Source organism: Aythya marila, assembly GCF_965140915.1.
Source record: "Aythya marila genome assembly, chromosome: 1".
Taxonomy (NCBI): domain Eukaryota; kingdom Metazoa; phylum Chordata; class Aves; order Anseriformes; family Anatidae; genus Aythya; species Aythya marila.
This window is the reverse complement of record NC_139042.1, coordinates 62,950,161-63,058,151: the sequence shown is the minus strand read 5'-3', so window position 1 is coordinate 63,058,151 and position 107,991 is coordinate 62,950,161. Positions and strand designations below refer to the sequence as shown.

Below are 107,991 nucleotides of genomic sequence, written 5' to 3'. Positions count from 1 at the left end.
TGGGCTCGCCCGCGGCCCTCGCACACCTGCGCGGCCCCGCCGACGGTTGGAAGAGAGAAGGGAGGGAGGGGGGGGGGGGCGTTAATAACCCCCTCCACCCTTTTTCCCTTTTTTTTTTTAATTTTTAAATTATTTCTATTATTTTCGCCGTCATCGCCCGTTAGCCCAACGGCCGCGGCGGTGACGGTTGGGAGGTGACGGTTGGCGGGGGGGGGATTGAAACTTACACTTTTGTGCGTCCCACCGGCGTGACGCTGCGCGCTGACGTCACGGGGGTGTAGCGTGCCTTGCACGGGCACACGCCGAGCGCTCCGGGCTGCCCGCCCCGCCCGCCCTCCCTCCGCGGGCACGAGGGAGGGCAGCGAGCATGCGCGCCGCTTTTCGCGCCTTTCCCCTCGGCGCCCCGCCTCCCCGCGCGGGAAGCGCTGCGGGCGCTGCGTGCATTGCGCTGCCTGCACTGCTTGGACTGCTGCTGCTGCTGCTGCTGGTGGTGGCGGCGCGCGCGGAGGGCGGGAAAAGCGGCGGCGCTCTGAGGGCTGCCCCTAATGGCGGGTGGGGGTCGGGGGGGGTGCGAGGCTCTTCTGGTGCCTCACGCCCGGCGTCTCCACAGCCCGGCCGGGCCCTCTGTCACTGCCCTGAGCCCTCAACCACCCCCCTACCACCAATGTCACCACTAAGCCATGTCCCCAAGCACCAGGCCCAACCTCTCCTTGCACACCCCCAGGGACGGTGACTCCACCACCTCCCTGGGCAACCCGTCCCAGTGCCTGGCTGCTCTTTCTGAGCAGAAATGGCTCCTCATTGCCAGCCTGAACCTCCCCTGGTGCAACCTGAGGCCATTCTCTCTGGTCCTGTCACTGGTTACCTGTGAGAAGAGGCCGACCCCAGCTCCCCACACCTTCCTCTCAGGTAGCTGCAGAAAAAAATGCTTCCCAAAAGGCAGCATCTCCTCCCATTGATGCTGTCCACCCTCCAAGCCATATATATACAGACCGAGCCTGTGTACTTAAACTTTTTTACATCATTTTTACATCTTTTTTTTTTTTTTGAGAAACTTTGTTCCAGTATCCCCATCACCAGAGGCTCCCATAGGTTCCAGGATGGCACCCTCAACAGACAGCAGGGTATGTCTGTCCCAGGGCAAAAAAGGGACTAGAAAAAAACAAACAAACAAAATGTTTTTAGAAAGGTAATGTTAAGTGACTGGACACAGTTATAAGACCTTTCCTCCAACATGCTAAGTTTTACCACTGAGACTACTGTCACTTTTTGAAAACTCTCCAGTTGAAAACTTGCAGCCTCTCTAGTGCAGAGGAAAATGGACAGAATCTTTTTATAAATAGAAAGATGAGAAAATAATTCATTAACAACTGATTTGTAGGGCCTAAGAAAACAATACTAGCCTTGTAGAACAAAGGAGCAATAACAAAGGGCAGAACGCAAACCTCATACCACCGCTTTTGCAAACTGCACAGCTCTGCAAACGCAAGAATCAAGTCTTTCTTGGCCCCAATCGGTAAAGAAACAGTGATTGAAGACCACCTTATTTAATTACTCAGATTCCTCTATTGACACTTGTGTAATCTCACTGTGTGGAAAAAGTCTTCAGCATTTCTCCGCTCTCTAGGCATTCCTCTCCTCTTGGTCTCTCTAAAGCTTTTTGGAGCTTCAGGACTTCCTTTGTGTTTGTAGTGGTGAAAGACTGTTTGCAGGTTTTGGGTTTTTCTTTTTTTTTCTTTTTTTTTTTTTTTTTTTTTCTGTGGCCTGTCTCATTTTAAGTGTGCTTGAAAAGGAGAACAGATCACAACTTCAAACAGCATCAGTTTGGTGCAACTGTGCAGCAGACAGAGACAGAGATGAGAAAAACGTGTTTCAGATCATCTAGTCGATAATCAGACACCTGTGACACGCCAGGCTACGTGCACGTGGATGCATTTTGACCTACAGGCTCTGGAACTGGCAGCCACGCCATTTTCAGATAGGGACCTGTGAGAGCTCCCTTCTTAAACAGACACCTCACACACCAGCTGATACGCATGTCAACATTTGGCCTCATTGGGAGGCAGTATCTCCCAATTCTCAAACTTCTGCTCTATTTTAGGAAATAAAAATACAGCCTGGCATTGTAACCTTGGACGTTTTGCCATTCTCTGACCTAGGTTTTGTCCCCCAGGGCAGGATCAGCTGCCCCGAGGCCATTCAGATTGCCCAGTTTGTCCTTCAGCTCCAGCAGCAGGGTGCAGTCGTCTCTCATGGTAGCTCACTGTCCTTGTGGGCAAGAAGCTTCTCCCACCTAGCAGAGGTAATTACTCAGTGGAGATGGTGGAGGACCAAAGAAGAGTACCTGCTAGGCTACTACCTGAAGCTGGTGGATGCTCTCTTCTGCCTTTCCTTTCCCTCAGGGCAGGGTGGACCACAGGTTTCCTAGCCCTGAGGACATCTTGCTGCTCTTCTTTCTCCTTTCAGGGGTACGGTTGCCTCCTTCATCAGATCAGCTTACCAGTGGATGCCTGGGACTAGCTGCTGTTTACACGCAATTGCCATTTCCAGCCAAACTACTAGCACTGCTAGCACGGCTTACCTCCTGTCACTCACCAGTCCCATTTCTTCCATGCTTTGTGTTGCCCATGTGCTGGAGCACTGCCAGGAATGCTTACCGAGCAAAAGTAGATTCCCTTCTTAGACAAAACCCAGGAGAGCTTTTGTGGTTAGATTGTTTTGGGTTCGCTCCAAGAGGCAGCAAGGCCAGGCTAGGTTTCCCACACCCTCCATCAAGCATCATCATACAGCACTGATCTCTCAAGCGAGGCACCCTCGCATGCCTCTCTGCCCACAAAGCAAAGGATGTCCAACTATACAAATAAAAGGCACTGTGAGGTTTTCTTCTCATCTTTGAGGATTACGGGAAATATGAATTCTTAAAGCTTTTTAAAAAGCTCCAGGCACCTATGACAGCATTCACTGAGCTACCCTAGGGCGATGCCAGTGTCAACTGCAAGAAGCTACCTCATAGCTCCCACAGAAAGACTTTCCCACTGAGAAACAAGCACAGCCAGCTTTCTGTGGGATGAGCCCTACATAGGGTAGTTTAGGGTCAATATATAGTGATCTAACACTGGAAACAGGGAAATGAATCACAAGGTACAATGACGGTCAACACCACCAGTTTGCAAACTGTTTTGATTCCTTCTCCCTCATAGACAATGAACAAAATTAGCAATTAAGGGCTAACACGAAAGAACTGCAGTCCTCAGAGAAAGACGCACAAACCAAGCAACCAGTCTCATTCACCTCCAAAAAAAACAAACAAACAAACAAAAAAAAACCACAACAAACCCACCAAAAAAAAAAACAAACAACCAGACAAAAAACACAAGATATGCTGAACGAGTTGTTATCTTTCCTTTCTATTCTCTCAAGCTCAGCTTCACCACGTAAATGTCCTTTCATCATTAATGAAGTTTCTGCTTCGCATCAGCTTTTTTGTGTTCGGATGATGCTGATCATTGGATAAAAGAATGAGATAGACCCTCTATCCAACAAGCTGAAATAAAAAAGTCCAGACAAGACCACCTGTTCTTTAACAAATCTTCAACAAATCAGCAGACGTTCCTCTCATGGGTTCTGGTTCTCTGCTTTATTTTTATCTCCTTGACACAGAAAGAGAGTATTCCAGATTACAAGCAGTAAATTCCTGAAAAGCTGCTGCTATATCTAACGTGTGCCAATTGCAAAGTTTTCTGCCCATTTTATATACAGGCATGACAATCGTTCAGGAATAAAGCCTTCGTTTCTATCCTAAGACTGTGTCATGGGACTACCCAATTTTGACTTGGAATTATGCATGGAGCTGTAACTTGTATTTCAGGAAACATTTACAATATCTAAACATACCTGCAGCTTTCTAGAGGACAGCCCCAACTATCTGGTTGTAAATCAACTTGTGTCTATTAAGATTAGTAATTTGGACTTGCGTTTATTATCCAGTCAGGCAATTCAAGGCTGTGTCAACAAAGTGACACAGGATATTGAGCTCAGATGAGGCTCCTATTGCTCTTCCCCCAGTCCTTAGAAAGGCTAGCCAAGTCAGGTCTGAGTCAAAAATTATTCAGTAAAGAGATGGCAGAGATGAGGCTGCCCATAGGGTACCTAGATACTTGCTCTTCATTTTGGACATGGCGCCAAAAGGACTTTTCACTTAAATCCTTTAAAAGGTAATCAGGGAAAACATGTATTTTATATGTTTCTTAAGAGACGCAAACCATCTTTTTTTCCTTCTGTCCTCACAGGAATTTTCCAGAGAAGTACAAGTAGCCACAACAGTTTGTTTAGACATAAGATTTACTCATCACAGCTACAATACTTTGTATAATAGTTCTGAGGGCTTACTGACAAAGAGACATAATGGAAACCAGACAGAGGCCTCTGTCGTGGTCAATTTTATTTTTTCCCTGAAACATAGGTAGTATGCTATGTGTGAGTTAAGCATCTTTCAAAATTAATATGGGGCATTTAGTAGAGAACCTTGTATTTCAGGGAGAAACTATAGACTAGATCAGTGGTCAGAGTAAGATTTCTCTCCCTAGTTTGTTAAGAAACAAAGTTAAAATTATTTTAGTGGGGCACCTGAAACAAAAGTTTGAGGTGGTAGACTTAAACTCTATCATAAAGCTTCTGAATTACTTCTATATTTTGAATACCAGTTATTGAAGTAAACCAAGAAAGCAGTTTCAAATTTATTTTCTGATACTCATTTTATAATCAAACTCTTTTATAGGTTTATAGGGCAGCTTTTGCCTCTGTTTGTCACTGTTCCTCAATAACTTTGGAAACCATTACAAAAGAGATGAAATTGCCATGTGTTTCTGTAAATTTTTATGAAGAATCAGTGCCTGGAGATAAAGCCCCACATCCAGTCTGCAAGAACTCAGATGGCAGCGTCCAACCAGCCTAACAATAAATACACTCTCTCAACTAGTCCAAGCTGTATTTTGACAAACCCAGCTGATGTCAGAGAAAACAGAGGAGGAAGCTGAGGCTACTACGTTGTGCAGGATGGCATCCAGGCAGGTTTTGAATATCTCCAGAGAAGAAGACTCCACAGCCTCTCTGGGCAACCTGTGCCAGTGCTCTGTCACCCTCACAGTAAAGAAGTGCCCCCTCATATTGAGCTGGAACCTCCTGGGCTTCAGTTTGTGCCCGTTGCCTCTTGTCCTGTGCTGGGCACAACTGAAAAGAGACCAGCTCCATCCTCTCGACACCCTCCTCTCAGATATTTATACACATTAATGAGGTCTCCCCTCAGCCTTCTCTTTTCCGGGCTAAACAGGCCCATCTCTCTCAGCCTGTCCTCACACGACAGGTGCTCCAGTCCCCTACTCATCACTGTAACCCTCCTCTGAACTTGTTCCAGTAGCTCCATGTCCCTCTTGTGCTGGGGAGCCCAGAGCTGGACACAACACTCCAGGTTTGGCCTCACCAGGGCTGAGTAGAGTGGGAGGATCACCTCCCTTCACCTGCAGGCAACACTTCCAAATGTAGCCCAGGACACCACTGGCCATCTTGGCCACAAGGGCCCACTGCTGGCTCACGGTCAGCCTGCTGCCCACCAGGACTTGCAGGCTCTGCAGAGCTGCTCTCCAGCAGGCCAGCCCCCAGTCTCCACTTGGAGTTAATCCTCCCTAGGTGCAAATAAAAACCCTGCACTTGCTGAACTTCATGATTTTCCTCTCAGCCCATCCCTCCAGCCTGTAGAGGTCCCTCTGGATGGCAGCACAGCCCTCTGGGGTACCCGCTACTCATCCCAGCTTCGTGTCATCAGCAGACTTGCTGAGGGCGCACTCTGTTCCTTCACCCTGGTCGCTGAGGAGTAAATTGAACAAGACTGTACCCAGTACTGACCCCTGGGGGACACTGCTAGCTACAGGCCTCCAACTAGACTGCACAACTCTCTGAGCTCTGTCGTCCAGCCAATTCTCAGTCCTCCTCACTGTCCCCTCATCCAGCCCACGCTTCCTGAGCTCGTTTATGAGGATGTCATGAGAGACAGTGTCCAAAGCCTTGCTGATATGTGATAGAGGAAAGAAGTATAAAGCACGCAAATCCATCCAAAGCTTTGTTAGTTTCGCTACCTGGAGGACAACGTTCATTTTAATTGGCAATTTAAACCCACGTAACATGCATTTTGCTAGCTATTTGCCGGGTATCAAAGTTATTTCATGTGACAGTATAATACTGGCCTAAAGTGTTAATATACCTCTTTTAATAGCACTGTTTTAAACAGATAAAACTCGACATGATTTTGAAATTGTCAGAGTGGACTACAGTAGTGTACGAATAAGCTTTCTCTATGATGCTTACCAAATAGTCTTACAAGGCTTATCCTGTTACGTATAATGTTTTAAAGAACAAAGCACTTACATTTAAGATCACATTCAAAACTTTTTTTTGTTTTTTTTAAATATCATGATACTTTAAGGAGACTAACAATTTATACAATGTAAATGCAAAGTATGAAGTTGTGGAGTTCCAAATACACATTCAATCTGCCATTTCTAGTTTTGTGCAAATTATTTTGCTTGAAATAACTTCAAATGTAGAATATTATCAGCAACACCAAACCTCCAGAGATAAAAAAAAAAAATGACTTTTTTATATCTGCTTGAAATTAGACGTCCCAGATCTACTAATTTTATTTTTGATTTAAAACAAGAAACTGTAAACAATTACTACAACAGCAGTTAGCAACAAGAATGGGTGACAGTTGTCAGTCTTGAAATATAACCTATGCCCTTTGACCTTTTAGTCAAGTATGTAAATAAATACAAGAACTAACACAAATAAAAGCTACCATTATAAGAAAATACATTATACGCTGTAATTTGGAATAAAATCTTATACAATATCGGCTGCATCATTTGGAATACGTATTTGCTTAAAACAGCTTGATACTAACAGTTATACTTCTTTGTGTAAAGGACTAGACTTTTACTCACCATCAGAAATGTGTTTTGTGATTAATTTTATACCAGTATACTAAACACTCAAGTGTGAAAATGACTCAAGTCATATAGTAGAAGAAGATACCATAGGCACCATAATATATATTTTTTGCTTTTAAACATAACCTGGTGATGAACCAACAGTAAGAAAAGGAGATGAAAATTAAAAGGCACATTCAGGCAAGAAATAATCAACACAGTTTGCATGATGCTATAGTTAAAAAAATAATTTATACTCTGCATAATTGAACAGATCAGGAACAAATACTCTGGTAGATTCTAATCTGTCAGAGAAAGCCAGTTTTGTAAGAGATGTGCAATTCAAATCAGATCACTCTTTTAGAAGTTGAATTTTGTTTTGTTTTAAGGTCAGTGTAAGGCTTATAACCAAGTGCATGTTAAGAGGACTACTCAAAACCTCTTGTTTTCCGAGTGCATAGAGATACAATGAACAATGAATATATTCTTTGCAAGATGTATTCTTGTACATGTGCAAGTCTTATCAAGTACTTGAGCGTCTTTCGGGTCTTGGAACACACTTCATAATAGCAGCTCTCCACAGGGCAGGGGCAAGTAAAAGACTTAGAGTAGTCACACTCAGAATAAGAAGATAGACCTGAAAATCGGAAATAAAAGCCATTACTTCTCTCCACAGTTACGTGATAAACTAAGAAATGCTTTAAATTTGATGAGATCAGACTTTTCTCAATATTTTCAGGCTGAGACTTCACCTGTCTCTCTTACCAAGTATGCTTGGTTACAAAGGCAAAAAAGTGCATGCACAAGTCATGTAATTATCTGTTTACCTGGTTTGAACATTCACTTGAAAAAGAAAAAAACAACAACAACAACAACAAAACAAAACAAAACAAAATAAAACAAAACAAACATAATGAGCTCATAGAATAACAGTTATTTACATCTATAGCTGAGAGGTCAATTTCAAAAGCTTAAGGTGTGCTAAAAAGTCAAAGGCCAAATACCACTTTATTAAAAAACATAAACCATTCTGGTTTAAAGATATAATGGCAAAGTGTATTACTAATATATACAGTATAGTTTTTTACCTATCAAGAATCCCTCTAAGTCATGCTGCACATCTTCTGAAATGAGATCTTTGTTACATGTTATGGAAGAGTCTTTTAAAATGGCAATGAGAAGTAGTTTGAGGTCTCAAACATAAGAGTGACATTTGGAATTTAGACCTATGTAAACCTGTACAGTAGAAAATGACATGAAAACTGACCCGGGAAAATTGAAAGCCTAAGGGTCTCCAGGCACTCTGGGTGGGCCCCTAAACTGATTCTGTGATGGGTATCTTGAAACTCTATACAAACATATAGTATTTATAACTCCTAATTATATGCAGGAGTAAGCAGGACAATGAATCACCTCTACCCACGCAAGTGAACAGCATTGTGTAGATTTTTCACACTTGCTTTATTTGGAATTGGTTCCAGCATTATACAGCCCAGTGCTCTCACAATGGACAGCTCAGAGAGCCAGCAGAGTATTTTTGTGAGCAGAGACACAGAGGAGAAAGCACTTAGCTTTAGAAAGTGAGGTCAGTTGTTACATCTCTGTAGCCATAATTTACTGAAGTTCGCAAAAGAGATTTCATCTTGAGAAAATAGTGTTCTCCTAGCTTGAATATAAAGCTAAGTTTAAGGTTTCCCTCCTAGGGTATTTTTTCACGGATATTGAAAAATCTCATTTCTTCTGCAGTGGATTTAAAATTAACAATCTTTGCAGGTAAAGACCACAAGTTTGTTTGCTCACTTGTTTGATTGTATATTAAGGCAACTTGCACTTCACCGTACCTGCCCTCTACTTCTGATTTACTAACATTTCCTTAATCAATTCCTATATTCTCATTACCTCTTTCTATAGCTGTATCAAGATTTTAAAAGCAAAGGCTTCTCACTCTTAGACACTTGGGTGCTATCTACAGTTCACTGCTCAGTTAATAAAGAAGTTGTTAAGGGGAAACGGTGAAGGCAAAACATGTGTAACTATGCAATTTTAAAATTAAAACGTGTAATCTGCAACATTAAAGTCCAACAAGTAAAAAAAAAGTTCAATAAGGGAAAAATTGAACTAAGAACCCTGTCAAGGACATACAAGTTTCTGTTTGTATGGGCTGATTATTTGTTACCAGTTTCAAGATTACACAAAATGGGTCAAGATAGGCCTCAAAACTTTGACATACACTGCAATATAAAATCCCAGTAAGTTTGTCAGGTGCAAAACCCGAAGTTAATAACTATTAAATAGCTTACCTCCCGAGATATGATCCCTGCTCTGCGTGCTCTACTTCCAAGAACAAAAGAGAATTCACTGACTTGTGCCAGTCCTGCTGAGACAATCCATTTGATATACTGGCTGGTCTTTGGAAGAATCAGAGAAAGGACAAGCACTGCCAAGACAAACTTTAAAAAGTAGGGTTTTGGGTGGGGTTGTTGTTACATTGTTGGCTTTTATGTTTGTTTAAAAAAAAAAAAATATTGCTATCACTGATACATAGCATCAAATACAACAATGCTGGACGTAAAAATAAACTGGCAGACTTGTAAATGTCTTCTGTGTCAACATCAAAAGAGGCAAAAAGTACACAGCAAGGTACAAAGTAGCATTTTTACTAAAATAAAGCATTTGATAACTGTTACAACTCCTAAGTTAAGCAAAGACATTTATCCACGTGTAACAGACTTCTAACATTAAATAAAAACCCTGCATATTTGATTTTTATCCCTGTATATTTATTTTTATCTTTTAAACATAAAAAAATATATATTTGTGTGTACATAGCCTAAGAATGTTGTATCAAACTACATTCTACCAGTTAGATTCCTCCAATTAAAGATGTATTACTTCTCAGATGTTTATCAGATTTATCAGATTTTTATCAGATGTTCAGTTTTTGAACTATGTTCATTATGGCATGCAGCACTAAGATTATTCACACTGTTAAAAGATTTAAAAAAAATAATAAAAAATACCTTCATTATGACCACAGACAATGTAAGGAAGAGTAAGACTGTGAGTTCGTATATGACAAATGTGGGGAAAACATGAAGTCCTAGGAGGAAAAACATTGGTGTTATCTTAGTGCATCTTTTAAAATCAACAACTTTAGCCAAGCATTCATACTCACATGTAAGCTAAGGCTGAATATAAAAATCTTGTATTTATTGGAATAGACAACGAAAACATGTAATGTTTCCAAATGCTGAAATAATATATTTGTCATTTAAACTATTCAGATTTTATTGCATCTACAAAGAAGTATGGAGTTAGATTTCATTTACAAGAACTAGGAGTTTTAGTGTTGTGTTGTGTTTTGGTTTGTTTTGTTTTTCCTTAAAGTTATGTGCTATACTGTGGCATGTTCTGTTTCTAACTTATTTAGAGCACATACAGTTCATTGCTGAAAGAAATCCACCGGACAGTAACGTTTCACAAGAAGTATTTACAATGATTCAGTTTTAACATTTTTTTTTTAAGATTTTTTTTTTTTTTTTAACACTGCTATGCTATATTTTAATTTACTGAGTGCAACTAAGATCTATTTAATAGATAGCAATATTCAGTTTGTTATTCTAGAAATCCCTGGAAAGAAATATTTCAAAGTTTAATGCCAATATTTTATTATGATAATTTTCAGAGTTCATCATAGATTTAAGTGCAAGACTGTATTTTCAAAACCAACCAAACAAAAATCCCCAACACACCTACTAACACTACCTACTTAATCACTTAAGTATTTCCTGGCAAACATAGACGTTTTTGGAGGGGTTTATCTCCAACAATATTCCAAATTGAGTTAAATTGTAAATGACAGATGCATTAGCACTTTCGTTTATGTTTTGTCTTTTCCACACCAGTCAACAGTCCAGAACCTGAACTGAAACACACTTCTTTCATTAAAGCTATAAAAATACTGCAGGAAAATAATTCCATTGTTCTGCACAGTGATTGCAAGATACACTTTGCTAGCCATTTAACATTCTTGTATGAAACGGTAATGGACTATTACTGAGGATGGAACACGTTACACATAAATTACAACTGTAACAGAAAACTTAATTGTTTTGACCCCGTGACCCTCACATGCAATCACTGAAAGTCACCTGAACAAGAAAACTCACTTGGACTGGAATCAGGAAAAGCCATAAAACCCCTGAGTATGGTCTACCCCAGCTAAAGAATGACTTAAAGCCACATTTTGATGATTTAGGGCTGTTTTCTGTTGGTCTTGATTGTTTTTGCATGTTTTTTTTTGTTGTTGTTGTTGTTTGTTTGTTTGCTTTTTGAAAATTAATATATCAAGGTGGTCTTGCTTGAGAACCTTATGTCTCATGTTGAGACACCTGAATTTTATTCCCAGTGACCACACACATATTTTCATTAATCTTACCTGTATAATCAGTAAAAGGTCAAACCTTGATGTAGCATCAGCAAAATGATTTGGTTATTACATGAAGCAAGATAATGAACTGTCAAGAGCACAGCAGCTTAGAACTAAGTCCGGCTATTATTAAACAGACAAGAAAAACAAATATTTGTTGGAGATGTCCTGTAGTCACTGAGGAGGAATCTTACTCACAGCTAGTTCTATTTTTTCCCCTAGGATATGAGGGACTTGTGCAGGCAAGCATCTTTGGAAGTCCATTCCTTTTCCACAAAATCTCTTAAAAGAGAAACCAAACTAGTGGAGATGTTCCTGATAAGTCCATAACAGTTGGCAATTCTCCAACCTAACTGTTTTTGTTGAAGGGCAAGAGTTTAGCTTTCTGAAGCACGCGGCCAGTAAATCAATGCTCTAACTTCTTATTTTAATGCAGGACCGGTTTTCATGAATTTTCCCTGCCCTGTAGCACTGCAGAGCCAGAAGAATTGTAGAGAACCAAGAGTTGCTGCCTTCCTAAATGCACAGGAGAATTTACTTAGAGCAACTTCAAGATGTTTTGTCCATGTACACGTTCCATTGTGGATGAAAATGTACTTCAAAAACCGTAAGCTCAGAGATTTGTATACAAGTAGTACCCAGTCAGCATGCACACAGCATTTTACTTCTTAATTTCCTTCTAACTGTGGAAATACAAATGCAGAAGATTATCAGAATAAGGAGAGAGATGGCAGAACAAGAGATGAACACCACACCAAAAAAAAAAAAAAAAAGAAATCTAAATATTTTGTGGACATGGACAGGCAAGTAGCTTCTCTGTTTTTAGTGTTTATCATATGCACGTTGCTTGCTCACCTCTAGGCTGGTCTCAGAGGTGTACATGAAAAGCAGCTAGAGAAACACAGCCTGTAACAACATCGTGTCTGACAAGAGGGCCAACCAGCATATCTGGAACTGTAGGCTTCAAAGGGAGGCTGTAAGTATAGCCTAGGGCTCTCCTCACTACTGGTAGATCTACCTTTTCACTTCTGGAGCAGTCTGAAGTTCATTTGGACTGCTTCCTGACGTGGAGATTATTACCATATTCAAAAGAGCTGAGGTACAAACTACCACAGACTTCTCTGCTACATAGCTGCTAAACAGCATGCAAAGATCCAACTACAGTCATCACCGTGTCCTGGAAAATCCAGCATCAAGAAGAGGAATCTCAGAGATCCTTGACAGCAGACATGATGAAAGAAAAGAAAACTCTGGTGGTCAAATCTCAGCCAGTGGGAATAATTCTGACACATCCTCAAGACGGGACAGTCAATAAGAAAAATAACTTTAGTGATGCATTGGGATGCTGTATCTTAATGGACCTAAGAGCCCTGTATCTTACTGAACCTAAGATCAAAAAGACAACAATAGCAGAACAGAAAAACAATGTTCTCCTTCATTTTTCTGCAACAAAAGGGAAAGCCATCTCCAGCCTAATGTCAGTTCTGAGAACTTGAAACATCCAGGTTTCATTCTGGGCTGGATTCAGGGCTGGATAGATGAGGAGAAGGTGATTAATGTCATCTAATGAATTCCAGTCTTGGGATCTTCCTTTGAATTCTCTCAAATTCAACAGAAATGTTAGAGGCTCAGAGAAACACTGTATGTTTGTTCTGGACTGTGGTACTGCTAACACTGTCAGCATCACCTCTCTTCAGAGGAAGAAGATGAAGTTTTTCAGCATCTTGCATGTAAGGCCCCGATGCCAGCCAGAAGATTTACCCAGAAGAAAAACATGGAGCCTTGCAAGCAAGTACATCTGTACAGCACACTGAGGACACACAACCTAGTCACTCACTAGAAGCAAGATGCCTCCTCACCAGTGGCAGATAGGGTTGCTGATGCCTAAATTCCACACATCTTGTGGTCTAAGAAAACCCAGGATATTGGAGCCTTAAAAAATAAACAGGCTACGCAAAGATTCCTCCCATCTTCCTGAAAAGCAATCAAAAGAAAAATCAAATGAGGCCGAGGTGGAAAGGGAAGGATCTGAGTAGCAGGTACTCAAAGTTCTCCAAATGTGGCTCTGAGAAGAGACTGGTCCAGATGTTCCCTCAAAAAACATTGGTGAGGACAGAGAGTAACAGCAACTTCCTAATCTCAACAGATAACAGGAAGAGAGTCAGAAAACTGGAAGCAACACACAGAGGTGTAAATGAATGTACACTGTCACAGACAGTACGTGAACAGGTAGTGTTCAGCTCAGCCTTCAAGCCCCAGGATGGTTTTTGTAGTGAGTACACAAGTAGGCATTTAGGACAAACAAAAGAGGGACTAACTTCTCCAAATGATGTATTTACATTCGCTCTTCAATAAAGTAAGCCCCCCAATTCCAACCAAGTCCTTTTAGAATAAAGGAATAGAAATTATATTGCTACAATGGTGTATCACCCATCTTGGGATCTCAGATGTCTCTACTGTTGCTATGTGTAGCAAGCACCCTACTATGAACAAGCCTTAGAGTTACATTAAAAACAGTCAGAAAAGTAATTTTTGAGATCTGTGACAGTACTACAAAAATAATTTTCTTAGAGTGTAAATTACACTACATGGAGTGCTGCCTATTATGTCAACTGAGGTCATACCCTGTCCATCCGTCTCATCACTATTCATAATTTATGAAGTCACAGGAGCGTAGGACAGTTTTGTGTTCAGTTCCTTGCAAAATCCACTTCTGGCTTATGATTACTTGTCTTGCCTTATAAACCTGGTAACACCATCATTTCCCTCACTTTCTTTACCAAAATACGTAAAAAACTTATCTGTGAGCATTTAGCAATTACTGATCCAACCTTGTCTGCTTGTCAACCTTGTCTGTTTTACCATAATTCTCCATTTTATTAAAACAAAACCAAGTTCTTCAAATAGACATTCCTACTACTAAGTAATCTGGCTGATCAGCACAAGTTATTATCATGGGCTGGGTAAAACAAAATCAAAACTGGCGAGTATAACTTTTTTATTTTGAAAACTGACAAGAAACACTTGGTTTCTGTTATGATAGAACGGGCATAAAACAGTATATAAAGAAAGGCATACAAATTCTGATGATGGTAGGGCTTCATTATTATCTCAATAAATATATGGAGATAAAAAAAAAACAAAGAAGAGGAAAAAAAGAAGCAAAAACATGGGCTGTCTTGGAAATAAAATCCAAGAATCTCTCAATTTGCATTGGTTGAAGTAGGTTAGATTTGTGTGTCCCATTCAATGGGACTTTTAGACATTGCAATGCTCCCAAAATCGGATATGCATCTCCTGTATAGTCCAGTAGGCCTGTCTCCTCATTCAGTGTACCTAAGCACTGCAGAAATGCGTTTCAGTTTCCTTCAGAGGAGGTATATGGACTGCTAAGGAATCTAACACTTCAAAATGAAGATAGCAACCGATTTATATAAATATTCTCGGAATCAGCATGCTCTGGATAACAACCTTAATGAATTTCTCCCCTGGTCTTAGGCATCAATATTGCATTTCAGTCAGCGGGTAGTCTGAGATATTTCTTGATCAATTCTTCCTGCGTTGAGCACACACAGATTACATCTTCCTAACTAAGAATCCAAGAGCTATAAAAAGGATCTGCTTCCATTACCATATTCTGCTTACAGAGAAAACCAAGCCTCAAGGACGTGAAGTTTAATCTATTCACTGACTCAAACTGGTAATAAAATTTTTGGTATAAATTACAAGTATATCCACTGCAAAGACAGAAGAACATTTTCTAAAAAAAACAGATATAAGGCCTTTCTTCCCTTAAAATTTTTAGTTATGTGCTTTGAAGAGCCCAGAGAAATTCAGAATTGAGAACAAAAACCTGACATTAAAACAAAAATTGAGAGTACAACGTGGAAATTCCTTATGAAAATTAATGCTGCATTTAAAACAATAGCAAAGTCAAACCAATAGTGTCATCAGTTAACATTTTAGTATACTGAAAACATAAAACCTATCTCCCTTCAATTTGTAGACACCAGTTTATTTATTTTTACTCCCCCGCATCTGTAGGTTAGCACTACTTTTAGTAAGCTTTGTCGGAAATTACCTATGGATGCAAAGAAAATGATGGCAAGAAAGTCTCGTATTGGTTCAATACAGGACATAATCTCCTCAGTGACCATATGACCCTGAGAAGAGATCAGAGCTCCAGCTAAGAAGCATCCCAGCTCCATCGAGACATCCAGCAGCTCTGTGATCTGTCAAGGAATAACAGGAAAATCTATTACCGTTCTCTTGCCCAGAGTGACCTTCTTTACCATTTCACACAGAAATTACAAAGCTATACATTGCACTGGATGTAATAAATTAATATAACCTTACACAAACTCAACATCAAACATAATTTAGCTTATTTCAGTTTTCTGCAGTATTATGTTTGTAGAAGAGACTGACAAAACCATGATGTTTCCCCTCCATGATGTTATTTCCTTCCCCACAAAAACAAAATTCTTAATCTACATTGCAATGCTTTGTGTCTCGCTTATGGATAGCATCTGATTTCACCAAAATGAGAGAGACTAACAGCTTGAGAGACAGGCTTGCATAATACAATGAGGCTGTGAAAATAAGCCATAGGAACTTCATGTTTCCCAACTGTCAAACAAGGGGAAAAAAAAAATCAAACCTTATAATCTGGGAGAATAGTCTCAATTTAGCAAAAACAGTCCCAGACATAATTTACATTTTATGACTGTAAATTGGACCTAAACGTGCTTGTGTGTTTTACTGAGTAGGGATGGATTTAAGCAAGTGAAGTAAACTGCTGGAATGAAGCATCTACTTGAAAGGATTCAGACTGCTCTTCGTTCTTTTTTTATTATTTGAACATGGTGCTAGAAGGGAGAGATGAAACATGTAAAGAGAATGAACTACAAACCAAGAAATTGCTTCAGGCAATGCTTGTAACATGAGAAAAGCAAGCAGCACTTCTCAAAGGTATAAATAAAATGCCTTTAAAACCATACTGCTGCAGACGGTCACCTCACTTAGAAAGGACAATGCTATTAATATTAATAGGACATTTTAACTGAAGACTTATTTCCATAGCAATTTAGTTTAAGTAACAATACACCACGGTGCATTTATGGACAACATTGATCATGTCTTTAATGGTGTTACACTAAGGTATGAAGCTAAAACTCAAGTGACTTGAAATTAATGGAGGAGGAAAGACACGATAAATGAGTCTCCAAGCAAGGTATAAAATGCTGCCTAAATATGCAAAAGACTGGGGTTTAGTTTTAAGTATTAATGTCTAAATGATCATCACGTAATTCCATTTGTGATGATAGTCCTTCATTTATTGCAAGATATTTAAGAAAACAAATTGGGTCTGTCAACTTATGCAAATAGTTGCTAATCTGGCAAAACCAACAAAATAATCCGGGCCAGCTACTGTGAAAAATCTGCCACTCTGGATACACTCCTATCATAAAACAAAAGGAATTTCAGTTCAGTCTCAAAGATATGCAGTGCTCTTCCTAACAATCTGAAATAGCAGGAGGGAAGAAGGAAATGTACACAAAGGATTTAAAATCACCAGGGGGTAAAAAAAAAAAAAAAAAAAAAAAAGGAAGAGAAACATAGGAAACATATGGGGAAGTCACAAGCTTGAGAGTATGACCATGATCCAATACAGCCTCTTCAAATAAAGTTGGAATTATTTCTACAATTCAGATATAAACCACCCACAGTTGAGTATTACCTGCTATAACAGAGCTTCAGGTCAAAACATTTATACTGAATATTTTAAGCATTCATATGCGCATGGTAAAGTTACCATTTCAGAAGGGATTTACCAGCTCTTGTATTGGAACTGTATGATATTGTGCTGTTATCAGAATCACTAGGCAAGTAAGAAGCATTATCAGGGTGAAATAAATAAACTACATGCTTGTTCAGAAAGCATAAAACATAACTAGAGTAAAACCTATGTCTGTTTAGGTTTGCTCCCACAGCATAAAAGCCGAGATCTATGTCTTTACTCTAGAGCAAGCTAAGTATGAGTTCAAGGACCTGGTAGATAAAAATGCAGATTTTGCTATTTGTCTGTTCTCCAGGTACTACAAAACCTCAGGTCTACTACATATATATATATATATATGTATATATATATATATATATACACACATACATATATATTAAATCATTACTCAGAAAAAAAGAGAAGTGGATGAGAAGATAAGGAAAAACCCCCAAATCAGGGTACTTTCTTAACCTCATTCAACTTCCTCCAGTCTGTTCTTCAGATTTATACCAAGACTGCTTTTACTATTCCCATCCTGGTTTCTGGTTGTCGAATATTATCAATAAGCAAACACATTTCCCCTACTTACTCTGTAACTTCACGGTTTATCATAAATAACGTGTGCAGATAGATGCAATGAAGAGTGTTTCACTGGCAGGAAGGGCTTCTCAACAAAATGTATTATATAGGCAAAACTCAGGATGTGTTTTACATTTAGTATTCCTTCTCTGTTTGCCCCATTTTTAACATTTTCCTTTATTGAGCAGGGCTCTAACAACTACTATTTCCTGGGCTGTGCTCTGTCCTTTTCTTGATTCCTACATTACAGTAAGCTTTACCAGTCAAAGCTAAATGAAAACTTTTGTTAATTTGCACCTTTTTTTTCCCCTGTACAATTTAGTTTTCATTTGCTTTCAAAGGTTGCATTTTACTCTTAATTTGGAGAGGACTGTTTTGCACTCACTAGAATATAGGATTTTTATGTTCAAGTGTTCTACCATAGCAATAAATAAAGAGAGAAACATTGCTGCTATACCATGTTCCAGTTGAATTTCAACCACTTGTTGAGCAGCTGTTTTGCCTATATTCACTAATAACGCGTGTCTTATAGCTACTTTTTAATCATCGTAGAAGCTTAATGAATAGGGTGAGCCAGTAAGACTAAAGAAATCCCTGACTGAAATAAAGGTATTAATATTTGGGGATTAATAACTTAAACCTGCCCAAAAGTAAAGATGTGGATCCTAAACTTGCATTTAAAGAAGCAAAGCATTAATGGGAACTGAAATATTTTTAGAGAGCCTTTTACAATTCCATCTCGACTGTATTTTATGAAATAATTAATTTGAATATGAGATTACAGTTCTTCCTTAATCTTCTCCCTGTAATTGACAGAAGAGAGTTCAAAAGCAGGTTATGAGCCACTGAAAAGTACTCCAGCAAACCAGGAATGACTTTCCTAGTCTAGTGCAGGGAAAAGTATGTATATTTTCTTATAGGAAACGCTGCAATGACATAACTATTTTCTCCTTCCATCTTTTTGATATGTAAAGATAACTGGCAGTTTCCCTCCTCTTGCTGCTATCACCAGAGTTCAGGGCAGTCAAACTGGAAGCCACATCTCCCCAAGTGTATGCACAGTCCTATAAACGTGTAACTGCTGTCCTCCTTACTAGGTCTTGTTTTTTTCAATTGCTTAATAAATTTCCACAACTTCATGTTAAAATGTGACAAAACTTGACCACTGTTGTCCTGCAGATATCTAATACAGCAATTCATTATCAGTGGAGTGTTTAAGACAAATGTTCTTGTAATATTTCTGTACAGACAGAATATGAAAAGGCAACGCAACACTCATCAACACTCAGGCTGACATATGACACATTCATCAGCCACCATAATAAGTGTCTTAACTTAAAAAATCACCAGTTTGGCTATCTGACCATATATAAACCAGAAGCTGGATTCATTTTTTATATTGTAATTGAAAAAAACAGTTTCCTAGTCTTAAAAAAAAATAAAAAAATCCACAAAGAACAGTGTCTGCATAAATCAAAGTTTGAAAATCAGTTTAAAGTTTAATAGTTATCTACTGAACCCTTGTTACTGATGATAAGAAGATTTAAAGATGTACAACTGCACGTCAAAATTCAGCTAGACTTGCGTAGGATTGGCACTTGACAACTCCCTGACCCACCAGTCTGCCCAACTCAATGAGGAAAAAGAGAATTTCAGTTACTTCTCAGAACACAGGGAAGCAGAAAGAAGCATCTCCAAAACTTAGTAAAATAGCTTATGTTTTAGATTTGTTACTTTCTTTTACTCTAAGCTAGTTTATAAAGCAGAGACATATTTAAGATCCAGTTTCAGATTCAATGAGCAGCAATGCTACCCAAGTGAGCCAAGCGGATCAGAAATGCTCTAAACAAAGAAATGTTCAAAAGTCATTTCCATACAGAAAGTTCCTCTACTGACAGGATAACCCTTACACTGAAATCACTTACACTGCAGTGCAAGAACCTCTTTTGCCCTATATTCCCTCTCGTTTTCCCATATCGAGGCACCGAATTTGCCCTTGTTGGTAGAGAAACTGCAATTCTTGTCATAGTCATAGGAGATTTTCAAGCACAGGAAATAAATAAAATAATAAATAAGTTTATATAATGTGTGTTCAATACATATGCTAGTGTTAGACTTGAACCCCAATAAAGGACAAACTTAGGTGAAGCCCAGAAATCTAGACAGTACAAAAGCACATAGCAAGTAACTGTGCATGAAGCAGAAACGCAGTATCATTCCTACCTGCTTTGTCATGCATTGGAAAGGATGTGGTCTGCAAAACAATTCACACACTAGACAGAGAATTAAAATATTTTCTTTAAAAAGATCCCTCAATTTTTCTAAATGAAGCTGCAGAGTTATTTTTGGTAAAGGCTACCGAAATCTTTCTCACTCTCTTATTCCTCCCTTTAAAAATTTAAAAGCTATTTAGAATTAAACAAGCATGGAAAATTCCACGTGTGCAGATAATTGTACAAATTCTGTCAATGTTTAGGCTTGCTTCTCAAAGGAGAAAGATCTTTGCAGGCATTATTCCAGTTTAACCGTTTTTCTACCTGGCACCCAAAAACCTTAGTTTACCCTTTCCAAATTCATGTAACTTTTTCAAATTAGATTACCAACCCACCCTTCCATGTTGTTATACCACCGTTTTTTAATTGTTATTATACTTATTTTTAAGTCTTTGTGCTCAAGCCACAGCTTGTAGTATTACTATAATAAATATATCTGTGTCAGTGAGCATAAAGCCTCTGAACTGGTTTACCAAAGTTTTGTGTAGCATCTTTTGTACTGTTCCTTTTGATGCATTATTTATCAAGTTTAAAAGGCAAGCCGCTTTCACTTAAAAGTACACAAAATACTTGCTTCTTTACAAACGCTTCCCGTGCTGAACAAGCATCCCATTTTTGCGTTACGCATCCAATCCACTCAAACATATTCTCCCTTAGGTTTGTATACATACACATTATGTGAAGTCATGTACACTAACTCCTTTTACATTTGATGTGGATTTGGGCACAATGCGCCCAATTCAATAAAATCAGTCCATGCAGGCAATTCTTTCATGAAAGTAAGATTTTTTCTATATACCACAGTATCTAATGTGACTTACGTGGGGTTTCATTTTTATTCAAGTTGTTGTACAACTGTTATGTCTGCCTCTTTGAACGTAAAAAGGAGAAAATAGTTTTGTTTCTTTTCTTATTAACTATCACCAGCATTTGGAATATGAACAGCTGTTTAGAGGGATGGTATTTTTAGCCTACAGAATAGAAATCAATAAATTGTGAAGGTATGTTCTCACTGACTTCTTTCTCAACTTTTTTCCTGGAGAAGGCCCCGTAATAATTAAGCAAACACACCTAGCAAAAAAAGGTTCCGCACACAGGAAGTTTTTTTTTTTGACAATTTTTCTCAGAATTTCTTAAAGGGGACACAAAAATCTGCATAACCAGGATAAGAGAGTTTCAAACCCATGACATTATGAATAGCCATCACAGTCTGTTCTCCAACTGAAGAGCTTGTCAGATGGATGAAACCTGAGATAGTAACCAACGGAAGGAAGATTGAGAGCCAAACAAAGCAAACCCAGAAAAGATATCAAAACCTGTGAACGTGGATCATATCCTGGAGAACTGTGGCATGACTCCTGAAGTTTTACTCTGTTTCCTAGTACATCCCACTTTATGCATAGGAATCCTACACATTTTAGTTCAGGCAGAGGAACCTTAGGGCATTTCCCTGCTTTCTCAACTTCATCTCCAGCTGTTTATCTCCCACAGAAAAAAAAAAAAAAAAAAAGCTAATTTTATAACAAAAACTGTCCAGAATTTGCCATTGAAATGAATCCAGTCAGCAAGTGTCAGTCAGATGTTATCAGCATCTCAAAACCCATCCTAAATTATTTTGAAATGCATGAAGTATCCCAAAATTAGAACTGCAATCATGATCCTTATAGTGGCTGTATAAAGTTACCCGCAGAAGTTCAGTCTATTGAGATTCAAGATATGTCTGCTACTACTCATCTGTACTGTGATGCATGAATCATCTGTTCATTTGGGTTTTAAAACATTTTAAAATTAAATAATTAACTACAGAGCTATGTGGATATGCAATAACAGTAAGTGTGATGGCTTTTGTGGTACCTACAACACGTATCGAAAAGTTTTATTAATGTAAAAGATTACCGTTAGCATGAGGAAGATGAATGCAGATATTCCTAGAATGAGGATTTCTTTATTCCCTTTGCTTTCTGCATGCAACTTGCGATAATACGGTCCTATGAGATAAGTCTTTATAACAAGACATATAAGAAAAACAGCAGCCAGAGAAAAGAGAATTTGGCCAATCAGTATCAGTATTCTCAGTATTTCCTTGAAAATGCTGGAAGAGAAGAACAAACAGAACATTTATTTCAGCTGCTCTCTTGCCTCTAAATGAGTTCCCCTTAAGTGAAAAGATCTAATTCCATGGATGTTCAAAGTTGAGTAGCTACAGTAAGATATTTCAATATATTAGCAAACAACGTGAATACTAAATCTGCTGAATTCCTGTCAATCTCTTTTATAGCACAGAATTTACTCTCATGCTGGTTCAAAAAGATTTTTGTTGATTCATTTTCACAGTAAACCATCAGAATCAGTAATTCTATCCCTCTGCCTTTGACAAAAAAAATCTTAGTAAATTAAGGTAATAAAGTTAAGTCTGAAGAAATTCACTTATTTTCAACAGTACTGAATTTTTCAATACAAATTTTAGTTTAAGAGTGGGCAGGACGAAGGCAGCTAGAACAGAAAGAATATCCTCGTACAACATGACAAATAGAAATAGTAAAGGGAACGTGGAGAACAAAGCCCTATTTTTCATAGAGCTGACATTAAAGGTAGTGCCCTCATGTCCATATTTGCGATCTATATACTAAATTGGAAGGGGGAGGGGAAGAGATTAATTTATTTTTTTTACCTGGAGTGTGTGCTCACTCCTGCTTGAATAAGTGTAGGCATAACAGCTATAAATAAACCAAGCTGCACATCCTGCATCACCAACATGCCAAGTAGTACGCTGCTGTAGTCAATATCTCCTGTACACCAACAAAGCAGTCATGGAAACATTTATCAGAATATATGAACGCTTGCAGAAATCTAGAAATGTCTTAATCAAATGAAAGCTATGCATAACTCTCCAGAGGGTGAGGTCAAAGTATTCTGGTTTTCTTTTGCTTCTCTCCGGCCCCCAGTAGCTAAATCAAAATATATATCAATAATATAAAGGAAGTATTCATATGAAGCTTGACTTTGCTTTGCAGTTAAGCAAAAGTTACACATTTACTGAAACTTATAGTCTTCAAAATAACAGGCATATATAATGTAATAAGAGCCAGCATACATAAAACATACACTTTGAATTTATGCATTGTAGTAAGAATATTCTAGAGAGAGGGAAAAAAAAACCAAACACCTTAACACTGTATATATGAGAGAGGTTTAAGGGGAAGAACAGGTTGGCAAAATGTTTGAGTGGAAACATTTAGGAGCCTTTGGAGAAGTTAGTAACCTGGCACTTGAAAGTATTTATCTGAAGATCTGCTGTTTTTGCAAGACTACCTGAGCTGGTCTTAGTTTGCAGGAAAAGGGTGTGAATTACTTAAGTCAGCCTTTTTGCCCCAGTGACAGACTGGTAGTAATGGTCTAATGAAGTAGCCTCTTAAACAGCACAAGAATTCCAGAGCTCCAGTAAAGTTATGTCTTTTGTTTCTCTTACAGTATTACTTAGTCCATTTCAATGAAATTTTGTTGTAGATGCATAAATATTTAAGTCATACATTGATTTAAAACATTAAGCATTTAAATCATACTTACCCTCTTTATCTCCTCGAACAGTACCTGCAAGAAATCTTGACACCAGTGGCGTGCTCGATAAAGACAAACAAGTGGAAATGAAGACGCTTTGCGTTGGTCTGATTTGGAGCAAGTGTCCCCATAACAAACCAAAGGCAATCATCAGAACGGTCATGTAGCAGGGTCCTTGCAAAGATATCTTCCATACCTTGGGAAGAAAACAAGTTCTTGTAATAAAGTCTGATACATGACAATGATTCTTCAGTGCAAATAAGCCATTAAAGGTGCACGATTAGGGGCTGCAGTGCTGGGCCACTGACATAACCAGCTCTCATCATACACATCCTGAAACTCTGAAGGTATTATGCCTAGTAGATAATATTCTGTGCCAGAACACTTACTACCTCATGAAAGCTCATTACGTAAATTCCCATAGCTCACAGACCAACAAGTTAAGGGTCAAAGGCCCATTGTGGGTTGAACTACATTAAAATCAAATGGAAAACCAGTTATTTGGTACGACTCCAAGGCAAAAAAAAAAAAAAAAAAGGCACAGTTAAGACCATCATAAATACCAGCAGCCCACTCCATACTAGTCCAACACACGATTGTGAATTTGCTTGCACACCAGTAACAGTCTGCATGCTAAGATTTAGGAACCTCTGACTTACTGACTTTTATCTTTGACTTTAGGTGAACTAAAAATAGCAGAGTGGCTGAATGTTCATAAACTTTAACACATTTCAGATAAAGCTTTTATAGTCTGATGAACTCACAACCATCAGTTTAGGAACAAATCATACAATGGAACTCTTTAAATAGATACAGCCTTCACATATTTTGCAGCAGTATTTTCCACTATTAAAATTCTAGCTTGTTTTTATGAGATTTTTTTTTTAATTAAGACCAAAAGAAACTTGTACCTTTTTGCTGAATCCTGATGGCCACAGCATCACAGCATGAATTATTCCAGATTGTGCTAACATACTTGCAGAATCAGTTTATTAGCTAGTACAGCATGTATCATCAATTCAGTATGCAGTACTTAACAAACTGATTTTTTTTTTTTTTTTTATTACAGGACTGGCAAACATCACTGGACACTCCATAACAGCAACTGCATGTTACTGCATGTTAAAATAAAGCAGAGATGGATTGCCATAAATTGTGTGAGATTTTTCTAGCAATCAAACTGTTTTACTAAAATGAAGAGGAATAGCAAAGTTTGTTGGAGATGCTGAATAAATAATGCATTCTACTCTTCCCAGAGAGTTAAAGACAAAAACACCATATTTGTCTTTTCAAAATTGTACAACGTTACAATAGTATATTACAGAGAGCGTGTAAAAATCTGAAATAGAACTGGTAACTTGAACATTAGCAATTAAATTCTGCAATATAGAAGTATTATACAGAAATACCTTTCTTAATCTTTCAGGAGAAAATTCCAGACCAACTAGAAATAGAGTGAAGAACACACCAAACTCTCCCAATGTCTCCACCTGTACAATAGACTTTCAAAAAGGTAAAATAAATGTTAGTGCATATCAGTCTACTCATAAAGCAATATGTAAGTATACTCACAAAATAAACAGTTTATGTTTCCATAGGTAGTTCACTTGCTGGTCATATGACATCAGGAGTTCCCTCTGCATCTTTAGGATTCAGAACACCACCTAGCTATTACTGGATAGTTAGGTTGGGTAGGGCTGGTCACCCAAAAAGCACAGGTGCTTTGAGCTAGGGAAGCTTGCTTGCTTGTTGAAATTGAATAGGTTGCTTCATACATAAGCTATTAAACCCCCAAGGCTTCTGTTCCAGCAGTAACTTCTGGCTAGTTACTTTGTGGGTCTACTGGTAGAATTATTCCAATGTACTGTAGCTGCTGTTCTACTCTCCATCCTATAGACTCCATGCATCCATCTCTCAGACAAGTATAATTGCCTGCCTTTCTACCTCAGAGAGAAGGATGCAACAGCAAGAAAAGTGGTTCCTTCTCAGAACAGGAAAAACACTTTTTTTCTATGCGTTTATAGTCCAGAGCAAAAGAGGACAGGGTCTACCATCAATCACAGAGAAGTGGAGATGGAAACTATCTTTCCCCAAGATCACAATCTGCCTGCCTCCAACTCATCTACTACATTCCACGTTTTTATGAAATGCAGAACAAAAAGAGAGAATACACACTAGACACCCAGTCAGTATGAACATTATACAGAGGAGTACTGCTTAATCACAGCTCCATAAGAAACAGGGAGCTCAGAAAGAAACCTTCCTAAAGAAGTCTCCCTCAGCTCTGTTCTGATCACATCATTTTCCTCAGAATAAGTCTCTGAAAATACACTGCTGAATCTTTCTAATGCCAGCCACACAAACTTGTTTCTTAATCTAAGTGGTCAAGTGGTCCAGACCTTCTCAACCCAACAGTTATGTACTACACAAAGGTTATTATTTGAACTCGGTTTTAGAAAAATACGATTTTGAAAGTGTATTTTTTAGCCTTCCTTTCTAATACAAGACTGAGAAAAATCCTACAATTTCTACTCCCTTCACTTTTGAGCACAATAATCAATTTCCACAAAAGCCCACGTCAGAGCAGAGGTTGCAAAGGTAGCAATTTCCAAGCAGCTACGTGGGTATTCACGTAACAGACACGTTTGACTTAACCTGACATTAACATTCAACCTTAACAGTTGCTCTGTTTTGCCTGCTGGCCAAACAATCTGTTAATGCACACCAGAACACTAATGAAAACGTGCAGCTTCTGGCCAAACACAGCCCGCTGGTTCTCACTGAGCTAGTAATCAGCCTACACGTGACGGAGCTAAAAGGCTTCAAGAGAATTCAGGAATGCAGGCAGGGAAAAGAACCAGGGTTACTAGGAGGGATGAAAGAGCTACAGAGATGCAAAATAACTCTCTAGGAAGCCAAGCTATGCTACTCAGGAAACTACTTGTTTTAAACACTTCTTGCATGTTAACACTGACTTTTTGCAAGTTTCTGAGTATCTGATATTGCTTAAATGACTTGGCTCCCAAATGTAATGTTTTATGATTAACAGCAAACAAGCAAAACAAAACCAAACAATAAATAAACCAAACAAAATAAGCCTTTAGCTTTCATTTTCAACAATTCTTTTGTACCTTCGTTACATGGGAGAAAAAAAAAAAGTCCACGCTTGGGGATTTTATTTTATTTTCTAATATGTTTGCAGTTGGATATACCATTTTTTAAGATATTGTTAAACACGTCAGTAAATAATATCAGTCAAGAAGCAGCTTGCACACTTACCTTGATGCTATTTAATCCTGATGGTCCTAAGAGTACGCCACAGATGATATACCCAAACATGGTTGGCAATCCTATTGTTGTGCACAGCCAGCCACATGGCAAAGACAACATTCCTATCGTCACAATATCCTAATGTATACAATTTAGAAGTATGTTAACATAAAGGATACACAATTTTGTGGTGAAATTAAAGACTTACGATCCTTCAAAAGAGAAATGGCACTGTAAAATTAAATGCAGAATACTGCCTGTGAAAACAAAACACAACTTCAGTAAACTAACCTGAACACACTGTCATAGGTATAAGCACTACAGTTTTGTAGATGAAACACTCGAGGTACTAACCTTAAGTAATTAGTGCCTTGGGGACTTTTGATCAACTCATTAAATATCTTAAATATATAACAGGAAACACAACGGTTTCCTGAGGTCTCCTGGAGTGGTGGTGGGGGACTGACGCTTTACATGAAATGGTGAAAAAAACACTATGGTGAAACAGATACATTTTGTTTAAAAAGAGTTTCCCAATCCTGTTATTCTTCATGAAGCATCAATATAATAAGAACTGTCTCTGCATTTTTCAGCTTCCCTTTCCTTACCACAAGACATGAATAGATAAATTCTCTCTAGTGATAACACACAAGTGGCTTACCAGGCACAGCAGTAGCTTGCTTCACCCCTGTGCAGCCAGGCAGAAAGAATGCTGCCCCAAAGGTGCAACAAGTCACGTCAAATACAAACAGAGAGTATCCATATGGTATCACAATCAGTCTTGTGAAGACTGCGTTGGGATTAGGAACATATTGTCCAGATCACCAGCAGAAGGGGAAAATCATGAATGCTAGAGTAGCTTTAGAGGGAAAAGTGCTGAAACTGTATTCTACCCCATCAAGCAGTTCCAGCATGCAAACTGGGGGGAGTAAGTCTGATCAAAACAAATGGGAAGAGTGTATCTAAAAGGATTACCTTTATGAAATGATGATCAGCACGAGGAATGGTTGAATCTCTGGGCTTGGTAAGAATATACTGATTGTTCTGGGAATCAATAAGCATACTTAGACCCAAGTCATCCTCCACTTCTCTTTTTGAAGCATTTCTTTTGGAGTTGGCTTCATCTTCTTCCACCCTTAAAACCGCTTCAAAGTTAACACCTCTTACCTGTACGGAAAAGAAGGAAAACAATAATAAAGAAAAAGAAACGCAAACAAAAGACACGTGCATGTCTAGGAAGCTTATAGTAAAAAGGAAAAGACTATTAGTTGTTCTTGAAGTTGCTCCAGCGTTTGTTGACAGGGACTAAAAATACCAGTTCCTTCTTAGAAAAATCTTTTCAGCCTCTTTATCAAAACTGGATGTCTGAAACTGAAAACACTATAATTTACTTTTTATTTCAGACAATGAAGGGTTTTCCAGACCCACTTGCAAATGGAATAATGCCTCTTCAGCCATGTTGCTCAACTTAAAAAAAACATAAGGACAGGGTTTCAAAGATGCAAAATTCCAATTCAGGAATCTGAAACATATTCTGAAGTTTGCAAAATTATTTATAAATATATTGAAGTATATATAAGTATATATTTATAAGTATTTATAAGTATATCTAATTCAAACATCAGCTTTTTCAGGTGTCCAAATGAGAGATTGACAACTATTTTCCTTTTATATATTACGAAAGCTGCATTTTACTCACTTCCTGCCTGCAACCTGCCTCTTTATATCTATTCTGCCTTCACTTCCCTGAGCTCCCCACTTACCAGACTATTTTGCATTCCAGAATGAAGTCTCCATTGCCAAGTCTAGGAGACCAAACCACATTTTCATGTTTTCAGCTGATGAGAAAAGGCAAGAGCAGCTGCGCGCCACGTACATGCAAACTATTCTCACAGCATCAGAACAAAGAAGAAAGGCTTCCCTACAGTCAGCAAACAAGAACTGTTTCTAATCAGAATACACAATAGGTTCCCAATCCTACTGTTTTTCTGTCATCTTCACTCCTGACGCCCTTGATGCTACTACCAGGAAAACCAAAACAGAGCTTAGAGCATACTGTTGAATGCTGGCTCTATGAATTAAAACATACTTTACACTGATTTTCACGTCGGAGTTATTTCACTGTTCAGTGCAGTACTTTGCCTAAAAACAAAAACTCTAATAAGCCAGCATCTGCTCTGGTGTTTTCTTGGGAATTTAAAGTTATGACATCAGTGATAACGTACAGCAGATAGAATTACCTTATGAAATACATCAGCACTGAGGCATCTACTTTGAAGATCTGGAATTCTAAATTCATACAGAGTTTGCTCTATGTTCCTTTGTACTTGGTAGCTTGTGTATCTGGCATCTAATCAAACCTCTCTGTATCAAAAGCAAAAATGTATCAAAGATCATATAAAAGTGATGCAGTCTATTTCAGAAACGGTATTAGGAATAGAGGGAAGATTAAGATAAACACTATTATGATTTTTTTTTTTTAGTGTAATATATTCAGAAGTCATGTATTGTGTGGATATTATGGTGCATTTTTACTTTTACTAAAGAAAAGGGAACTGACAAAAGACGGACTATGCTCAGAGAGTGAGAGTAGATGGCACAGGTTCAGAGGTGCTTTTAAAAAACACTAAGCATCTGAGGACATAATAGAAGATAACAGTATTTGTGCACTTTTATGTAAAACACCCTTTCAGGGATTGTTGTTTGAAGAAATAAAATCCTGGGAAAAAAAATGTTTTCTCATTACATAGGGTAGCTCGTATTCTCTTTTTTTATTTGTCTCTATTACATTTCTCTATTTGATTGTATCTTTAATAAAATCCTTTGCATCCTTATCAGATTACTGATGATTGTATTAGAACTTTTTTTTGCATTCCAGCTTAAGAGAAAATATTCTAGATACTCCTCACAAAGACAGAGATGCAAATAGTCCTCTAGGGTGAATTTCATTATTCCTTTTGTTTCATGAATCGAGATATAAGAAAAACTAAAGAGATACATTAGACAAGAAAGATGCATTGGGCATTTTTTGCCAATGAACAGGTATTGCAGATGAAATACCATTCCTGGCCTCTTTAATGTGCCGTTATACCCCAGCATAACAGAAGAGGGCACTCCAGCAAGATCTTCCCTACCCTCCCTTGGTCCTGCTAGGTAGGATTACCACTAGGTGTAATTGTACCTGTCTGGTGTAGGCAAAAAGCTACTTTTACTCTCTCTCAGGAGAGTACAATTACAAAAATGGCCTGGCCCTTTCCTGCAGAGCAGCTGTTTTTCCTCCGCAGCAGAATTCACAAACTACGCTTGCCTTAGAAGTTGAGCTGCAAATCAACAAAAACCTTTCAAGAGCAGAAGCCAAATAAAAATTTAAATCCATGCTTATAAAGAGGATCAACTCAGAGACAGCTTCTGAGAAAAATGCAATGGGACACTGGGATAATGTGATGAACTCCCGGCTCCAAATACACACAGCCTTACCTGAGGGACACTGTCCATCCTGCAACACAGAAACAATGAACGATGCAAATGGTGCTAAAAGCAGAGAAAGTGGGAAGCTGGAGAATGCAACACCACAAACACATTTCAAATCCTTACCTTGAAAAATACATCTTTTCCCAGATTGTGAAAACTAACTGCAAGGATTCTTGTTCTCCTATAGCTTTCTCAACAAAATGGAAGAGAAAAATAAAACTGGAGACTACACGTAACTCCGTATCTTGCAAAGTCTAAATACCACAGTCACAGAGCCCTGCAAAGTCTAAAAACCACCATCACGGATATGTCGTAACTCTCACGAGCTGTATCAGTGAGCTGGAATACACTTATCACTGAAAGTGGTAGCCGCAGGGAGCACTTTCAAACTAAAGCAGAGAAATCATTAGCAAAGAAAATAACGATCCCTGTTTGCTCGTTCCTAAAAAGCGACTATTTTACAGCTACTTCCATTCTCCTCTTGAAAGGGAAGCAAAAACAAATGTAGAGTCAAAGGGTGTTTTTTTTGTTTTTTTTTTTAAAGTTGTCACTAAAATTCTAAAAGCTATCTAATACAAGAGAAGTACCCATACAATGCAAATACTTAATGCAAAGCAAAAACTTAAAAATAAATGCGTATGAATGAAAAGACAATCCAAAACATCACTTACAGATTTGTTGTCATCAAAGGCGTGCTCTTCTATTTCTTCCTCCAATCTGTCAGCTGCCTTCCTGACGTCTTCAAGAATTTCATCGAGCATTGACAGGCTTTTGTTTTGATGCTGCATGTTCTTAAGGGCTTCGACCTGATGCTTTTCTGCTGCTAGGAGTTCGACATACTCCATTTCTTCCTGTTGAATTTTACAACACAGATAAAGTGCTGGCCAGGCCTTTGAGCAGCCAAACATTTAACATAAATGTATGCTTCTTTTGACACAGAGCATCTTACAAGGGGGATTGCAAAAGCAATACAGACATTGTATTGGTGTTTGAAGACTGTTTTCTCTTGTGCCAATCTCAATTGGAGGAAAGGGGGCAAGGAAAACAACAAAGCAAAATAAACAAACAACAAAACACTGATTCCCTTTCCTAATCCATTAAACAGCAGAGCTGCCTCAAGGTTACAGAAAATAGGAGAGGAATTACTCTGAGGAATTCTAGGAAACATTTCAGAGCCATGTAAAACTTAAATCTCAATGTTTTAGCAGGGAAGCGTAATAAACTTGAAAGCATTGCTTTACCAGCTACAAGCATCAAACAAACTGAAAGGTAAACACAAGGAATCTTAATTTTGTAAGCAATTTTACAAGCAGATTTACCAAGATGGGAAGAAGCCTGTTTTATCATTTCCACACTTGCTGTAATTTTTGAGAATTGCTACAAAAATAAAAATAAAAAAGCTGGGTAAGAGCACGGATGAGCAGCTAGGCCCCTCAGCAGTTAGCTGAGGTTCCTGTTTCTGCTTCCCTGGAAGCATTTTCCATCAGGTGCTGGGTCTGGCTGGGATGAAGTTAACTTTCCCAGCATTTTGGGGGGGATAAATATAAGATGCTTCAGCTTACATGCCTGCATTCCCTTGAAGATGCACTAACTGAGCGTGGACAATCATGAATGAGCGAGGGGAGGTGGGACAGCAGGCTTCTTCCTTTCAGGGAGGTTCAGGATGCTGTGAGGGTTTGGCTCAGATAGCCCCTACATCTGGTTTTCGAGAGAGCCAATATTATTACCGAGGGAAACGAGAAACAGTCTGGGCAAAAACTACAAGCAACCTCCAGGTCAGACCGAATTGCCTGAAAACACAGGTTTCAACCTGAATGTTCGATGCTCTGCCATACTCAGCTGGAGATCAGATAGACATAGATCTATTTCCCTCCAGTTTTGGGCTTTGTCTGCCTACCCCCACACAAGCATCTTAGAGAGCCTGGGCATCTAAACTGATCCTAAACACCGATGTTGGAATAAGGAGGGTCCCCTCCTCCACACACATTTGGGGATGGACATTTTTCTGCTGAAAACCTCCGAGAACATGCATATAACTCCATCGATTCCTTGACGCCAAGACAGCAGTATGTTCAGAACAGCCTGTAACTGTGTTTAGCCTGGAGGTTTTTTGTTTGTTTTTTTTTTGAAATCCCGACAGTCTGATGAATGCTCCAGGTTGTGACAAAACCACAGAATCGCTGCCTCTCGTCTGCTGGCGTTTGGGATTACCATAGTTACACTGGCATGCTGAGAATTACCCAGCGCCTAAAATAACTGCAGTTGGGGAAAAAATGGAGCTATTAGCGTGTTTGGACCGATGTCAACTGCTTCGCTTCTTATGCAACACATAGGAAGGAGTCGCAGTCACTCTCCTACAGCCTGGAGGAAAGGAAAACATTTCCTATCTGTTGTTCTCTGCTTGCAGACATTGTCTCAGAGATGTTAAAAACACACCCAGGGAGAGCTGCGGGCTCTTTCCTCAGTCAACAGCTCAGAGCTCAGGACGGAGGTAATGAGGTTTAGTCCCTCCCCTCCAAACAGAAAGAGGTTTGGGGTGAAAGGGAGCTGATCAGTCCTTTCTGGCAGCTGGGACAAACTCTAAATTTACAATAAGAGCTTTGAAACAACCTGGTTTTAGTTGTAAGTTCCCTTAATGAAGATGAAGCATTCGTAGCCTACAAAGTGGCACCTCTGTTTTACCCAGTGCCACAGCAGTAGAGGGGACCAAGAGCAGTGTCCACGAGCAGGAGAAACTTTCTTGCTTGCCACAACAGCCTGCAACATGCTGGGCAAAAGTGCATCACAGTGCAAGCTCTGTTCTGCAGCTCAGGCTGGGATTTGAGGTATTTGATCACAAAGTGCTTACTAAGCAATGTTTTAAGCAAGGTTATATGGGTAAGGATTCTGTACTAAGCAGCAGACTTGAATGCCTAGAAATGTGAGCAAAATGAAGGCAAGACTAGTTAAGAATGCAGCATTGCCGTTCCTACTCTTTAATACAGGATGAAGAAAGCAAATTCAATTCTTTACAGTGCTTGAGACTTATCTTTTCCATCTGGGAAATCTGAATTCCACCCAAGAAATCTGAAGCAGGTAAACTAGACGAGATTTTGTTGCTTTGTCTAGAACCTCCACATAGTTCCTCCAGCAAGGCACATCTTCAATATCTTCAATATTTCCCCTCCATCAACAACTGCTATACCTTCCCCCTGCAGCAGACCCATCACACGCACACATATTCTGATATTAAAGACTTTCAAATACTTCAGCTAAAAAGACATAAAGTGAATGTATGAGTCCAGCATCCTCTGCAGTAATTGGTACTTTCCATTTAACCACTCTTTAAAAAATGGAGAGGATGTCTCACGAGTGCACCGAGAAAATAATCACGACAATAAAACCAAAGTGGAACAAAACCAGACCTAGTGCATGTCTTTTGAAGCGAGAACGAGTCCAAGAAAATTTATTCCGTGTAATATTCATCTTTGGCATTCATTTCCCCATCATCTCTACCTTTATTTCACATTATAAAGCAACTTACAAGGTTAGAACAACAAACATTGTTTAGACAACCATGCACCTTGACAGCCTACACAACCCACCCCTGCAGAAGCTAGGCTCTGACAATCCAGCCTTTTTTCCACTGCTTGGACTGCTCAAGCCGGCATCCTACCTTCTACTGCCACCAGCCTTTCTTCCCAACCATTTCTGGCACATGTTTCTGGCACACAGCAGTCTCTTGCCATCATCACCTCCTAAGGTCTGCCCATCTCTCATGCAGATGCACTTTCTAGATTCTCCTCTCCCTGCTCACTATAGCCCAATAACATTTTTTTCCTTCCTTGGCTCCCTTCCACAAGGAGAGCCTCTTCCTGAAGAAAACAAAGAAAATTCTTAATGATTTTCTTCAGTGGTTGAGGGGTAGAGGCTAGGAAATGAACAATTTAACTACTGAGTCAGCTCAGCAACATTTTCTCTCCTTTGTAGGCTTTCAGTGGACACCCTGAGCGCTACCAAGTTTGGGGCCAGACTGTGCAAGCCCCAACAGCTCTGCACCAGCATGGGAACCCAAACTTTCCCCAAAGTACTTCTGCTCTCCTGTTACTTATCCGTGCTTTTCTCAGCAAAGTTACCTCAGCCAGCTCTTTCCTGGAGGTGTTATTTTTCAAACCTGCACTTCTTCAGCTAGGAATTCTCCAGCAAGGTCAAAGAATCCTGTCATCAATGCTCTGCACGCCCGTTTTACCCACATCTATAGGAGTACAGGAAGTAAAGAAGTCGTTCTGCCTGATTTGCAGGTTTTCATTGAGCAATTCTCTTCAGAAGTGGAAAAAACATTTAGTATTTTGCCAATTTGTTGCCTTATTTCCACTCGCATAATGCCAGTCATTCACACAGTGCAGCTCTGTTAAGTTCACTGACTCACTTCTTGTCTTCCTCCTCGTCTGACATATTTGACGTGTGAGTATGCTTGGCTTTGTTTTGGTCTAACTATTGGCCGCCACTAAGCTTTAAGCTTTATTCCAGAATCACATACTCACAACTTTATTCAAAATCCACTTCAAAACTCCCAGCTGTATGTAGATCCACTTTTTTTCATTAGAACAGATTGAAACAGTATCATAATAAAATTAAAATAATATTCTAGGAACAAACACAGTGGGGGGAGGAACAAAAGGGAGAAGGCACTAACCTTAATTGCAGCTTCTCTCAAGGCTTCCAGTCTCTGCCTACTGCTTTCCTTCATATTTACAACGTCTTTATAATCCCCCTGTAGAGCTCTCTGGAGGCCATGGATTGCTTGAAAGACGGAGTTTTCACTTTCATTTAGCTCCTTTTGGAAGATTTCGAAGGTATGCACCTGAAAAAGTTTCTCCTCGTCTGACAGCCCCGCATCCTTCTCAACCGCCCTTATGGCACTTTTCAGTTTGTTGAGAACGACGTTCTTCTGGCGAAGAAGGCCGGACAGCTTTCTGCAGCTCTCCATCACCCACTGCTTTCGCTGGGTGATAACAGCTCCTTTCCCACGGTGCAGCTTTATCGCGTGCTTTACGACATCCTCATGGTCTGCAGCATTCGCCAGGTGGCCACAAAGCAGCGAAAGCAACGTCCACAGGGGAGTAAGCCCAGTCACCTTCATCCTTCGCTTTTTACTGCTGTTGGGGAGAAGCTGATCATCCACAGCCGCTCACGGCTTTCTGCTGCATGGTTTCTGCATCCCCAGCGCATACACCGTGCTGCAAGACAGTCCTAAGCAGTTATCAAACATCATCATGTTGAGTCACTGGATCAAACAAATTATAAAACAAACCGAAGGCTGCTTTCTGTGCCACGATCTTTAACAGAACACATATGGTCTCCTGCAGTCAAGAGTTATCAAAACCAAGCAACAGCCCAAAGTCATTGTCAGGTTTTATTCCCTCTGTTTTCTAGAGACGACCTTGTTTGAAGAACATCAAACGGAAGGCTTAGTCATATCACATGGCAGTCATCTGTGCTGCTTCCTAGAGGAGGGAAAAGCCATTAAAAATATCATGAGGCCGTAGGTTGGACTTCAACCTAGCACCAGAAGGCCTTCTTCCTTTATATCAGTAACCTCTTGTCGTTTTTGTATCGTAATTTTTTATCGTATTCACTTGTTATGGATAGAGTCTCAGAACTGGTGGCGTTGGCTCAGAGGTTGGACTAGGTGATCTTGGAGGTCTCTTCCAACCTGGATGACTCTGTGATTTATACAAAACTCAACAAAAAGAACCTTAATTGATAGAGATCACACTGTAGTTATGAGAGAAGCATTCCTGCAGGGAAAAAACAGAACTTGCTGGACTTGGTGCTACCAGCTTGGACCGGAGACCTCGACCTGAGAGGCTGCGTGGCCTGGGGGCATTCTGCTTGAGCACTAATTATTGGTCCTCGTGATTTTAAATAGACTTACATTATAAAAGAGATTGGTATTAAAAATAAAATCGGTATCTTTCCTAAGTTCCTTTCCCAGGAGCTACCCCACATCTCGGTGCAAGACCAGGGACATTTTTGTGGCACAAACCCACCCCCCCAAGGCTACACGCAATAAAACACCCCCCGAGACCCTGAATCAGCACCCTGAAGACACGCAACCCACGGGACATTTCGGTGTATCACCGAAGGAGCCTGTGTGAGCCCAAATTTCGCCCTTTAACCCCAACCCGGGGTTACCACTGGGGTCACTGCTGCCCGGTGGCAGGCTGGCAGCGGACCTGCTGTGCCCATATGGCAGCAGCGGTGGCAGGGAGGGGTACGAGGTGTCGGGACGACGTCAAGCACAGCTTTTGGGGTGCCCTGCTGGGTTTTGGGGTGCCCCAAAGCCCTGATCCGTGCCCGTGGGGGCGGGTTTGTCGGGCTCCTTGCAATGAATGAAAGGCGAGCCCATACATTTAGGTGCCGGGAGTTGACCACAGAGCAAGGTATAGGAACAGAGGAGCTAAAACACTTAAAATTAAGAAACGGAGGGGATCAATGAGGGGCTGCAGCGCGCCCACCCCGCGGATGGCGGCGCGTAAAGCACGAATATTTCGCGATTTCGGTAAAATCCCTGCGCTTTGGCCATTTCCAGCAGCCGGACCGCAGCGCTCCCCACCCCCCGGCGGGGATATAGAAGGATAATATAGAAGGATATGCATATATATCCTCCTGCCCCCCCCTCCCACAACCCCGAGCAGCGCCCCCCGCTTACCGCACCGCGCCCAGCCGGGCTCCGCACCCCGCACCCCGCACGGCGGCAGCGGGGCGAGGCCCCCGGGCGCCACCAGCCCCGCGGAGCCGCTGCGGCGCCTTTAAGCGCGCTGCCTCATGGGAGATGTAGTCCGGGCTGTGTGTCTGTCTGTGTGTGTATAAATAGAGGCGCGGCGGCGGGGGTCGCTCCTTTAGGCGGGCGGTGCGGCGCGGGGCAGGCTGGGAGATGTAGTCCGCCGCTCGGCCGCGGCCTAAGCGAGGAAGAGGAGGAGGAGGAAGAAAGAGGAGGAGGAGGAGGGGGAGGAAGGAGGAGGCGGCGCTGCTGCTGCTCCTCCTCAGCGCCTGCGCGGGAGGCGGCGGCGGGCGGTGAAGTTGGGCGAAGCGCCGCTGGTGCCATGGTAGGCGGCGGGGCTGGGGCTGAGGGGAGGCACGGGGACGGTTGGAGACGGTTGGGGACGGTTGGGGGGTGAAGCGGGGACCCCCCCACCCTCAGCGTCCCCCTCAGCCCCGCTGTGTCCCCACCCCAGCCCCGGTGCCAGGCAGCGGGGAAGGTGACCCGAGGCGGGCGGGCAGGCGGCAGCCGCGTACCTTGCCCTTTTTTGGGCTGCGGGAGGACACGCAGCGCCCCCCCCCCCCCCGTGTCCCTCTGTCCGTCCCGCTGTCTGTCCCCTCACGTCTGGGGTTGTGGCGTTTTTGGGGCCCCCCCCACACCCCCGCTGGGTGCCCCCCCCCCCCCGGATCAAGGGGTTTGGATAATGAGGAGTTGGGGTCTGGGGTCTGAGGTTTTGTCAGAAGTGAGGGGTTTTTGTCCCAAAAGGCGCTGCTGGTGGTGGTTTCGGGGGTGTTACGCAAAAAAAAAAAAAAAGGTCTATGGGTGTCTGATTATGTAAAATTGGGGGAAAAAATGCCGTGTGTATCTTGCCTGTGCCACGCGTTGCGTGTCCTGAGTTCATCTGTAGGCTCCGCGTGTGCCCCAGAGATAAGGAGGCAGCCCAGGGATGGGGCCGTGAGCCCAAACCTGCAGTGACCCGCTCCTGCTTAGGGCACCCCTGTCCAGCCTGTAAGCAGCTCCAGACAAATTTCTCAGATAAGACATCCTGGTCCGACAGCTACGCCAAGCGTGGCTTAGCCGAATCAGGTGGTGCCAAAACACGATAAAAAGAAACAGAGCTGGATGTAAGCAACCTCCTTCTTCCCACAGAATCACGCTGACCCATGTCAACAGCAGGTTTGCTCCCTAAAAAAAAAAAAAATCCCATCTCTCACCTCTTTTTTTATCCTATAAACTTGGGGGTGTTGCAGAGAGGCAGCTGCTGCAATTAGCCCTCATTAAGAGGGACCCCTCCGTGGCTCCTCTGTGCCCCTGCAACAGGCCACTATGTTGATTAATGTGATAATAGTGTAAATAGCTTTTTTTCAGAGTAAATTAAAGTTTTAGATCATGTTTACGGGAACTTTGTGGACTCGCTGCAGCATTCAGCAAACCTCTGGGGTGTGTGTGCTCTATTTTCTTTCGGTCTTGCATCTTCTGATGGCAAAAGTTACTAGTTGCTAACAAAAAGATGTGAGAAACGCTTCTGACTTTCAGTGGATCACTTAAAATGATTAAACTTTGAATTAGCGCTAGCAAATCAGGAAAACCTTTAAGCAGATTTCTCACTTTCTCCATTCACAGAGGTCTTGTACAGGACCCGAGAATCTGTACGTCAGGCCTTTGTGATTCCTTGTTTATATGTTTATGTTTTCAGAAGATAGCCGCATAGTTATATGATGAAATTTGTGTTTGCTGATGTTACAGAAAAGCTGATGTTACAGAAAAGACGCTTGCATAGAAGGCGTAAGACTATTACTGACAGAATATTTTTTGCTAAAAATGTACATATAGATGCTGTCGTTTCGACTTTCAGAATAAAATGCTGTCTTTTTAACTGCAGAAGAACGAGGCTTTGTCTTCCCATAATTCTGAAGTGAAAGTTACCATCAACAAGAAAACTAAACCCTTTTAACTATAGGCGTTAGTAGTAGAATGCTGAAACAAACTTCTGGATTAGCTTCATTGGCTTTCCTGCTTCTTTTGCATCCCAAAGCATAAGCTTAAATCGTCACAGAAGGACAAGGTCCGGCAGTTTATGGCATTTACCCAGGCTGGGGAAAGGACTGCTATATACTGCTTAACGCAGAATGAGTGGAAACTAGAAGTGGCAACAGACAACTACTTCCAGAACCCAGACTTGTACTACAAAGAATCCATGAAAAATTCAGTAGACAGGAAGAAATTAGAACAATTGTATAATCGATACAAAGGTAAGGCTTCTTTTTTGTGTGTGTGTGTGTTGGGTTTCATTTGTTTTTTTAAATTTCCTTTGGGGTGGTATTGCTACTCTTCCCTCTGCCATTCTTAAGCTGTTCTAAGGAAAGTTTATTAACTTGTGCTTCTTACTCTGTACGTAACAGTGAGGTAAGAGAGAGGTTTTACATGTTATTAGTGTTCCAATACACAGCTTTCTTGGGTATTCCTGTAGAGTTTCAAATAAATTCACAACAGAAAACTAAACCTGTCATGAAGAAAGTCTCAGCTACGTATTGTAGAAATGAGAGTAGAGCTTATTATGGAACTGGATTTATTGCTGGTGGCTGCTATTAAATATATCTGTGATGCACTTTGGGTGGCAAAATAATACACGTGATTCCTGTACAAATACTTGGGGGAGTTAATTTAGTTCCAAGATGGTAGTATTTCTATACATTGAAATCAAAAGCGTGTCGGATGACATTATGGCTAGAAGCCTGACTAAACAGTAAAATGAGAAAACTCAAAAAGTAGTCTTGAAACTCCATCCTTAATTCTTCCTGCTTGCCTATGACAGCAAAAATGATGCCTGTGTTCAGAGAGGCGTGGAGGGAAAACCACAGGGAAGCAGGTTAAAGGCAGAGTTGTTTCTTTTTCATTTGGTTTTGGAGCATTGTTACAAAGATAGGAAAAATAAAAGGAATAGGGAAAAAAAGTCATGTAAGAACGTATGTAATAACGTGAGCGATCAAGGATTTCTGAAATGTGGCCATCAGATGGGAACACATGCGTTCTTCACGTGTTCATGCAGAGTGCACTGGAAGCATCATTACCAGCCACTGCTGAGATCCATAAACCTTGTGTTTTAAAAAATGGACTCCTCAAAATTAATCAGCTATGATTTCACATACTTTTCTACTTGTAGTATATAGCCTGCTTCACATATACTCCATCTTACTCTTACAATAGTATTTCCACTTCTTTTTTTCTACTCTTTAAACCACACATTCTATTTTAAATATAGACACTCCTCAATATCTTCAGTATTTTGTTAAAAGGTGGCAATGAGTTGTGGGAGAGACAAAGAATCAGCAAAACTGTAGCATTTCCTCTGAGAAGGTGGAAAAAGTTGGATTAATGAACCACTCTTTGTTTTTAGTATGTGTCTGTATCTCTTTCTCTCAGTCCTTTGCTTGAAAATATAGATACCAATTCACAAATGCTGCCAAGAATATCTAAATCTTAAAAAATCACAAATTTATTTCTTATTCATAACATTATAGCAATGGAAACTAGCATTTATTTTTGTGAAAGAGAAGTCTATTCAGTTATGTCTGTGTTTTGGTTAGCAGCACACCTTTTGTGTTCTCCTGCAAATCACAGTAAGCTTGTAAACTTAACTAAACTTTCACAAGATTTAAGAGACAGCAGACTTGATTAGGCACCGAGGGAAAGGTGCTTAGATGTAGCTTAAACTTCACACGGCCTCTCAACAAGATGGGATCCCTGTTTTCACTAGGGTTTATAGAATTACTACGTACATTGCGTTATATTCTGAAATCTGAGATGAGAGGTCTTTCATTTGCTGTGCCACCTTGGTGGTAGTTGTCTTATCTGTTTATCTAGCAGCTTTATCAAAGCAACAAATTCATTTTTGTTCCAATCCATTTTTCATCCAATCACTTGGATGACATGCAGCATGATAAGGATGTCCTTGTTGAAATGCATCAAAATGTTTCCAGTGATTTTTTAAAACACACACACACTTTTTGCCTTCGTATCTTCAGTTATTCCCAAGTTATATAAAAAACGCATTTTGTCACAGAACTAGATCTGGCACACAGTAGAATTATTACTTGTTATTCCTGCTCAAAAGTCCATAATAATTCTTTGTGTAATGGGTGTAAATCTTTGCTAAATTAACTTTCCCTTTTTAGTATGTTTGCTACTGTAGCTGTGTCTGGAAAAGCGAAAGAGATCTTATGTCAACAAAACAAAAAAAAGGTTTCTTAAACTGGGTTTTTGATCAGTCATAGAATAAGGACTTAAAGTAGTGTAGTTGAAAATCTTACCAGATTAAGGGATTAATTTTTTAAGCTTACTCAAGGGATACCTCAAGTCTTGAGAATGAAAGGTGTAATTTTTAGTGTTGTTTTTTTTTTTTTTTTTTTTAAGTGAGAACTCTGTTACAGTTACAGCATTGTTACCAACCCTAACATTCAGGTAGTGTGGTGCTAAGCTTAAAGAAGGTACTTTGTACTAGTGAAACATAACATTTTCTAAGTTTATCACTAGTGTGCTGAGGCATCATTTGAGCAATGCTGTGGTGATTTTCCTGGCTTGCAATGAAAACCAAAAATATTTCAGTGTACACTTGTAGTGTATTCTCATCTGCCACGAGCAGGAAAAAATCTCTGGCCTCACTCGGTAAGTTTTTGTTTAGTTGTTTTTTGTTTTTTAAGTTAGCCATGTGCTAACCAGTAAATACCTTGTGCAGGTGGATGTATTTATCAGCCTTGCTGCGTTGTAGATTCAGTCAGGCATTTCTTCCTGTAAATTTGGATCTTGCGTGGAGCATTGTGGAAAGAAGACAAAACTGCTTTGTTAAAGTTAGCTGGTAAATTTAGGAAAAAGTTGTGATCCAATCCTTAGGGAAGTTTGCAGAATACTCGATCTACCTACTGAATAGCTAGATTTCAAGTGAAGCTTATGTAAAACCGAAGACCTGTGATATGCAGCATATCAGAGCTGTGCTGATGACTACTGGTAAATGTTTTTATGAATAATTATAATTCTTCTCTTTGTGTTTTGAATTGCAGACCCGCAAGATGAAAATAAAATTGGCATTGATGGGATTCAGCAGTTCTGTGATGATTTAAGCCTGGACCCTGCCAGTATCAGTGTTCTGGTTGTAGCATGGAAGTTCAGGGCAGCTACTCAGTGTGAATTTAGTAAAAAAGAATTTGTAGATGGCATGACAGAGCTGGGGTGAGTATCAGTTTCTTCGTGGTTCAAAATGTAATGCTTTCGGTTTCTGTTTAAAATATTTTTGATTAAATCGAGTGTGAAGCTTTGAAAAGCTGGTAATGATGGTGCCAAGCTTAACAGGTGCTAAAGGCCGGTAGTGTCCAGTCTTCTGTAAACTGGTGTTTTACTGCAAAATATTCATGACGTCCTTGGTTAAGGTAGAAGCAAAATAATTCTTAACAGTACAGCAAAATATGCTGAGCTTTTCGTGTAACTTACATAAATACATGTATGATCGTGTTACGGTTTTGTTGGACCCTGTGCTGTTAACAGATGAACATCACTGGAAAAGTTTCAAATAAAAAAAAAAAAAGCGTTGAGAAGAAATAGCATAGCAAAGAAGAACTTTCAGTTCTTTATCTTCTCACCACCAAATGGAACTGTTTCTTTTTACCAGTTTTACAAAATACAGTTTTCTTTTATTGCCTTCTGTGCTAGATACTTCATTTGTAGAGAATATCTCTAAGGAACCGAAATAAAAATGAGAGTACCAGTGGCTCTGACTGTGACAATAACTGATAAAAGATTTTTTTTTCCTTCCTGAATTATTGAACTGGTCTGGAGAATAGACAGAGGCTAAAACCTATCCCTCCTGTTTAGCAATAATATCAAGCATTTATTACCATAACTTAATATTTTATGTGCAACTCTTTAGAAGAAATGTTGTATTAATTATATTTATCATTTTAACCCTTATATAAAATATGTGTATATATTATTTAACAGATTACATTAGGTAAGTGAGAAAGTACAGTTTATTGTGCATACTTTTTGTTGTTAAATAACTTAATTTGGTTTAGAATGACACTTCATTAATACCTTCCTACAGTAGAGCAACTGTGAGCAAATGTAGTAGTTGTTTCTTGAAGCAGGGGTCCTAGCAGTCTGTTGTTATTGACTTGTGTCTAAGCTTTCCTTTCTAGGTAAGGATATTCAGAAAATGATGAAAGATCTTTTAACATCATCTGAACTCCGCTGCTTTATTTTGTCCCTTTCAGTCTGGGTTTTGGATAGATTCAGAATAGTTACGACTTTCTAGCCATGGAGAAGTCAAGCAGTTATGCTGTTACATTGAAGGCTGCCAGCATTATTTGATATAACTGATTTTAAAATAAGATTTGGCTAATCCTCTTATGGTTTCTGGCTTGGATGTTATTTTGTAACTTTATTGTCATGTTGATCATATGTCGTCCTGACACTGTGGTATGTTTCACAGAGGTCTGTGAATTTTACCTATCTGTGCATTTTAGAGTTCTTGGAAGCATAATCTGGTCATACCTGCTTGCCACTGGTATGCAGCTTATTGATAATCTGGAATGCTTTTTGTTACATACAGGATGTGCAGCATCTGTGGTTTGTTAGCATTGAACACAGGTTAAGGTTTGAATGAAAAGACATTCCTTGAGGCTTAGTCCACATAGCACTGTCAGGGTGTGAATGGGAAGCAGAAGGAAGGCATGTTAAGTGTTCCTATTGTTAGGTAGATCATGTCCCCAGGAAACTGAAACTCTCAGTTGAAAACTTGGCAAAATTCCTCATCTTTCCTCTACCAGGTACTGTTAGAGACAAGGGAGGTTGTTTTTTGTTTTTTTTTAATCTGTAATATGCAAGACATTTTGAACAACATCTGCATTGTATAGATTTTTCTATACCCATCCATTCTTTAATAAAATTGTTATTGAAGCTTTAAAATAAATGCAGTCGTTGAGGTACTGAGAAATTTTATCTGCAAGATTTTCTGAAACTGATTTCCGTCTCTTTGAGTATCAAGGTGCAGTTCAGAGTATTGGTAATATCCTGTAGATCTTGAATATGCATTTGATTCCTTGATGTGGGGAAAACCCTTTTTCTTCTAAAATTGCATCTTGTCGGGTCATACACTTTCACAGGAAATACTTCAGTTGTGTCAAGGGATGTGTTTCTGTTAGAGTCTCAGTAACTTGATCCCATCTTAGTGTACCTGTGCCAAGCTGTTAAACACCTTGCCAGCCTTCAAAGTATTGTCGAAGGCTCATTTTTTTCCCCAGTTTTTATCTGTAGGTGTACAGAGGTGGCAAGCAGATGTTTGCAAATAGTTCATTTTGTTGGAAAGTCCTCTAACATCAAGATTAGCTGTAAAAATAGCACACAGTTCTTCATTTATGTAGAACAGGGAATAAATAAAGTATAATTAGATGAAAACATAAAGCTTATGTTACAACAGCTATGAAAGGGAAGGGAGGACTTATTAGTGTTAAGTCAGAGGTTGGACTTGATGATCTTGAGGTCTCCTTCAACCTAGAAATTCTATGATTCCGTGATTAGGTTGTGTCCTTCTAAAGGCCTATATGTATTGTTCTACCTAAAAATGTTTAGTAAAGGGTTGTCATTTTTTTAATTCTATCTTAAGAGACACTTTTTTTTATCTTAACTACTGTTTTGTTTTGCTCTGAAACTGAAAAAATCCCTTAATTATATATAAATAGTGTAATCTCTCTGTCAACAGGTGTGACACCACAGAAAAACTAAAAGCTCTATTACCACGACTGGAACAAGAACTGAAGGATCCAACAAAGTTCAAAGATTTTTATCAATTTACTTTCAACTTTGCTAAAAACCCTGGACAAAAAGGTCTAGGTAAGTAGAAAAAAATTGAGAAAATATCTACAGACAGTGAACTCGATTCCAAATTCTTCCAATAAGATAATTGTCTCATTGGCAATTGTATAGTAAATTCATTATTGATTATTTTTTCCTGACTTTTCCTCTTACCCTTCTTTTCTCAATTAATCTCTTCTTTAATGTCCCCTTGGTACAGATAATTTAAAAGGGTTTTCTGCTAGCTTTGATGTTATCTCTCTTCTTGTCAAAGGAAGCTCCGGCAGTTCTTAGACCCCTGATGTAATTTTTTGTTTAAAAAATGTTTAAAAAAAACATTTTTTTTGTTTTTAAAAAAAGACTTAGCTAATGAGCTCCTCATGTTTGTTTTGCTCAGAATAAAGCTGAAACAAAATCTCCATATCAGCTTGAAAAGAGGGAGAAAACACCAGGCAAAAGATATTGTCCTTTCAAGAATTTTTAGCTTTAGCGCACAGTTTTTATGTAAAGTTTCTAAAATAAGTAATATGGATTTGGTTCAAAGCTAGTGAGCAGAAATAGGCATATGATATGTGAAGTATTACGTTGTTCTCTAAAGTTTGAGATTGTCCCAGTCCGTGTCTTGTATTGCTGGAGTGAAAAGGACGTGTAATTTAAATTCCAATGTTTTATTCTCTAATCAAAAATCCAATTTTTATATTCAAGTGCAAAGTTTGTGAATAGATGGGGAAAATTGTAGGATAAAACTTCAAATATATGTCCACTTCCAAAAGACCCCATTCTGTGTGTAGAACAGCATCATGTCATCATCCCTGTACGCTTGTGCAATGGTTAAAAAGTGTGGGGGTTATTTTTTGTTTGTTTGTTTTTTGTTTTAAGCCTAGCCACTTTGTGTGTCTACATTGCTTGGCAAGCATGTTAACAAATACTCTTTCTCAAAAATTGTTCAAAGAAGTGGGAAGGAGAAGCAGAACATTGATTTAGACCTTTTCAAGCAGTGGTGTCTGTACCTCATTCTTTACTTGCAGTAATAATCTCTTGAATTTTTTGATGTCTTTTTTTTTTTTTTTCCAGCTGTGGACAGTTTTTAGTCAGTGTCCTATTTTCTTTATCTTTTGCAGCAATTTCTTCTTTTATTACATATGTCTTCCTTGCATCACATGACACCTTTCGAGACACAAATGAAATAGTCCAGTAGAGGTTCTGTGGAGGTGGTTAGAGTTCAAGTTCATCACCTAGTTGTTCATTTTCTTGCTCCTGCATTAAAAAGCCCAGCTCTATCAGCCTGCAGGGTAAAAAAAAGTAGGTTGGTTACAGCTGAGGTTGGAATTTATGGGATACCTAAAGAAATATTACAAATGGCTTCCTGTTTTAATTGGCCCCCCTCCAACTTGAAACTCGTGTACTTGGGAAATAGGACGCAAAAGCTTTTCACCTAAGCCTGTACAAAGAGAGGGGGGGCGGAGGGAAGGCAGCCCAACCCAGGTTATGGAACTGAATGTACTGTTTATTTGACATGAGGAGGAAAAAGGAAACTTTAGTTGTGTTCCATTACTTCTGTTTATTTGGTATGGAAGCCCTTCCATTTATGTCTGTCTTCCCTGTTTTGTAAGAATGGTACTTTTCAGCAAGAAAATGCCAAAGTGCCTTCTTGCACTAGAAGTTGAAGTGGTAGCAGGATGAACTAAGCAGAACAGAAAGAAAGCCAAGTGTAAAATACGCTGTAGAAAGAGTTGATTGGAACCGTTGCTGATTTCAGGTTTGAGGAATTTTAATAATTGTGCCAATACTTACTGTTCCTTAATTTCAAGTAGTGCTTAGTTCACAGTATTTTGAGGACATTTTTGGTCAGACTTCTTTTGGGTTTCTTAAGGTTATTCTAGATACTAAATAAATCCAATCAGGTGCTACTTATTTCAGCAGAGATACATACTTCTCTCTGGTGTCAACTTGGGCCGCTATAGGTTGAGTAGAAAAGGGTGCTGAGCAGGCATATTGACTGATACTGTATTTTTTTCAGTGCTTGAGGTCAGTGATAGCTTAGCCAAAGAAAAATTCAAGCTGCATAGGTTTGGAGCTGGACTCTTTTCAAGGAATGCCATTGTGTTCAGTGGAGCGGGGAGAGAGAAGTAAAAAAAAAAAAAAAAAATGCTGTTTCGTGTTTACTACATACTGTTTTCTGCTCTGATTATTCTAAAGGTTATTCCTGTTCTTTGGGGGAAAAACAAAACCAAAAAAAAAAAAAAGAAAAGCAAAAGTTCAGACAGTTACCTTACAAGAGCATTTCTATGGGCTAAGAACTCTCTCTTCAGCTACCCTTAGTACAGGATGAGGTCCTTCTTTATTTTACATCATCTTCTCTATATTCTCTCTATTTTCTTCTATCTGTTCATCTTCCCTCCCTCTCTCCACAACTGCATGGAGTTGGGTGGTATTTGTGTCCCAGTGACTGCTGTCAAGGAGATGCAGGATCACATCTCACTCATGTACAAAGTGTGTTTCTTTCTTACTGACTTTGGAGCCTTGGCTCATGATGCTTTTATGAATTCAGTGCAGACAGAACGCACAACTTGATTTGTTACTAAATGAGCTGGTATAAACCTCAGCCTAGGTCCTTTTACAGTGTAGATCTCTTCTTCCTCCCTACATGCACATTAGATGACACGCAATGCTGTGTAAACACAGGATGCTCCCAAGCAACTGTCCTAGCTGCTTGACTTATTTTTTTTCTGATGTCATGCTGCAGCAGTGGTGTTTGCCCACAGACATTCACATTTGAATTATGATTTGAAGACTAAGAGGTCGGTAAGCTCATATAAAGTAGAGATAAAAGTGAATAATGAAATGAAAATGACAAAAGGAATTATTTCCTGCCTGTCAGTTAAAAAAATATATTTTAATATGATTTTTTTTTTTTTTGGAGGCCTGAAATATCCATTGCTTTTTTTCTTTAGCTGTACTGGGAATTTAAATCACCAAGTCTGGTAGCACTCCTTGCTTAGAGCAGTGATCTGTCTGCTAAAAGAATATTACTTGATTCTCAGGAATACACGTGACCTATGAATACTCATAGTTGAAAACTAAACAGGTTTGACGTTGTGTCATTGACAATCACAAAATCCATATTTGTAGCAGATTGTTAATAACACAACTTATATAAAAGATGATGTAATTAAAATGGTAGGATCCTCCAGGCTAAGTGCTACCACATTTTTTTAACAGAAACAAAAAATGAGACAAGCTTGCCAGACAAATTTCTATATGTAAAAATAAAAAAAAAAAAAACCTTTGCTTATTGTTTTTCTTAAAACAGAAGCAGCAGTTATTACTTTTTTTCACCATCTCCACTGAAGAACATCAGGAAATACAGTGAATCATGGGTTCCTTTTCAATATGCCAGGCGGCCTTTTGGCTTAAAAGATAAAGGATTGCTTAGTGCATTCCTTTGTGCCAGATGGGATCGAGTGCTACCAAAACGGTTCCTCACAGATGTTCTTCTACCCAAGTGTTCAGTGGTGTGCTAGCAATGTATACCATCTTGGCTTTTTGGTTTCGGTAGTTATCTGCAAGATTTTAGATCCGTTAGCTGTAGTCCTCTAGCTGAAAAAGTTTGGAAGCTGCTGCCTTTGCTTAATAAGTTCTTAATTTTCTGACAACGGGTCTTGTACATCTGTGTCAATGCTTGCTCACACTTATAGTTACTATTTTATATTGTTTTCTAGTGTACAAATTAAATCTATGTTTGTGAGATCTGAAGTTCAATACTTACACATCCAGAGTAAATGCACAGAAAAATGTTTTCTCACAGTTAGTAACAGCTTCTTACATATTTGGCAGGTAAATGTTTCTTCCCTTGGTCTCTTCCCTTGGTCTCTAGATTGAGTAAAACCAACTACTTCAAGATATTGTATCTTCCAAGCCTCTGATCATGTGTATTTTCCATTGCAATCTAATTGATCTAACTTTCTCCTGTCTTGTAGTACCCAAATAAGTTGGACTTTTCATTTGCCTTAGGTACTTTGCTCCTTGTTTTACATCTCAATATTAAGTTTGCTTATATTTTAACACTGATAATGTCAGCAGTTTGTGATCTATTATATTACTGGGTTTCTGCAGAACTGCAATGCACCCAGTTGATTCCAGTCTTCTGTTTCTGCAGCTGATTAGTCCTACTAGCTGTATTACTTTGCATTTCTCCGTAGTGAAATCTTCCCTATCTACTATCAAGAGTTTTTTCAGTTTGTACAGATAACTTTGAATTCTAATCCTGTCTTCTACCATGCTACACTTTACCCAGGCTTTCTATAAGTTGCAGATTTAACGAGAGTTTCATTTGTTTTCTCATCTGAGTTACTGAAGTGTTGGACAGCGTTAGGTACAGGCCTGACTCCTATGGACAAGTCACGTTCTCCCAGTCTGGCAGAGAACTACTGAAATTAAATTTGAGCGTGGTCTCCAAGAAACTCCTTGGGATCTCAGATCTGGTAGGTAGCAGTTTGAGGGCACTTCAGCGTGCTCTAAATTTGATCACATCTAGCTTCACTTTAACCATCAGTGCTTTCAGACTAAATTTCTAGTTCTTTTTGGGATTGCAATCAGTTTTCAGCGAAGCTTTTTACCTGCAGCATATCGTGGAGGGGAAAAAAAAAATCCATGTTCCAAACATTCCTCTTTTAGGAGGTATCAGCAAAAGGTGTAGTACCTCTCATTACACCAGCTGACACTTGTAAGGGTGAGAGTGGAAAGGCCCAGAAGCCCTTCTTGGAAGTTTTTTTGGTGATGAAAAAAGAATTTTTGGTGATAACTGCCCTGGTCATCTTTGTGGTACAGTGGATTTCACTGCAGGAAAGCGATTCTGGCTCTTTTGTTGCATTTTTTTAATTTATTTTTAGACCAGCCTGTCTTCCACTGCTTCTTTAATTTCTTCCTGTAGTTCCACTTAGAGCTAGTGCAAGAAATTCTGCCTGTACATAATTAGATGTGAAGAATCCTCTCCAGTAAACTCAGTTGCATCGATTCTGTCAGGCCCCAAACTAGGCAAAGAGTTCAGTACATCGATATTAATTCCTAGAAACAGGACTGCCTTTTATAGGAGTCTCTTTTCCACAGTTAACCTGGTGATACTAGGGAATTTTTCTTTCTATCTGTAGGCTCCATAGTCTCATCTAACTTGAATATTCCATTTATTTTTATTAATACTGTCAAGTAGCTTGCTTCAGTAAGGAATATACTCTTTAAAGAAGTAAAAAGTGGGACTAGTACCCCTAGGTGATAGCCTGTATAAGCAGTGAAATGCAGGAAACAAAAGCATATTGCATGAGGTCTACCATGATTTCCTTTAAACAGAAAAACATTCTCTGATTGATGTCACTTAGGACCCAGCTGTCATGTCTGATACACCTGAATCGATTTGGTTGTTGGCTAAGAGAAAGAGGGATGTTTATGACTGTTAAGGCGACTGCCCTCTAAGTGGTAGACAGAACTCAGGAAGAAAGATAACAAGGTTTCATGCAGCAATGGCTGAATATTGGACCTGGCAGACACAATGTTTGGATATATTAAACTGCATCCGAGTGCCTTGTTTGTATCTTTGAGATAATATAAAAGGTGCAGTTTATTAAGGTCCAATTTGCCAGGAACCTTAGGCAAAGGATTATTATGAATAACTAGTTTTGCCTGTGTATCTGCTTCCTCATGGTCTTGCTAGTATATATGTTATAACTGTTAAGTTTTGGAGAGGTTTATCTCACCTTCTACTCCCAAAGATTAACTTTTTCTACTGCAGTCTGAGTGATGTTTTACATCCTAGCTCTTGCGTGATAACTGTAGTAAAGAACAGTATTGCAGATCTTCTGTCGTGTTGTGCATAGAGCAGTTGAGATTGCTAAGGACACTGCTCATGGTCAAAATAAGGCCTTAGCCCTGTCTTTCTTTTTGGTTTTGTTTTTTAAACCTGTTACTTATTGTGAGTCTCTTAACGGATCTCCCTTTGAGCCCCAGCAAGATGTGTTCAAGCGATTCCTCATGCTCAGGACTCTTACTACAGTTTGTTTCAGCACAGTGGAGGAACTTAATGCGTTCCTTCACGGTCTTCGGCTTCTTTTCAACATGGAGACAAAAAGCAGATTGGGTCCTTCGTCGCTCCTTTGTGGTCCCTTCGCCTACTTACTGGCTCAAAAGGTTGTGCTTCCTTCTCTCTGCCAGTTTCCTGGGATCAAGCAAGACATGATACATGAGGAGGGCATTCAGACTTGAATCAAATGTTACCTCAAGACCAGAAGAATGACTATCTTTGCAGCCGGTATGTGGACTTCCAGGAGGTTGCATCTTCTGTGAGCAGATGAGTATAACATGCTCTTTTTAATTGAAGCAACATCATCTTTAGCTTTCATCGTAGCAGTATCTGAAGCTTGAGATTCTTTGAAAAAATACTTAGACAATAGGCAAGGATATAACTTTTTTTCTTACTAGTTACCAGGATTTCCTCCGCTTTCAATGAAGATTGATCCATTTGTAGGGTACTTAGAGGAGTGAGTAGATGAAGAAATTGAGGGAATTAAATGAATTTCATGTTTACTTTGGAAGAGGTCTGTGAATGCTGTATTTCAGGAGTTTGAATAGCCTTGGTTTGTCCAAGTTTTATTGGTCTTCGTTTTAGTTTTATTCATTTTTTTTCATTCAGAAAATGCCACCAATTTAAGAGAAGTTCAGTATAGGACAGTGTGCTCTGGGGAAAAGAGGCCAATAACAGCTGCAGAAGTGTGGCATAACTGCCAGTTGTAGTAATGCCTTGTTAACTCTTACTCATGTTAACTCTTTTACTCATGTTTGGCTCTTACTTACCCAGTCCACTTTAAGTCATCTGTCATAGCTTATTTGAACTGTACGTGGGGAGATGTGGAGAGATGTAGACAATCTTAAAATCTTTAATCAGGCTTATTATCCTGTGCTCAAACTGATGTTTACTTTCTTCTAAGGCAAGCTCACAGTCAGGAGCAGTTTGTTTGCTTTTGTGCAGTTGATGCTTGAGATAACGAGCATGAAAGGTTCTGCGTGGAATCAGCCTGCTATCAGTGAGGTGGTTAATAAGCAGTCAGAGCCTGACTGATTCCTGCAGAGCTCTTCTGAAATCTGCATCCTGTGATTCACCACGCTTCCCTGGCCACCACAGAGATGTAATTCTGATGCTGTGAGTTGTGTTTGCTAACATGGAGCGCTGGGAAGCTCCTTGCTTACGGCTTTGCGGGGATGAATGGAGACAACTCAGTTGGATCCTGAGTTCAGCCACTTCCAGCGTTCACTTCATACCCCTTCTCTATTTTTCGCCTTGTCTATTCCTTCTGGGGGGGAGCTACTAATTGCAGATGAGGGCTATTTTGCTCTAAACGCTTGACAATTTGATAAAGGGTCCCCAGGTTGAGATCTGATGCTATTTTCTTGCTGTTTTGCTTTGTAGATTTTATTTGTATGTAGAAAAAAATATATATTCTCATTAGGAAAGAAACTAATTTTTGTGTCCATATCCTTAGTAATTTGGAGGCCTAAGAAGACTCTTAAAATCATTCAGAGATGAGGATACAAGGAGTCAAGTAACTCACTGAATCTTGCAAGTATTCATTTGATGTTTTTTGGTGAGGGTAGTGTGATAGTCCGATTCCTTAGATTCACACCAGTTTCCACTGTTCCCAAATCTACACCAGTTTCTGCACCGTGTCCAGGAATTGTATAGAAAGAAAGTAATTATTTGTATGATGCAGTTTGTTTTAGCTTTATAGAGGTATGATTTTTGCTTGTGACCACAGTGAGTGAACAAGGTGGAAGAGATCAACCCAATGATTCTGTAGGGGAACTTAGATAATTTTAAAGAAAACATCTGAAGTTCCATCTCTTACAAAGGTTACTTATACTATTATAAGTCAATTGAATGATAAAACAGATTTGTCTTGCACCTGTCCAGATTAAATTTTTATGCTGGTTTGGGTACAATAGAATTTGTGGGCTACTCTCCTTTTCAGATCTGTAAAGGAAGATTTGTTTACTGCACTGAGGAGAGAAAGCCTCAAAGGCGTTTTTCTTTCTTTTTTTTTTTTTCTTTTTTAATTCTTTATTAACTGATTTAATAAAAGTAACTCTTTCCTCCTAAAAGCTTTACGTTACATTCTTTGCTAATTTTTTGGTTTGTGGCTGTAGGTGGACTGGAAAGCACTGTCTGATACTTCTTGGTGTAAAAATTCCTACCCTTGTAGTTTGAGAGAGTACTCCTTGAGTAAGTGAGCACTGAGGCTTTTAACAAGCTGCTCAACGTCTTCCACAGGACTTGTGTAATGTAGCAAAGCTTTACAATGTTGATAAGAAGGTTAAACATCAGCGGAGGAAGAAGAAGGCAATACTGGTACAATCAGTTGATCTCGAGAGGAAATCAAGATAAACGATTTATTTCCAAGCTCTAAAACATGCTACGCTCTATCATACTGTGCAGAACCTAGTCAGCGTGCTAACTACGGATTTTAAGGACAACAGTGACTAATACTGAAGTATTCTTATAAATAACGTAAAGGTCTTAATATGTACTTGGGAGGCCAATGTAATGCTCTCTGCTTTTTTCTCTCTGCAGTTATGTCAGTAATTTAGATGAATTAGGTTTAGCATTCTGACAGCATCAAACATGACTGCATAAACAGCTCTGTTGGTAGGGCAATCTGAGAGCTGGAAAGCTCTGCTTGGCAGAGGATGACAAGTGAGTGCTGCAGTCCCAGAGAGCTGTTTTGGCGCAGCAGGTCTAAATGAACTTAATTTCATGTTCCTCATAAATCCTCCTCTCCAGTCAGTCCCTTGCTGTCTGTTGATTTATCCATTTTCTCACTTTCTTGATTACTTGTATGCAGTGACTTCATTCCCCGTGTCCAAAATCATAGTGAAGGTGTAAGGAACTTCATTTAATTTCTGTCTTTAATTTCTAAAATTTTTACTAACAAAATAAGCATTCAATCTAACCTTGAAGGTAGGTACAAGCTATTTAGCTGGTAGCCTATTTCTCCTGCATTAATTGTGCTAATTTATTTCCACTTTTTAAGCTTTCTGTTCAATGAGGGTAGAAAAGGCTGAGGCTTTCATTTTATTTATTTTTTTTTTAACAAATTTAGGATGTGTTTTCTTGTTTCAAAATAGATCATGCTGGTCGCAAGATCATTAATTTCTGACTGTGAAAATAAATGTAAATCTTTTAAATAGTGTAAAAACAGTATAAATAAAAGGAGTTCCTAACATTTCGAATTAAAGCTAACACTAAAATGTCCTAAAGCATGTTTACTGTAATAACCATTATTACAGCAAAACGTTTGAAATAATTAAAATATTACTTTACTATCCATTTCCTCCTTCTTGAGTTCTAGTTTCACTTTGATTTTTTTGATATTTTTAATAATTTTAGCTTTGATAACTTTAAATAATTGATACCACTTGTAGGTGATTCAATTAGTCCTCAGGGTTTCACTGCAGAAAGCTATAGAGATGCTATATTGTGTACCTAGTCTAGGTATACAGAAAGCCAAACATCTCGATAATGAAGCTTTGTTTCAGTGTATGCAAACTCCTCAGACTGTACTAAAGGTCTGCATGACATGCAACGTGTACACAAGCTGGTCCTTGTTTAGACATTAGATGCACAAACCTCTGGAAACTGTCTTTACCTTTCCACTTCTAAAATTTTCTTCATTAGTATATAACATAGGAAGCATGGTTTTTGTACAAAGCAGCATACTTTTTGTAATTATCACTTTATTTGTAATTGATGCTTTCATAACTGTGCAGCATTGAAATAGAGTGCATAAGAAATCTGTGCCTTGCCAAAGCATCTTTCTGCAGGGCTGCAGAACTCAGGGCATGAGGCCAGAGGTGTTGGGCAGCCTCCCTCTCTCCCTGGAGGTATTTGAAAGCCACCCAGACGTGGGCCTGGGCAAGTGGCTCTGGGTGGCCCTGCTGGAGCAGGGGCTGGACCAGGTGGCCTCCAGGGGCATCTGTCAACCTCCTGTGATCCTGTGATGGCTTTTTTTCCCTTTCCTTTCTTTTGATGGTTTTGTTTTAATCTTTTAATGCTGTGCTCATCGTAGCAGCTGCACTCCACAGCATCACAGTTGATTGATGCTACTATCAGCAGCCTAATGAGGAACTGCAACTCTGTGAGACTAAACCCTCCCTTGACAGCAGAAGAATCCAGTTTTCTGTCCTCCAGGACTCAGGTTTTCAACCTAGATAGAGAAATGTCATCAAACAAAACTGTGTGTAGCCACATCCCTTGACAGCATGGCACACCTAAAAGCCCAGATTGCCCAAATACTGGTAAGATCACATGAACTACCACCGTTACCAAGAGTCATAGTCCCATCTCATCCACTTCTTCCAGTATCTCTTTGTATTGGTTCATGAGTTTGTGTGATTGCTATGAACCAGATAAAGATTTACTTTTTCTTAATTTATTTTTCTTATCTCCACCAAGCTAATTTTATCTAGGATCAAGGCTTCCTTCTCTTTTAGTTGTGTGGCTTTCAGTTAATTATGCTGAACAACAAAGGAAGAGTAGGGCAAATACACTTTTTTCAATGCCTGTAAGTCACAACAACCAACTCCTGCGTCTCTGTGTAGGAGAGTCAGTTGGCACACACATGTAAAATATTCCGCAAGTGACAGATTAATTAAAATAATATTTTATTTACATTTTGTTGAATATAATGCTGCTGCAATCGGGTTTACTTTAAAATAATGCTAAACATAATGCTGCAAATACCCAAATAAACCAAGGAAGTGTGGCATCTTCTTTCCTTTTTAACACTTCTGCAGTACCTCTAACCATCTTTGCTTCCTTGCCTCTACCTTCTCCCATTTTCCAAGGAATATTTCATCTGAAGTATAAAAATTCTTGTGCTGTAAAACTGTTTTTCATCAAAGTGCGTTTTGCTTAACGCTTGCCAATGCTCACAAGATCAGCTTGGAAAAGTTGAGGCTTCATAATGAAGCCTGAGTGAATGGGATCAAAGCCAGTCGCTTCACGGTGAAATTTAGAAACCCGTAAGATTATGGGAGTTTCTCCCTTCCCGCTTCTTCTGCTTTTCATTTGGGATAACAGATATGAATAATTAATTTGCATACCTTAGCAGCAAGTAAAAGCTATTAAACAGCATTTTCTGTGGAAAGTGAGCTTGTTGGCAAAGGCATCTGACTTTGGTAGGACTTTGGCATTAGATGTCCATCAATTGTCTGCATCATCTTAACTGCTGTGCTTAACTTTGGGCCCCAGCCCCCTGTCATACAGGCTCTAGGGAGCTGGCTGTGTTGAGAAACTTGATTTCAGGTGGTGCAGTGGCTTTTGGTTTGTAATAGGATATGTGCAGTTCCAAGCACCACACCCCTCTCTTGTAGGTAGGTCAGCCTTCCTCCTCGGCTGCTGTGGTGATCCTTTCTGTGAAGTTGCATGTTTGGTTTGTGCTTAACCTACACTGAAAGCAAACACTGAATGTTGTGGTTTAAGAAAGGATGTGCCTTTATTTTGCTGGTGCACAGCAGTGTGCACACACCACTATATTTAGTGGTGTTACGGGTGGGACCAGGGACAGAAGTGGTTAGCTATTGCGGATTGCTGAGATGATACAGGCCTTCAAGAAAAAATTTATTTCTACCCTAATGCTGTATCTAATACTGCTGTTACTGTTCTGCTTGAATGTGTGGCAGTGCTGCATCCTCCTCTTGGCATGCATGAGCTGAGCTTTGCTCCTAGACCACTCGTTGTGGTGTGGAGTAAGATCTGCTTACTTGGTCTTATGTTTTCAGTTCTGTGTAGGGGTTTTTCTTCTTCTACAATCACTTATCAGAAGTTTATATTGCTGTAAGGGGTGCTGTAGAATTATTATACCCAGATAAATCTTTTTTTATTCCCTCTTGTCCTTAAATTCCCTTCCAAGTCAGGTGTGTCTAAAATGTGGTAAATAAACAGTGGTTGGCACCTGCAGACTTGAATGTCCGGGTTTCTGTCAATATTTGCCTTCTTTTGATGGGTGTGTTCTTTAAGTTTGTGGCAGGGTTATTGATAACTATTGTTTTGTTTCTAGATTGAGTAACTTTAATCCTGCACTGCTGGGTGGTGACAAAGAGACTTTAATCTTTGACTGTAATGTCCAATGTGCAATTTTTACCATTACTGCTTTTTTTCTGCCTTTTGGGTTACTATAGAGAGCAGTTCTTGGTAATGATTGTAAGAATTTAAAAAGAATGTAATACATTTGTATCTTAATATACTGGATGAAGCATTAATTGTTTAACCTTAACAGTTTTAATGCATACGTGTATAATATGCTGTAATATTAAATGTTTTTCTTTGTCTCTTGCAGATCTAGAAATGGCAATTGCATATTGGAATTTAGTCTTGTCAGGAAGATTTAAATTCCTAGATCTTTGGAATAAATTCTTGTTGGTAAGTACAGACTTTATTCCTTCCCACCTTAGTCCACAGTAGTCTGACTTCTATGATGCTGCGCTTACGATAAAGAAAAAGACAGGACCTACGAATATTTCCTTTTAACTTCTTTTTTGAAGACTGATATAAGGTAGTCTTAAATCAAGCCAAATTAAATCATCTTTGTATAATTTTCTAATTGAGGAGGAAGCAAACAGATGTAGCAAAGCAGCAGTGCGTTCTGCTTGCACAGTCCTGTATTCTCCCACCTTAAGAAAGCTGCTGCATGAACTGAAGCCATAATTGTAGATTGAACCTATGTTGTCTTTATTCTCAAGACAGCTGTGATTGTTGTCAGCTATATACTTTACCATACCTTATGTGGTACTAATGCATAAATTGGGTCTTTTTACAAAGTAAGTTCTGTTACGACTGACTTAACCCGAGAGATGACTTCTTAGTGAATGTTTTTGTCCAAGTAATTATTCTGACTCATTTTTTAGATAGTAGTTGTGAACTTATCTTGGTAGTTTTGTGTTACCAGTGCAGTTCTGTGGGCAGTGGAGTAAAGATGCATAAATTAAACTTTAGGAATCACAAAATATTCTTATTTAAGAGCCAATTGATTCATACATATTTCTACACTGGTATTTCTATATGCTATCAGAAAACCTTTGTACAATATTATATCGTGTATAACTTATCTTTAGTTTTCAGTTTAATTTTTTATCTGTTGTTTAGGAGAAGCATGTCTTTTCTATATTTATTTCTATATTTTTAAGTGTATGCTTTTTAGTATATTTTACTTTTTTCCAAAAAATTTGGACAGTATATTTATTTTATTCACTGTCTATATGTAAGAGTTTCGTAAAGAGAATTTGTGAAAACATTTCACATTTTAACTGCCTTAATACACTTAACACTTAAAGTATCAAAATACAACGTCCCACTACGCTATGTGATCGAGTTTGTTACAGCAAACTGTTCTACGGGTCTCTGCTTCAAGCAGTACTCTAGAAGATGGAATATAGTGTCTTATTTTGCTACAAGTATTTAACCTGAATGTAAATGATAGAAAAAAATGTTTAGATTAAAAAAAATCAACTTAAGAAAACAGCAAGCTAGGACTCCCTAGGGCATGTTTTTGTTTTTCTTTTTAAGGAACCTTTTCCAGAAGATTTGTTTGCTTGTTATATCTTGGCTGAAAAAAATGTAACGTTCGACTTGAGTAAGAGTGCATGTTTGCTGTTGTGATGGATGTCAGCCTCATTTTGATCAAGTTCCAGGTCTTTAGAAATGTAGCTTGTTCTTCTCAATATTCCAGAGTGTTAATGCTTAAAAAAAAAACACAACCACACACATACATACACACAAACAGAACAAAACAAACAAAACACTAATTCTTTACATGCAATTACAACTTCTTACTGCAAACCAGGTCTAGGCATCAGGGCTGACATTGAATTCCTGATTAGTCACCCCTGTTGTCTTCAAGTACTATAGCATAAGCAATGGATGAGGTGAGTTCTGGGTGGTCTGACCTAATCCTACAGCTCAAAACTGCTTCAAGTTGTTTCTCCACATATATTTCTGCTGATTTCCTTTACAGCAGCTGCAGTGCTTTACTGACCATCCTGTATGAACTGTTTCTGCTTGCTAAGCTGGCAGAAAGATCCAGCAAAAGCTGAATGTTCTCCTTCAGGCTAAGCAGTTGGCTTCCCAAGGGGTCAGAGGAGCACACATTTTTGGGGTGTTGTTCAAACTGGCTGGGCTGGAAACTGTTCCATGTGAATGAGGTGAAAGGAGCATACCTGAAATCAGACTAGGAGGTCGTATGGAAAAATAGGAGGAAGTGGGCAAAAGGAGACTGGAGAAAACAAGTGGAGCAAATGCAGATGTTACACAATGGTGAAGAAGAGAGTTGTTTGAGAGGCTGAGATGTTGGATCCAGAAGGTAGACTGGGAGTGAGAAGAGGAAAATGGGTGCAAATGTAACCAGCAGGTTGAAACAAACTGTGTAAGGGTGGGTAAAAAAGGTTATGGTAAAAAGGGCTCAAGTTAAAACAGTTGGACACCAAGATCCATCACATAAAAGTGTAAAGTATGTTTGTTTTACGCTTTTCACTAGCAAGTTAGGAACACATACCCTAAAAGCAAAAATAGGACAAAACAAGTATCAGAAACTTCTATTTTTTTTGCATCCTTTAGTAATAATTTTATAGTTTTCTTTGGAAGAGCTCAACTTTTAAAAATAAGTAGTGTAAAATGTCAATATCTTCTGTACGTGTCAAAATAAAGTTCTGCCATACTACCATGGAGTTTGAAAATAGTTTGTACTAAACAGTACCATTTTTCTTCCTTTGCAGGAACATCATAAAAGATCAATTCCAAAAGATACGTGGAATCTTCTGTTAGACTTTGGAAATATGATTGCAGATGATATGTCCAACTACGATGAAGAAGGTAAAGCAGTAGTTGAATTATCTTCAAAAGTTGGTGCAGCAGAACTGAAATGCTACTATAAACGTACATCAGGACATGCTGAAACCTTTTGTTTCAATTTCTTACATGTAGAGGTTTAGTTGCAAATTTAGGGTAACATACTTGTTGCCAAAACTAATGATAAGAATTTTGACATAACATGTAGATGGAATTAAAGATACTGTCACACAGTGATATAGCACATACTGTTTGAACCTGTCATGCTACAAGAATCACAGTAAAACTGTTTTTTGTACCAAAAATGCTGTTAAATACAAGGCTAAACATTTTTTCCACTTGCAAGAATACCTACATAAGCTTTTTTTTTTTTTAATGAACCTAAAAGAAACTTACACTGTCCCTAATCTTACAAATCCCAGTTTGGAATGGCTGTGTACAGAAATATTTACTGGGTTATGAATGACTCTAACAGAAATGCCATGGTTTTTCTATCAACTGTTTATCAACTTTGTAGCATGCATTATGCTTTTAATACATTTTGTTTGGACGAAGAACTATTGCTCAAGAAGAGATACAATGTTTTTTTACTATTTAGGAGCTTTTCTCTAGTGTTTATTGTGTCATGCATGTTTCAGGTAGGAAATGAGGAAACATTTCTGCTCAGAAAGAGCAGTCAGGCACTGGGACGGGTTGCCCGGGGAGGTGGTGGAGTCACCGTCCCTGGGGGTGTGCAAGGAGAGGTTGGGCCTGGTGCTTGGGGACATGGTTTGGTGGTGACATTGGTGGTAGGGGGATGGTGGGACCAGCTGATCTTTCCAACCTTAATGAATGAATCGATGATTCTAAAGCTAATCTAGGCCAGAAAGTCAAAGTGACCTTCTGATCCTTTTTATTTAGAGACTATACCAACTTACTGCTAATAATGATACATTAATTTCTGAACTGCTTGACTTCTCTTTAGGAGCGTGGCCTGTTCTTATAGATGACTTTGTGGAATATGCACGACCTGTAGTCACAGGAGGAAAGCGTAAAACTTCCTAACCCCAGACTTAATGTGGACTAAATGCACAGTCTGAACTGCGTTAGGTAACAAAGATTTGTTGGCTGATAACTGTGCACACTGTTGCTGGTTTCGGTGGTCGTGATGAGATTCCGGAGACAGAGCAGGAATTCCTCCTTTCTGCCTGAAGAAAATGATGGCTGACCCGCGGACATTTCATGAACAAACTCCAGAAGATAGTCCAGGCTGTTTGTAGGCTATTGGCTTCAACTATTTTACTGGTTGTATCATATAGGATGTAGATTTTGCATGATTTTATACTTTGGAGAAGTTTAACTAGAGGCCATTTTATTAAAGGTTTGACAGCACAGCATGCCATTGAGTTCATGATCCAAAGTGAACACCAGCAGTTAAATAAATAAAACTGTATTATATTGTACTTATATGAAAAGCAGTATTTGTGGTATATAAATTAAATCCCTAAATAAAACATGTAGTATGGTGTATTTTTATAAAAGCTAGCTCTATGGATCTGTCCTCATGCAGAATTTTTTGACTTGTTGCCAGAATTTTGAATTTATATTTTTAAGCCTTCAGTATAGAGATTGAGCATTCCTTTTGTTTTCCCCGATGAGATTAACTTCCTCACTACTGAATTCCTGAAGAGCTTGGACATGTTGCAGTAGCATTGCTGAAGAAGGGGTTGCTGCTCTGTGCTGTGTTGCACCTCCAGCCTTTTTTATTAACCATTTGAAAATAGACCTTAAACAACTGAAGATACTTCTATTAATTTATATTTGATGATCAGTTCTCCTAGTCTTCAGTTATGTATTTATTTTAAACAGTGGATTGGTAGAACATAACTTTTATTTGTAGCCGGGAAGACACCCTCAATTCTAGCAAGATGCAACAAATTATGAGTGCAGTTCCTGACAAGCCTCACAGAAAGTAAATGTGAATAAGCCCAAAGACTTCAACAGTTGGCTTCCACTTTGAAAACAGAGGAAAGGAAATTTCACATTAATTATGTTAGAATCTGGATATTTTGTATATTCAGTAATACTTAAGGAAAAAAGTGAGTAAATTCATGCAGTATCACTCAAGAGCAGTGGAATGTGATCAGTTTTCACCAAATTCATTCAGTTTTTTCTCCCCTCTCACCAATTATCTGTTACAAAGTGTGTAGAGGCCAGTCTTCTTTTTCCCCAACAGTGTCTTCCAGTGCTTAAGCACAACTTCTTTTTACCAGAAACTATTCAGCATGCTTTCATACAGGGCTCTTCTAAACTCTACATCATCGAAATGAGTTTGTCCTAGCCTTTATAAAAGTTTGTTAAAGAGTAAACACAGCTATGACTAATAGATGTGCTGTAATCAGAGCTGCATAAATCCAAGAATCCTTTGAGAAGGTAGTGCATTGAGTTATATAACTCGTACTGATTTGGCTCACCTCAGGTAACTTAACTATTGCATGATGGCTTATTATATTTCATAGTTTGGAGGGTGTAAAAACTTAAACTACTCTTAAAAATCTAATCTTTAGATTTTCATATAAGCATTCAGGTTTCAATTATGTCAGCGCAGCCTACAAAGCAAATATACGTGGTGCACATGAAGTTCACATCCTTCTACTTGAGAAAATCTCAGGTGTGTATGATGTTTAGAAAGCAGGGTTAGGAAAAATTTGAACAAATTAGCAAATTTTCTATGTATAGGAATAAAGCAAGCAAGTTAGAGATGCCCAGTTACTGATTTATTGTTAGTCTCTTTACCCCAAGCAGTATTTGAATGTTAGACCTTGCACGGCAGCCGCTAGATGTCAGTGTCTCAGTCTCCAGGGGCTTCTCTCTTTTGTGTAGGAAGGAAGGGTGTAATGCTGACCCAAATTACCACTTTCTGACTGTCTTTTTAGGAGACCATTTCTTATGTAACTGCAGTATTCTACAGAAGTCATCTGAAATATAAAAGCAGTAGTATTATGCTCTTTTAATGCATTTGATTTATAATCAAATCTACCCAATCTTCTTCTACCCAGACCAAGCCATTTCTGTCCTGTAGGCTTTGGAGAAGAAGTGTGTGACACCCCATGGCATCAGCTGCCTCTGTCCAGCCAAAAGCAGTGGAATGCTTGCTATTGACACAATTATCTCTTAAAATTATATAGTTATAATATAACTGAGCAGAAATAGTTTATTCCATTGGTGTGTGGTGTAACCAAATAGTCTCTTAGCGCCAGAGCTTGCGAAACATTTGTACGTGCTGAGAACTCCCTCAAATCAACCTAACGATGCTTTTACCTTTCCAGATAAATGGAGCATAAAAAAGTATGTGGCTTGACGTTTTTTGGGCTGATAATATAAGGAAGCAGGTGCTTAGAATATTTATTTAGTTCTTACATACAGTTGTTTGCCTCTCAAGCTTCATTCCTGAGGTCCTTTGTGGAAAACACCTTCCCACAGAGGAAGACTGGGCGAAACGCTCTCAAGGTAGGAGTTGCTCCCCATCAGCCAGTGTAGTCGATTTTTTTTTTTCTTTTGCTCTTCCCAGTCTTCTACTCGTTTGAAACCACCTCCGCATTTCACATTCCCATAAATATGGAGTGACAGCTTCAAGCTTGAACAATTGCAAAAGTAAATGCAAATGATCAGCTTTCAAATGATGTTTTCCTTACGACTTCCAGTGTTTGCCACTGTCTGCTGTTCCCCTTTACAGGGCACTCTGACTTTGCTTTTTAGCTCCTCTAGTGGTAACACCTAGGCTGATTAATTTATAATCATAAATGGTACAGAAATCTTGAAGTTGTTCACTACATACAGTGCTAGTTCCTAGATAAACTCTGTGTATTTTTTTTTTAAAGCTGTTGCCAAGTTTTTTGGGTTTTCTTCCTGGAGCATTCGAAACTGAGCCATAGGATTTGTACTCGCCAATTCTAAATTTAAATGTAATTTATCGTGTGTGTCATGCCAAGAAGAGCAGACCCGCAGGCATCCACTCGTGCAATGCACCTGAGGGATTTGCTGCTGAGTAAGCTGTATGTGTGTGAATTTTTGTGGCAATGGAAAAAAAGAATAAAGGGACTTGGAACATAAAGGATCGAAGCCAGTCATGTGAGATGTCTCTGTGGTTTTATCAGCTTTCTGCTTTGGAAGCCTTGCAAAGGCTGGGGAGGGGGGAATTTGTTTTCAGTTAATTTGCTGGATTCATGCATTATTCCATCAACCAGATGAAGGAGAGGATGCAACTCATGATTTTTAGCAGTTACACCTGAAAGAAATGCCTGTTTTGTCCATCTGTGCCACCTTTAAGCTTTTAAGCAGCTGCAGTTTGCATCAGTAACTTGCCCAGGCTACAAGAGGTGTACCTGCAGGGGAAGCCTTGCACGGTCCCGGGCACTGAGCTCTGCAGGAGAAGCAGCACGCTCAGCAGTCTGAGTGAAGATCTTCAGATGTGTGTGTTCAACCGTCCTTAATTCTCACCTGAAAGGCTGAAGGAAGGCAAAGCAAACATCTATGTGATGAGGTGAGAACGGCACCTCTTAAACAGGGCTTTTTTCTTATGAACTGTGGGCAGGAGGGGCTGACTGTGGCTGCCTCTCCACCCACACACACGAAATCCCATATTTCAGATGCTGTGCGATGGCAGCCGTCCTGTCAAGAGGGTGAAGAAGGACGAAGTCCATGCTGCAGCATGAAAGGAATGTTTTTCTCTCAAGGCAGTGGTGCGAAGCGGCATAAAAATGAGTCACCCCCAACTATTAAGCAATTAAGGAAGGGCAGTCTGTTTTCTGAAGACCTGGTTGACATCCCAGCAGGTAGAGGAGGCATCCTCTAAACCCAAGTTCCCCGTAAGCTGAATGCAGGCTTTAACGTTTCACAAGTGGTTTCCAACACAGCTGAGCTGAAACAGCAGCACGTTGCCACCAACATGAAGGCTTTGCTCTGCTCTGCCTTCCCATTTCATTTTTTCTGTCTATCATGCAAATATGATATTTCACAAATATTTTTTGTTTGTTTGTGGGTTGTTCGTTTGTGGTTTTTTGTTATTATTATTATTTTTTTTATTATTATTATTATTTTGGTTTTGTCAGGGAGAGTAGATATCGGTGTGCCTAACTCACCTCTGTTCAGAAGGTTCACAGGGGTTGGAAGCAACACGTGAACAGGAGATGATATGCAGCTCACAAATTAAACAAATGGTTAATCCTTTGTTGTGTGTCCTGTTTAGTGGCGTTGGAAAACCAGAACTTCTCTGAATTTTTCTCTGGGTTTTGATCCTAGCCTCATTTCTAATAGCCAAAGACTTCACTCCTAATTTGGTCTGAGTTACAAGCAGTCGAGTGTGCATGCAACAGGGAGGGTATAAAGTCCATGGGAGGCAAAGGGGCAGTACAACTGCCAGCCACGTATAAGAGGAAGAGATAAATGGAAAACTAAGAATAGCTTTGCCCATTTCCAGAGGGGAACCTTTCATCTGATAAGGCCCCCGTAGCTCCCTGCAGTGCCTCAGCAGGCGGTTTCTCCTACCCTTGGTTTGCAAGTTCAGCTTCCCAGAAATCACAATATCCTGTGGGAGTACCGAAGGGGGGACACACCAGGATGCACGGACCTGTAAAAGAGATGTCAGATTGGAAGCTACCACACTTCTGATGTTTTCTCTTTTTTTTTTTTTTTTGGTAAAAATTGTCCTTAGTTTTCCATTTGAATGTTGTCTTTCAAACCCACAATGCTTGTGGCAAGCCATCTCTAGAGCAGGCTGCCCACAGCCATGCTGTAGAGCTCGTGGCCCTGCATCACCTCTCAGCCCTCTGTAGTATCCCTGGTACTGAAGGCATAATTGCTATTCATTTTGTGCTTTTTCAGCTCAGAGTTGTTCTTTCCTAGCAAAGAAGACACAGAATCACAGAACTGTAGGGGTTGGAAGGGACCTCAGGAGATCATTGGGTCCAACCCCCCTGCCAAAGCAGGTTCCCTAGAGCAGGCTGCCCAGGTAGGCGTCCAGATGGGCCTTGAATATCTCCAGAGGAGACTCCACAACCTCCCTGACCACTCTCAGTGTCCTCTTTTTAAAACTCGGAGCCTCTGTTACCCAAGCCCTAATCTGTAAAACAAGAGTGTACTGACCAAAACTACTTCCTCCACTTTTGCATCTGATTTCTTACAATGTAGAACAGGCGTGTCAAGGCTTATCTTCCATCCAAGTAGTCAAAAACTGCATTAAAGTCCCTTGAGAAGTACAGTGGTATTCTTACTCGTGTCAAACACCCAGCCTGTGATTAACTGCTTATCGTTCTGGGAGACAGCAGAGTGCATCCTCTGCGCTGCTGGCCTTGTCCATCTGAGCAGCAATCAGTACTGCTTTAGGAAAAAGCTCAAAGTAAAACAAAGATTTTTACCCCAGGTATCCTTTATCAACATTGCAGTCAAGCCAACTGCAGTTAATTCAAAGCTTTCTCTATTTATTTTTATAATAAATACATGGTTATATTTACATTTGTATTTCTACCTGTAAAGTTTAGTAATTTTTAGTAGATTCCTTAGGGCAGCATGAGTAGTGACTCGGGACCACAATGTGAGGCAGTTTCCACAGACCCCTTAAGGGAAGATGCTGAGCCTACACAGAGATCTGTTTGTGGGCAAAACACGTTCAGAAGGCTGCAGGATCACAGAGCCTTTTCTTACACTGCATGGCAGAAGTACAGGACAAACTGCACTAGCAGAATGAAGCAGATAATTTCCCAGGGATCAGGTTTGGAAGGGTGGTATTAATATAACTAAGTTCCTACCAAGTGTGATTTCTTCATCTGTGAGCTTTCCTAGATTTACAGGATGCCGTTTAAATATATCTTTCCAAATAGTTTCCCTTCAGAGTCCAAATGTGGGCTGCACCTAAGCTCTGTCCTAGGAAAAAGTCGTTCTTTGCCAGGCAAAAGGAGATGTGGGGCTGAAGCTGGCATCGTGCTGAGTGCTCGTCGGGGTGCAGAGAATGGGCTAAACACGCGTGGTATACGTGGGACAGAGCAAGAAGGTTGTTGATGAAATATCACCATTGGAGATGTGCATTAGAAATCTGAGAGGTCTACTGCATTTTACTGGGTTTCTTGCCACCTAAGCCATCGTTCCTGTGTTTCCTGAGTTCAGAAACCTCTTTTATCCCAGGCTTTCAGCTTCTCGACCGGTCCCTGAAAGGGAGACTGACCCCAGCGTATCAGAAAAGTGCAGGAAAACATATTAATTCACAAGTTATTAAATAAATAAACACCCTTGTGAAGCCATCTGTTTTTCTGGGTGTAGAGTTACTTACACGGGGTAGGGCTAAGTATTTCCTGGCTTGCTTTGTGCTGGGCTGCAGAAACGATGTTTTTGCACTTGGCTTTGTGGGCGCGCTCTTGCGGTTTCATTGAACAAAGCCCCTGCAAAACCCCTGGCTTATGAAATATTTCCTCTCCATTGGGCCCCAGACAAGAGATGGCATCTGCAGAGCCAGAAAAGGAAGCTCTTGCCTTATAGAGAGAGCTCCCGGGGTGACACAATGGCTGATATAAAGTGTCGGGGGAGCTGAGCCGAAGGCAGAGGAACAAAGGAAGATCCAGATTCGGTGGCGGCTTCAGGCAAAAGGGAAGCGAAAAGCGTCCCGGGGATGGATAAATTCAAGGCTGCGCTTGTACTGGCCGGGGTAGGGGATGCTCTTGGTTACCGAAATTTCTCCCGACAAGACAATGCTTTAGGTGCAAAAATCCAGCAGGAGCTGAAGGAAATCGGAGGGCTCGAGAACCTGGTGCTCTCTCCAGACAAATGGCCAGTAAGTGACAACACTCTCATGCACATGGCTACAGCAGAGGCTGTCATCACAGGTAGGTAACACGGGACTCACAGCTGCAGTCTGGCAAGGAGCAAAGCTCTAGAGCCACTGCTTTCCTTAAAACAAGCCTGAGTGCTGTGGAGGTCGGGAGAAAATGTGTCAGAAATGCTGCTGGTGTGAATGATAAGGTGCATTAGCTCGTCTCCTCCACGAGCATAATCTTGTGGCCACCACACAAAGAGGAGTTTCGATTTCTTAAGTGTGAACGAGCTCTCCCTGGACTTTGTCTAGGTTTATAAAGTTGGTTAAAGCTTAAAGATTTAAAATACTGCATGTCCAGCATAATAGCAAAAATATTGCATAGCTCATGTGTACACTGCATGTGTCAGGGAATGGTATAGCCACCAGGAATAAACCTCTCTGAAATTCTTCTATAAAAGATATTCTAGAAGATACAGTCTTACAAATTCTTCTATAAAAGCTCAGAGCTTTTCCCAGTGCACTTTTAATGTCCTTGTGCTCACTGCTTCAGGCTGGAGTGGAGTCCCCTCAGTATTTCATCCAGGCTAAAAATCTTCAGAGCTATTTCCTCTCTGCTGCCCTGAAGGCACAGCGTTGTGCCTGCAAAGCCAGAAAAGGAGCAAGCTGCTTTGCAGGGAAAGCTCTGCATCTTTAACCTGAAAAATATTCTAAAATAAGGGGTTTATAATAAAGTATAACAGAATAGAGAAGATTATTAATATATGTCTTCTAAAATCACAACAGTTTGAGAGAGAACATTTGTGTTTTCCTAAGGTAGTGACAGACTTTTTTAAGATGCCACGATATTTGTATCAGCACTCTACCCACTGAGCTAAAGCTGAGACCATCATCAAAACTACATCAGAAGACATCAACTATTTTTTCATCTCCTCAAAATGAATCAAATTTTTTAATCTCCAGAAATATTCCTGACTTCTCCTAACACAAGCAGCACTGGATAGCTAACAAAAGTAATGCGATGTCACTAGGTAGTGTTAAAGTCAATGAAATTTCACTTCTGCCTCTGTTTCGCTGCTTTATCTCTGCCTGCCCCTGATGTGCTCTAAATTTAGTGTGTGGAGATCAGTTGAAGAGTGTGTCGGGCGCTTCATGCTTGGCTATGAGCTAGCCAATGGTTTAAGGGGTAGCTAATACACTAAAGATAAGGGCAAGATGTCAGCCTATGAAGGCAAAAAGATGACTAACATCTTTCTGAATATAGGCTATGATTAAATTCGTATCATGTGTTTCCTGCTTATTGAACTCTCCAAAACCATAACTTACGGGTAGTCAAGTCAGTCGGGCTATCCGTACAGTAATAAATCTCAAACAGGAGCGCTGCCCTTCTTTAAGGAAAAAAAATAAGGTCTCTATAATTCACATCAGCTGTGCTGATCCTGTGCTCTCATTTCTTTGTCCTGATCAGACGGGCTTTAAAAACGACGCTGTTGTGGGCTGGTGATAAAGCTACAAGAAGGAGAGGGAAATTTTAGTGAGAAACCTTCATTTCAGAGCAATGCTCGTGAGTGTGGGAAACCACGTCCTTTCCTCCGCTTCCCAAAAGGGAGGCAGGACCCACCCACAGGAGCCCCAAAGCCAACAGAGTGATGCTCACAGAGGCGAAGGTGGCTCCGTGAGGCTGAAGCCAGCTGGCACTGGCCCCAAAACCACCCTGTGCGCTGATGGAAAGTTTGATCCGAGAGCAAAGGACAAGTGAAATATCTACCTGCAGGAGTCATTTGTCCCATGGGGGAGGAACAAAACGAGCACCACCAAAAGCAGGGGACCTGCCCCCGCCACAAGGAAAGCCTTTTCCTCTCTGATTAAACACAGATTTTAAGAAATGAGCACTCATGTCTAAAGGAGCCTGCCCCACTTGGCTGATGGCTCAGGCACCAGCCTGGCCCCACATGAGGGACCCGTGTGGGCTCAGGCAGCCGGCGGTGCTGGACCAAGGGACCCTGGTTTTGGGGACAGCTTCTGTGGGTGCTGCCGAGCGGCAAATCCTGCTCTTGGCTCGCATCCGGATAAACTGACACCTGATTCCTAAATCTGGAAAGAGTCGGCAGCTTGAAAGTATCCCGTTCCTCCAGGACCGTAAGCGGGACGGCCACTGTAACTGATAGGGCATTTTTCTTGTGAAAGGAGGGGAATCTGGGTTTTACCCCGTGTCTTTTCTCCTCATCTGTCTGCGCAGATGGCACTTTAGAGTGGCTCTGGCTATGGGTCTCCAAACATAGCCTTAAATTAAACCTCCTCTTCTGTGGATTTTGAGAAATCATCAATCTTTGACAAAACGCTTGAAGGTATTTTTAGAACTTCCCTTACCGTGTCATTCGATCTGTAGGCAACCCAAGTGTTAGGAGGGGTTTCTTCGAGTACGCTGGAAACATATAGATGGTCAAACCGTGACAGCCTCCTCGGCTCCTGTTGTGTGCAGAGCTGTAGGAGAAGGCAGCGGGGGCTTCTCCTCAGTGAGAACCAGGGGCAGGACTTTTAGAGGCCAACACCTAAAGAGGCCAACACCTAAAAAGCCCAACACGATAAAAACTTACAGATAAGACCTGTGTTTTATTATGCATATCTCATCAAAATAATTTGTGGTGTTATATAAAATGAGGAGAGCTTTGTTTTTAATGTGGATTCACGCCTGCAAATGAGCGCAGAGGTGCAGGCGGAGCCACCAAGGCAGCACGTCCCCAGGGGTGAGACACCTCAGCGAGCACTGCACACCCTGAGGTGAGGTAGAGCTCCTGTCAAGGAGCAGAACATTTCTCTATTTTCAATTAAAGGAATTAAAAATGAAGAGAAAAGGAGCAAAATGTAAAAACCGGAGAGACAAGGATGTTTCTCTCCAGTCCCCTCTCATGGGTGGCATAGTGTGGCACCAGAAATGTGACCCGGAGTGCTGGAAGTGGGAATAGGAGCATTTATTGAAACCACGATGAGCTTTTTGTGTTTGTTTTCAGCACTCTCTCGCTCTTTTGCCTTTGTGTGACAGTATTTTTTTCCCGTTGTGCCCAGACTACTGGTGCCTGGAGGACCTGTACCGCGAGCTGGTGAGGCGCTACGTGGACGCGGTCGACAAGCTGTCGGGGAGGCGGCCAGACCCCGCGACCATCGAGGGCTGCAGGGAACTGAAACCAGACAACTACCTGCTGGCCTGGCACACGCCCTTCAACGAAAAGGGTAGGGTACCACTTCCCCTTCGGAGATGCTGGCCTCAACAGCACAAACTCTCAAGATTTGGGGCAACGGGGAAATTGTTGTCTTTCTCCCCCCGGCATCAAGGGCTGCGCCCCCTGAAATGTTTCCATGTCTGCCTGGGGATGGATGGCAAGAGGTCTGCCAGGCATTCCTGCTCCAGGGCACGATGTCCTCTCGTAAACGAGCCCTTCCCTGTTTAACATCTATTTAAAGAGACTCTGTTCTTGGCTCCGTGCCGTGGGGTCCCGGTCTCTGGCCTTGAGTTTAATGGTTATTTTAAGAAATATTTTCTGCCTTTTATTTTTTCATTGAAATGTTTGTAGTTGAGGATCTTTTCGGTCTTACATTACTTTTCTCCAGGAGGATGCAATGCTAGGAACGATAGCTGTTTTGCTGACCACCCCTAACAGTCCTACCCCTGTCTCCCTCCCCATGACCCTTCCTCTCTCTTTGTGATTATTTCATTTCATGATAACTGGAATTTCTACTTCCAGCTAGATAACATGCATGCAGCTACACCTAAGCAGTGCAATTAACCTTGAAAGGCTGCAGAGATGCCATAGCATCAAGGGAGGCAGACCTAGGCAGCCACGGGACCGTGGCAGCTCACATAATGTAGACGCTGCACCGTGTCAGCGCAGTGTGGTATCGCTGTGGTATGTGCCCGCACCACTCAGCAGCATGGCACGTTGATGCAACGCCGTGACAAAAACACGGTGGCACCACGCCACAGCTATTTCTGGGTCTCTGCAGTCAGCTTTGTTCGACACAAAAAGCATCACCCACTCAGCCCCCGCCCCTACAACAGCTGCTGGGAGGGGAAGGATCCTCTCGGCGTGTACCCTGCCCACCTCGCCATTCACCGGGCAGATCTGAGAGAGGGCCCTGCTGGCAGTCATCATGTGTTTTCTGACTGATTGTGAGTAAAATTCAGTCAAAATAATCGTGGGAGCTGCTGCTGGCCCTCAGCAGCTCTCAGCACCACCAGGAGTGGAGCACGGCTGCTCCCCAACCTGTTGTGTCTGGAGCCACATCTCTTTTAGCCTTCCTCCTCCCCAGCTTTCCACGGCTGAAGATTTGTTCCTGGGATACTCTGGGCTAGAAGTGTCTGAAATTAATTTCTTCAGACCTGGCAGCTAAAATGCACCATCTACATCTGGTCCGAAAAATGCCACCCTGAACATCTTAAGTAGCTTTTTTTTACCCTGAGAACAAAAGTATCGGTTACCTGGGTTGGAGATGCTCAGCTTACTATGGGGCCTGACACTGCTATGGACACAATTAACTTTTTAAATAACTTTCCATGAACTTCCTCTTGAGGAAAAAAAAAATTAAAAAATCAATGCCTAACAGTGAGGTGGTATTTTGGACGGGCTGGAAGCCACATGCTGCTTTATTATGATCATTCTAAGCTATCTCACTTCTAGCAAAAATTCATGTGCTTATCTGAAGCTCCTCTTTTCAAATTTATGTGGGTATATTCAGCACATTGAGCTCTTATGTTAAATTGCCCCATGTGTTTCTTTGCCACCTGCTCTCAGGTTCATTGACACAATCAATGCTTTGTTTCATTGCTAAAAACTTGAATTGTTCAGAAGAGAATCACCGATGGTTGAAAGCAGAAACAGAAGTCTGGGTAAGGCCAGAAATGTGCCTTTTTAACTGCAAAAGTCCAGTTAAAAGCCAGCTTCCTGTATTGAATGTATTTCAGGCTGAGGCTGCGTCATCCAAGCAGCACTTTATGTGCAGCTACTGGAGCCAGCTGCTGGGCTTCCTAGTGGTGCTTATGAACAGTATCTTTTGATGGTGGTATGGGATTATGAGGAAAAAGTGCAAGTTAAATGCAGGATGTCGGGGAGCAAAAATGAAGAGAAGGATAAGCTACAGAGGGACACGAAGTAAAAGGAGTCAGGCTCTAAGTTTTCATGCAGAATAGCCTGTAGTCACAAAAGGGGCATCTTCTTCAGAGCTTAGTAGGCATTAAGCTGATCTGTATTATTATGTAGAGTGAAAAACAAACAAACAAACAAAAAAAAAACAACACAGAGGAATTCCATAATAATAGAAAATAACATAGTGCGTGAATGAAGATGATATTGTGTTTTCATAGAAACATATCACAGCTTTTGTAGAGAGAAGTCACACCTCAGAAATTTGTGAGAAAGTTCATGAAATAGCCAAGAAACTGGGGAACAGAGGATACACTGTAAAGACAGTCTGTTTGAATTTCCAAAGGACATTTGACAAGGTCCTTCACCAAGATGGCCAAGTCACCAACAGACAAGGCAGTAAGTTGCTACAGAATGATGGAAAGGCTCTCATGAGCATAGATAACTGGTTAAAAGACAGTAAACAAAGAGCAGGAGATTGCAGTCTGTCTTCTCCAGAGAGAAGGAGACATCTGTGTTGGTCCATGGTCAACATGTCCACAAACTATCTGGAAAAAACAAGTACATAGTTGGTCAGCAAAGTCTGCTGTCAAAAATAGTAAAGTACAGAGCTGTAGAAGATCCTCACAGCCATGAGTAACTGTGATATAATAGCAGAACCAAATGCAATGTAGATAAATGAAAAGTCATATGCATGGGAAAAAAAATAATATCCTAATTTTATATACATGGTTGCAGTTGCTGAGCTAACTATTACTGTTGAGGAAAGGGATCATGGAGCTATAATAGTTCTACAAGAACATCACTTCAGAGCTCAATAAGAGCCAAAAAGGCAATATATTGTTAGAAATGACTGGGAAGGAAACAGAGAACAGAGCACAAAACGCACTGGCACCACTATATAAATACATAGTTCCTGTTTCTTGATTACTATATGTAATCTGGTCCCTCCCTCCCCACAAAGGGATGTAAGAGAACTAGAAAGGACACGAGGAAGGATAACTGGGTCAGTCAAAAACAGCTTCCTTAGCCACTGATGCCTAAAGTAGATCTGCAAAATCATAGGTTGGAGAACATTAATACAGGTAGAGAAAACTCATGTCTGCTCCAGTACAGGAACTAAGTACCTCAGATGAAACCGAGTCATGAGTTCAAAGCAAGTAAAAGGAAGGACTTCATGCAGCACCTAATTAAGCTGCACAACTCATTTATATGGGAACGTGCAGATGATACAATTCCTGTGGGTTCAAAAAATAGCTGCACAAATTCACCCAAGGAAAATCCTTCCAGCGTTACTAAGCAGAAAGATGAAGAAACAGCTACCTGCTGGATCAGGGAAGGAAATTGTCAACACTATACTTAGTACAAAGGGGCACTGTCTTTATACTTTTCTTTTACTCCTTCTTAAATATCCTCTCCATTGGCCACTGTCAGAGTTATGTTGACCTATGGTCTGACTGCAGAGGACAATCCTTATATTCTCACAGGTATATCTCACCCCTGGCAGGCACTAATCTTGCTGTCCCTTGCTTCATTGATTTGCATGGAATCGACACACTGGACTTAATAGCTACTAATCACAGGAAACCCTTCCTAGGCTTAATGTTACTCCATGTGATGGATTTTTTGGTTGTCAAGTTTGCTTGTTTAATTCTGCAAAAGGTTTCAGTATAGCTTTTAAACACAGAGGAACACAATGAAGTTGCAAAGGCAACCACCTTCAGACCCCCAGTCTGTAGTGCATCCTTCTCTTTGAATACACCGCAATTTTCTTTAATTATTAGCTCTGGTGTAGCACAACACCTGTACCTTTTAGATAACCAGCATGGATTATGTCCCTTGGAGGAACTGGAACTGAGTCATGGATAAGACACTTTTCAGACAAGAATTATAGAATATCTAGTGTTGGAAGGGACCCACAAGGATCATCGAGTCTGACTCCTGGCTCCACACAGGACCACCCAAAATTCAGACCACGTGTCTGAGAGCTTTGCCCAAAGGCTTCTTGAACTCCCTCAGGCTCGGTGCTGTGCCCACTGCCCTGGGCAGCCTGTCCCAGTGCCCGAGCACCCTCTGGGTGCAGACCCTTTCCCTAACCCCCAGCCTGACCCTGCCCTGTCCCAGCTCCATGCCGTTCCCTCGGGTCCTGTCGCTGTCCCCAGAGAGCAGAGCTCAGCGCCTGCCCCTCCGCTCCCCTCGTGAGGGAGCTGCAGGCCGCCATGAGGCCTCCCCTCAGCCTGCTCTGCTCGGGGTCGAACAAATCAAGGGACCTCAGCTGCTGCTTATACATCTTCCCCTCTAGACCCTTCACTATCTTAGTTGTCCTCCTTTGGACACTCTTGAATGGTTTTATGTCCTTCTTACACTGTGGCACACAGTACTTGAGGTGAGGCCTCACCAGCACAGAGCAGAGCAGGCTAATCACCTCCTTTGACCAGCTAGCAGTGCCGTGCCTGATGCACCCAGGGTATGGTTCACCCTTTTGGCTGCCAGGGCACACTGCAGGCTCATGTTCATCTTGCTGTTGACCAGAGTCCCCAGATCCCTTTTGTGGAGCTGTTCTCCAGTCTCTCATCCCCTAATCAGTACATATATCCAGCGTTGCCTTGCCCAGGTGCAGAATCCAACATTCACTCTTGCTAAATGTCATATTTTAGTGGTTGTCCAGCACCCTAATTTGTCAAGATCTCTCTGCAATGCCTCTCCACCCTCAAGGGAAAGAACGCCATTTGCAGCACAGGTGTCCACCAGGAGCAGGGGCTGAAAATGTGCTGGAGAGGGTCTCTTTCAGTCTCTTTCATTATAATCAGGATGGCTCATAAGGGATGAGAAAGTTCTGAGACTGCAGAGAATACAATAGTATTTTGGAAAGTCCTTTCATGTCATATTTATTTGATGTTTGACCTTTTTAGACTGTACTTGGTGGCTAAACTAAAGTTAAAGAGGTGTCAGAGTCACCACACACAAAAATTTTCACATTGAAATCTCAGGAGGATGGGAAGAAATTTCTTCATCTAACCTAGTTAGATCACATACCCAGGGTGTCCACTCAGGATAGATCTTCTCTGGGAAGAAAACAAACCCTCTCTAGAGAGTAATTGAGATACTAGTTAGTCTGTATTTCATTTGGTGATGCCAATGGGTGGCTTGTGTTAACATTTCAGTTTGTATCAGGCAAGTACTTTTGCATCAGATCTTTCCGCAACCCCCACTATCACACTTTGATCATGCTCATGATCTTGGAGCACCCAAGGTGGAGTCACTTGGGATGAAACTAAAGGGATCACAGTGCTCTAGGAGAGCCCCTGGAGCTCCACAGCCACAGCAAGCAGAGCCTGGGGAGCAGCCGAGGGCTCCTCTGGAGGTAGGTGTCCAAAGCAAGGTGTCCCTGGCTCCTTGGCATCTGCTGCTTCACTCTGGCCTGTGAATTCCTCCTCCTCTGCCATCATACTGGCTAGCAGAGGCAATCTTTCTCTCTGCTGCCTGTCTGGGAAAGACAGGAAGAGTGTGCTCCTAATATAAGTTCCACAGATGCTAAAATTAGGTGGCATAAATATTCCCCCTTATCTTCCAGGGGCCAAGCAGAGAAACACTGATTGCTCTCAGCTCTACCCAAGGTCACTGGGAAGTGTGACTGAGCAAAGGCAGTGCTGAAAAAATCCTAAGTACTTTGAAAAATCGAACCCTATCCATCTCAGAATGAGTCCCTGCAATGAGCTTATGCTTTTTTTGGGCATTGGCTTACCAGCTGTGAAGAGGAGATAATCACCTCACGCGTGCCTAGAGAAGATAAGCTCATTAAAACTTCTGTGGGATCCTGATATTACTGTGATAAGTACTGCAGAGAAACTCGTTAGTAAATTTAACTCTTCATTCAATGAGGTGTTTAAAATACGAACGCCTGGAATCATGCCCTCTGTGCTGACGATTTAAAGAAATACTGAATTATCTACTCAATAAATAATGTCTGTACTGCATGAGGCAGAAATTTCCAACAAGTGCAGGCTGATGATGATAATGAGTGTGTGCAAAAGCACAGACTTCAGGTTGAACAGGAAACCTCAGTTCTGTCTTCTAACTTTGGAGGATTTTTCTTTGGACTCTTCAATATCTTTTTCAGACACATTATTTTTGTAATTAATAGAAACTTTTGTGAACTACCTGTGGGGCTCTCTAGGATGAAACATGCAACAAAACTGTAAGATCAGCCATGATACCCATAGAAAGGGTTTTAGTAATGTGCTTTCATCAGGAAGACTACTAAAACAAGGGCATAGTAAAAGTGTACCTGTTTTACAGACTGCTGCTTCCAGTCCTGGCATCTGGAACAAGAAAAAAAGAGGTGTCAGTTGAGGATGAATAAAGATGACTTGAGAGTCTGAATAAAAAATGTACTGGTAACAGGCTAGCATGCTGCTCTTTGGTACCTGCTATGCTCTTCACAGAACTTGAGAATACTGGAATATACTGGTAAAATGTAGTAGTATTGGAATAAATTTGTAAAATCAGAATGATTGTGTGTAGGCAAAATTCCTTGAATGAAACTTTCAAAACATGTATCTTGCTTTGCATGCTGTTTTCCCACTTCTTAGAGAGCTCCTACACAAGTGTTGAAATAATAAAATGTACTTGCTTCAGATTTTATCAGCATATTTATGTATCATCCATCTACTTTTAAATGCTTACCATTGTTGTCTTATTACAGGGTCTGGATTTGGAGCATCTACAAAAGCCATGTGCTTAGGGATGAGATACTGGAAGCCAGAAAGGCTCGAGGCACTTATTGAAGTGAGCATTGAGTGTGGACGAATGACTCATAACCACCCTACAGGTAATGTCCACGGACATATAATTTCTGTGAAGTGCCTATGGTTGCTTTTCACTTCCATGAGGACTAACACAGCTCCTGTAAATCCACTTGGTTAAGCAACTTCTGCTTTTCAGGCTCCAAGGCTTTCATTTGAATTTGCTTGGATAATATATGTATGTATATACCACTTATACAATCATAGAATCGTAGAATCATACATGTAGAATATCCCGAGCTGGAAGGGACTCATAAGGATCATCAAGTCCAACTCCTTGAGTCCAACTCCAAGTCCCACATACAAGCTTATGTATGTGATTGTATATTATACAAACAGCAACCACAGCATAGGAGTATTCCTTCCTAAAATCCCAATAACTAAACACAACCTGTCTCATCCAAAGCATATTCATGTCGCATGCTCTGATCAAATTTTAGGATTCATGTACAACCACATGACTCACCGTTATCATGCGAGTTTATGGTTCAGGGGATAATAATATTTTTCTGTTGACAGGTCTTGTCACATCCAATCACCACAGCCAAAGGTAGAAAGTCAAAAAATTCTAACTCCACACATTTTAGGACACAATATGATTTATTATCCAAACAAAACAAAAGTAATTACATTTAATGTTGTTCTGAATATTCAAGTCTGTCATCCTGATAGTTTTATGCTATGTAAGCATGTATTCATTCTGTTTGCTTTAGACAGCATTAAATAAAACCATAATGAAGGGTGACATGTTCAACATGCTCAGTGCCCTGATGTAGTCAGAACATCCAACAGGATGGCACAAAATTAGAGGAAAAATATTTAGAGCAAAGCAGAAAATACTGTTGAACCAATATACAAAATCCATGGTGTGTTAGCAGCAGCAAGCCTGCTTGTATTTCTGGGTATCCCACCTCATTTGCTAGGGCCAGGAAATGGCATCAAGAGTATCAAAGTCATTAAATGCCTTCCATAAGAGGAAAAATTAAGTCTAGAAAGAGTTTTCTGCTTGGAAAAGAGACAAGTGGCATCCAGAGAAGCATCCAGAGAAGCACACATGACAATGTTCTGCTCACCTGGGGCTTATTTCAATGATAGAGTTCTTTTCTTAGCTTTCTTTTGCATGTTGCTCTGGGTTGATTTTGTTGCATTTGACAAAATGCCAGGATAACAACAAGCATGAGAAACACGCTTCTCTGTTTCTGACATGATCGAAGAGTTGAGTGTTCATTTCAAATATATTTGTATCCAAAGAGGAAGACCTAGCTAGGTATGCAGACAACATCTTAGACAACTGCTTCTTCAAGACAAGTACAGACCAAAGAAAATGGATCCAACTAGATGGAACAGATTTGTCCCCCTAGAGGAAAATGCACCAGAAATAGTGTTATATCCAACAACCACAGCCACTGAGCTGGATGAATCCACCATAAGCAAGGTGATATAACTTGCAACTGAATCATTTTGTGCTACTCAGTTATTCCATGTGACCTCAATTAGAAGTCTTTCAGTATCACATTAGTGGATTATGTTTATTTTTGACCCCTACCTCAGTTTCTGTCATGTTACACCAGTGAGAACAGAAGCACCCTTCTATACAAAATAAGTTGTAAACCACTGGACACCATGTATTAGCCAAGAATCTTAACGTGCCAAGAGCCAGCTGGTAAGCAGACAGGGGTAGGATATGTGTGTTTGTTAATCTACCCAACAGTCATGAGGCATCCTACTAATGATTTTACTAGGGACATGACAAGAATGTCACAAGCGCAGTTCACAAGGTGGTAATCGTATTTATATATTAATTCCAGGCTTTCTAGGGTCCCTATGTACAGCTCTCTTTGTGGCTTATGCAATACAAGGGAAGCCCCTGGTGCAGTGGGGAAGAGAGATGATGAAAGTCGTGCCAATGGCTGAGGAATATTGCAAGAAGACCATTCGCCACATGGCAGGTAATGTCTGAACCAAGAGTTATTTTCTTAAAAGCATGTTCAGCTAGAAAAGGCTAAAGAAACATCACTGCTAACTCTCCCCATTTTTGCCATTTTCCCCCAGCTCATGACTCCACAGGCTGTCCTCCTCATCGTCTTGTTAGACTGTAAGCTCTTTGCAGGTGGTGTCTTCTTCTCGTACTATCTGTTAAGTGTCAGAAATATTGGTGGCAAAAAATACAAATTATAATTCCATACTGCACAGCTTGATCTTTAAGAAATCTTCAAAGATTGCTACGGGGTGGTGGGGAAGGAAGAACTGTTAGTAGGTTATTAAGCAAACTGACTGCTGAGATATGAATTATTCATTCCTTCCATCAATTAGCATGGCCCAATATCTTCCATTAAAAAATCCACTACTTTCCTCATTTTGCCAGGAAAAGTTCACCTGTAGATGCCTCTTGACAAGGAGTCAGCCTTTGACCACAGATGCAGATTTGATTTGTTGATATTCTGAACAAATATTTAAGATACAACCTGTTGTATCCTTTTTTAAAGCAACTGAGTGGACCGCAACTGTTCAACTTGATATTGCTACTTCACTAATGGGTGCAATCTTCAGGACAGAGGTGTTTTAGTTCCCTCTTGCCTGGGAGTGATGCATTTGTAACAGTGAGACCTGCTGTGGACAGATGAGTATAGTTACATTACAATATTGAGGAAAGTTTTCCTGTTAATCTCAAGGGATATCTGTTGAGCAAACTGAATTCTGTGGAAATCTATAGTGAAAAGCACCCAGAAATGAATATTTACCTGGGAAGGAAAGCTGCCTCTTTAAAACCTGAAAGAAGCAGGGAACCTTCCTGAAAGAAAATGCATTTTCAACCACGTCTCACTGCACACTAAGATTTTTTTTTAGATGAGACCTATGAGGAGCAGGTGCAGGATTAGTGTGAGTGAGCTCCTCTTTGAACGACTTTACAGCAGGTCCCTGTCACTCCACCAGAGCAGGACCCCTCTGCATGGAGGTATGTGTGCTGGACTCCTGAGGCACGCTGTCCGGGTAATGCCCGTATTGTTGAGCTTAGTCCTATTTTGGTAGCAAGAGAAGTCTTCTGCATTAAAGTTAAGCTCCTTGGCTGGTGAGATGCACTGCAAAGAAGTCCTGCCAAACAGAGTCCTCCTGATTAGGAAACTCTTTCTTGGCTTCTTTATCTCCCTTGGATAACAAACACCATGTTCAGTCACAGAGGGCTTGATTCAGCACCCCTCCCTGCTATTCAGCTGCATTTACTTGCCAGATATCCCATGGATCTCAATGTGACTGTAGTCTCAGGCTGGATGTGAGGGATGGGGCCTCAGAAGGGCTGGATCTAGGGTTTCATACCATGTCGCAGGTAGTCCACACAACCAACATCTCCTGCATATGCTTTTCCCCTTCATTACTGAGCCTGTGCATTGCAACAGTCACGCACCCCTGCTTATCAAGGTGCTATACAGAGAACAGTCACTTGTTTTCTGGTCATGTTGAAAAGAGGAAAGTGGAAAATGCCTGTTTTAAAATACAAAGCAACCTGTTGGGTCATCTTCAATTTTAAAAGCAGTTTTGGAACTAGCTGATGGGGTGCTTTTTGGTAGTTTTCTTCAACCAATACAGTGTTTCTTCACTGGATAGTGAATACCCCAGTCACTATGGGGTTCCTTCCACAAGGCTCCACTTTAGGGCCAGTTCTTTTTAATGTTTTCATAAATGACTTTGATGCAGGACTTGAAGGTATGAGGATGAAACGAAACTGGGAGGAATCCCTCAGGAGTACAAGGGCACTGCAGAGAGATCTTGACAAATTAGAGGGCTGGACAATCACCATGAGCAAGTGCTGGATTCTGCACCTGGGCAAGGCAACCCTGGATATATGTACTGATTAGGGGATGAGAGACTGGAGAACAGCTCCACAAAAGGGATCTGGGGACTTTGGTCAACAGCAAGTTGAACATGAGCCTGCAGTGTGCCCTGGCAGCCAAAAGGGCGACCTGTACCCATGGGTGCATCAGGCACGGCACTGCTAGCTGGTCAAAGGAGGTGATTAGCCTGCTCTGCTCTGTGCTGGTGAGGCCTCACCTCAAGTACTGTGTGCAGGACTGGACGCCACAGTATAAGAGGGACATAAAACCATTCAAGAGCGTCCAAAGGAGAACTATGAAGGGTCTGGAGGGTAAGACACATGAGGAGCAGCTGAGGTGCCTTGGTGTGCTCAGCCCCGAGCAGAGCAGGCTGAGGGGAGGCCTCATGGCGGCCTGCAGCTCCCTCACGAGGGGAGCGGAGGGGCAGGCGCTGAGCTCTGCTCTCTGGGGACAGCGACAGGACCCGAGGGGACGGCATGGAGCTGGGACAGGGCAGGGTCAGGCTGGGGGTTAGGGAAAGGGTCTGCACCCAGAGGGTGCTCGGGCACTGGGACAGGCTGCCCAGGGCAGGGGTCACAGCACCAAGCCTGACGGAGTTCAAGGAGCATTTGGACAATGCTCTCAGATACACGGTCTGATTTTTGGGTGGTCCTGTGTGAAGCCAGGAGTTGGGCTCCATGATCTTTGTGGGTCCCTTCCAACTCAGGATATTCTATGATTTTATATTTTTCTTTTTAAAATACTCTCCATGGCCTGATGGCTGTTAGCACATTGTCACTCTGTTTTTCTAAACAGCCCCCTCTTTATCTGCGAACTAGCTTCCCAGTCATCAGGGCCATGCAGCTGGAGATTAGTCCCAGCGTGGGGCTGGGGAGGCACAATTTTGTGAAGGTGTAAGGTGATGCAAGTTAGCCGGGCTGAGTTTACATGGCACTGAACTGCTTTAAAGATCTTAATCAGCAAAGAGAGACACCTTTATGGCCTTATAGGAAAAGAAGCAACACTACAGAATCACAGTGTAGTTTGGGCTGGAAGGACCTTAAAGATCACCCAGTTCAACCCCCCTGCCATGGGCAGGGACACCTCCCACCAGAGCAGGCTGCCCAAAACCCCATCCAGCCTGGCCTTGAGCACCTCCAGGGATGGGGCAGCCACAGCTTCTCTGGGCAGCGTGTGCCAGGGCCTCACCACCCTCAGAGTAAAGAATTTAAATTTAGTGTAAAACCATTACCCTTTGTCCTATCACTAAATGCCCTTGTATAAGATCTCTCTCCGTCTTTCTTATAGGCCCCCTTAAAATACTGAAATGCTACAATAAGGTCTCCCTGCAGCCTTCTCTTCTTCAGGCTAAGCAACCCCAGATCTCTCAGTCTTTCTTCATCCTTCAGAAAAATGGTTTGGTTGCGTGCACATTCCTCAGTCACTTGCAGCACAGAACTGAGTGACCAGAAAGGACAGAACCAGGGGAAAAGCAGCAAGATTTAATTATATTTTAAACTGTACACAAGTACATGTACACAAGTACATACTGACTCACTGCTTTGCCATGGCATACTTAGTGGTCTCGTCCATCTCACTGATTTCTAATTCCTGACCCCCGTCTGCTTTCCAGACAGGGTTTCATTCAGGCATAAATTCTGCAGAGGTGTGTGTATGTATTCAATGTCATTTCTGCAACTTTTCAAGCCTTTATAAAGGGTTGAGCGTTGGTTTAAAAACAAGATGAGTTTAACAAGATTATTTGCATGCACAAATTTAAACATTATTAGTGATACTCTTCTCAAAGTGACATAAAAGAGGAGAAAGACCTGTGGTTATTAAAAAAAAAAAAAAAAAGCTTATTTCTATGGGCACAAATAGTAGATATGTGTGTTATTTATCTCTTTTACTATGTTCAATAAGTATTATAATATACAAAAACTGGAAATTTTGGTCTTTCTATCAGCCCTTTACTGAAAGATCACAGTAATGAACAGAAATACTAGAGAAATTAAGTGAATAAAAACTGGTAACTGAGGTAGGAGGTAATTTGTATTTAGGACATGTAAGCATTCTTAAACATTCTTTAGGCATAGTAAAGGAATTTTTTTAATGGTATAGATTTGATTTTTTCTCTCTTTTTTTGTTGACTCTTGTCTTTTTTCATAGCGTTCCTCGGTAAGTTCTCCAAATCTTATCTTGATATATCTTAATCTAATTTTACTATATCATAAAAATAGCACAAGATTCTGAAAATACTTTCATCTCTTTCACATCTTCTTTTCCCAGTTAGACATCCCACTACATATTAAAATGCATACTTAGTACATATGCCTGTTTAATGTATGTTACTGGAAAATACCCAGTTTTACAGATGAGTCAATATGTTCATTTTCTTTAAAAGCTATTTAAGTAGAACTGCAAATGTTGCTGAGATGAAATACTGCATCATTAATTTCTTTTGCATTCAGAATATCAGGAACATTGGTTTTACTTTGAAGCCAAGTGGCAGTTTTACTTGGAGGAGAGAGAAATCAATGAGGAAAACCAGAACAAACCTGTCTTTCCGGACAACTATGATGCAGAGGAGAGAGAAAAGGTAACTGCAACTTAAGAAAGTGCTCAGAGAGGCTCTGAACGGAGAGAGGTATTTTCAAAGGGACACACCAATATTTTACTACTTAATCCAGTGCCAGAGCAGAGAGAAAGTCTTTGTGTTTTCTTTTTTCCTAAATTTTTAGGGAAGAACAAAAAACTCCAATCCATGGTGCAGGTTAAGTGTTGTAAAAAAAAGCAGCTGCAATCAGTCCTGAGGTGCTAAAGGTTCCTGCAGTGGGAGAGGAAGTCCTAATGTCAAACGTGGTGATACTAAGCGCAAGTACAAAACTCGTAAATAAACTCCCATCAGCCAGGGCAATTTGAGGTTGGAAAAGGCAAACATCCAGCTGGAGGATCTCATGAGAGCCTAGCAAAGCTGTGGCCCAAGTCCCACAGAAATCTCTTAGGAGCTGGGTGTAGCTGTGATCCTTTGAACAGAAGACAGCCCTCCTAAGCAGTGATCTGCAAACACAGGCAGCGTCCCAACTAGTTTTAGGTGTCTCAAGAGATGGTGTTTCACCACATCTCATGGGATACTATTTTATAGCATATGTGATCTTTCTTTTGACTTATGACTTCTGGTTAAAACTTCTTAACTCATGGGAAATAATGCCCTTCTTCGCTGGTGTTTACAGCTTTCTGATACGTGCTGGCACCTCTCATGTTTCTCCACTTAGCAGCTAAGCAAAAAGTATGTGGTTCTTGTCACCTTTTCCCATAAATCAATCCCCTTTTCCAGACTATTAAAGCACAGCTCTATTCTGAGAAGCCACTTTGTATATTTTTAGGTGTTCATCTATGCAGAGAAAGGTGCCAATGGAAGATAGATTAACTCTGGATAATTAAAAAAAAAATGCTTTAAATATAAAGACTAGATCTCCTTCCAGCTTTATTTTATCACTTCTGTGCCATGAACTTGTTACTAGTTTGTTGTTTCTTCCATTTCTACTGGAGTCATAGAAGAGCATTATGAGAAATTGAATTGAACAGAATCTCCCCACAGTCATTTTCAAGGGAAAACTGATTTAATTCATACTGCAGAAACAAAAATTATCTTTGTATTACCTAACCCAACTAGCTTGATCTGCTAAACTATTTATTTTGATGCACAAGAAAGGAAAATGTTGCTTGAACTCCACTGCTATGCAAAGACCACAGCCTGGCAGAAGTCTCTCATTTTGCTTACAAATTGAGCATGTTTATAGCCATGGAAAGAATAATCACAGAGAAGGCAACCATCCTGCCTGTCTGTTTCCCAGGACTGTTTGCCTTTGCACTCCCTCCAAACCGTTTTGTGTCCAATTGCCTTTCTGCAGGCAATTGATAAACCACAAATATCTGTCACCCCTTCTCACCAGCAGGTTGTTTTGGGCAGCTTCCTGCTAGACCAGAGGTATACAGGTTAAACTTGGAGATAACTGGAAACGTGGGGGAAGAAAAACAGATTGCACCTTCTTTAATGTATAAACACAAGGTGGGCAATCAGATCATAGTAGGAGAAATCATTTTTCAACAATACGTGTTCTGTATGTGTTAGATACTGAGCAAATAGGCAGAAATTGCACTGCACTCAGGTTCTGCCTTGCTTCTGCAAACACACCCTCGCCCTGCTGGCTTTCCCAGTGCTGGACACATTGCATGACAAACAAAATGTGAGAGGGAGTGTGTCCCCTTAAGATGGGGTTGTTTAAACCAGCACCAGAGAAGGTAAAATGGTAGAAAGGGGAGTGCTAGCCAGCTGCAGGTCATGCAGGAAGGCAGAGGCAGCTGTAATTACTGACTGCAGGGGATGTGTGCGTTACCTCTAGGGCTTGGCAGCATAGTCACACCCATATCCATCCACCCTGTGGTCTTCACTCGCCCTTGCCGAGGGAAGCCGGGCTGTTGCCAGCTACAATGCGAGGCTGCACTTTTGAAAAGCTTGAGAAATGCTGCCTCGGGGCAGATCGATCCCAAGGAGCACTCTTCCTCCACTAAAGAATTCCCAGCAAAGTGAGGTCACGTCAGATGCGTGCAGAAACATCAGCAATCGTGAGGGCTAAATGGAGCGAAACGTGAGACGCCGGCGTGCTCACCCAGAATAGCACTTCCACGGGTTGTGCTCGCCTCTGGTAGCGCTGCACCTGCGTCAGTGCTGCTCCACCAGAGTGAAAACTGCAGAAATAAGGCTTTACATTTTGCTTGTGCTAGAGGACAGAGTAAATAAATACTCTCTTTAGTTTGCAAAGAAAAAAAAAAAAAAAAAAGGCAACAGACTGAAGGTAATCCATCTCTGCCCTGTGTGATGTAAATGCAGATAAACCACAACAAAGTATGTACTGGTTGAGGTTGAAGTGAGTAGATAGAAGTGCAAATCTTCACGTACAGTGCAGAAACCACAGGCCAGCTAAGCAGCTGCAAATGACTTACCATAACGCACCTTAAGCCCCAGGAACTAAAGCTGCCAATTTCCTTTAAATGAAGTTATTTTTAGTGGTAGATTTATCAGAGTTTTGAGCTCACTTGGGGATTTTGGGCAGGTAGAAGTGAGTTCTGGAAGTACTTAGTCTAGAGGAAACCCAGCTGTGTTTTGCAAAGCTTGCTGGGTTGGGTTGGGTTGGGTTGGGTTGGGTTGGGTTTGGTTTGGTTTGGTTTGGTTTGGTTTGGTTTGATTTGGTAGTTTTTTCCTTCTTTCTTCTCCTGGGAAAGAAGTGTTTCTTAAATTTGCAAGGTTGTTCAATGGAAGGGGAAAGAATGGGCTTGGCAAGAAAAAGTCAGAGAAAGTGACCTGAGTTAACACAGCCTGAAAGTTGAGTCCCTAAAGAAATTACCGAATCAAGCCTTTTTGGATGCCCACATAAAACTTGGCTAAGTAAAACTTTTGCAAACGTGTGACGAGGGAAGCTGAGAACATTTCCCAGGGGCAGAAAGAATGATAATGTAAGTAAGTCTTTTCCAACCCCAATTTTTGAAAGAATAGGGACTTCTAGGGTGTGAAATTAGAACCCATGGGTCTTTTCCATGTGAAACAGTCCCAGAGCAGAAAAGCTCGAAGCCCATGAGTACCAAATGCCTTCTTGTGACTCCCAGGGCACAGGGACGGGGCTATGAGGCACATATCCCCCTTCCTGCTGTCCCACCTTAACGCCTCCATCTTTCCCTCAGACCTACCGGAGGTGGAGCTCCGAGGGCCGGGGCGGGAGACGGGGCCACGACGCCCCCATGATCGCCTACGACGCCCTGCTGGGGTGCGGCGGGGACTGGACGGAGCTCTGCAACCGCTCCATGTTCCACGGAGGTGAGGGCGCGGCCGCGGCTCCCATCCCCTGCCCCGTCCCGCCACGGGGTGCTCGCAGGAGGTGGGAAGGAGGCCTGCCAGTGAATGGCGGCTCTTGACATTATTGCTGCTCTTGAGATGATTTCTGTGGCTCCCGGTTTTACACCCTCGCAGAGTCACAGTGTGGCTGAGGCTGTCAGGGCCCTCTGGAGATCACCTGCTCCAAGCCCTGCTCCAGCAGGGACACCCAGCGCAGGCTGCCCAGGCCCACGGCCAGGCGGCTTTTGAAGATCTCCCAGAAGGGAGACTCCGCACCCTCTCTGGGCCATCAATCACATTCCCTGAGCAGCAGCTGCCGTGCAAGCTATTTATGGTCCTTGTCAAATGTTACTTCATCTGAGTCCCATGCTTGTGCCAGAGGTGCATGAGAAGTAAGTCCGGTATAACTTAGTAAAGGGTTGGCATCTTTCTACACCAAAACACTCGCCCCTTTGGCAAAGCCACCTTTTAACTGCGTATAGTGAAGCCAAGTAGAGGAGAAAGATAATACAGTGCCCAATTGAGTGTCTGCCAGATAAATCTTAGAGGCACACAATAAGATATTTCCATAATTTTGCACGAGATAACTCTCTCACTGGCAACCATGCACCCTGGGCCAGGGCAGCTGTGGAAGATGATCCCAGCACTGCAAACACCTGCAGCATGGTGGTGGGAGGTGGTGGCCCCTCACTGCAGAGGCTGCCAGCAAGAACCTGCAAGGACCACAACGAGCATCGCTGCTACTTACCATGGGGTTAGATGTTTTAAATCACACACAGCGCCATGCTGTGGTGTTAGGATGGGAGACACAGCCTCCAAACCAGGGTATTTGCCATGTAGCAGGGGTTCCTGTGTTCCTGGCAACGGCTAGCTGCTTGCAAGAGCTATTGGGTTGCAGTGGGTTTTCCCCAAGCCAAATTAGTAATGAGCCTGTGCTGTCAGCAGTGATCTTGTCCACTCTGCTGGCCGTGCCCCTGCCTCTGCCTCTGGCCACTCGGTCTCTCATTTGACCAGACATGTCCTTGCCTTTCCTCACACTGACAAGGTGATTGAAATTGTGTTAGATGAAGAGTGAGCCACAGCACATCTATCATGCATCTCCCAGGTGCTTATCCTCCGCTAACGTTAGCCCTCAATGTAAGGAAACATCACAGGAAAAGTAAGCAGGGTGATCAATCCTGTGCTGTCTCTTCCACTACAAGAGCTACAGGGCATCAGATACGAAGAGCGGGTAAAAGCTTGGAAACAGACCAAGGGAGATGCTCCTTTCAAACAGTGAGAAAGGATGCTGTAAATGCTAACAGTTCCCTGCACTCAGAAAGTGATCAGGCACTTGACAGACCCACGGGAAAAGGTTTGATGAAGGCCAGGAGACAGCAAGACCACTCCAGCTCAGGAGCACACACCGCAGAGGCACTGCTGTGTGCTGGCCTTGGTGTTACTCTCCTCCCTAGGCACGGGACAAGACACGGGGTCGTGCAAACCTCTGGGGCTGCCCCAGCATGGCCATTATGTCCTTCCCACGCTCCATCAGTGGCTTCACCCTTCCTCCCCTGCGCAGTGCGGGCTGTGGTTTTGTACTTGAAGGCGACCCTAAGAGAACTTTGCATCTGTGCTTGAACCCGCAGGAGAAAGCGCAGCGACTGGATCTATCGCGGGCTGCCTGTACGGGCTGGTGTACGGCCTGAGCAAGGTTCCCAAGGGCTTGTACCAGGACCTTGAGCAAAGGGAGAGGCTAGAGTACTTGGGCGAGAACCTTTACCGGCTGTCCACGCAGGAAAAGTAAAGCGGTTTCTGCCATTTTCTCTTTCTCTAAAGACCATATCAAACCCTGTAGATAACTGACTGGCTTTAACGGTGGAGGAATTAGCTGAGAGTTAGTCTGAAAGGCTGTATGTAGACTGTGTGCAAGTGCAGGTAGCTGAATAATTCAAGAGCAACTAGGTTTTTATGGTGTTCTTCTTTTTTTTTTTTTTTTTTTACAGATGTAGGGATTTCTGAGTATAATGATTGCTACTTAAACCCGTGAGATAATCTCAAATGGAAAAAAATAAATAAAACCTCTTTTGGTTGTTTTCAGTCTAACTTGCTATAATACCACCTTCTAAACAGCTGTGACCAGTAATTACACGTACAAAATTAATTTCCAGAACTAATGCTTTCCTGCAAAACTAATGGCAGTGCCCCCTTATGGGGATATTCTCTGTATATTTGACAATCCTTTCACCACTGCTGTTCTGCCTTGTTCTCAAATCTAATGTGTCTGTGACACTTGTAAACCTAATATCTCACGGATTATCCTTTAATGAACCGCTGATCCCCGCATCAGCGCTGTGGTGCAAGGTATTGTTACATTACAAGCTTCCAGAAAAGGAAAAGCCAACACTAAAAATACCCCCAAGGCTCAGCAAAGCATCAGCATGTCCAAACTTTCTGATTTACACTTCTGTTGTTCTTCGGTCTTCAGAACAAACTTTTTTAAAAATACAACTGGCTGAAATATTTGTAAATAAATTAGTGCTTACACTATTTCCTAAGCATCATTATTTATTTTTAGACTGAACAGATTATATGTTGCTGTATCAGTATCAGAATTTTTGGCTGAGGTCTTCAAGCAGTTGTAATAGGTCAACAGTACGGCTGTGATACATTTCACAAGTCTGGGAACCAGAAACCCTGGAAAGAAAACAGTTACAACTGCTTTTCTTTTCTTTTCTTTTCTTTTCTTTTCTTTTCTTTTCTTTTCTTTTCTTTTCTTTTCTTTTCTTTTCTTTTCTTTTCTTTTCTTTTCTTTTCTTTTCTTTTCTTTTCTTTTCTTTTCTTTTCTTCTCTTCTCTTCTCTTCTCTTCTCTTCTCTTCTCTTCTCTTCTCTTCTCTTCTCTTCTCTTCTCTTCTCTTCTCTTCTCTTCTCTTCTCTTCTCTTCTCTTCTCTTCTCTTCTCCTCTCTTCTCCTCTCTTCTCCTCTCTTCTCCTCTCTTCTCCTCTCTTCTCCTCTCTTCTCCTCTCTTCTCCTCTCTTCTCCTCTCTTCTCCTCTCTTCTCTTCTCTTTCTCCTTCTTCTTCTTCTTCTTCTTCTCTTCTCCTTCTTCTTCTTCTCTTCTCCTTCTTCTTCTTCTTCTTCTTCTTCTCCTCCTCCCCCTCCTCCTCCCCCTCCTCCTCCTCCTCCTCTTCCTATTTTTCTCTTTCTCTTTCTGTCTTAAGAAAACCAGTCGACTATGATTCAATCAAAAGCTGCATACATCTGCATCTAAAGTAAACAGTAGCACTGGGTGGAGGAGATTCTGATATACCAGCAACATGGGCACAGATCTCGAACCCTTAGTGAAATGACACAGAAGAATTAAGCATGGAATTGGTCCCTGGTGTTTAACCTCATGTTTTAATTCAGAAGCTCAAAAACTGAGGTCTGTGCCACACTTTCTAATCTCCACAGAGAGTGATTGACTACATGGTGTTGGTTTCTCCTATCTTTCTCCAGCTGCTGCAGCGTGTTTTAAAAAGATAGCTAAAAATACATAAGTACTTTCCTACTCCTTTTTCCATGTAAGCAATTGCTGGGATTGTCACTGGGATGTTATGTGGCAGAAGGAGGAGCAGGTGATCCGTGTTGTTATGAATAGAAGCCTGCATGACAATATCCATATGAAAAAGGTTTCTGTCCTATGGGCTACTTCAAACACTGTGGTTTTAGCATGTTTTCTCTTCACAGCTTTGCAAGGTGCTTTCTTGTTTGCTTTGGAGATACGTTAAACAAAGAGGACCATTTTTGTCAGTAGCGTTTGATTTAAGAGAATACCAAGATTTCCCAAAAAAAAATCCTTCTAGTTTATGGTGACTCTAGCATACCTGTAATAAATTCAGCAATAGAGAAGAGAGAGGAACATATCCTGCGTCAGGTAGGATCTTCTCCAGTACTTTGACATTTCCTTAAAAAAAAAAAAAAAAAGAATCACAAAAGGATGAAACACACTCATAACCATTTCCTCCTCACTTCATCTTCTGTCCAGACTGGTGAGGACCAAGTTTAGCTTCAGAGACAAGTAAGAGAGTGTAATTTAGAAGGTGGTTCACGAGGGCTGGATTTACAAAACACTACCTCTGCACTTGTTGAGGCGAGCAGCATGTTGGCCGTCATTTCATCAAAACCACTAAAAATGCCCACTCCTTAGTGTCCGAAACTCCCTCAGTTGCATGTTTTTAGCAAGCACTGTGAGATGCCACCACCACTTCAGCTCCCGGAGCCCCCAGTGAGAAGCAAAAGGTGTGTTGGTGCACTTGGGTGCTGGCAGGGCTGGAGGAGAGAGCTGGCTCCATTCACCACAAGGGCAGCGCCTGCAGCAGAGGTTTTCCTGGGACAGGACGGGCTCTGGGATAGGGTTGCAGTGCAGCCCCTTAGCATATCAGGCTGTTGCCACTCAGATACTGGCGTGATAAGTGTCTCCAAAGAACCTATAAATAAATAAGTAAACTGCCTGTCTTACGCATCTTAATTATTCGAGGGAGAAGGAGGCAGGAAACTTTTGAAGACGGCCTCGCCTCCTGAGGAGGATCAAGAGATCTGTCCTCCGGACACCAAAAAACACATCTGTACAGCAGCGCTGCCAGAAGCGGGCAGCACATCAGAGCAGCATCACGGGCACTAAGAACGACGTGAAGTGACTTCTCCAGAGAGGTCGCTGCTGGTTTGGGGTTTCCCCCTGCTCACATCGAATACCTGCCCGGCTCCTCCCAGCCATAGGTGGGACTAGAGCTGATTATGTGTAGGTGATAATCAGCTCATATAGAGGTGAATATATTTCATTGATGGGTCACACAGTTCAAGAACAGTAGGATGCAAATCGGGAAAAGGCAGTGAAGAAATATTAGGGATGATGTCTTGGCCCATTGAAAACGGTGGTCACACTCCCGAATTAATGTACCTGAGAAACCCTTGGTCTTTGCCCTCCTTCCCAGAGTGGGGAGCACACTGATCTCCAAACACCGAGACAACATCATCATTGCCCCACATTTTTTGTGGTGGTCTCAGCGTACTTCCCTTCTGCAGAATGCTTTTGAGATTTACATGGTCGTGATGCTGGTTTGTAGGTGAAATCACCTCGGAAGAGCTGCAGATGCTCTAAATAGGTGCTGTACCCCTTTGCTCATCTTCTGTGCCTTGCTGGTGAATGCAGGTCAAACACTCACCCCATGCAACACGTCGTGGTACTTAGGGCAATGCACTAGTCCCACATTTCAGAAGGCACCCTATAAGAACAAGCTAATTTCTATGTTACCAACACAGAGTCAAAGGAGAAGCCTGAACAGAGCTCACTAGCAATATATTTTAACGAATTTGGACTTTTTAGCTCATAAGTCATAATTTTCATAATTATAATGAAGAGGACCTGATCTTCTTCCCTTCACAATCCTGGCTCCCTCAGCTGTGGTGCGTGCAGTAACAGGAAGGGTGGTTGTTACATGGCAGAGAGCACCTGTGCCGTGTTGAAATGTGCTGATTCCCAACCAAAACCAACACAGTATTGTTTGTTACATTAGCCCTGTGCCAGTTGTCACGCTTTTTTTTTTTTTTTTTTTTTTCTTCTTTTATTGGGCTCTAAAATTAGCTACAAAGCTAATATATAAATAGACCTTCTTCCATTCAAGATGGCAACTTCATCCCACTGCTGGGGGATGTGATTTTCGACATGTGCGTGCGCTTGAAACGCAGCCAAGTGGAACCCAAATGCCAGCACCCGAGCGGGTGAGGAGCAGCCCCTCGCTTTCCAACCAGCCCCTGTAATAAACCTGGGGGGAGCAGCTCCAGCTTCTTTCCAAGGCCAGGGGGGAACAGCTGCTGGGGCACAGCTGGGCCTTCCCCTGCCTTCCAAGCCTGCCACTCCCCCAAAGGATGAGCCTTCTGCAGCTTCTCTTCATTTTCTACACGTGGGTTTAATTTGAAGAATTTCTTATTCGGCTTCTGCTCATAAAAATTAATACCCTCCTGGTATGCAGGCTGCGTTCTGTGCGTGAAGCTATTTCTCTGCACGGTGAAGTAACCTTCCAGACTTTTGTGGTGTTAGAAAGCTGACACCTCTTGTGATTTATTTTTTTTTCCTTCCAGCCCCATCTATTGTTATTGACTTCTCACTCCAGCTCTTGTGCTGAGTTCACTATTTTATTTAGTAACTGATCCACACCGATTAAAGCATTGCCGAAATCCTCAGCTGTCCCAGGGCCTGATTCTTCAGTATCTCAAGGGTAGATCCAACACAGCAGCCTTCTTGCCCCAGATTTAAGGGTCTTGCAGCCAAGTGACATCGCCACGGTTGTTGGTTTGTCCGGTAGTGTTCTCATCGTATTTACCTTTACCTAGCAGGAGAGGAAAATAGCTTTGATGTTGCCCTTGCGTTAGGACACGGTAACACCAAATCAGAGTGAGGAGTGGCACGGAGGAGATGTGGCCACCCCAATTAGTGTTGTTGCTCCCCTGAAAGCTTCCACTTACCACAAAGCACAGAAGGAACAGCCGGCAGTGCCACGGGAGCTGTGTAAAGCCTGCGGGCTCCGCTACACGGTGCCTCACGACGCTTGTAAAGCACCTTGCATGCTTTTTAACAGGCCACTAACGCCAACTCTCTCGAAAACTCTAAAGTCAAAGTATTTTTTTCCATTTTATGCACAGTAGCATGCCACTAGAGCAAAGTAAGGAGGTAGCAGCAGTGTTGATGCCTTGAAAAGAACATGCGTGTTTTCTCTTGCGCAGCACCAAACGCACAAACTCTTGTGGAGATCAGATGCTGGTAGACCCTTTGGTGCTGAAGAAGAAGCTCAATAGGATGGCCACAGAGCAAGGCGCCTTTGCTGTCCTCAGCAGCCTGCTGCTGTACGTCACCGAGCTGGCAGCCTGCGACCCGCAGCTCAACAGCAAGAGGACCAAATGGGCGGAAGGTAAAGAGAACCAGGTGAGTTTTAAACTACCGCCTCCAGACACAAGCAGGGGGCAGTACCCTACCCGATTTCAGCTCCTGCGGTCCCGGTTTCTAAACAACAATCGCGAGCCTTACATCAAGAAAAGAAGAGAAGTGGGCAGGCTGGTCATCAAGGAGAGGCTGTGGGCGAACAGGGCTGGAAGCAAGCTAGACAGAGGCAAGGAGAGAAGAGGAGATGGGACAGCAGCAGAAGAAGGTGAAGAGACAGTGCCCAGCGAGAGGGCCAGGTGGAGTGGCCAGGGTGGGAGAAACACAGTGAAGGACATCTTGAAGAAATTTCTGGCTGCCGAAGAGAAAGAAGCCAAGGAGAAGTCTCCCAGCTGGAAGAAGAAGGGGCCAAGCAGTGGCTTGCCAAAAATAGTCAACAGGAGTTCGGTCCTCTCCAAGCTGAAGGAGCAGTTTGAGCAGAGCTCCCTCTGTTCGGCCGCGGAGGTGAAAGCGTCGCTCTTGCGCAAAGGCGAGAAGAAGACTAAAAGCTTCCCCAGCAGAAAAGCTATTCGTAAGCCCGAGGTCAGAGTGCTGCGCACGGCAGCGCTGGCAGCCACAGACATAAAGAGCCCCGAGTCCCAATATTTGGTGTGCTCCACGGTCCCGGTGCCCAGACTCAGCATGGCGACCGAAATTAACCATCCTTGGAGCTGGTCGAAAAATAACGCCGCGAAACAGCCTCTGGATCGCAACACACCGCTGAAGGAAAAGGGGGACTCTGAGAGAAAGCCTGGCGAGAAGAAAACAGCAGCACACGCAGCCCAGCACAGGGAGGGCAAAGAGGAGGTACTGATGGCACCCCAGGAGATGCCTGATGCCAAGGACAGTGCTGAGATGAAAGTAGATTCCACAAAGCAAGGAGCTGACTTTAATCCTAATCTAGATGGCTCTTGTGCCATCTGTAAAAATAAAGCACTTGCAGATTGCATTCCTCCTGCATCTGGGCATAGCCTGGACTCCAACAGGAATAATTTATCAGCTGGGCCTGGTACATCTTCACCACCAGGGGCTACCAATGCTGCCCAACGTGTTACGGGCGATGGTCCACCATCTAACTCACCTTACTCTAGCAAAGCTGAAGGATCCCCTGAACCAAGTCCTCAGGACACTAAAGCAGATGAGATTCCTGAAATAGTAATGTACGTATCTTGTTCTGAGGAAGCTGACCCAGAGCTCACACAGCCAGAAAAGGATCTTTTTTTTGCCGAGCAAAAATGTATCCCCGAGCAGAAAGCCCTGGAAAACACCCTGCCATTTCTTTCTCCAAGAGTTCAAGCATCTTTTGAAGCTGAGCCTGCGACACAGGACCGACAGCTGACTCTTCTAACACCAGCTGCTGGTAAAAAGCCACCAGTAGCTCAAAAACAGGCACCAGGGTTAAGAGGCAGATGTTCTGAGGAAGCCAAAGAAGGAGAGAAATATCACAGTGAAGACAAAATGCACTCTACTTCTGGCAAAAATTACACTGATGTCCCAGCTAAAAAGGAACAGGAGAATGAAGCACCCCAGTGCCAAATGCAAAATGAACCCAAAATCAGGCAGCCACAGCCACCTCAGATGCCTGGCCCACAAAATGAGTTTGGTAATTCCGGTGCTGAAACGTCAAATCCCAATGTGAATCAGACCAAACCTATGTTCTCCTCAAAGGAGAGCCAGGAGCAGGAGCCTGGTGCTGCAGAAGAGCACCCCTCTTCTGACTGGGAAAAGAAACGAGGCCCGTTGCCAGATGAGTTTGTGAAACACAGACTGCACTTCGCAGAAGAGGATTTGGGGAAGGGGCAGTTACCTTCATCTAATGAAATGACGAGTGATGGAGACAGTCGAGGCCTGGGCAGGAGTACCTTGACGGACCTGGAGACCTGTCACAAGCTGTCCAAGTATTTCCTTCACCGTGAAGAGACCACTGCAGACGAGATGCCATGGCCTGACTCTGAAACAGGGCTGTCATCCTCAGCGAACCTTGAAACAAGACCAGCGAGTGGGGTTGCAGGACAAAGAATCCACCACACTCTTGGAAATCCCCCAGCCCCTCCACCGACTGAGCTGGTAAGAGCAGGAGCTGGTGGTGTGGAAGATGAGCGTGGCAGTCGTGGCTGTGAGAAGCATCCACTGCCCGCTTCAGATGAGCTGACGATGCAGGAGAACAACACTGCAGCAGAGAAGAAAAATGAATGTGATTTTAAGAAGCAACTGCTGTCCCCAAATCATGAAACAGAAAATGAAGATGCTACAGCTGAAGAGACAATTACACTCCAGGGCTTTGATAATTATGTTTCACTTTCGACAAAGAAAACAGGAAAACATGACAAAAAAGCTGTGCTAGCAAGAAAGCCCCTGTTGCTCTTGGAGAGGAACCAAACACAAACTCCAGATGATACCTTGATGCAGGAAGAGAACCTGTTTCCTTCATCAGCTGAATTGGTGTCAGGCCAAAAGAAGCATGCAAAAGGTACTGATAACATCTCCAAATATAAAAAACATAAGCCTCTGCCTTCAGATGATGCCATGAAGCACGGCAATGAGAGCATGGAGACAGAGGAGGGAGAAGAGAGAAGTGTCTTACATAAATTTCAGGAGGAACAAGTATCAACACCAAGCGATACGATGGATCATGATAACAACTCTTCAAATGAGAGGAGTGCTCATAGTGCTCAGGCACCTCAGCTACCTTCGTCAGAAGGTGACGCTAACAGTCAAGGGGTGAAAAACACTGGGCAGGGTTTGAAGTGCCCAACACCTGCAAGAGATATGGTTAAACATGAGCGTGATATGACAGTCGATGAAAACATCTGCTGTAATAATGAGAAACACCAACTGTCCCCATCAAATGAACCACTGAAATGTGTAAATGACACCGCAGGGAAAAGAAACATGAAGTTGAGCTTCAAGAATTACTCAGCGCCGCCAAGAAATACAGCAAGCAATGACAATAACACCACTGATGAGGAGAATACTTTTCATGGCTTGAAAAATGAGCCGGTGCAGCACAAAAAGAGTCATGAAGGGGAGAGGAATACTTCATGTGATCCTAAAAGTCAAATACCATCATCAAGTCCTCTGGCGAAGCAAGACAAGAAATCCTCCCCTCAGCAACAACCAGCACCTGCTGACTTTGTAAAACCTGAAAATAAGTCAGCTGAAAAAAAGACTAAACATACCTCTGAGAAGCCCCAGTCACCTTCTTCAGACAAACTGGAGAAGCCTCAAGAAAGAAGTCCTTCAGCAGAGAGGAAGCAGAAGACACCAGCAGCAGAGGACATCCCGTCACCCAAAACAAAGGCTGTAAAAGGGGACAATGAGCACCAGCACCCAGGAAAGTACCGGTTACCACGGTCGAGTAAAGCAGCAAAGCATGAGAAAGAAACTCCAGGAGGAGAAAAACAGCAAACAAGGTCTGAGGATTTTTCAACGCCTGGTGCAAATACTGCAAAAGAGAAGAACAAATTTCCAAATCTCAAGAAGTACCGATTGGTATCTTCAGAAATACCGGCTAAGCCTCAAGAAAAGGATGCTCCAGATCAAAAGCAACAAACATCAGCTGCTACAGGTTTTAAGAAGCCCGGTACTAATGCTGTAAAAGAAAAAGATGAAGATCCAACTTCTGAGGAGCCCCAGTCATCCTCTTTAAACAAAGGGATGAAATCCCAAGAAAAAACTACTTCAGGGAAGAGAAAGCAAAAGACACCATCAGCAGAGGACATCAGGCCACCTGAAACAAAGGCTGTAAAAGAGGATGATAAACACCAGTGTGCTGGGAACCATCAGTTACCCCTTTCAAGTAAATCAGCAAAGCCTGGGAAAAATAGTCCAGGATTGGGAAAACGAGAAACTGCAACTGAAAGTTTTAAAAAGCCTGATGCAAGTGATGTAAAAGATAAAAGCAAAGATCTAGGTTCTGGGATGTGCCAGTCCCCATCTTCAAATCTGCAGGTGAAGCCTGAAGAAAAGAACGTCACAGCCAAAAAGAAGCAATCGGCACCACCGTCTGATGAAAAAACGAAGTATAAAGCTGGTAGTCCAGAAAAGAGGAGTGGGGCCCTGAGAACAGAGAAATACCAGCTACAGTCTTCAGATAAGAAAGGGAAGAAGGACAATGATGATTCAGGAAAAGAAGAGTCTGTGGACGACCTCAAGAGCTCTCAAACTCCATTGCCACGTGATGGCATAAAACGTAAAAGCAACACTGCCCCAAAAGACACTGCCCCAAAAGACACTGTCCCAAAAGACACTGCCCCAAAAGACACTGTCCCAAAAGAGACCTGTTTGTCTAATACAGAGAGGTCCCCCCAGTCATCCCCATTGCCTGATACATCGAAATATGATGGAAGTCCCACTGAAAATAGAAGAAAACGGCCTGGATTTAAGAAGTACCAAGCACTCTCATCAAATAATTTGGTGAAGCATGACAAAGACATTGCTGAAAGGGAGGCTAGCTGGCAGGCAGCTGCTGTAACAAGCGACAGAACAGCAGAGCTGGAGGACTGCTCCAAAACAGCACCATTCTCCAAGTACACAGTGGAAAGCTACGGTGAAAGGCCCTTAGATTCATCTTTTAAGCCACTGATCATTAGGGTAACTGACACGTTTAAACATCACAGCTAAAAAATACTGCTACAGCTTAAGAACTTACAACTGATTGTGCCACCGAGTCACTCAATCTTTCTTTTTTTATTTCTTTACTCTCCAGGGCATTACATTATCATTTTTTAATCACAAGGACATTGATGTGCATCTATCCGAGCTGGGCTTTTTCCTTTCTTAACATTAGCCCGAAGACATGAATTAAATTAATCACTGCAAGTGAATTAGCTAATCACTGAATTAATCATCAGTTTATAAATTAAATATGAGAAGGGCTTTGAGATCAGTGTGAATTCAGTCCTGCTCCAGACTCCCCTTGCTAACTAATGGGTGTTGTTTGTAACAAAGATGACTGTTCAGGGTGAACTCTATTTGTATTTACTTATTCTAATGAAACTCTGCTCGCACATTTTCCAGGAACGATGGTAGGCAGTGTCAGCTTTAATTATGTCAAAAAGCGCTCGTTCCAGGCTCTGCCTTTTCACCAGTTAATGGGAACTGTTGGTCTATGGCTGCATTGAGTGGCACTGCTAGCAGAAGGAGCGAGGGAAGGAAGGGCACGGTTCATTTATCCGCAGAAAAATCCTCAAAGGACGTTGGTGTTACAAAAGCTCTTACCGTGAATGCAAATTTTCAGCCTTATTAATATTGGAAAAATAGTGATTTAACCTCCTGTGAAGCTATGGGTACTTTGGCCACATACTGCATGAGTTATTGTTGGGAGGGACACGCCGTTTCAAGTTATTCTCAATGATCGCAGGCGAATGTGCAACAAGTGAGTGTGGAACAGCTCAGTGCTGAAAGGCTCTGAGGACTTCTCTGGGGGATCATGTCAGCAGGAGAGACTGAAAACCTTGCCGGGGGAGCTCAGCTCTTCTTGGGGTTTCTGTCTCAGCCTGGGTCCTCGGGCGTGGGGGCACAGCCAGGCACTGCAGCTAGCACTGAAAGTCGTAGGAAGTGCTGATTTTACAGCCTGATGTGAAAAGGAGCAACACGAGGCAGCCAGCACTGCTGAACGCTGCTGATGGGCCGTGGCTTTCTGTGTGTACCACAACAGTGGTTTCTGCATAAAGCGTGCAGGGGACAAATTTTTTGGAGAAATGAGGACGGGGCTGCTCCACCGGCTCCTCTGCCCTCAGTGAACAGCAGACAGGCAGAGAGACGTTACAGCCAAAATCTCCCGTGCACCCCTTCAGCTTAGTGCTGTAAATGATGAATCCTGGTATTTAAAGGCACGGCCTAAAGAGTCGATTCATTTTTTCCACAGCCACCCCCATGCAGGTCTTGGCTCTGTGACACCAAAGGTGGGGCCACTCAAAAATAAATAAATAAATTAATTAATTAAATTAAATAAAAGCCCAATCTTCTCAGTGTCACTGAGCTTCAGAGATGCCCAGGAGAGAGGACAATCGTGGTCCTGCTCCTCATGGCCCTGGCTCCCCTCAAGTGTTTCGGATGTCCTCCTCCCTCTGGGTGCGGCCTGGCCGCTGCTCCAGCCCGCTGGCAGGCCGCCCCGACCCGTGGCCTGCAAGGAGAGAGGATGAGAGCGAGCTGGCAGCACGTTGGGATCAAATCCCTTTGCCAGAATAATGCACACAAGTCATATACGTGACAACTGGTCCGGCCTGGTCAGGGACGCTGCCGGGAGGAAGAGGGGACATGCACGCAGCGTCACCCCCTGGCTGCTGAAGAGGCTCGGGCTTTGGTTTCTTGTCCACCACATGCCACGAGTTAGGCTTCCTGGCATCTGCAGGCTCACAAAATGAGGAGTGCATTTGTATACCATGCTGTGTCCTCAAAAAAAAAGACGCTGAAGGGAATTTATCGGTTGTACAACGCTGCCCTTCTGCATGGAGGTGTATGTCACCCTTGCAGCTTTTATGGGCTGGCAACCATAAAGGCCACTTTGTACTAAACCTAAGCTGTAATTTACTTTTTATTGTCCATGATTTCATTTCCCATTGGAGAAAAGCCCTTACAACATAAAGCGTTTGCACCAGACTTGAATAGTAAATCCTCTGCTAGCTGGCCTTTTAAAACAGCAGGCAGATCTTGCTGGCAGAGGAGAAGCCGCTTTTATTATTCTTTTTCTAATCTTTCAAAAGAAACTTAAAGGCTTTTTTTTCTCCCCCTCTTATTCACATCTGAAAGATCACTGCCTTGTGACGAATTAAAGGGTTCTGTCTAGCAGAAAATTACCCACGTGTGCAGCAGGGCCCCCCCAGGAGAGTGAATCAGTGGGTACCAGGGGGGGCCTGGCTCTTCCATTTCACAACTGCAATGCCTGGTTTTCTTGATGGATACAGCACGAGGAGAAGAAGGTGCAACACCCTCTGTTTGGGCAGAGTCATCTCCTGAGGGTTAACTGTTAGATCACAGCGTGCCTTCATCTCTGATGGTAAGAGGTAAATCATCCATTCGAGACTATTGAGGGTTCCTCCCTGAAGTGCACTTCAGCGATGAAGGAGACTTGCACCGAATGTGTCTTTGGGTGTAATGCACATCCCCGAGCATCAGGAGTTAGCACAATCAATTCCTCAAGAGAGGAGGGAGCGAGGCCATGCAAATCTCAGCAGCAATCACCAGAAGAGCACAGGCAACTATCTGGAGTGCCGTGCAGTTAGCAGCTCAAAACAAGCCGCTCCTGACCACACTGATGGGGAATTCAGCACTGCTGATAAGCAGAGACTCCAGAAGTGAGTATTTAAGGAAGAGCAGGAGCACGGGGAGGAGGATGTACATCTACATCAGCTGTGGCACAAACTGTGCAAATCACCAGGCACCAACCACAGTGAGACCCTTGCCCAGGCCACATACACAACAGACATTAAACACTTCATTTCCCGTTCCTGGCTGCAGTCCCTCAGAGCTTTTCCCAGCCTCCTTCCCCCCAACAGAGGCAGCAAGGAAGCCCTCCCAGGCTGCCATTTCACTGTGTCTGACCCAGTACCAGACATTGTTGCTGCCTCTGCTTCGCTGAAATACAGTGGCAGCCAGCATCTCTCAAGGCCTCTAAAGGCACCAGATCCATAGCCCTCACTAAATGTAGCAGGATATCACTATTATTACTATTTTTGTCAGTTTTTGTTGTGATTCCTTAAAGCCCTGGCTTTGTTATAGATGCAGTCGATCAAACAAGTCTCCTATGAGGAGAAGTTGAGGACATCTGGGCTGTCCAGTCTGGAGAAGGGGAGGCTGAGGCATGACCCCATTGCTCTCTGCAAGTCCTGAGGAGGGGAAATGCAGAGGGAGGTGCTGGTCTCTGCTCCCTGGTCACCGATGTCAGGGTTTGTGGAAATGGCTCAAAGCTCTGCCAGGGAGGTTCAGGCTGGGCATTAGGAAAAAATCCTCTACCGTGAGGGTGGTCAAACCCTGGAACAGGCTTCCTAGTGAGGTGGTTGATGCCCCATGCCTGTCATTTGGACAGCCCTCTGGATGCACCTCACTCTCCCTCCACCTCTCTTGCCTTTTTCAACTGAAAAAGAGCATTAAAAAAAAAATAAATCACGATTCTCAGCAGAAAGAGCCCAAGCCCTGAGGAGAATAATCCAGTCAAAGAACTCAGACTAATGCTGAGGCACGAGGCACAACCCAGCCACCTCAAAATTAGGAAACGTGTCATTCATTTTCTCCAGACATCCGAAGAGGGAAGAAACATTTGTCCCAGTAGTGCTGTTTCATTCCACGTTGTTCAAAGGCAACAAAAGTCTGATTACTGTGCACTTCAGGCTCTGACCTATGAAATAACTTAGCGATTTATCACCATTTTGTACAATTTCATCTTAGGCAGTCTTTAAAACGTCGTGCATGACAAAAAATGAGAGGCTACGACCTAAAGCCGCAGGACTTATCTCAGGTTTTCCCCATTGTACTTTTTTGGATGGCAGTGGTGATAGCAATAGAAATACTAAAAATAATATCAAGGATTTCATATTATCACACCCCCCAGTTTAGCTTTTCTCCTGCCCACCTGCGGCCAGCCGGTAACAGCCCACGGGCATTACTCGGTCCTGCGGTGCAGCATCCTTCCCAGGCGGAGCTGCCACAGATCACATCTCTCGGCTGTAGAAAAGCTCCACCTAATGGTTGGATTTGCACAGCACGTTACGAGCAAGCACTGATGAGCACAGAGTAAAAACCACCCTGTGGTGGAAACAGCAGGGAAATGTAGAGAACAAGTTCTCCTCTTATTCCCATTCCGGTAAGGACCGCGCACCATCCAAAAGGAGCTTTTCTGTGTGTGAACAGAGAAGCCTTACAAATAATAACTGCGAATCCTCATAGCATTTCCACTTAGCATTTTGCTAAGGGAGATTCCTGTTACCTTAGAAATAAGCACAGAAGTGTAATTGGCTCTTAGCAGAACCAATTTTCACTACTTCATTCCCTATGTGTTTTCCAAAATGTGTAATGTCCGCTAAGTTTTATTTCTGTTTTTCATTTCCACGAGCATCTTTTTAGAGAATGAAGCATTTTTCGGTTTTTGATGAGAATTTTCAACATGTCAATATGGAAAAAAATAATCTTGCTGGGCACCTGCTTTCCTGACTACCAAGTGATTTTTTTTTCTTTTTATTTTTATACCAAATAGCAAAAGAGTCATTAGTTCTGTATTTAACCTCTTACAACCTGAAAGACCTGAGGCAGTTTTGGGAATCGTTTCACATCTTCTGTCACTGCCCTTGACTTGTCCCTGTTCATTGCTTGTATTGTGCCGAGCTGCAGGTGCAAGAACAACTTGGTGGCATGGTGTGATTCTCACTCGGCAAGCCAGCACTATGGCAGGCTTTCCGGGGTGTGTGCAATACAGTCGCAAAAGCATACTGCTGAGAAGGTTAAGCTATAATAACTCATAATGCACGGAAATGGTTATCCTCAAAAACCCCCCAGTTAGCTGTTAGGGACGGTGTTTTCAAGAGTGGCAAGTGACTTTGGGTGTCCAACACCTTATCAAGGGATCTGAGTTTTTGGAAGAGCTCAGCACTTGCTCTCTTAAAATCACGCTTCTTCCATAACATGTCTTATGTGAGGCAGCCAAAGCCCCTTCTAAAATCTTGAGCCAGGTATCTGAAATATACAGGAGCTTCATATGCACCTACTTGCCCTGTACTAACCAAAAAAAGGCTGTGAACAAAAGGCTTGGTGTGCAGGAACTGGTGAATGCAGCCAGCACAAGTTGCTTTGACTGCGAGGAACTGTGACCACAACCCACAGACCACACAACTTCCTGACCTGCCCCACAGCAGATGCAGCGCCAGTCCCTTTGGCCCTTGCAGGGCACTGAGGAAGTTTTTACATGGCTGAGATGCTTCCCATCGCTGTGCTCCCCAGGGCTTCTGAAAAGTTTCAGAGAAATAAAACTCTTGGATGCTGCAGAGCCAGTGCATCCTTACCAAGGAACAGCCACGTCTAGTTGAGCTACATCACCAGTGTTAAATAATTGTGTCCCTTGGGACTTGTACAAATGCAGAGGACTGTCTGAATACAGCTCTGGATTGCTAGCCCCAGTTACTGAGATCTTTCATTCCCCTAAAGAATGGGAACAGTGCAGGCTGTGCTGAGCCAAGCATCCAAACAGGGTCCCAGCAAACATGTCTCAGCTCTAAATACCTTCAGACTGAAGGAAATTATCGCAGAAGACCAGAAATCCCCCAAAGACATCTTCTTTATTAACTCACTCAAATGAGTGAGTAACAAGAAAGTAGTAACAAGAAACGACTCATCATGTAACAAGAAAGCTTGTACCCTTGTCGTGCCATGCAGATTTCTTAATACAACTGTTTCCCTTTGTATCTGGGTTACTTATTTGTACCACCAAGTCTCGTGTGTCAGGAAGATGAAGACAATAAAAACGTGCCAACTAACGAGCTCGTTGGCGTCCTGTCATTATCAAGGAGGGAGCCTGTGCGTGCCTCATTGGTATGCAAACCGCTCTCCTTTCACCCGAGAGAGCTGGCACAGGCTGAGCTTTGTGGGGCAGCTGCGAGCAGCTATAAAGTGCAGAGCGTTGCTTGTGTAAATGCCATGGCTTTGAAGAGAGCAGGACACACTGCATCCTCTGCTGTGCCTGTGTTTGGGTACTTGAGGCATAAGTTCCTTGGGCCATGGCAGCCTGCAACGTGTGTGAGTGTGTGGATGTGCCACCTGCCTGCTGGGGGCCAAGATCCCACCTGAAACTGCCAGGCTAGGAGAAAACTCAGAGGGAAAGTTACATTCATTATTTCCTTCTTGTCTATTTTTCCTTCTTCTTCAAAGGGTTTTTCTCGGGATTTATCTGGAAGCAGCAGATCGGCTCACTGATTTTTGCAGGTATCTTTTTAAAATAAGTGGCCACTGCTTTCTAGTGCATGCCATCAGTGTCCAGCTCTAGGCAAACAGAAACACGAAATCCAATCCTCACAGAAGAGTAGGGGTTGGAAGGGACCTCAAGAGATCATCGGGTCCAACCCCCCTGCCAAAGCAGGTTCCCTAGAGCAGGTGGCCCAGGTAGGCGTCCAGATGGGCCTTGAATATCTCCAGAGAAGGAGACTCCACAACCTCCCTGGGTCTTTCTTTTTGCTTTCTTCTTTAGAAATCCAGGCTTAAAGCAAAATAAATAAATAAATAAATAAATAAATCAGCTGTTTTAAAGTCCCACAGCCCAAACTACATCAAGACCTGCTTCCACTTCCTCAGGGCTGAAAACCAGCTTCGGCTTTGCTTCTGAAGCAGTGAGATCACTACGAATGTTGTTAACATCCTTCTTTGTGTGCCCTGTGACCGATGAAGGATTGTAAGAGCGAATTAAGTCAACCAGGAGCAGCCACCCAAAGCTTTGGCATCTCTCTGGGCTGCACCGTGCCTGGTGGCTGCTCTTGGTGTCACCCCATGGCTGAAGCTAGAGGTGGGACAAGGCCACACCAAACTGATCCTAAGGGCCTGAAGAAGCCATAAACAGGGCCGGGCCCTGCTCACAGGCACTAGGCCCAGCTGAGCCAAATGTGTGGTGATTTAGGGGCAGGAGGCATGCTAAGGCCCGGCTGTTTCTCATTAGCATGCTGCGTGATGGCATTCAGGGCACGGTTTACAAGGGTGGTGAAGGCAGGCCTGCAGATCCTCTCCTCTGCAGTATTTATATGTTTTCCTGTCCGCGGCTGTGGGATAGCTTCTACTCAAAATGGGGTGAAACTGAGGCTGCCTCGCCCCGGCCTCTTGTTTTTAAGGGGTGCAAGGAAAAAAAAATATAAAACTGAAGCATTTTATTCTGGTCTTGACCTTTTACTTGTGGTCCTGATCGCTACAGTAAAGCAGGCACAGAAACACAGCAACTTTTCTCTTTATTTCAAGTAGAAAAACACATTCTAGCAACGTTCCTCCAGCCTGACAAAGAAAGCTCAGGCTTCCCAAAACACTGTGTTTTGGTGTCTTTCCAAAAGAAAACGTGTTTCCATGGAAAAAATAAAATAAAATAAAATGGTTAAGACACAGTATGTTCTCACCAAAAATATGTTTTGTGGGGAAACCGCTGCTGATTTCTAGGTGCAGGGAGAGGGTGCTAGGGCCTGGGCTGGGAAACTCGAGGGGCAGGAACCCTACAGCCCAGACATCGACCATGCATGGGGAGACTGTGAGCAACGATAGGTGAAGTCTTCTGTAGAAGATCATCAGCTCTATTCTTGCGTTTTTATGAGGTCAGGTCAAGCTCCAGAGGCAGACCCTCTAAACTTCCTTGGGCTGTCGCCCAAAGGGCAGCATCATTTTGCTAGCCGGAGCAGAAAAGAGGAAATCCTAAAACGAAATCCCCCTGAGCTTGTAGGGTTGTTTTGTTCCCAGGTCCTTGCGAGTGCTCCCGTTGGCCTGCAGATGGCGAGTTTTCCATTTGGAGCCTGGCTGCTCGCTGACAAGGTGGGGAAAAGCCCAGCATCCTTAAGGGAATCTGATACACAGATACCGTGCGAAGGTGGCAAGGAAGCTTTAACTCCTCAGCCTCCCTAGGGCCTCTCCCATAGTGCTTAATTTTGTCTGCATGAACAACTGTTTGCTGGGCATGGATATAGGATAGGATAGCATAGGGTAGGATAGGATCGGATAGGATAGGATAGTGAAGTAAGGGAATGCAATGATCATACTGTCATTTAATTTTCTTGTTCCCCCTATGGCCTTTATCAATACACCACCATGAAGAGGTACCCGTGTTGGCTGACTGACCTCAAAGCTCACCCCGCTCGGTCCACAACTAAAATTTGAGGAGTGGCTTGCAGTGTTGTTGGTCTCTGGGCCATCATGAATGAAATTCCCCCAGGAGGGCACAAATGTTGAGTCTGGCCCCCACTGAATCACCACATACTTTGAGGAAGTCATGGTTTCTATATCTGGTTTTCATAACACACATCTGTACTGTAATGTCATCTGGACTCCTTCACCAAATAGCTAGTAAAAATATGAAGTCGGAAAGCATGTTTTTAATACACACAGAAAGACATGTCTGCCCCTGACTGCCCAAATGGAAACTCCGCTTACCCTAAGCTCATCCTGTGACGCACCCATTTCCCATTGCAGGCTTCCCTCTCGCCCCTTCTACTTTCCTACCTTTTCCCCTTGTATTTCTGTCCCGCCCAAGGGCTATAAAATGAGGCTGGGATGTGAATCATATATTTCCAAGAAGCATAGAGAGCTTGCTCCAGGGGTCAATTTTTCCATTTATTTTTCAAAAACCGATTTCTGAGCCCTCCCAGGAGCCACATGTGTAGGGATGTCTTTCCAACATGCAGCTGCTCATGAATTCCTGGGAGGACCCCTAACACAAACAAAACTTTCAGTAGTACAGTAGTCTTTCCGTATTGAAGCTTCATTGTTATTTGGTTTAAAAGAAAAAGAAAAAGAAAAAAAAAAAGAAAAAAGAGGAAACCAAAAACACTTGCAGACATTCAAAAAACATTTTCAATATGCTATTTTGATCAGCTACCCAAATAAGTACACATACTGCATTCTGGCTGCAAACCTCAAACTTGGTGACAATTCAATGCCCACGTGAGTGTAACATTCTGGGGAGGGGAGGGAAAGGGTTTTTTTGCATCCCTCCTGTTCTCCAGTGTGGTACCAACCCCGCTGTGGATGGTCTGGGTTTTCCTACAGCACCAGGAAAGGAGAAATGCACAAGTGCAGAGAGATAATACTCTGAGAAAAGCTTCTTGACTTCTGCTCAGAAGGTTCTTTGCAAGGCTCCACTTCATTTCTA

General features: G+C 41.8%; 3 protein-coding genes across 12 annotated transcripts; 2 read left to right on the top strand and 1 right to left on the bottom strand.

Moving 5' to 3' along the window:
• Positions 1-6,400: 6,400 nt before the first annotated feature.
• On the bottom strand, positions 6,401-37,187 carry TMCO3 (transmembrane and coiled-coil domains 3). The gene is made up of 13 exons (XM_082767415.1): positions 37,037-37,187; positions 35,018-35,828; positions 31,014-31,193; positions 27,847-28,038; positions 26,881-27,009; positions 25,011-25,103; positions 23,611-23,797; positions 22,715-22,832; positions 21,940-22,135; positions 15,491-15,641; positions 10,001-10,080; positions 9,281-9,430; positions 6,401-7,617 (listed from the first exon to the last, which is right to left on the bottom strand). Exons 2-13 carry the CDS (start codon positions 35,462-35,464, stop codon positions 7,504-7,506), a joined length of 2,037 nt encoding a protein of 678 aa, XP_082623541.1. The 5' UTR covers positions 35,465-35,828; positions 37,037-37,187; the 3' UTR covers positions 6,401-7,503.
• A 113-nt stretch (positions 37,188-37,300) lies between these two features.
• Positions 37,301-63,918, top strand: DCUN1D2 (defective in cullin neddylation 1 domain containing 2). 8 transcript variants are annotated; one of them, XM_082767549.1, is made up of 7 exons: positions 37,301-37,433; positions 39,123-39,339; positions 42,145-42,313; positions 44,838-44,968; positions 57,310-57,392; positions 59,741-59,837; positions 60,778-63,918. In XM_082767549.1, exons 1-7 carry the CDS (start codon positions 37,431-37,433, stop codon positions 60,855-60,857), a joined length of 780 nt encoding a protein of 259 aa, XP_082623675.1. In that variant the 5' UTR covers positions 37,301-37,430; the 3' UTR covers positions 60,858-63,918. The 8 variants fall into 8 exon arrangements, 7 of the variants coding, with proteins under 7 accessions (XP_082623675.1, XP_082623676.1, XP_082623679.1 ...); XM_082767550.1 differs by having other exon boundaries at positions 37,351-37,433; positions 38,970-39,339; XM_082767553.1 differs by lacking the exon at positions 37,301-37,433 and adding an exon at positions 37,909-38,263.
• A 2,842-nt stretch (positions 63,919-66,760) lies between these two features.
• Positions 66,761-104,629, top strand: ADPRHL1 (ADP-ribosylhydrolase like 1). 3 transcript variants are annotated; one of them, XM_082784574.1, is made up of 8 exons: positions 66,761-67,666; positions 70,660-70,824; positions 77,437-77,562; positions 79,345-79,485; positions 83,817-83,944; positions 87,088-87,220; positions 88,870-89,020; positions 93,980-104,629. In XM_082784574.1, the coding sequence occupies exons 1-8, from the start codon at positions 67,453-67,455 to the stop codon at positions 98,793-98,795; spliced, it is 5,874 nt and encodes a 1,957-aa protein (XP_082640700.1). In that variant the 5' UTR covers positions 66,761-67,452; the 3' UTR covers positions 98,796-104,629. The 3 variants fall into 3 exon arrangements, with proteins under 3 accessions (XP_082640700.1, XP_082640699.1, XP_082640701.1); XM_082784573.1 differs by having other exon boundaries at positions 88,867-89,020; XM_082784575.1 differs by lacking the exon at positions 93,980-104,629 and having other exon boundaries at positions 67,125-67,666; positions 88,867-90,273.
• Positions 104,630-107,991: the final 3,362 nt, after the last annotated feature.

Bases quoted from the DNA above. Each gene is read 5' to 3' on its own strand.
- ADPRHL1 (XM_082784573.1), top strand. From the start codon at position 67,453: ATGGATAAATTCAAGGCTGCGCTTGTACTGGCCGGGGTAGGGGATGCT. The intron at 70,825-77,436 runs GTAGGGTACCAC...GTCTTATTACAG, and splicing joins CACGCCCTTCAACGAAAAGG to GGTCTGGATTTGGAGCATCT. The intron at 77,563-79,344 runs GTAATGTCCACG...TATTAATTCCAG, and splicing joins GACTCATAACCACCCTACAG to GCTTTCTAGGGTCCCTATGT.
- DCUN1D2 (XM_082767547.1), top strand. From the start codon at position 38,477: ATGTTTACGGGAACTTTGTGGACTCGCTGCAGCATTCAGCAAACCTCT. The intron at 57,393-59,740 runs GTAAGTACAGAC...CTTCCTTTGCAG, and splicing joins TTTGGAATAAATTCTTGTTG to GAACATCATAAAAGATCAAT. The intron at 59,838-60,777 runs GTAAAGCAGTAG...ACTTCTCTTTAG, and splicing joins GTCCAACTACGATGAAGAAG to GAGCGTGGCCTGTTCTTATA.
- TMCO3 (XM_082767415.1), bottom strand. From the start codon at position 35,464: ATGAAGGTGACTGGGCTTACTCCCCTGTGGACGTTGCTTTCGCTGCTT. The intron at 31,194-35,017 runs GTTAGTGCCTTC...AAAATTCAACAG, and splicing joins TGAGAGAAGCTGCAATTAAG to GAAGAAATGGAGTATGTCGA. The intron at 10,081-15,490 runs GTAATTTCCGAC...TTTTCCTCCTAG, and splicing joins CATTTTCTTTGCATCCATAG to GACTTCATGTTTTCCCCACA.